This window comes from Ranitomeya imitator, chromosome 1 (genome assembly GCF_032444005.1).
Source record: "Ranitomeya imitator isolate aRanImi1 chromosome 1, aRanImi1.pri, whole genome shotgun sequence".
Classification (NCBI taxonomy): Eukaryota; Metazoa; Chordata; class Amphibia; order Anura; family Dendrobatidae; genus Ranitomeya; species Ranitomeya imitator.
In genome coordinates, this window is record NC_091282.1 from 703,961,671 (window position 1) to 704,099,855 (window position 138,185).

The 138,185-nt window shown below is 46.2% G+C and overlaps 1 long non-coding RNA gene across 1 annotated transcript; it reads left to right on the top strand.

Moving 5' to 3' along the window:
• Positions 1–23,046: 23,046 nt before the first annotated feature.
• LOC138643055 (uncharacterized) lies at positions 23,047–81,770 on the top strand. The gene is made up of 3 exons (XR_011314124.1): positions 23,047–23,165; positions 36,798–36,916; positions 78,431–81,770. It is a non-coding gene; the product is annotated as an uncharacterized lncRNA (long non-coding RNA).
• The last annotated feature ends 56,415 nt before the right edge of the window (positions 81,771–138,185 follow it).

Consider the following 138,185-nt stretch of genomic DNA (forward strand, 5'->3'; position numbering starts at 1 on the left):
ATCATCCAAATATACAATCAGGAATTTATCCAGGTACTCTCGGAAGATGTCATGCATAAAGGACTGAAATACTGATGGAGCATTGGAAAGCCCGAATGGCATAACCAGGTACTCAAAATGGCCCTCGGGCGTATTAAATGCTGTTTTCCATTCATCGCCCTGTTTAATACGCACAAGATTATACGCACCACGAAGATCTATCTTGGTGAACCAACTAGCCCCCTTAATCCGAGCAAACAAATCAGACAGCAGCGGCAAAGGGTACTGAAATTTGACTGTAATCTTATTAAGAAGGCGGTAATCAATACAAGGTCTCAAAGAACCATCCTTCTTGGCCACAAAAAAGAACCCTGCTCCCAATGGTGACGACGACGGGCGAATATGACCCTTCTCCATGGCTTCCTTTATATAACTCCACATAGCGGCGTGTTCTGGCACAGATAAATTGAACAGTCGGCCCTTAGGAAACTTACTACCAGGAATCAAATTGATAGCACAATCGCAATCCCTATGAGGAGGTAGGGCACTGGATTTGGGCTCATCAAATACATCCCGGTAATCCGACAAAAACTCCGGGACTTCAGAAGGGGTGGATGACGAAATAGACAAAAATGGAGCATCACCATGTACCCCCTGACAACCCCAGCTGGACACAGACATAGATTTCCAATCCAATACTGGATTATGGACCTGTAGCCATGGCAACCCCAAAACGACCACATCATGCAGATTATGCAACACCAAAAAGCGAATATCCTCGTGATGTGCAGGAGCCATGCACATGGTCAATTGGGTCCAGTACTGGGGCTTATTCTTGGCCAAAGGCGTAGCATCAATTCCTCTCAATGGAATAGGATACTGCAAGGGCTCCAAGAAAAAACCACAGCGCCTAGCAAACTCCAAGTCCATCAAATTCAGGGCAGCGCCTGAATCCACAAATGCCTTAACAGAATAGGATGACAAAGAGCAAATCAGAGTAACGGACAAAAGAAATTTCGACTGTACCGTACCAATGGTGGCAGACCTAGCGAACCGCTTAGTGCGCTTAGGACAATCGGAGATAGCATGAGTGGAATCACCACAGTAAAAACACAGCCCATTCCGACGTCTGTGTTCTTGCCGTTCAGCTCTGGTCAAAGTCCTATCACATTGCATAGGCTTAGGTCTATGCTCAGATAATACCGCCAAATGGTGCACAACTTTACGCTCACGCAAGCGTCGATCGATCTGAATGGCCAAAGACATAGACTCATTCAGACCAGCAGGCATGGGAAGTCCCACCATGACATCCTTAAGGGCTTCAGAGAGACCCTTTCTGAAAATTGCTGCCAGCGCACATTCATTCCACTGAGTGAGTACAGACCACTTCCTAAACTTCTGACAATACAGTGGGGCAAAAAAGTATTTAGTCAGTCAGCAATAGTGCAAGTTCCACCACTTAAAAAGATGAGAGGCGTCTGTAATTTACATCATAGGTAGACCTCAACTATGGGAGACAAACTGAGAAAAAAAAAATCCAGAAAATCACATTGTCTGTTTTTTTAACATTTTATTTGCATATTATGGTGGAAAATAAGTATTTGGTCAGAAACAAACAATCAAGATTTCTGGCTCTCACAGACCTGTAACTTCTTCTTTAAGAGTCTCCTCTTTCCTCCACTCATTACCTGTAGTAATGGCACCTGTTTAAACTTGTTATCAGTATAAAAAGACACCTGTGCACACCCTCAAACAGTCTGACTCCAAACTCCACTATGGTGAAGACCAAAGAGCTGTCAAAGGACACCAGAAACAAAACTGTAGCCCTGCACCAGGCTGGGAAGACTGAATCTGCAATAGCCAACCAGCTTGGAGTGAAGAAATCAACAGTGGGAGCAATAATTAGAAAATGGAAGACATACAAGACCACTGATAATCTCCCTCGATCTGGGGCTCCACGCAAAATCCCACCCCGTGGGGTCAGAATGATCACAAGAACGGTGAGCAAAAATCCCAGAACCACGCGGGGGGACCTAGTGAATGAACTGCAGAGAGCTGGGACCAATGTAACAAGGCCTACCATAAGTAACACACTACGCCACCATGGACTCAGATCCTGCAGTGCCAGACGTGTCCCACTGCTTAAGCCAGTACATGTCCGGGCCCGTCTGAAGTTTGCTAGAGAGCATTTGGATGATCCAGAGGAGTTTTGGGAGAATGTCCTATGGTCTGATGAAGCCAAACTGGAACTGTTTGGTAGAAACACAACTTGTCGTGTTTGGAGGAAAAAGAATACTGAGTTGCATCCATCAAACACCATACCTACTGTAAAGCATGGTGGTGGAAACATCATGCTTTGGGGCTGTTTCTCTGCAAAGGGGCCAGGACTAGAGTTGAGCGACCTTGACCTTTTTAGAGTCGAGCCGGGTTTCGCGAAACCCGACTATCTCAAAAGTCGGGTCGAGTGAAATCGGCCGATTATGACGTAAAGTCGGGATCGACCGAAACACGAAACCCAATGCAAGTCAATGGGGCAGCATAGTCGGCAGTGAGTGGGGGCCAGGAAAACACCTAGAGTGCCCATTTTAATGTCAAAACCATCCATTCTTCTTAATGAAGCTTGTCAAGCGTAATTTACCTTATAATAATTGGAAGGCATTTGAAATTGGGGGTCATTTGGCTAAAGTTGTGTGGGGTAGGGCTGGTTCAAGTAATTAGTGGGCCCAGGAAATCTGGACCACGTCACGGCAGTGGAGCAGGGAGAGGTAAGTATTTCAACTTTGCAAGTGCTGTGATCCTGAGCAAGCAGGGGGGGCCCACTTGTTGGCATTGGCACTGGCACAGGGCCCCTCAAAGTACAGCGGTGTGTTTGCACGGCGGGGGCGCCTCCCACCGGCAGCAACACTTTTGCGTACTATGAGAGGCCCTGTGCCAGTGACGTCGCCAACTAGTATTCCTCCCCCCACCTGATGAAGGAACCTGCACTTTCATCTGCACCTTCCTCTTTGTCCCCGTGTAAGGTGGTATGGTATGCGGGAAGAGCAACCTGACTTTCAGCAGGGTCACAATGTTGTTGTGTAGCATGCACGGGGAATGTTGCGTTATGGGTCAATGTACCAGCAGACTCATCTATCACTGGCTGGGCAATGGGCACGATGAAGTGGAAACACAGATATAGGCCCAAAGAATAAAGTGGGCTAAATGCAGTTCAAAATTGGTAACACAGGAATAACCAGGGGGCATTGCAGTGGAGGACAACTGGAATGAGAGGCTGACACAGAGAGTAGGGCCAAATCAGTAAGTAGTCGAAATGCAGTTCAAAATTGGCAACCGTAGTAAACAGGCGGCACAGCTTTGTTCAGTGGAGGAGAACAGCAAGGAGTGGCAGACACCGATAGTAGGCCCCAACCCAACTAGTAGGCCAAATGCAGTCTAACATTAACAACTACTTAACGAGAGCCTGAAAATGGAATTTCAGGACAGGAAACCAGGAGAACAGCAAGGAGTGGCAGACACCGATAGTAGGCCCCAAACCAACTAGTACGCCAAATGCAGTTGTTCCATTTAACCACAATTTAATGAGAGCCTGAAGATAGAAGCTCAGGAAAGGCAACCTGGGGAACACCTTGGAGTGGAACACACCATCTCTCTCCACCCCATACCCATTTTGTAGGCCTAATGCAGTGTACTTTTCTACAACTACTAAACGAGAGTCGGAAGACCGAAGCAATGGCAAGGAAACCTGGGGAACACCTTGGAGTGTAACACACCATCTCTCTCCACCCCATACCCAATTTGTAGGCCTAATGCAGTGTAGTTTCCAAGAACTACTAAACGAGAGCCGGAAGATCGAAGCTCAGGAAAGGCAACCTGGGGAACACCTTGGAGTGTAACACACCCTCTCTCTACACCCCATACCCAATTTGAAGGCCTAATGCAGTGTAGTTTCCAAGAACTACTAAACGAGAGCCGGAAGATCGAAGCTCAGGAAAGGCAACCTGGGGAACACCTTGGAGTGGAACACACCATCTCTCTCCACCCCATACCCAATTTGTAGGCCTAATGCAGTGTAGTTTCCAAGAACTACTAAACGAGAGCCGGAAGATCGAAGCTCAGGAAAGGCAACCTGGGGAACACCTTGGAGTGTAACACACCCTCTCTCTACACCCCATACCCAATTTGAAGGCCTAATGCAGTGTAGTTTCCAAGAACTACTAAACGAGAGCCGGAAGATCGAAGCTCAGGAAAGGCAACCTAGGGAACACCTTGGAGTGTAACACACCCTCTCTCTACACCCCATACCCAATTTGAAGGCCTAATGCAGCGTAGTTTCCAACAACTACTAAACGAGAGCCGGAAGATCGAAGCTCAGGAAAGGCAACCTGGGGAACACCTTGGAGTGTAACAAACCCTCTCTCTACACCCCATACCCAATTTGTAGGCCTAATGCAGCGTAGTTTCCAACAACTACTAAACGAGAGCCGGAAGATCGAAGCTCAGGAAAGGCAACCTGGGGAACACCTTGGAGTGGAACACACCATCTCTCTACACCCCATACCCAATTTGAAGGCCTAATGCAGCGTAGTTTCCAACAACTACTAAACGAGAGCCGGAAGATCGAAGCTCAGGAAAGGCAACCTGGGGAACACCTTGGAGTGTAACACAACGTCTCTCTACACCACGGAAGGGCTGATTCTTAGGAAGGAAGGCTGTTGGAAATAAGCATTGCGCGTCCGAGGGTGATTATATTCTTATTAGGTATATACTCACCCTCGGACGCGCCCTGCTTCTTTATTTGGAATGAATGTTTATTTGCAATGTGGTGTTGACTTTCTCTATTATTTTGGTAATTAATGATTTTATTATTTTCATTGTTTTGCATCTTCTCGGCAATAATATAAAGAAGACGCGACAGGACAACACTCGGTGGATGCCATATCTGTGTTTTCAATTTAAAAAACCTTTCAGTTAACTACTTGCAGGAGAAAGTAATTGTAGCTGGTGGCCATTTTTAGTACTGTACCAGATTTTAGTTGTGTGTTTGTTTTTAATGTTAAAATGTCTGCATTTGATATCTCTCCAGTATTTTCTTTTTTATAAGCAAAATACTTATTTTTATATTTTCTGATGTTGGTTCCAGGGGTACACGGGCAGCAGTGGTGTGGTCAGTGGAGGCCTAGTGGAAGGAGTGACCGCAGACAGGCATCGAAGGCCTAAAATAATAACACATGGCTGTAGGCAATTTTAAATTGGTTCCAGGGGTACACGGGCAGCAGTGGTGTGGTCAGTGGAGGCCTAGTGGAAGGAGTGACCACAGACAGGCATCGAAGGCCTAAAATAATAACACATGGCTGTAGGCAATTTTAAATTGGTTCCAGGGGTACACGGGCAGCAGTGCCCTGGTCAGTGTAGTAGTAGTTGAAAGAATGGACCGCAGACAGGCATCGAAGGCCTAAAATAAAAAAATTGGGCTGGCTGTAGGCAATTTTAAATTGGTTCCAGGGGTACACGGGCAGCAGTGGTGTGGTCAGTGGAGGCCTAGTGGAAGGAGTGACCACAGACAGGCATCGAAGGCCTAAAATAATAACACATGGCTGTAGGCAATTTTAAATTGGTTCCAGGGGTACACGGGCAGCAGTGCCCTGGTCAGTGTAGTAGTAGTTGAAAGAATGGACCGCAGACAGGCATCGAAGGCCTAAAATAAAAAAATTGGGCTGGCTGTAGGCAATTTTAAATTGGTTCCAGGGGTACACGGGCAGCAGTGGTGTGGTCAGTAGAGGCCTAGTGGAAGGAGTGACCGCAGACAGGCATCGAAGGCCTAAAATAATAACACATGGCTGTAGGCAATTTTAAATTGGTTCCAGGGGTACACGGGCAGCAGTGGTGTGGTCAGTGGAGGCCTAGTGGAAGGAGTGACCGCAGACAGGCATCGAAGGCCTAAAATAATAACACATGGCTGTAGGCAATTTTAAATTGGTTCCAGGGGTACACGGGCAGCAGTGGTGTGGTCAGTGGAGGCCTAGTGGAAGGAGTGACCGCAGACAGGCATCGAAGGCCTAAAATAATAACACATGGCTGTAGGCAATTTTAAATTGGTTCCAGGGGTACACGGGCAGCAGTGCCCTGGTCAGTGTAGTAGTAGTTGAAAGAATGGACCGCAGACAGGCATCGAAGGCCTAAAATAAAAAAATTGGGCTGGCTGTAGGCAATTTTAAATTGGTTCCAGGGGTACACTGGCAGCAGTGGTGTGGTCAGTAGAGGCCTAGTGGAAGGAGTGACCGCAGACAGGCATCGAAGGCCTAAAATAATAACACATGGCTGTAGGCAATTTTAAATTGGTTCCAGGGGTACACGGGCAGCAGTGGTGTGGTCAGTGGAGGCCTAGTGGAAGGAGTGACCACAGACAGGCATCGAAGGCCTAACATAACAAAAATGTCAATACAATGGTATTGTCAGTGGCAGGCATTGAAGGATGTCAGCGCATAGACTAAACATTGGTGGAGCTGTGAGATAATTTTGCAAGTGGTAGAGCACTGTTTGAGCTGGGGTGGGGGGAAACTGTCTTGTGGCCGGCGGTACAGGCCCAGGGCCCCTCATATTAAACGGTGTGTCTGACGTTGGGTGCGCACCACCACCGCCAGAGACACTTTATTGTACTAGGAGGGACCCAGTGGCAGTGCCGTCGACCAAAAGCGGGCTCACCCACCTCTTCAGACAAACTGCACTCTCACGGGTGCTGTCGCCAAGTGTCGATACCACGGCCCCGTGTGGGGAGTTTGGCCATTTAGTGAGGTGTAAACATGTCGTATGCTGGACAATCAGGTGCTGAAAATTACGAGATTGGAAAAGGCATTCAGAATAGTCCACAGGCAAGACCTTTTCATAGGAAAGCTAGGTGTCAGCCGGGCAAGGTGGGGCAAAAGATTTCGAAATCCAGTTGTGGTTCATTTTAATGAAGGTTAGATCATCTACATTTTGGGTAGCCAGACGAGTCCTTTTTTCTGTTAGTATTGAACCTGCAGCACTGAATACTCTTTCTGATAGGACACTAGCTGCCGGGCAAGCAAGCTCCTGCAATGCATATTCTGCCAATTCTGGCCAGGTGTCTAATTTTGATGCCCTGTAATCAAATGGGAATGACGGTTGAGGGAGAACATCGATAAGGGATGAAAAATAGTTTGTAACCATACTGGACAAATGTTGTCTCCTGTCACTTTGAATTGATGCTGCAGTACCTGTCCTGTCTGCGGTCATAGCAAAATCACTCCACAACCTGGTCAGAAAACCCCTCTGGCCAACGCCACTTCTGATTTCTGCCCCTCTAACTCCTGGTCTGCTGGCCCCTGCAGCTCGTGTGAGAACGATCACGGGCGCTGTGTGCAGGGAATGCCAGAAGCAAACGGTCAACAAGAGTTGATTGTTTGGTTGCTAATATTAGTTCCAAGTTCTCATGTGGCATTATATTTTGCAATTTGCCTTTATAGCGAGGATCAAGGAGGCAGGCCAACCAGTAATCGTCATCATTCATCATTTTAGTTATGCGTGTGTCCCTTTTGAGGATACGTAAGGCATAATCCACCATGTGGGCCAAAGTTCCAGTTCTCAAATCTGCGGTTGTGCTTGGTTGAGGGGCAGTTTCAGGCAAATCAACGTCACTTGTGTCCCTCAAAAAACCAGAACCCGGCCTTGCCGCGCCACCAATTTCCAGTGGCCCCGGAAAAGCTTCCTCATTAAAAATATAATCATCCCCATCATCCTCCTCGTCCTCCTCCTCCTCTTCGCCCGCTACCTCGTCCTGTACACTGCCCTGGCCAGACAATGGCTGACTGTCATCAAGGCTTTCCTCTTCCTCAGCTGCAGACGCCTGATCCTTTATGTGCGTCAAACTTTGCATCAGCAGACGCATTAGGGGGATGCTCATGCTTATTATGGCGTTGTCTGCACTAACCAGCCGTGTGCATTCCTCAAAACACTGAAGGACTTGACACATGTCTTGAATCTTCGACCACTGCACACCTGACAACTCCATGTCTGCCATCCTACTGCCTGCCCGTGTATGTGTATCCTCCCACAAAAACATAACAGCCCGCCTCTGTTCACACAGTCTCTGAAGCATGTGCAGTGTTGAGTTCCACCTTGTTGCAACGTCTATGATTAGGCGATGCTGGGGAAGGTTCAAAGAACGCTGATAGGTCTGCATACGGCTGGAGTGTACGGGCGAACGGCGGATATGTGAGCAAAGTCCACGCACTTTGAGGAGCAGGTCGGATAACCCCGGATAACTTTTCAGGAAGCACTGCACCACCAGGTTTAAGGTGTGAGCCAGGCAAGGAATGTGTTTCAGTTGGGAAAGGGAGATGGCAGCCATGAAATTCCTTCCGTTATCACTCACTACCTTGCCTGCCTCAAGATCTACAGTGCCCAGCCACGACTGCGTTTCTTTCTGCAAGAACTCGGACAGAACTTCCGCGGTGTGTCTGTTGTCGCCCAAACACTTCATAGCCAATACAGCCTGCTGACGTTTGCCAGTAGCTGCCCCATAATGGGAGACCTGGTGTGCAACAGTGGCAGCTGCGGATGGAGTGGTTGTGCGACTGCGGTCTGTGGACGAGCTCTCGCTTCTGCAGGAGGACGAAGAGGAGGAGGAGGGGGTGCGAACGGCTGCAGCCAATTGTTTCCTAGACCGTGGGCTAGGCAGAACTGTCCCAAACTTGCTGTCCCCTGTGGACCCTGCATCCACCACATTTACCCAGTGTGCCATGATGGACACGTAACGTCCCTGGCCATGCCTACTGGTCCATGCATCTGTTGTCAGGTGCACCTTTGTGCTCACAGATTGCCTGAGTGCATGGACGATGCGCTCTTTAACATGCTGGTGGAGGGCTGGGATGGCTTTTCTGGAAAAAAAGTGTCGACTGGGTAGCTCGTAGCGTGGTACAGCGTAGTCCATCAGGGCTTTGAAAGCTTCGCTTTCAACTAACCGGTAGGGCATCATCTCTAACGAGATTAGTCTAGCTATGTGTGCGTTCAAACCCTGTGTACGCGGATGCGAGGCTAAGTACTTCCTTTTTCTAACCATAGTCTCATGTAGGGTGAGCTGGACTGGAGAGCTGGAGATCGTGGAACTAGCGGGGGTGCCGGTGGACATGGCAGACTCAGAGACGGTGGGAGATGGTATTGTTGCCACCGGTGCCCTAGATGCAGTGTTTCCTACTACGAAACTGGTGATTCCCTGACCCTGACGGCTTTGGCCTGGCAAAGAAACCTGCACAGATACTGCAGGTGGTGCGGAAAATGGTGGCCCTACACTGCCGGAAGGGATGTTGCGTTGCTGACTAGCTTCATTGGCCGAGGATGCTACAACCTTAAGGGACGTTTGGTAGTTAGTCCAGGCTTGCAAATGCATGGTGGTTAAATGTCTATGCATGCAACTTGTATTGAGACTTTTCAGATTCTGTCCTCTGCTTAAGGTAGTTGAACATTTTTGACAGATGACTTTGCGCTGATCAATTGGATGTTGTTTAAAAAAATGCCAGACTGCACTCTTTCTAGCATCGGATACCTTTTCAGGCATTGCAGACTGAGCTTTAACCGGATGGCCACGCTGTCCTCCAACAGGTTTTAGCTTTGCCACGCGTTTTGGGCAAGATATGGGCCCGGCAGATGAAACCTGTTGCGATGTTGATGCCTGCTGCGGCCCCTCCTCCTCCGCTTCAGAACTGCTGCCGCCTGCACCCTGTTCCCCCAATGGCTGCCAATCGGGGTCAAGAACTGGGTCATCTATTACCTCTTCTTGTAGCTCGTGTGCAACTTCGTCTGTGTCACCGTGTCGGTCGGTGGTATAGCGTTCGTGATGGGGCAACATAGTCTCATCAGGGTCTGATTCTTGATCAGCACCCTGCGAGGGCAATGTTGTGGTCTGAGTCAAAGGACCAGGATAGTAGTCTGGCTGTGGCTGTGCATCAGTGCACTCCATGTCAGATTCAACTTGTAATGGGCATGGACTGTTAACTGCTTCACTTTCTAAGCCAGGGACGGTATGTGTAAAGAGCTCCATGGAGTAACCCGTTGTGTCGCCTGCTGCATTCTTCTCTGTTGTTGTTTTTGCTGAAGAGGACAAGGAAGCGACTTGTCCCTGACCGTGAACATCCACTAACGACGCGCTGCTTTGACATTTACCAGTTTCACGAGAGGAGGCAAAAGAGCTAGAGGCTGAGTCAGCAAGATAAGCCAAAACTTGCTCTTGCTGCTCCGGCTTTAAAAGCGGTTTTCCTACTCCCAGAAAAGGGAGCGTTCGAGGCCTTGTGTAGCCAGACGACGAACCTGGCTCCACAGCTCCAGACTTAGGTGCAATATTTTTTTTCCCACGACCAGCTGATGCTCCACCACTACCACTACCCTCATTACCAGCTGACAATGAACGCCCCCGGCCACGACCTCTTCCACCAGACTTCCTCATTGTTTTAAAAACGTTACCAAACGAACGGTATTTGTTGCTGTCACACAACTTACACGGTGAGCTATAACTTCAGTATGATTTAGCTACCCCTTTACAGGTGGGTGAGACCACAACGAAAATCAGCCACAATGTTACACACTCTGTTGTTGTTGGCAACAAATGAGATGGCACACACGCAGGACTGTCACTGAAGCGCAAATGTAAATATTTATCTCCCACTGATTTGTGTTTGTTTTTTTTAAAAGGGAGACTTCAGAAAAAAAAAAATTAAAAAAAAATTATTTTTTACAGAAGAATTTATAAAACAAATAAAATGAAATGATTGTTTCAGGGAGAATTTAGGAAAAAAAAAAAAAAAAAAGGCTTTGTAGGGCCCACTGAGTGAGAGAGGACGCACACAGGAGTCAGGAGTGGCACACAAGCCCAGAGGCCAAAATTAATCTCCCACCAATTGATTTAGTGATTTTTTTTGGTAGATTTTGGAACCCAAATCAAGCAAAAAAATTAATAGGCTTTCTATGGCCCACAATTGGGGAGAGAGAGAGAGATGGCACACCCAGGAGTCAAGACTGGCACACAAGCAGAAGGGGCAATATGAATCTCCCACAGATTTTTTTTTTTTTTTTTTTTTCAGGGAGACTTGAGAGAAAAAAAAATACAAAAAAAATGATTTTTTTCAGGAATAATTTAGAAACCAAAGAAAATAAAATGATTGTTTCAGGGAGAATTTAGAAAACAAATAAAACAAAAAATAGGCTTTCTAGGGCCCACTGAGTGACAGATGACGCACACAGGAGTCAGGAGTGGCACACAAGCCCAGAGGCCAATATTAATCTCCCACTGATTGATTTAGTGATTTTTTTTGGTAGATTTTGGAACCCAAATCAAGCAAAAAAATTAATAGGCTTTCTATGGCCCACAATTGGGGAGAGAGAGAGAGATGGCACACCCAGGAGTCAAGACTGGCACACAAGCAGAAGGGGCAATATGAATCTCCCACAGATTTTTTTTTTTTTTTTTTTTTCAGGGAGACTTGAGAGAAAAAAAAATACAAAAAAAATGATTTTTTTCAGGAATAATTTAGAAACCAAAGAAAATAAAATGATTGTTTCAGGGAGAATTTAGAAAACAAATAAAACAAAAAATAGGCTTTCTAGGGCCCACTGAGTGACAGATGACGCACACAGGAGTCAGGAGTGGCACACAAGCCCAGAGGCCAATATTAATCTCCCACTGATTGATTTAGTGATTTTTTTTGGTAGATTTTGGAACCCAAATCAAGCAAAAAAATTAATAGGCTTTCTATGGCCCACAATTGGGGAGAGAGAGAGAGATGGCACACCCAGGAGTCAAGACTGGCACACAAGCAGAAGGGGCAATATGAATCTCCCACAGATTTTTTTTTTTTTTTTTTTTTCAGGGAGACTTGAGAGAAAAAAAAATACAAAAAAAATTATTTTTTTCAGGAATAATTTAGAAACCAAAGAAAATAAAATGATTGTTTCAGGGAGAATTTAGAAAACAAATAAAACAAAAAATAGGCTTTCTAGGGCCCACTGAGTGACAGATGACGCACACAGGAGTCAGGAGTGGCACACAAGCCCAGAGGCCAATATTAATCTCCCACTGATTGATTTAGTGATTTTTTTTGGTAGATTTTGGAACCCAAATCAAGCAAAAAAATTAATAGGCTTTCTATGGCCCACAATTGGGGAGAGAGAGAGAGATGGCACACCCAGGAGTCAAGACTGGCACACAAGCAGAAGGGGCAAAATGAATCTCCCACAGATTTTTTTTTTTTTTTTTTTTTTCAGGGAGACTTGAGAGAAAAAAAAATACAAAAAAAATTATTTTTTTCAGGAATAATTTAGAAACCAAAGAAAATAAAATGATTGTTTCAGGGAGAATTTAGAAAACAAATAAAACAAAAAATAGGCTTTCTAGGGCCCACTGAGTGACAGATGACGCACACAGGAGTCAGGAGTGGCACACAAGCCCAGAGGCCAATATTAATCTCCCACTGATTGATTTAGTGATTTTTTTTGGTAGATTTTGGAACCCAAATCAAGCAAAAAAATTAATAGGCTTTCTATGGCCCACAATTGGGGAGAGAGAGAGAGATGGCACACCCAGGAGTCAAGACTGGCACACAAGCAGAAGGGGCAATATGAATCTCCCACAGATTTTTTTTTTTTTTTTTTTTTCAGGGAGACTTGAGAGAAAAAAAAATACAAAAAAAATGATTTTTTTCAGGAATAATTTAGAAACCAAAGAAAATAAAATGATTGTTTCAGGGAGAATTTAGAAAACAAATAAAACAAAAAATAGGCTTTCTAGGGCCCACTGAGTGACAGATGACGCACACAGGAGTCAGGAGTGGCACACAAGCCCAGAGGCCAATATTAATCTCCCACTGATTGATTTAATGATTTTTTCAGGTAGAATTTAGAACCCAAATCAAGCAAAAAAATTAATAGGCTTTCTATGGCCCACTGAGTGAGAGATGGCACACACAGGAGTAAGGAGTGGCACACAAGCCCTGAGGCCAATATTTTTCTCCCACTGATTGATTGATTGATTTTTTCAGGTAGAATTAGGAACCCAAATCAACCAAAAAAATAAATAGGCTTTCTATGGCCCACTATTTGTGAGAGAGATGGCACGCTCAGGACTGGCACACAAGCCCAGAGGCCAATATTAATCTCCCATTTTTTTTTTTTCCAGGGAAAATTTATAAACCCAATAAAAAAAAATAATAATAAATAGGCTTTCTATGGCCCACTATCTGAGAGAGAGAGATGGCATGCTTAGGACTGGCACACAAGCCCAAAGGCCAATATTAATCTCCCACTGATTGATTGATTGATTTTTTCAGGTAGAATTATGAACCCAAATCAACCAAAAAAATAAATAGGCTTTCTATGGCCCACTATTTGTGAGAGAGATGGCACGCTCAGGACTGGCACACAAGCCCAGAGGCCAATATTAATCTCCCACTTTTTTTTTTTTTCCAGGGAAAATTTATAAACCCAATAAAATAATAAAAAAATAGGCTTTCTATGGCCCACTATCTGAGAGAGAGAGAGATGGCACGCTTAGGACTGGCACACAAGCCCAAAGGCCAATATTAATCTCCCACTGATTGATTTATTGATTTTTTCAGGTAGAATTTAGAACCCAAATCAAGCAAAAAAATTAATAGGCTTTCTATGGGCCACTGAGTGAGAGATGGCACACACAGGAGTAAGGAGTGGCACACAAGCCCTGAGGCCAATATTTTTCTCCCACTGATTGATGTTGTGATTTTTTCTGGTAGATTTTGGAACCCAAATCAAGCAAAAAAATAAATAGGCTTTCTATGGCCCACTGAGTGAGAGATGACACAGACAGAGATGGCACTCTAGCAGAAATGTCAATCTTAATCTCCCACAAAAAAAAAAAGGAACTGTCCTTCAATTACTATCTCCCTGCAGTAATCTCAGCCAGGTATGGCAGGCAGCAATAAGGAGTGGACTGATGCACAAATTAAATAAAAAGTGTGGACAAACAAACAAGATAGCTGTGCAGAAAGGAAGGAACAAGAGGATTTGTGCTTTGAAAAAAGCAGTTGGTTTGCACAGCGGCGTACACACAGCAATGCAGCTATCAGGGAGCCTTCTAGGGCAGCCCAATGAGCTACAGCGCTGAGGAAAAAAAAAAAAAAGGAGCTTCCACTGTCCCTGCACACCGAAGGTGGTGTTGGGCAGTGGAAATCGCTACAGCACAAGCGGTTTTGTGGTTAATGGACCCTCCCTAACGCTATGCCTGCTTCTGACGAAGCGGCAGCAACCTCTCCCTAAGCTCAGATCAGCAGCAGTAACATGGCGGTCGGCGGAAACTCCCCTTTATAGCCCCTGTGACGCCGCAGACAGCAAGCCAATCACTGCAATGCCCTTCTCTAAGATGGTGGGGACCAGGACCTATGTCATCACGCTGCCCACACTCTGCGTTTACCTTCATTGGCTGAGAAATGGCGCTTTTCGCGTCATTGAAACGCGACTTTGGCGCGAAAGTCGCGTACCGCATGGCCGACCACGCACAGGGGTCGGATCGGGTTTCATGAAACTCGACTTCGCCAAAAGTCGGCGACTTTTGAAAATGTTCGACCCGTTTTGCTCAACCCTAGCCAGGACGACTGATCCGGGTACATGAAAGAATGAATGGGGCCATGTATCGTGAGATTTTGAGTGCAAACCTCCTTCCATCAGCAAGGGCATTGAAGATGAAACGTGGCTGGGTCTTTCAACATGACAATGATCCAAAGCACACCGCCAGGGCAACGAAGGAGTGGCTTCGTAAGAAGCATTTCAAGGTCCTGGAGTGGCCTAGCCAGTCTCCAGATCTCAACCCTATAGAAAACCTTTGGAGGGAGTTGAAAGTCCGTGTTGCCAAGCAAAAAGCCAAAAACATCACTGCTCTAGAGGAGATCTGCATGGAGGAATGGGCCAACATACCAACAACAGTGTGTGGCAACCTTGTGAAGACTTACAGAAAACGTTTGACCTCTGTCATTGCCAACAAAGGATATATTGCAAAGTATTGAGATGAAGTTTTGTTTCTGACCAAATACTTATTTTCCACCATAATATGCAAATAAAATGTTAAAAAAAACAGACAATGTGATTTTCTGGATTTTTTTTCTCAGTTTGTCTCCCATAGTTGAGGTCTACCTATGATGTAAATTACAGACGCCTCTCATCTTTTTAAGTGGTGGAACTTGCACTATTGCTGACTGACTAAATACTTTTTTGCCCCACTGTATATCTCTACCTCATCCTGACCCTGACACAGAGCCAGCAAGATTTTCTCTGCCTGATCCACTGAATTTAGTTCATCATAAAGCAATCCCAGCGCCAGAAAAAACGCATCAACATTACGCAATGCCGGATCTCCTGGCACAAGGGAAAATGCCCAGTCTTGAGGGTCGCCACGTAACAAAGAAATAATGATTTTCACTTGTTGAACAGGGTCACCTGAGGAGCGAGGTTTCAAAGCAAGAAACAATTTACAATTATTTTTGAAATTCAGAAACTTAGATCTATCCCCAAAAAACAAATCAGGAATTGGAATCCGAGGCTCTAACATCGGATTCTGAACCACAAAATCTTGAATGTTTTGTACCCTTGCAGTGAGATTATCAATACAAGAGGACAGACCTTGAATGTCCATATCTACACCTGTATCCTGAACCACCCAGAGGTAAAGGGGAAAAGAGAGACAAAACACACTGCAAAGAAAAAAGAATGGTCTCAGAACTTCTCTTATCCCTCTATTGAGATGCATTAATACTTTTGGCCACCTGTACTGTTATGACCTGGTGGTGAGGACAATAATGGACCTGGTGGCTAAGAGCACACGGAACGACCCGATAGTCACTAATAATACAGGACAAGCTCTGAGACGTGGGAACTCTGCTGACCGCAATCCCTAATCCTGTCACACACACTAGAAATAGCCGTGGAGCGCTCCTGACGCTCCCTAGGCGCCTCGTCACAGCCTAAGGAACTAGCTAGCCCTAAAGATAGAAAAATAAAGCCTACCTTGCCTCAGAGAAATTCCCCAAAGGAACAGGCAGCCCCCCACATATAATGACTGTGAGTTAAGATGAAAATTACAAACACAGAGATGAAATAGATTTAGCAAAGTGAGGCCCGACTTACTAAACAGACAGAGGATAGGAAAGGTAACTTTGCGGTCAGCACAAAAACTACAAAAAGACCACGCAGAGGGCGCAAAAAGACCCTCCGCACCGACTCACGGTGCAGAGGTGCTCCCTCTGCGTCCCAGAGCTTCCAGCAAGCAAGACAAAAATCAAAATAGCAAGCTGGACAGAAAAAATAGCAAACAGAGAAAAACAAGCAGGAACTTAGCTTCTGCTGGGAAGACAGGTCACAAGAACGATCCAGGAGCGAACTAGACCAATACTGGAACATTGACAGGTGGCATGGAGCAATGATCTAGGTGGAGTTAAATAGAGCAGCCAGCTAACGAATTAACCTCGTCACCTGTGGAAGGAACCTCAGAAGCCACAGCCCCACTCACAACCACCAGAGGAAGCCCATGGACAGAACCAGCCGAAGTACCATTCATGACCACAGGAGGGAGCTTAACAACAGAATTCACAACACCTGCCCCGTTCCAGTGCTGCGTGCCGCTCCGTGTTCCGGTCCTCTGGCTGTGACTGTTCAGTCAGAGGGCAGCGCGCATTAAGCGCGTCATCGCGCCCTCTGAACTGTGAACATCACAGGCAGAGGACCCGGAAGAGAGCGGCACGCAGCGCTGGAACGGGACAGACAGTTGAATATAGCTTATACTCACCCTCCTGCCACGTCCCTCTCTCTCCGTTGGAGATCGCGGTGTGCGTTCAGTGCTTATGCATACCGTGATCTCCTGGGAGCGTCACTCTGTGGGGTCCAGACTGCGCCGGCGCTTGCGCTTGCGTAGTCTATAAAGGCTGCGGACAGAGTAACGCTCCCAGCCTTATATTATAGATGTATATATACAGTTGTGCTCAAAAGTCTACATACTCAGGCAGAATTTTTGAACCACCGTGTACGCTGTGGGTGCCAGGCCTTTCAGCTCCCTTGGCTGTTTGGCTCCGCTTGCCTGTGTTGCCTCACACAGTTGGAGCTCTGCAGAGCCTTCTGATCTGCACTATTGCGAACATCAGACTGACACTGACAATGACCCTGACACTTCCAAACCCTTTATTGTAGGGTTTTTAACTGGAATTTGTGGCCTTCAGCCACATAGAATACCCTGCCACAAAGGAAATGGACTGCCCCACTATCATCCTGTAGTCCATTTAAAAAATAAAAGCAAATGCAGGTTTTCTTTAATCTGTCCTCTACAAATAGCTTATCCAAAACCTATGCTCACTTTTATTCTGCATTGCAATCACAGCTATGCCAAGGCCTCAATACACCTCTGTGCGCATCCTGGGGAAAACACACAGTGGCCCTCGCATGTAGCACCAGTCACTGCCTCACAGTAGACATTCCAAAGTTATTACTGCATAAAAGGGATACTTGTCAGTTTTGAAAAATTGGGGTCTATTAAGAAATTCAAAAATGCGGTGATTTAGGCATTCATTTGCCACAAATCATCGCATTTTCAAAAATAAAAAGTATTTAAGTATTAAAAATAGTAATTTACAAGTTTCTTAACCTGTCCAGTGTTTTGCAGGAGTTAAAGCAATGTGTCCATTTACTTTTCTTTTTTTCTGCAAATATTCAATGTTAATATGTTTTTTAAGTAGCATACAGTAGCTGGTCAAGACCTCATAACTCAATACTTGTTATTATGTTATTCAGTTTCTGCAATTTGGAAGCATATATGATACTAGATGGTGGCCCAATTCTAACACATCGGGTATTCTAGAATATGCATGTCCACGTAGTATATTGCCCAGCCAAGTAGTATATTGCCCAGTCACGTAGTATATTGCCCAGTCATGTAGTATATTGCCTAGTCACGTAGTATATTGCCCAGCCACGTAGTATATTGCACAGCGACGCAGTATATTGCCCAGTCACGTAGTATATTGCACAGCGACATAGTATATTGCACAGCGACGCAGTATATTGCCCATGTAGTAGAAAAAAGATCGGGCTGACAGCACTCACACAAACGGGCGCTCGTTCCTTGTCCAGGGAACCAACCTGGATATGTACAATAGTCCAAAGGAAGATGAACAGCGCTCCAGCCGGGTGTCGTGGTATCAAAAAAGGAAACTTTATTGGTCCATGTAAAATTGCTTTTACATGGACCAATAAAGTTTCCTTTTTTGATACCACGACACCCGGCTGGAGCGCTGTTCATCTTCCTTTGGACTGCAGTATATTGCCCAGTCACGTAGTATATTGCCCAGCTCCGTAGTATATTGCCCAGCCACGTAGTATATTGCCCAGCCACATAGTATATAGCAGAGCCACGTAGTATATTGCCCAACCACATAGTATATTGTCCAGCCACATAGTATATTGCCCAGCCACGTAGTATATTGCCCAGCACAGAGCCACGTAGTATAGAGACTTAAAAAATAAATAAAGATATACTCACCTTCCGAAGGCCCGTTGGAAGTCCTGCTATACTTACCATCCGCCGCCTTTGCCGCTCCTCGCCACGCTCCCCGAACCGCTCCATTGCAAGCGGCAGCTTCCGGTGGTCGCAGGGCTGGTGTGAGCTGGACCTATGATGACGTCGCGGTCACATGACCGTGACGTCACGGCAGGTCCTTGTCGAACACCAGCCCTGGGACGGGACCGGAAGCTGCCGCTTGCAATGGAGCGGTCCTGGGAGCGTGGCGAGGAGCGGCAAAGGCGGCGGAGGGTGAGTATAGCAGGTTTTTTTGTTTTGTTTTTTAACATGACCTATTTTTAATATTGATGCTGCATAGGCAGCATCAATAGTAAATAGTTGGGGACACACACGGTTAATAGCAGCGGTAAGGGAGTGCGTTACACCGCGGGCCGTTACCGCTGCCATTAACCCTGTGTGAGCGGTGAGTGGAGGGGATTACGGAGCAGAGCGGGCGCCGGGCAGTGAGTGCAGGGGAGTAGGGGAGGGACTAATCGGACTGTGCCCATCGCTGATTGGTCGCGGCAGCCATGACAGGCAGCTGCCGAGACCAATCAGCGAACGAATAACCGTGACAGAAGGACAGACAGACGGAAGTGACCCTTAGACAATTATATATATAGATGCAACATAGACTTTAGAAATGGATGCATACCTTATAGATCTTGGGGCCTACAAGAGGTCTTCTGGCGCCAAAACAAAAGAAATATGTCCCCCCTCAAAAAAAAAACATTTTAGAAACTGCACCAAACCTGGATTTTATCTAGGGGTGTAACGAGTATTCTGACCCTACAGGAGTTTCATAGGTTTTTATAGCTCTGGGAAGTAATAATAAGAAATTATATTGTTTAACAAATTTTTTTTTTTTTTAAGTCCCCGGCAATTTATTATGCAATTTCTCCCAAGTATGTAATAATTTATATGTTGTTGGGGCACACCGCAGGGTACTGAAGGGATGGAGTACAATTTGGCTTTTGAAAAGCTGAGCCGATTAGGTGCTAGTACAGCAGAAATGCTACTGTATTTAATTAGGGGTGTAGTGAACATTTTTATCTCATGTGTTTCACAATTTTGTTTACACCATTGGATAATTTTTTGGTCACTGCAACTTTTGAAAAATGTAAAAACAAGCGGTTATAAAAATGCCATAAATACTTAAACATTGTATCAATACAAACTACAGCTCACCTAGCAAAAAGGAACACATGGAAAAATAAATACTTTTACAATGTTCAGATTTTAATAACAGCAATATAAAAAAATATACAAGTTTGATATTGCCATAAACATACTGATCTGCAATATCATGTTGCCAGGTCAATTTTACTCCACAATGAATAAAGTAAACACAAAAAAACAAAAAAGGTGGAATTGCATTTTTCCATCATTCTACCTTTTTCTCCATTTTCAGTACATTACTTGGTAAAATCTATGGTGTCATTCAAAACAATAACTTGCAATAAACAAGCCTTAATTCCGATATACTGATGTAAAACAAAGGATAAACGTTAAGGCTGGGGTCACATTGCGTTTTGGTCAGAGCGCTAACGGACAGCGTTGCACGGCGAAATTAACGCCATGCAACGCGACCGTTAGCGCTCCCATTGCCCGCAATGTACCAGCGCATTGCTAGCGCGTGTCATTTTTGGCACGCGCTAGCGACGCGCCGGTCTTTTGTAGCGCGCCTCGGACGCTGCTTGCAGCGTCCGCGGCGCGCCCGAGGTCCGTTCCCCGCTCTCGCAGATCGGGGATCTGCAAGAGCGGGGACGTTAACGCGACCCCGGAACGCGACCCTTTAAAAACATTGCGTTAGCGCAATCCGCTAGCGCTAGCGCTAAACGGATTGCAATAACGCAATGTGACCCTAGCCTAAGGCTTTTGGAAGATAAGGAAGAAAAAAACAAAAGCACAAAAACAAAAACTGTCTCAGACAAGAAGGAGATAAGAATGAAACAAAGATTGTGCTAGAGCAAATATGTATGGTGGTAAAATCATCAAGCCACAAGTGGTTAAGCAAGACAATGATGCAAACCACAGGATGGAAAGTCCAAAGATTAAGTTCTGCTTACGTCAGTTCCAGGAAAGCATTCAAAATCTATAGCACTAAGGCTGCGTGTCCACGATAAGGATGGCCGGTGGTATCGTCGGAGCGGCTTTGCCGCTCTGTGCTAAGCCCCGCCCCCTTCTGGGACGCGATGATGCTGGATGTGTTCATAGCACACATCCGGCATCATCGCACCCATCGCATAGGGCCCTGTGCTATATCTTGCGGCGACGCAGCGTCGCCACAAGATATATGGACATGCTGCGATCTGAAAAGACGCGCAGCATGTCCGGAGTCGCAGGGCCGCCGTGTGCGTGTTACCACGCATAGTGGAGACGGGATTTCATTAAATCCCCTCCACTATGCTGTAACATCTGGACGCTGCGTGTCTGATGCTGCGGCTCTATGCAGCGTCAGACACGCAGCGTTTCCTGCATGTGGAAACATACCCTAAGGCTACGTTTACATTTGCGTCGTGTCGGACGCAGGTTCGGCGACGCATAGCGACGCATGCGTCATGCGCCCCTATATTTAACATGGTGGCGCATAGACATGCATTGTCTTGCGTTTTGTGACGCATGCGTCATTTTTGGCGCAAGCGTCAGGGCGCAGAGGACGCTGCATGTTGCATTTTTGCATGCATTTTGCATGCGTTATGCGTTGCGTGGCCGACGCAACGCCCAACAACGCAAATGTGAACGTAGCCTAAGGAAACAGATAAAGAATTATTGGTGATCAATGATCCTGAATACTGGGCTTCTGAGCTGGGACATCCAACTCTGGGTCTAACCTTTGCTTATATAGCGCCATCACATTCCACAGTGCTTTACAGACATCATCATATATATCAGACTCTCGCCTACCATCGAAACCTTCAAAAAGAGCCTGAAAACCCATCTCTTCCGACAAGCCTACAACCTGCAGTAACCTCCGATTGACCAAACCTCTGCACGACCAGCCCTACCCTCGCCTACTGTATTCTCACCCATCCCTTGTAGATTGTGAGTCTTCGCGGGCAGGGTACTCTCTCCTACTGTACCAGTTCTGACTTGTATTGTTTAAGATTATTGTACTTGTTTTTATTATGTATACCCTGTTAGGACTGGCGGAACGCACCAAGACAGATGGTATAGATGCGTTCGCAGTCCGGGGTCCACCGTGCAGGTGAAAACCTGCTGCTAGCAATTAGCAGACTATATGGCGGTACACTAAAGTATACACGCGTGGGTTAACCTCACCCAGCGTGAAAGAAGCAATCCTGTTAAGGCACAGGACCACGGTACCGCACCTAAAGCGCGAGCAAGTAGTCAGCGAACTCAACCCCAACTAGGATTAAAGTCCGATTAGACCCTTGCTGGCACAACACCGCAACTGGGTGTGTAAGGAAACTGAGGAGCAATATTAAGGCACAAGAGTGCATGCAGTGCCGCACTGACGGACGCCACTAACCACCCAGGCTTGGGTAAGGAAAGCACAGAGGAAGTGCACGGCGCCGTACTGGCGGTCACAGCAACTGGACGCTATAATGTGTGACTAGTGCTGTTGGATAAGTCGGGCGCTAGGTAGCAGCCATACACCTTCCGCGAACAGTCATTCAATAGGGTAGGGGTATCCAAGGACAACTTGCACTCACAACATACACACATTAGCGATTGAAAGACAATACTAGCGCATGGCCGTGCGGTCATGCGCAGTTTATATAGCAGCAGCACAGGAAGTGGCCACAGCACCTTTGCCCTTCCAAGACCTGCCAAGAGGACCAATGGAATGTGCTGCAGAGCCTGAGCACATGACCCTCGATCTCCAACGGGAGATCTTACTCTGGGCATGCTCAGTATGTGCAGACAAGGACTTAGTCCCAGAGAAGTCCGCTCGCTGCTGACCAGCACTGACTTTAATGGCAGAGACTGGAGAAGCAGCAGTAACTCTCAGAACAGAGTGAGAATGAGCAAGACGCTGGGACCGACGTCTTTGCTGAGCAGACTCCACTGCGGCTGGAGGAGAATGGGAGGAGGTGGCTCGAGATTCCCCCTGTGCAGAAGCGGGAACTCGACCCCTAACATACCCCTCCTTACATGTAAAGCGCCATGGAATAAATGGGGCTTAAATAATAATAATCATCATCATCACTGTCCCCATCAGGGCTCACAATCTAAATTCCCTATCAGTATGTCTTTGGAGTGTGAGAGAGAACCTGGAGGAAACCCACACAAACACAGGGAGAACACAAAAAAACTCATTGCAGATGTCCTTAAACCCAGGGCGCCAGCGATATAAGGCAACAGTGCTAACCACTGAGCCAATGTGCTGCCATTTAAATATTACGAATGTTCTTGACTTTCTGAGCATGCTGGCTGCAATACATAGTCGCTTGCACAATAAAACAATATTTATATCTCTGACCAGTACAAAGTATTCAACCCTTTGAAATTTGCCTTATCTTGCAGACCACACCTTCATCAGTTACAGCTCCAAAGGACAAAGAGGAAAGACATACACAAGATTAAATAGGAACTAGTGGGATCTGTGCAAGCAGAATACTGTCTTAAGAAGTACTTTATTAAAGTAAGTATAGCAAATTTTGCAGAAAATGCCACAAAATGATATGTGTATTTTGCTTCAGATATATGATTGCCTGGCAAGGGGCTCCGATTTCAGGAGAGCTCTCATATTTGAGAGTGGGTTTGATTAATTAATTGCAGTTTTTTGTATATTACTATTTGCGTGTACCTGTAAATACAAAAAAAAACATATTATACATATAGAAAAAAAACATTCTTTCAATTTACAATGATTACACCTTGCACTTGCAGCTTGTTGTGGGATTGGATTGGGTGATAATTGTGCTTTCTGTTTGTTTATTAGATTACAAGGTATTGTATATGCAAAATGTATAAATCTAAGCACCCAAAGAAAGCGTAAAAAGCGAAGAATAAGGAACTCAACATAAAAATGAATAAGTGGAAAAGTTTGACTATAAACATAGCATATTAAATATCTGTGTATTCTCTTAGCAGAGATAATGATATATGACAATCTTCAAATATTACGATATAAGAATCTCAATCTGTTTTTCTTTTAAGTACATCTGTCATTTTTGGAAAGTTTTTATATATTGCAGGAGCTGCATGGTGTTGCTAATCAATGGGGTACGGGTCCTTAGACCCCTTCCCACAGTTGGCCAATACACCACCCTGAAGTGTGCATCTCCTGCAGGAGCGGTGTGCCCAGAACAGTGTACAGGCTCAATAGTTAAGTGTATACTCTCGTAGAGCAGTATACAGGTCCACAGACTTACTTTTTAACCCATACACAACTCTGTGAGGGCAGCTCACGTAGGAGCTCAGCACTTCAGAGTAATATTTTGACCAACTAGTGGCGGATACTAGACTCTGACATCCCTGATTATCCACACTATTCAGAGCTTATAAAAAATAATAACTTTTACAAAATAATAGTTACACTTTAAATAGATTCTCTGAAAAAAAATTGTTAAAGTCAAGGGTGAGATAAAAATTAACAACAGATTGCCTGTTTAGTGAGGAACGGCAGACACGTGGTCCTACTACACATAAGCTACACAGATATATACACATACACTATATATACACTACACTCTTCCCCAGCGACATCTGCCTCTACTGCCAGGCATTGTTTCACTGACTGGGCAGTGATGGCAATGGAGGAAGTAGCGATGCCCTAGCAAGTTGTGCCAGCTAAGTATATTGGTGTTGCCGCATGTTGTGGGGTATCTAGTTTACGACCAATAAGACAACACTAGTTCTATTTAAAAGGATTATCCAAGAATGCGATAAAATGATCACTGTCATGCAATTCAAATGACATCACTTCCTATTCACATGTCCTTTAATCTTAATTATGCCAGACATATATTTTCAGCTGGCAAGGAAACATAGGCATATTGTTCTTATGAAGCATCAAATAAAGTGAAGGGGAAGCTATATGCCATAAAAGTATTTACATTTTATTAATATTCAATTAAAAGATTCTAAGAATCTTTTGTATATTGTACTGATATGCCATAGTATGATATTACTGTACTCCTCAAAGTGGTTGCTTTTGTTGCACTTTCGTCCCCTTCTACACGTTGTTTTAAACTTTTTTCATTGTTTTAATTGAATATTAATAAAATTTAAATACTTTTATGGCATATAGCTTCCCCTTCACTTTATTTGATGCTTGATTTTTTTGGAAGCACCACTTAGGCAACTCAATATTTTTGATGATTAACCCCTTCATGACCTTGGGATTTTTCGTTTTTCCGTGTTCGTTTTTCACTCCCCTCCTTCCCAGAGCCATAACTTTTTTATTTTTCCGTCAATTTGGCCATGTGAGGGCTTATTTTTTGCGGGATGAGTTGTACTTTTGAATGACATCATTGGTTTTAGCATGTCGTGTACTAGAAAACGGGAAAAAAATTCCAAGTGCGGGGAAATTGCAAAAAAAGTGCAATCCCACACTTGTTTTTTGTTTGGCTTTTTTGCTAGGTTCACTAAATGCTAAAACTGACCTGCCATTATGATTCTCCAGGTCAGTACGAGTTCATAGACACCTAACATGACTAGGTTATTTTTTTATCTAAGTGGTGAAAAAAAATTCCAAACATTGCTAAAAAAAAAATTAAAAAAATTGCGCCATTTTCCGATACTCGTAGCGTCTCCAATTTTCGCGATCTGGGGTCGGTTAAGGGCTTATTTTTTGCGTGCCGAGCTGTCGTTTTTAATGATAGCATTTTGGTGCAGATACGTTCTTTTGATCGCCCGTTATTGCATTTTAATGCAATGTCGCGGCGACCTAAAAAACGTAATTCTGGCGTTTCAAATTTTTTTCTCGCTACGCCGTTTAGCCATCAGGTTAATGCTTTTTTTTAATTGATAGATCGGGCAATTCTGAGCGCAGCGATACCAAATATGTGTAGATTTTTTTTTCTTTTTTATTGATTTATTTTGATTGGGGCGAAAGGGGGGTGATTTAAACTTTTATATTTTTTTTATTTTTTTCACATTTTTTTTAACTTTTTTTTTTTTACTTTTGCCATGCTTCAATAGCCTCCATGGGAGGCTAGAAGCAGGCACAACTCGATCGCCTCTGCTACATAGCAGCGATCTGCTGATGTAGCAGAAATGGAGATGTGCTGTGAGCGCCGACCACAGGGTGGCGCTCACAGCCACCGGTGATCAGTAACCATAGAGGTCTTTAGGACCTCTATGGTTACCATCCTGACGCATCGCCGACCCCCGATCATGTGACGGGGGTCGGCGATGACGTCATTTCCGGCCGCCCGGCCGGAAGCGGTAGTTAAATGCCGCTGTCTGCGTTTGACAGCGGCATTTAACTAGTTAATAGGTGTGGGCAGATCGCGATTCTGCCCGCGCCTATTACGGGCACATGTCAGCTGTTCAAAACAGCTGACATGTCCCGGCTTTGATGCGGGCTCACCGCGGAGCCCTGCATCAAAGCAGGGGATCTGACCTCAGACGTACTATCCCGTCCGAGGTCAGATAGGGGTTAATTGTTCTTATGAGTCTGAACTTTGACTCTTGAATTGATGTGATTTTCTTTGGTGGGTTAAGAGACATAAACTATTGTTCATATGAGTCTAAACATTGACTCTTGAAGTGATGTTTGTGAATTGCTAAATGGCTGCTGTTTACCTATAATATGAGCTCCTAGAGTTTGTGTTGCTATCTTTGGAGGACAGGGATGCAGGATCATTGAACAATCGATGTTTGCTAATATGTTGATTGCCCATTATATAAGTCCACATACCTTGCTTACTTGCAAAACAGTGAAGGACAAACTATGCAGATTGATTAAAAACTCAAACAATGGGAATTAACCTAATCGCACCTCCCCCCTGACCTGTGATGATGGTCTGGAGGACAGCTGTGGGTATAAAAAGGGATCTCTATCCTTCGGCAGGGAGAAGCTCAATAGAATAACAGCCAAGACACTATGGCTTCATCAAGAGGAATAAAGATTTGATATTCTGCAGGATGCCAGCATAAGGGACAAAGGCCCTAGCTGAATGAATACAGATCTGCTCCATTGTTAATCACTGAACCCATGGGAATGGTTAGAAAAGCAAGCTTGGGACAATTAGGTTATTTGGCCGCATAGAGACATAGGGAGAAGCCAGGTTGGGACCATACAGTCACTTGGCTCCATAGAGACGTTCAGAGAAGCCATGTTGGGACTCTCCGTTCTCCTGGCCCCATGGAGACATTCGGTAAAGCCATCAGCTTCCTACGTTTGTTGTTACCTCCTCTCTGTGGGTGCCCTGCATGCAAAAGTAGGGTGCCACTGGTGGGGGTAGTCGAGCCCAAAAGACACAGATGCTCTAATCCCGGCAAGCCAGCATAAGGGTGAGACTTTGTAATTTGCACCATCTTGGGTATTTGCTGGGACTGCTCTATATGTTATTGTCTGTTGGTGGTTCAATAAATTATTGCCACACTGTTTTACCCTCAGTCTGTGTTGTATGCCAATGGAGAAGGAGCGCAGGCGACCAGTGGAATGAGCCCTGGTCCTTGCGGTCTTTCTTAAAACAGCTTGGCCAGCAGATGAGAGCACCCACTAACCCTTGTGTCTCAACAATCAGTATAAAGGAAAACAAGGTGTGTTGGAAGTGATAATACAGCCCTCACAGAGCCCGGTTCTCAGCATCATTGAGTCTGTCTGGAATTACAGACACGGTGTGCAAGTGTACATAAAAAATTGATGCTTTAGCTACACCAAATATTGATTTGATACCAAAAAGATAAGACACATTGGCGCTAAATAGAAGAAGCACTGAAGCTGCTGATACCAAGACAGATACTGTGCCAACTCTGTCAGAAACTGGAAGATGGTGTAACAGCCAACATAGTACTGGCATTCTGCTTTTAGCGCGATACCTACTTTCATCAAATATTGATTTGATTTAGATTTGCATTTTCTTAATTAATAAAAATAAACTAATAACACTTGTATTTTTTTAACCCCTAAGCGACCGCCGATACGCCTTTTAACGGCGGCCGCTAAGGGTACTTAAACCACAGCGCCGTTAATTAACGGCGCTGTGGAAAAAGTGAATAGCGCCCCCCAGAGTCGGATTTTCTCCGGGGTCTCGGCTGCCGGGGGTAGCCGAGACCCCAGAGAACATGATTCGGGGGGGTTTTAACCCACCCCGCATTTGCAATCGCCGGTAATTAACCGTTTACCGGCGATCGCAAAAAAAAAAAACGCGATCTCTTTTTAATTTCTCTGTCCTCCGATGTGATCGCACATCGGAGGACAGAGAAAAGGGGTCCCAGGTAGCCCCCCAATACTCACCTATCTCCCCCGATGCTCCTCGTGGCTCCCGGTGGGCGCCGCCATCTTCAAAATGGCGGGCGCATGCGCAGTGCGCCCGCCGGCCGGCCCCGCAAGAATCTTTGGGGTCTCGGCTGCCGGGGGTAGCCGAGACCCCAAAGAGCATGATCGGGGTCGGTTTTACCGACCCCTGTTTTGCGATCGCCGGTAATTAACTGTTTACCGGCGATTGCAAAAAAAAAAAGTCAAAGTGTAATTCTCTGTCCTCTGATGTGATCGCACATCAGAGGACAGAGAAATAGGGGGATTCGGGGACCCTGCCATACTCACCTGTGTCCCTGGGTCCTCCTGCTGCTCCTCCTGGCCGCCGGCAAAAGAAAATGGCGGGCGCATGCGCAGTGCGCCCGCCATCTGTCTCCATCTGCCGGTCGGCAGGAGAAGAGCAGTTGGGGCTAAAATTAGGTGTAGGTTTAGGGTTAGGGTTAGGGGTAGGGTTAGGGGTAGGGTTAGGGGTAGGGTTAGGGTTAGGGGCAGAGTTAGGGGTAGGGGTAGGGTTAGGGGTAGGGTTAGGGGTAGGGTTAGGGTTAGGGGTAGGGTCAGGGGTGGGGTTAGGGTAGGGTTAGGGCTAGGGTTAGGGTTAGGGTTAGGGGTAGGGTCAGGGGTAGGGTTAGGGGTAGGGTTAGGGCTAGGGTTAGGGGTAGGGTTAGGGCTAGGGTTAGGGCTAGGGTTAGGGGTAGGGTTAGGGTTAGGGGTAGGGTTAGGGGTAGGGTCAGGGGTAGGTTTAGGGGTAGAGTTAGGGCTAGGGTTAGGGGTAGGGTTAGGGTTAGGGGTAGGGTCAGGGGTAGGGTTAGGGGTAGGGTTAGGGCTAGGGTTAGGGGTAGGGTTAGGGCTAGGGGTAGGGTTAGGGCTAGGGTTAGGGCTAGGGGTAGGGGTAGGGTTAGGGGTAGGGTTAGGGCTAGGGTTAGGGCTAGGGGTAGGGTTAGGGGTAGGGTTAGGGCTAGGGTTAGGGCTAAATTTAGGGTTAGGGTTGGGGCTAAATTTAGGGTTAGGGTTGGGGCTAAATTTAGAGTTAGGGCTGGGGCTAAATTTAGGGTTAGGCTTCTTTCACACTTACGTCGGTACGGGGCCGTCGCAATGCATCGGCCCGACATACCGACACACGTTGTGAAAATTGTGCACAACGTGGGCAGCGGATGTAGTTTTTCAACTCATCCGCTGCCCAATCTATGTCCTGGGGAGGAGGGGGCGGAGTTACGGCCACGCATGCGCGGTCAGAAATGGCGGATGCGACGTACAAAAAAAAGTTACATTGAACCTTTTTTTGTGCTGACGGTCCGCCAAAACACTGATCCAGTGCACGACAGACGCGACGTGTGGCCATCCGTCACGATCCGTCGGCAATACAAGTCTATGGGCAAAAAACGCATCCTGCGGGCACATTTGCAGGATCCGTTTCTTGTCCAAAACTACAGATTGCGACGGATGCCAAACGACGCAAGTGTGAAAGTAGCCTTAGGGCTAGGGTTAGGGTTGGGGCTAAAGTTAGGGCTAGGGTTGGGGCTAAAGTTAGGGTTAGAGTTGGGATTAGGGTTAGGGTTTGGATTAGGGTTGGTATTAGGGTTAGGGTTGGCATTAGGGTTACGCTTGGGATTAGGGTTAGGTTTGGGATTAGGGTTAAGGTTAGGGTTGTGATTAGGGGTGTATTGGGATTAGGGTTAGGTTTGAGGTTAGGGCTGAGATTAGGATTAGGGGTGTGTTGGATTTAGGGTTTTGATTAGGGTTATGGTTAGGGTTGACATTAGGGTTGTTTTGGGGTAAGGGTTGTGATTATGGTTAGGGTTAGTGATTAGGATTATGGATCAGGTTGGGATTAGGGTTAGGGGTGTGTTGGGGTTAGGGTTGGAGCTAGAATTGGGGGGTTTCCACTGTTTAGGTACATCAGGGGGTCTCCAAGCACGACAGACAATTTTGCGCTCAAAAAGTCAAATGGTGCTCCCTCCCTTCTGAGCTCTGCCATGCGCCCAAACAGTGGGTTACCCCCACATATGGGGCATGAGCATACTCGGGATAAATTGGACAACAACTTCTGGGGTCCAATTTCTCTTGTTACCCTTGTGAAAATAAAAACTTGGGGGCTACAAAATCCTTTTTGTGGAAAAATATATATATATTTTTTTTTATGACTCTGCATTATAAACTTCTGTGAAGCACTTGGGCATTCAAAGTTCTCACCACACATCTATATAAGTTCCTTGGGGGGGTCTAGTTTCCAAAATGGGGTCACTTGTGGGGGGTTACTACTGTTTAGGTACATCAGGGGCTCTGCAAACGCAACATAACGCCCACAGACCATTCTATCAAAGTCTGCATTCCAAAACAGCGCTCCTTCCCTTCCGAGCTCTGCCGTGCGCCCAAACAGTGGTTTACCCCCACATATGGGGCATCAGCATACTCAGGATAAATTGGACAACAACTTTAGTGGTCCAATTTCTCCTGTTACCCTTGTGAAAATAAAAACTTGGGGGCTACAATATCTTTTTTGTGAAAAAAAAATATTTTTTATTTTCACGACTCTGCATTCTAAACTTCTGTGAAGCACTTGGGCATTCAAAGTTCTCACCACACATCTAGATAAGTTCCATGGGGGTCTAGTTTCCAAAATGGGGTCACTTGTGGGGGATTTCTACTGTTTAGGCACATCAGGGGCTCTCCAAACGCGACATGGCGTCCAATCTCAATTCCAGCCAATTCTACATTGAAAAAGTAAAACGGCACTCTTTCTCTTCCAAGCTCTGCGGTGCGTCCAAACAGTGGTTTACCCCCACATATTGGGTATCGACGTACTCAGGAGAAATTGCACAACAACTTTTGTGGTCTAATTTCTCCTGTTACCCTTGTGAAAATAAAAATTTGTGGGCAAAAAGATCATTTTTGTAGAAAAAATGCGATTTCTTTTTTCACGGCTCTACATTATAAACTTCTGTGAAGCACATGGGGGTTCAAAGTGCTCACCACACATCTAGATAAGTTCCTTAAGGGGTCTAGTTTCCAAAATGGGGTCACTTGTGGGGGGTTTCTACTGTTTAGGCACATCAGGGGCTCTCCAAACGCGACATGGCGTCCAATCTCAATTCCAGCCAATTCTACATTGAAAAAGTAAAACGGCGCTCCTTCTCTTCCAAGCTCTGCGGTGCGCCCAAACAGTGGTTTACCCTCAAATATGGGGTATCGACGTATTCAGGAGAAATCGCACAACAACTTTTGTTGTCTAATTTCTCCTGTTACCCTTGTGAAAATAAGAATTTGTGGGCGAAAAGATCATTTTTGTGTAAACAAAAGCGATTTTTTTATTTTCACGGCTCTACGTAATAAACTTCTGTGAAGCACTTGGGGGTTCAAAGTGCTCACCACACATCTAGATAAGTTCCTTAAGGGGTCTAGTTTCCAAAATGGGGTCACTTGTGGGGAGTTTCCACTGTTTAGGCACATCAGGGGCTCTCTAAACGTGACATGGCGTCCGATCTCAATTCCAGCCAATTCTGCATTGAAAAAGTCAAACGGTGCTCCTTCACTTCTAAGTTCTGCGGTGCGCCCAAACAGTGGTTTACCCCCACATATGGGGTATTGGCGTATTCAGGAGAAATTGCATAACAAAATTTATGGTTACATTTCTGTTTTTACACTTGTGAAAATAAAAAAAATGGTTCTGAATTAAGATGTTTGCAAAAAAAAGTTAAATGTACATTTTTTTCTTCCACATTGTTTCAGTTCCTGTGAAGCACGTAAAGGGTTAATAAACTTCTTGAATGTGGTTTTCAGCACCTTGAGGGGTGCAGTTTTTAGAATGGTGTCACACTTCATTATTTTCTATCATATAGACCCCTCAAAATGACTTCAAATGTGATGTGGTCCCTAAAAAAAATGGTGTTGTAAAAATGAGAAATTGCTGGTCAACTTTTAACCCTTATAACTACCTAACAAAAAAAATTTTGTTTCCAAAATTGTGCTGATGTAAAGTAGACATGTGGGAAATGTTACTTATTAAGTATTTTTCATGACATATCTCTCTGATTTAAGGGCATAAAAATACAAAGTTTGAAAATTGCAAAATTTTAAAAATTTTCGCCATCTTTCCGTTTTTTTCATAAATAATCGCAAGTAATATCGAAGAAATGTTACCACTAACATGAAGTACAATATGTCACGAAAAAACAATCTCAGAATCAGCGGGATCCGTTGAAGCGTTCCAGAGTTATAACCTCATAAAGTGACAGTGGTCAGAATTGCAAAAATTGGCTCGGTCATTAAGTACCAAATTGGCTCTGTCACTAAGGGGTTAAAGCATTCTTAATTGGAAACATTATTTTCCACGCCTTCCTAAAACCTTTAAAGAAGTTGTCCATTCCTTGGACAACCCCTCCTCATACCCAACGCTTTGCTCTGATAAAACAAAAAAGCATATACTCACCCAATGCTGTAAGCTCCTGGCAGAGCCCTCACCAGCCGGTCTACCACCACCCTCTCTACCATCTGGAAAGGGGTTAAGGTCTCAGGCTGGAGCCATTTTTTTATCAGCTGCAGGAAGTCATATGCCTGAGACCTGCTGGTATGAGACTCCGCAAAAGACCACTGGTACACCCGCTGAGCCCGCACATATGTGTTAACCCCCAGTCGGGCAGGGATCTTACCTCTCAAATTCTCAAAGTCCAGTGCATTATCTGGACTGAGGTCCAGGTAGGTCTTCTGGGTATCTCCCTTCAGGAAGGTGGCCACCATTTCAGCCCATTGGGTCGTTGGCGTGCTCTTCCGCTCTGCTGTGAGCTCAAACACGGTGATGAAAGCCTCCAAATTGTCCTCAGGACTCATCTTCCTCAGTGCTGACCACACTTTGTACAATGATTCTGAACAGAAAATGGTCACTGGTGTGGAGGTCTCTCTCAGGGAAGCAATCTGCGTAATTAGTTTTCTGCTGCTGCTGATACAGCAGCTGCTGATGATGATCGTGCCGCTGCATTTGATGCTGCTCCTGCTGTCATTGCTCTTGCTGTTGCCGCTGAAACTGCAGCTGCTGCGTGATCGCCAACTGCTTGAGTATTTCCTCCATCTTGTCAGCAGGCTTGAGCTCTAGCGTAGCAGGCTTAATTACTGACATGCAGCTGGCTTTGGGTATCCCTCAATTCACACTGCCCGCATTCTCCAACCATATGTAGTGAAGCAGAGTTTGTGCAGTATGATAGACAGGCATTGACCACATGAAAGTTCCCAACAAAGAGTCTTTAATGTCCAAAGTACTCACAAATGGAAAACAAATGGTATCCTCCGGATCGCAGCTGGGAATCAAGACTATCCATATCTGAGACTTGTTGGCGTGGGCGACTGCACCACAATGTCACACTGAGGCCAGGCCTTTGGCTTCGCTTGGCTTCGTGTTACTCAACACAGGCTGAGCCTTGCAGAGCCCCGCTCTGTAGTTTGCAAACCAAGACTGACACACCCAACCCTTTGCTACAGTGTTTTTAAATGGAATCTGTGGCCATGGGCCACTTGTAAGACCCGGCCTGGAGGGAGTGAACTGCCCCAATACCATCTTGTAGTTCGCTCCAAAACAAAAAGACCATGCTGGGTTTTCATAAAGTAAACCTACGAAAAAAAAGGCTTAAACAAAGGCGCTTCTTAAAGCAACACAAAATCCAAACAGAACATAGAAGCCAATGCCAAAAATAAAATTAAATTAATTTTATTATCAACAAGTCTAAAATAGAGTAAAGAATCAAGATATACAATTGCAGAATTCAACCGCCTAACTGGGTAGTACACCCTTGTATATCAAGTCAAGTTCTCTATACATAGCCAATCCCTCAGCTCTAAATGACAGGTAGAAAAATACCACCAGTGTATGAAACAACCCTAATACATGGAGGTAAATAATGTGAACTTTCTACTCAAAGCAGCCGTATTTCAGCCAACAAGATCCCCATAAGTTATATAGGGGTATATGTTTACATATAACCAAAAGGTTACTGAAATATATTTGCTAGTGTCCCAAATGTCAATAAGGACTACAGCAATATTAAATCATCTTAATACACATGAACGGCTATATAAATCCTGCTAAGAATTTCTATTTACCACGGGTTGTGGCAATGTGGAATATCACAGGAACCCCCCCAAGGATCTTGTTGGCTGAAATACGGCTGCTTTGAGTAGAAAGTTCACATTATTTACCTCCATGTATTAGGGTTATTTCATACACTTGTGGCATTTTTCTACCTGGCATTTAGAGCTGAGGGATTGGCTATGTATAGAGATATTGACTTGATGTACAAGGGTGTACTACCCAGTTAGGCGGTTGAATTCTGCAATTGTATCTTAATTTTTTACTCTATTTTAGACTTGTTGATAATAAAATTTATTGAATTTTATTATTGCCATTGGCTTCTTTGTTCTGTCTGGATTTTGGGTTTTCATAAATCTGCCTTGGGAAAATGGCTTGTCCAAGAACAAATTTACTTTTATTTTGCACTGCAATCACGGCTATGCCTGTGACTGCAATTCACTCCAGCAGCCTCAATTCGCTTCTGTGTGCATCCTGGGGGATATATATCGCCGCTCACATATAATACCTGTCACTGCCTCACATAGGACATATTAAAAATTACAGTACATTTATAGTTTCATGGTCAAGGAGGAAAAAACATGATGGATGAATGTCCATTAACAGTGACACCCAGAGGAAAAGCATAGATTACATTAAACTCAGGTGCAATAATGACAAATGTAGAGATGTTCTCTACATTTAGATAATCCAAAGGAATTGTTTAACCAAGTGATGATAATGCATCCAAGAACACCCATTTACATGAATGTACAAGAGAAAATGTAAAAATTAATGCCAAATACACCGCTTACCTATGATCTACAGAAATCGCACACTCTCAACTCTGTCCCGACGCACGTTTCGTGATTGCTTTCTCAAAGAGAAGTGCTTTTATTGCTTTAGCTACACCAAATAATGATTTTATTTTGATTAGGAATAAGCAGACCCATGGAAGTATGGGTTCTGTTACACGTCCTGAACTTTATTCCAAAGTTCGGTTCAGGTACCAGAACTGTACCCAAGCTTGAACCAGAACCTGAATCCAATGGGGACCTGAACTTTGGAGCTGCAAAATCTCTCCCTCTGTCTTTCTCGGCAGAAGTGTGTGTTCACTTTTAGGCCGGCATCACACTGGCATATTGCATCCTGTGCGAGATCATCGGATGCGATATGCTAATGACACTCGGCTCCTGCTCGCAGCAGAGCAGGAGCCGAGTGTCATGCGTCTGTGCTCTGATTCTCTCTCACAGGGAGGATCGGAGCACAGCTGCGGAGGAGGCGGAGAAATGAATTTCTCCATCTCCTCCATTGCTGGGGTCCGCTTATAACGCACATCACTCAGATGTTATCCGAGTGGTGTGCGCTGTCTCACTCGCACCCATAGGCTTATATGGGTGCGAGTGAGCTGAGAGTTTTCCTCGGTCCGAGAAAATCGCAGCATGCTGCGATTGTCTCGGACCGAGGAAAACGGCTGACAAAAAGTCGGCTGCTGGGAGCTGCCCCATAACTTATCATTGGTCCGAGTGCAATGCGATTTTTTATCGCATTGCACTCAGCCGTTTAAAGCGCCAGTGTGACGCCGGCCTTAAGTTCAAGTTCGCTCACCTCTAAGTTTGATTATGCACTTTGAATTTTGTTGGTTAATAAAAATGAACTATTAACACTTGTATTTTTGTAAGCATTCTTACTTAGCAGCATTTTTTCCACACCTACCTAAAACCTTTGCACATTGCTGTAAATGCACATAGATGTTTTCTATTTTAGAGGTAGATACTAGTTTTAGTAGAGATTCAGCATTGTTATGAGGAGTGGAAGGAACAGTTTTCAAGATCTGCTAGATCAGCGGTTCTCAACCTGTGGGTCGTGACCCCGGCGGGGGTCGAATGACCAAAACACAGGTGTCGCCTAAAGCCATCGGATAATACATATTTCCGATGGCTTTAGCCGCTGAGAAGCCGCGCTACCGCCTGCAGCAGCACTATTCAGCTGGAACGCACGCCATTATGGATGTACGTTCCAAACTGAATGCCTTCGTGCATGCGCAGACGTGATTGCATCATCCGTCCGGGGCCTAAGGGGCGGGGGAAGTGGGGGGAACTCTCCACAGTCCATAGCAGCTCGCCTGCTCATCCATAGCAGCGCATTACGTGTGTCCAGTGCTTGCTGATGTCATCAGTGGGCAGACGCAGCAAGCGCCGAAGGACAGAAGCCTAGGAGGTGGAGAGCCAAAAGAGCCTGCGAGACAGCCTGCTGGTGTAAAAAAGGTTAATAATGTAAAAACAGTACATACACCATACACACAATACTGTGTAAGTGTAAGGTGCTTTTTTCAGTGCTCAATTTTCAGTGCTCAATCTTTTGGACTCCCATTGATGAAAATAGGAGGCAAACCAATTTCAGCGCTAAATTTACTGCATAGGAAAATGTAGTGTGAATGGGCCCTAAGGCTCCATTCACACTGAGGAATCTGCCAGCCAAATAGGCAGGGAGAATCCTCAGTCCTCACAGAGCAGAGTGCCCGGTTTAAACCCATGCTATGCCATGGTGAAGTTTTACCTTTATTTGGAATTGTTGTTATATTTAAACCCATGCTATGCCATGGTGAAATGTTATTTATTGGAATTAGTAATAAATATTTTTCAACATATAATTAAATATTGTTTATGTGATTAATCACTATGTTTAAATTATGTTTGATTTGTAGCAATGAGAATACATAATGCATATCAGGTAAGACGAGTCTTGATGCTTTTTGTAACATAATGTTGGTTTGTGTTGTTTTTCAGGTGTCCTGCAATGATGAGGTGGCCATCATTTAAGCTATTACTTATTATTCCCTTACTGGCGTGTTGCACTTTATTGGTGTATTTCAATATTCAAAAACTGAAAGATCCTAAAGATACAAGTAAGTATATGTAAGTTCTATAAAAGAAAGGATGTTTGCTTGAAGGACTATGTTAATATACTATGTATGGTGTTAATGCCAGAAAATTCAACTGTTCTACTCATCTCAGAGCACACAGACTTCATTGCAGCAATTCATCTACTTGAAAAAACTGAGAAAAGAAGATTTGGAAGCCCTTGACCCAGATACCAGCTGAAAAAAACTGAGAAATTAAGTCTTGGAAGCCCATGACCCAGTTACCAGTTCACCCACAGGCTGTTCTTTAATTAAATACATTTCCTGATTATTAGACACTGCATATCAGGAGACCCCGCAAGACGTGACATTTATTGGATACTCTGACCCAGTTATCAGCTGGGTTCTTCTTAACGACCTGTGGCATATGCAGGACCACAGGTATAGATCAGGGCAAAAAATCAAATGAAAGGGGCATAATTTTGAAGGCGGAGCTTAGCATCAAAACACAGGTGGGGCTTTGTTGAAAACTGGATCGAACTTAGGCCCATGGTGGACCTGTGGCTCCAGAAGTGAATATGCAGGTAAGTATTGAGGATTGGTGATGTTTACAATGTGCCCACCTGTCTTACATAATATTATGTATGTGTTGATATGTAAGTGGTATGTGTTGTATGTGTCTAATATATGAGTGGTGTGTTTACTGTATATGTGGCGACACCGAATTTAAACTGAATTATCCAGACATATTATTTCAGTAAGCCCAGGGACATGAGTTAAGGTACCTTCACACTGAGCGACTTTAGAACGATAGCGATCCGTGACGTTGCAGCGTCCTGGATAGCGATATCGTTGTGTTTGACATGCAGCAGCGATCAGGATCCTGCTGTGAGATCACTGGTCGGAGCTAGAAGGCCAGAACTTTATTTCGTCGCTGGATCACCCGCTGACATCGCTGAATCGACGTGTGTGATGCCGATTCAGCGATGTCTTCACTTGTAACAAGGGTAAACATCGGGTTACTAAGCGCAGGGCCGCGCTTAGTAACCCGATATTTACCCTGGTTACCATTGTAAATGTAGAAAAAAAAAACACTACATACTTACATTCCGGTGTCTGTCGCGTCCCCCGGCGTCAGCTTCCCTGCACTGTGTCAGCACTGGCCAGCCGTAAAGCAGAGCACAGCGGTGATGTCACCGCTCTGCTTTACGGCCGGCGCTTACACAGTGCAGGGAAGCTGAAGGCGGGGGACGCGACAGACACCGGAAAGTAAGTATGTAGTGTTTTTTTGTTTTTTTTTTACATTTACAATGGTAACCAGGGTAAACATCGGGTTACTAAGCGCGGCCCTGTGCTTAGTAACCTGATGTTTACCCTGGTTACCAGGGGACTTCGGCATCGTTGGTCGCTGGAGAGCTGTCTGCGTCACAGCTCTCCAGCGACCACACAATGACGTAACAGCGACGCTGCAGCGATCGGCATCATTGTCTATATTGCTGCAGCGTCGCTTAATGTGACGGTACCTTTAGAGTTCATGACTGTTGACCCTTATTGTCTTTGAATTAATGTTCAATGGCTGTCATTTGTTGACTGGCTGATTAGCTATTGTATCTGTCATTTCACCTAATTGTGCTCAAATCAAGTAAAACATAACCTTTAACTCCTTTCTGACCTCGAATGGGATAGTACGTCCGAGATCAGAACCCCCGCTTTGATGCGGGCTCCGGCGGTGAGCCCGCATCAAAGCTGGGTCATGTCAGCTGTTTTGTACAGCTGACATGTGCCCGCAGTAGCAGTGAATGGAATCGCGATCCACCTGCCACTATTAACTAGTTAAATGCCGCTGTCAAACGCTGACAGCGGCATTTAACTAGCGCTTCCGGCCATCGGGCCGGAAATGACCGCTTTTTTGTCCCCCGTCACATGATCGGGGTCAGCGATGCGTCGGCATGACAACCAGAGGTCCATGAACACCTCTATGTTTGTTGATGCCGGATTGCTGTGAGCGCCAACCTGTGGCCGGTGCTCATAGCAATGCAGTAATTTTGCTACATAAGGGCGATCTGATCATCGCTTCTATGTAGCAGAGCTGATCGAGCTGTGCCAGCTTCTAGCCTCCCATGGAGGCTATTGAAGCATGGCAAAGGTAAAAAAAAATTATTAAAAAAATATGAAAAAAATAAAAAAATATAAAAGTTTAAATCACCCCCCTTTCGCCCCATTCAAAATAAACAACTAAAAAAATCACACATACACATATTTGGTATCGCCACATTCTATCAATAACAAAAAGGATTAACCTGATCACTAAATCGCGTAGTGAGAAAAAAAATCGAAATGCCAGAATTACTTTTTTTGGTCGCTGCGACATTGCATTAAAATGCAATAACAGGTGATAAAAAAACATATCTGCACCAAAATGGCATAATTAAAAATGTCAGCTCGGCACGCAAAAAATAAGCCCTCACTTGACCCCAGATCACGAAAAATGGAGACGCTATGGTATGGGTATTGGAAAATTGCACATTTGTTTTTTTTAGCAAAGTTTGGAATTTTTTTTACCACTTAGATAAAACCTAGACATGTTAGGTGTCTATGAACACGTAATGATCTGGAGAATCATAATGGCAGGTCAATTTTAGCATTTAGTGAACCTAGCAAAAAAGCCAAACAACAAACAAGTGTGGAATTGCACTTATATTGCAATTTCCCCGCACTTGGAATTTTGTTCCCATTTTCTAGTACATGACATGCAAAAACCAACGATGTTTTTCAAAATACAACTTGTCTCGCAAAAAATAAGCCCTCACATGGCCATATTGACGAAAAAATGTAAAAGTTATGGCTCTGTGTAGGAGGGGAGTGAAAAACTTAAACGCAAAACTGAAAAAAGCTGGGGTCATGAAGGGGTTAGTATAGATCAAAAAAATCTCACAAAGTATTTAAATGCAATCAACACCCCATATGATATGGGTCTGCTCGTAAATGGGTGCATAAAGAAGAAAGATATTTCACCCTAATAGGTTACTATAGCTTCCCTTCCTATTAGTGGAGGTTGTTGGCACCCTAGAAAACCTGTGCAGTGGCACCCCCGCTCAACGTCAACTCTCCCTCCCTTTCCCTAGAAAGCCCAATCCAAGGTAAGGTGCATAGAAATATAGCAGTATTGTACCATATGTGATATAATCAGATAGACATGGTACCCTGCTTCTGATATACCATATGATACGTGTAATATATCAGAGAGGGAGGTATATTGAGGCCCAAAGGCAAACACCAAAATCATATATCAAAAAAGTTTGAGAATAGGCAGATATCATAATTGTGTATATTCCCAGTTCTCATCTATATATTTATGCAAAAGTAATGGTACCCTAGAGTTTGCACCATAAATCATCACTGTGCAATTTTTTTTCCGATAATGCATTCACATTGCACCTTATCCAGGTCTCACAATATATATTAATGCAAATATGAATGGTACCCTAGTATATGCACCATAAGCAATCACTGTGCAATATTTCTTTTGATGATACGTTTATATTGCACATTGCCCAAGAATCTAGGAACATATGCATCAAAACAAGTTCCCATACCACAAACAATGGGGGTTGGAAATCCCAGATAACTAAAGTGCTAATGCTGTTCTTAACAAAGATTAGATAATCAAATTACACCCTCAGTTCTCATGTGACTACCCAGAATACAATCATTCAAAGAGATTCCATTGCCCCATGCAAAACAACAGCAGAAAGGGCCAGTATGCACATTTCTCGACGTGTTTCCTCAGATTGATTCCTCAGGAGAACATACTGGTATATAAATCCCATAAAAGTAATGACTTATCTTGTCAAAAGTCATCAAAACGACAGTGTGAGACCATTCACATGTGTCAGGGAGTCGATATCCACCATTTGCATCTGCTTGTCAGCCCCTCCATTTAAAACATCCAATTCAATCTACATCCTGTGTTCTTGGAGCGCAAATGTGGTCCACCCGGCACACGCACATATAGATCATACCGGTACCTGGGGGTATCAATGTCCGCCCCGTAATACTGATGAGACGCAAGCAGCGGTTCATCTCACACATACGAGCCCAGATTGGAGGCCCCAACTCTTGGAGGCGCATGCGCACATAGAACTCACCGACACTAAAAGATAACATCCGCTCTCCATACAGAGGATAAGCTGGATGCGTTCCACCATGCACATGAGCCCTGTGCCCTGATAGATAGGTGGATATGAGTGGAATGAAAAGTACGGTCCACCACATAAAACCATTCACATAGCCGAATGTTTTCATCTCAGATGCTGACTAAATAGAGCATCCAAAACATACAAATGTATAAATACATATGTAACTCAGTTTTCTTATAAGGATTTATGACAGACTTATAGTATCCACCAATCTTTTTGGAGGGTATCCTAGCAAGGATTTAACTAATACTTATACTGTATACTGATAAGAGCCAGAACCCATTAGGGTCAATGGGCCCACACAACAGGATTTTCTCCAGGAGAGTTTACATAGAGAAAACATGGGATGTGAACCAAAGAGCACTATATAGGAGAGTGGAGTCACAAGAAGCAGCCAAATTGTAGCTGCTCATTAAGGCCGTCCAGAGACACACTATTCATATAGTGAATCCATCTTGCCTCCTTTTGTAGAAGTAAATGGCCCCAGTCCCCTCCCCTTTTTGGTGGCGTAACCACTCCAATGACAATAAACTGAAAACAATCCAATTTTCCATGGTGAACATCCCTAACATGCCTCGAGATTGGGGTGCCCCGTTCATTAAGAATGACTCCCCCACTCTCCTCCGTAATTCCTGATTGGTTTTCCCTATATAATCAATAGTAACATAGTAACATAGTAACATAGTTAGTAAGGCCGAAAAAAGACATTTGTCCATCCAGTTCAGCCTATATTCCATCATAATAAATACCCAGATCTACGTCCTTCTACAAAACCTAATAATTGTATGATACAATATTGTTCTGCTCCAGGAAGACATCCAGGCCTCTCTTGAACCCCTCGACTGAGTTCGCCATCACCACCTCCTCAGGCAAGCAATTCCAGATTCTCACTGCCCTAACAGTAAAGAATCCTCTTCTATGTTGGTGGAAAAACCTTCTCTCCTCCAGACGCAAAGAATGCCCCCTTGTGCCCGTCACCTTCCTTGGTATAAACAGATCCTCAGCGAGATATTTGTATTGTCCCCTTATATACTTATACATGGTTATTAGATCGCCCCTCAGTCGTCTTTTTTCTAGACTAAATAATCCTAATTTCGCTAATCTATCTGGGTATTGTAGTTCTCCCATCCCCTTTATTAATTTTGTTGCCCTCCTTTGTACTCTCTCTAGTTCCATTATATCCTTCCTGAGCACCGGTGCCCAAAACTGGACACAGTACTCCATGTGCGGTCTAACTAGGGATTTGTACAGAGGCAGTATAATGCTCTCATCATGTGTATCCAGACCTCTTTTAATGCACCCCATGATCCTGTTTGCCTTGGCAGCTGCTGCCTGGCACTGGCTGCTCCAGGTAAGTTTATCATTAACTAGGATCCCCAAGTCCTTCTCCCTGTCAGATTTACCCAGTGGTTTCCCGTTCAGTGTGTAATGGTGATATTGATTCCCTCTTCCCATGTGTATAACCTTACATTTATCATTGTTAAACCTCATCTGCCACCTTTCAGCCCAAGTTTCCAACTTATCCAGATCCATCTGTAGCAGAATACTATCTTCTCTTGTATTAACTGCTTTACATAGTTTTGTATCATCTGCAAATATCGATATTTTACTGTGTAAACCTTCTACCAGATCATTAATGAATATGTTGAAGAGAACAGGTCCCAATACTGACCCCTGCGGTACCCCACTGGTCACAGCGACCCAGTTAGAGACTATACCATTTATAACCACCCTCTGCTTTCTATCACTAAGCCAGTTACTAACCCATTTACACACATTTTCCCCCAGACCAAGCATTCTCATTTTGTGTACCAACCTCTTGTGCGGCACGGTATCAAACGCTTTGGAAAAATCGAGATATACCACGTCCAATGACTCACCGTGGTCCAGTCTATAGCTTACCTCTTCATAAAAACTGATTAGATTGGTTTGACAGGAGCGATTTCTCATAAACCCATGCTGATATGGAGTTAAACAGTTATTCTCATTGAGATAATCCAGAATAACATCCCTCAGAAACCCTTCAAATATTTTACCAACAATAGAGGTTAGACTTACTGGCCTATAATTTCCAGGTTCACTTTTAGAGCCCTTTTTGAATATTGGCACCACATTTGCTATGCGCCAATCCTGCGGAACAGACCCTGTCGCTATAGAGTCCCTAAAAATAAGAAATAATGGTTTATCTATTACATTACTTAGTTCTCTTAGTACTCGTGGGTGTATGCCATCCGGACCCGGAGATTTATCTATTTTAATAGGGCATAGGGCATAGGGCATGTACATTGGAACAAGTATATGACTCCTATGGTCTTACAATTTGAAAAATGTCTACATTGATATATTCTTCCTGTACTTGTACTAGAAAATGCTTTGGTTTTCTGAATATATTTGCAGAATTTACATTTTCCACATTCTCCAACCAAGTTTGTGCTCTCACTATGGGGGAATAGGCACTATGTACCAATTGATTCCGTATGAATCTTCCCCTACGATATGCAACTATACTATACAACATGTATATCTGGTAAAATTGTATGCCACTTGGATATTTCATGTGGGATCAGTTTTTCTCTCCCACCCATAGACTTCAATGTGTGAGTCTCATGCGAGACTTGGTAGAAAGTAGTGCATGCTGACATTTTCTTTCTCGTGGACAGTCACACTGAAAAAAAAAAATTATCGTAAAAGCCTTATTGCATAACATTGATCAGTGCGCTGTCTGTGTGCGTTCTCATAAAAAATCAGACAGAAAATTGCTGATTTATATACTCGTCTGCGTGAGCCCCAAGGCCACAGTCACACATCCATTGTGTGAAGAGAAACAGATCAATTTCTCCTTAGGTGTCATCCTAGTTGTACCTATCACAGTTTATCACTGCGCAACACATCCGTGAAGCAAAATGGAAGCAAATATGAAGCCTCCGCTCTGCATCTGTGTCTCACGGATCCCCATAAACCTGAATTACCGCGTATGATCCACAGACAGGATCAGATCAAGACCTGCGCTGAGTCACAGCGATCCCACTACCAGATCCATGGTTTCAATGATGAGTCAATACATCCATTCTACTTTATGGTACAAAGTGTTGTCCGAGGGAAAAATAACAATTGGTCAGCACCTGGACGTGAATTAGCCTAAGGGTGCGGTCAGACTGCTGAATAACACGGCAATCATATCACACTGCTAGGATTGGCTGGCAGCTCTCCTCATCAGAGTGTGACACAGAAATACACTAGGGACAGGAGAGCCACCGGCCAGTCCGAGCCCTGTGATGTGATAGTCATCCGTGTTATATGGCTGTCTGACTGCGCCCTCAGGCTAGGGTCATACAATGAGTATTTTGTTACATGCGCTTTTATTGAGATTTCACTGTGGAAAAGCACAAAAGTATTTTCCTCATTACATTCAAGTCTATGAGCACAATCTTCAAATAAAATATAGGCAACTGTTAGGTGGATTCATAACTGGCTTAGTGATCGGACCAAAAGAGTGGTCGTAAATGGCTGCACATCCAGTTGGAAGAATGCCTCAAGTGGGATACCACAGGGTTCTGTCTTGGGCCCTGTATTGTTCAACATCTTTATCAATTCTTAGATGAAGGATTCAGGGTACACAGATTAAATTTCCTAATGACACAAAGTTAGGAGGGATAGCTAATACTAGAGAAGAGAGAGGATTCAAAAAGATATAAACTGGAGCAGTGGGCAGCAACTAACAGAATGTTTTTTAACAGGAAAAAATGCAAAGTACTACATGTGGGCAATAAAAATGAAAAAAACATAAACCGAATGGGAGGAATAGGGCTAAGCAACAGCACATGTGAAAAAGACTTGGGTATACTAATAGATCACAGACTGAACATGAGTCAACAGTGTGATGCAGCAGCAAAAAGGCAAATGCAATTTTGGGATGTATTAACATAAGCATACAGTTTAGATCATGTGAAGTCATTATTGCTCTCTACTCTTCTTTGGTCAGACCTCATCTGGAATATTGGGTCCAGTTTTGGGCACCACATTAAAAAAAAACATCAATAAACTGGAGCAAGTTCAGAGAAGAGAGACCAGAATGGTGACTGGTGTGCAAACCATGTCCTATGAGGAACGGTTGCAGGTACTGGGAATGTTTAGCTTGCAAAAAAGAAGACAGAGAGGAACTTAATTGCTGTTTTCAAAATATATCAAGTGCTGTCACATTGTAGAAGGATCATCTTTATTCTCATTTGCACAAGGAAAGACTAGAAGCAATGAGATGAATGAAACTGAATGGGAGGAGACACAGATTAGATATTAGAAAAAATGTATTGACAGGGTGATCAATGAGTGGAACAGGCTGCCACGAGAAGTGGTGAGTTCTCCTTCCATGGAAGTCTTCAAACAGAGGCTGGACAGACATCTGTCTGGGATGATTTAGTGAATTCTGCTTTGAGCAGGGTGTTGGACCAGATGATCCAGGAGGTCCCTTCCAACTCTACCATTCTATGATTCTATATATTTATTACAAGAAAAAATGACGTGTTGCAGATTTCAAAATCTCACTACAGTGCAGTTTCGGAAAAGTTAAAAAATAAGCACAGTGGGCTGAGATTTCTATAAATCCCATCCACCGAATGCTCACCTGGGGAACTTACCTATCATGTAAGAGGCAGATGATTGTCGAGCTAGGTAAGGATAGGGCATGTCTACCATCAGATTGCTGATCCTTTCATGGTATAAGAGACAGGCCACCACCAGAGATGTCTGACAGCGACTCTTTCATGGAGAACACTCGATGTATGGGCTAGATGCCTAGTTGTTTATAAATCATCTTTTATCACTTTATACCTCTTTCAGGTTATGTAGTTTATGGAGCGGTGTGTGCTGTGTGCATCTAATATGTGAGCAGTGTGTGCTGTATGCATCCAGGGCCGCCATCAGGGCATTACAGCCGTTACTGCTGTATGGGGCCCGGTCAGCAGCAGTACACAGAGGGGCCCGCAGATCCGGGGCCCCACTGTTGTGCTTCTACTGATCGGGCCCCATCGTGCACTAAAATACTGTGCACATACTGCGAACAGGTCGGCACTGGGGCCCGGGAGCCTTCTTGGAGCTGTGCACGGCCGTCTCACCAAGTCGGCTGCGCAGCTCCTGCTAGGCTGTAGCTAGAATGTATGGGCTCCCTGCAGGTCCTGACTACAGCCCATACATTCTAGCAATTTCAGTAGTGAATGTGCTAGAATGTATGGGCTCCCTGCAGGTCCTGACTACAGCCCATACATTCTAGCCGTCTCAGTAGTGAATGTGCTAGAATGTATGGGCTCCCTGCAGGTCCTGACTACAGCCCATACATTCTAGCTGCTGCTTCACTGCTGGAAACACTAGACGTCCCGGGAACGACTGAGGTAAGTATAAAAAACATTTTTGTTTTTTTAAATAGGTGAGGTGGGGGGGAGTTAGACTGCAGATGATGAAGTGTGTTTTAGGGAGTACTGTACATGATGAAATAATAGGGGGCTGCAAATGATGAAGTGTATTTGAGGGGGTACTGTATATGAAATGATAGGGGGTTGCAAATGATGAAGTAAGGGGCACTGCAGATGAAGTGAAGGGGGGATAGGGGACTGCAAATGATGTGGGGGTGATGGGGACTGCAAATGATGTGGGGGTGATGGGGACTGCAAATGATGTGGGGGTGATGGGGACTGCAAATGATGTGGGGGTGATGGGGACTGCAAATGATGTTGTGGGGGTGATGGGGACTGCAAATGATGTGGGGGTGATGGGGACTGCAAATGAAGTGGGGGTGATGGGGACTGCAAATGATGATGTGGGGGTGATGGGGACTGCAAATGATGTGGGGGTGATGGGGACTGCAAATGAAGTGGGGGTGATGGGGACTGCAAATGATGATGTGGGGGTGATGGGGACTGCAAATGATGATGTGGGGGTGATGGGGACTGCAAATGATGTGGGGGTGATGGGGACTGCAAATGATGATGTGGGGGTGATGGGGACTGCAAATGATGTGGGGGGACTGCAAATGATGATGTGGGGTGATGGGGACTGCAAATGATGTGGGGGGACTGCAAATGATGATGTGGGGGTGATGGGGACTGCAAATGATGATGTGAGAGTGATGGGGACTGCAAATGATGTGGGGGTGATAGGGACTGCAAATGATGTGGGGGTGATGGGGACTGCAAATGATGATGTGGGGGTGATGGTGACTGCAAATGATGTGGGGGTGATGGGGACTGCAAATGATGTGGGGGTGATGGGGACAGCAAATGATGATGTGGGGGTGATGGGGACTGCAAATGATGTGGGGGTGATGGGGACTGCAAATGATGTGGGGGGACTGCAAATGATGATGTGGGGGTGATGGGGACTGCAAATGATGTGGGGGTGATGGGGACTGCAAATGATGATGTGGGGGTGATGGGGACTGCAAATGATGTGAGGGGACTGCAAATGATGATGTGGGGGTGATGGGGACTGCAAATGATGTGGGGGGACTGCAAATGATGATGTGGGGTGATGGGGACTGCAAATGATGTGGGGGGACTGCAAATGATGATGTGGGGGTGATGGGGACTGCAAATGATGATGTGAGGGTGATGGGGACTGCAAATGATGTGGGGGTGATGGGGACTGCAAATGATGTGGGGGTGATGGGGACTGCAAATGATGATGTGGGGGTGATGGTGACTGCAAATGATGTGGGGGTGATGGGGACTGCAAATGATGATGTGGGGTGATGGGGACTGCAAATGATGATGTGGGGTGATGGGGACTGCAAATGATGTGGGGGTGATGGGGACTGCAAATGATGTGGGGGGACTGCAAATGATGATGTGGGGGTGATGGGGACTGAAAATGATGTGGGGGTGATGGGGACTGCAAATGATGTGGGGATGATGGGGACTGCAACTGATGTGGGGGTGATGGGGACTGCAACTGATGTGGGGGTGATGGGGACTGCAAATGATGTGGGGGTGATGGGGACTGCAAATGATGTGGGGGTGATGGGGACTGCAAATGATGTGGGGGTGATGGGGACTGCAAATGATGTTGTGGGGGTGATGGGGACTGCAAATGATGTGGGGGTGATGGGGACTGCAAATGAAGTGGGGGTGATGGGGACTGCAAATGATGATGTGGGGGTGATGGGGACTGCAAATGATGTGGGGGTGATGGGGACTGCAAATGAAGTGGGGGTGATGGGGACTGCAAATGATGATGTGGGGGTGATGGGGACTGCAAATGATGATGTGGGGGTGATGGGGACTGCAAATGATGTGGGGGTGATGGGGACTGCAAATGATGATGTGGGGGTGATGGGGACTGCAAATGATGTGGGGGGACTGCAAATGATGATGTGGGGTGATGGGGACTGCAAATGATGTGGGGGGACTGCAAATGATGATGTGGGGGTGATGGGGACTGCAAATGATGATGTGAGGGTGATGGGGACTGCAAATGATGATGTGGGGGTGATGTGGACTGCAAATGATGACGTGGGGGTGATGGGGACTGCAAATGATGTGGGGGTGATGGGGACTGCAAATGATGTGGGGGGACTGCAAATGAGGATGTGGGGGTGATGGGGACTGCAAATGATGTGGGGGTGATGGGGACAGGAAATGATGGAGTGATAGAGACTGCAGATGATGAAGTGTGTTTGAGGGGGTTCTGCACATGATGAAATGATAGGGGGCTGCAAATGATGACATAATGGGGACTGCAGATGAAGTGACGGGGGGGATAGAGGACTAAATGATGATAGGGGACTAAATGATGAAGTGGGGGTGATGGGGACTGCGCATGAAGTGAGTGTGAGGGACGTGGACAGCAATTGAATTGAAGGTGGGGGTGGGAAGAGCAAATGATGTATTGAAGGTGGGGAGAGCAAATAATGAATTTTGAGGGTGAGGAAGAGCAATTGATAATGAATAGAGGGTGGGAGAGAGAGAAGACATGGCAATGAATTGAGGCAGAAGGGGCATGTAACTATAATGAATCGGGGTAAGGGTTAGAGCGGGAGGTACATAGTGGGGTCATTGAGGATAAAGTGACTGGTAATAAATTGGAAGAAAGAATACAGGTGCTAATTAATTTATACAGTATATTAAATGAGGAAAGTGGCTATATACAGATAGTGGGGGCACAGTGGCGGATTATAATTTATATTTGGAATGGTGGGTTGCATAATAACCAATTATATATTAATGGTGGGTGAACGTCTGTAGTCAGATGTGTAGTGTAGAAGAAAGGGAAAAAATGGGGAATGTGCTCTGGAAGCGGTGCTCTAGATAACTGTGCTATTTTATGCAGAGACGAGTCCTGGCAGAAAGAAGTGATAGCGGTCTGCGCTGGATTAAAAAGAAACGCAAAGATGAAGAACTTTAGCTAGAGACGTCACTAGTGAGTATGTTACCTGTACACTGACACCATACACTGTATATTGTATACAGAGCTCCTGTGTATAATGTCACTGGTGATCACTATATTATCTGTACACTATACACTATATACAGAGCTCCTGTGTATACACTGCATACTAAGTACAGATCTCCTGTGTATAATGGCACTTATGGTGATAGTATTTTTTTTAAATTAATGATCAGTATTGTACTATTCCGTCACAATGTGGTGGTAATATGTTGTCCGGCCATGGTGTAGCGGTATTTGTTCCTTGTATGTGCTATTATTCGGTCACTGTGTGGTGGTAATATGTGGTCTGTTCATGTTCTGTTGGTATTTGTTCCTTGTATGTGGTTGGTCACCATGTGATGGTAATATGTGGTCTGGACATGCTGCGGTGGTATTTGTCCCTTGTATGTGATATTGTTCAGTCACTGTGGTGGTAATATGTGGTCTGCACATGGTGTGGCGGTATTTGTTCCTTGTAGATAGTATTATGGGTCACTATGTGGTGATAATATGGTGTCTGGTCATGGTGTTGTGGTATTTGTCCCTTGTATGTGGTATTATTGGTCATTTGAAAAATAAATAAAAATACACCTAAATTGTATTGCATATTTTAACAAATGTTTAATAGGTTAGAGTAGAGTAGGGCCCGGCCAAAAGAGTCTACCTTGTTGTCGTCTCAGATACTCAGATTAAAAAAAACCTTTTGGCCAAAACAAAAGCTGCTGGCTATGTGTTTGATCTGGTGATGGGAACTGTTAATGTGTGATTTGTGAGAAGTGGAGTTTTGCCAAGAGACAGCGGTGGGGCTGTGGACAGTTCGAGGGGTGGAGGCGGGGCTGGGGTGGAGCCTGGGCTGAGTCTTAAGGGGGCCCTGAAAATCTTGCCAGTATGGGGCCCTGAAATTCCTAGTGGCAGCCCTGTATGGATCTAATATATAAGCAGTGTGTGCTGTATGTATCTAATATATGAGCAGTGTGTGCTGTATGTATCTAATATATGAGCAGTGTGTGCTGTATGTATCTAATATATAAGCAGTGTGTGCTGTATGCATCAAATATGTGAGCAGTGTGTGTGCTGTATGCATCAAATATGTGATCAGCGTGTGCTGTATGCATCTTATATGTGAGCAGCATGTGCTGTATGCATCTAATATATGAGCAGTGTGTGCTGTGTGCATCTAATATGTGAGCAGTGTGTGCTGTATGCATCTAATATATAAGCAGTGTGTGCTGCATGCATCAAATATGTGAGCGTGTGCTGTATGCACCTAATATATGAGCAGTGTGTGCTGTATGCATCTAATATGCGAGAAGTGTGTGCATGTAATATGTGAGCAGTGTGTGCTGTATGCATCTAATATATAAGCAGTGTGTGCTGCATGCATCAAATATGTGAGCGTGTGCTGTATGCACCTAATATATGACAATAATAGGTAAAAAAAGGTAAAAAAAGATGCGAACATCATATACAGTGCAAATGGAGCGGACACGCACCACACATCAGCAGCCAGGCAAGGTGCATAGCATGAAAAGGGTACTGTTAGGTACTACATGCTCCATATAGAAGCTCCTAAATATATAGGGGTATATGTCCAGAACCCATAATCAAATGAAAACAGATGGTGTGTGTATATATAAAGATAATAACCAAAGAGCACCTTACCAGCTGCAGACACGGGGAGAGCGCCGACTCCAACCCACCCCAACGCGCGTTTCGGAGATGTCCTTCCTCAGGGGGCGTGTCTAGTCAATAGCCAGATGGGCTTTTTATATATTAGCCCCAATCCAAACAAGCCAATGCGCAGGAGCGCCACATAATCAGGGCGCCAGACCGGCACCGGAAAGCACGGGCCCATGCGATCAAGCGCCGGGCCGCGACCCGGAAATGAAGCAAAAACCCCCTGCGCATGACCGGAAATGAAGTCGCGGCCATATTGGAACAGTGAGCATCGCCAAAGAGAGGTATAGTATAGTCCAGAGGCCGGAAGTATAATTACGGCCATGTTGCAAAAGGGAAACACTGCCCAAACATACGGATCTAATACACAGGTAAAATCCCTACGCAATATTAGCGTCAGAAGTGTGAATATACAACGCTCTCAATTTCCCCACAATAACATCAAAGATGACAGAATTGGATATATCGCTGCAAATGTACATAACCCACATACCCATACCGCCACTCAATACTCACAGTACATATCGATAAAGATAACAGAACAAAACCCTTTAATGCCAATGCGATGATACAATAAAATTAAGAATAATACAAGATGGCAAATATTTAACAACTATTACATCCATATATATAATATATAATATAAGTATCACAGCACATATAGCACAAGACGTATATACGAATGGTAATATATGAATAAATGGATAATACATGCAGCAAATGGAGAAAATAGAAAGAAGATCCTAATTAGAGCAACAAATACATTATGCAACGACGCCGCAGAAAAAAGGTCCAATGGTGTTCAATCCCACGACAGAGCTGGATCATAAATGGTCGACTAGACAGGGCAAAATGGTACTACAAAAATAAAAGAGAGCAAGTAAATAAAAAAAACAACATGGTAAAAAAACATATTAAAACCCAAACAAACTGTACAGAGGTCCACACCTAGAGCCAACCCAGAAAAACAGCCAGCTCACAGAAAGGGAGCAAACGAGAGATATTCATTCAGGCCGTGTGGATGAACAGTTTTCAACTGCCAGATCCATCTGGCCTCCAACTGACTAAGCCGTTTGGACAGATTCCCACCACGAATATTGATCTTAATACAGTCTATACCACGAACACGAAAAAGAGTACTATTACAGTCGTGGAATAGTTTAAAGTGGCGTGGGATCGTTTTGAGGGTGGCCGGCTCCACGTGAGTGGCTGCCGCCTCAATGCCCAAAACGTGTTCCCTGATACGGACTTTCAACTGTCTAGATGTAAGACCCACATATATGAGACCACATGGACACGTGGCATAATACACCACGTATCTTGTTGAACATGTAATACGGTGGTTAATTCTATATGTCCTAGTCCCCTCAGAATTTTCAAATGTATCAGTACGGTCCACGTTAGGGCAGGCGACACAGTCACCACACGGAGCACAGCCCACCCTCCTAGGGAATCTGTCCAAAAATGTCTTTTTCTCATAATTATCGTAATGGCTGGATACCAGAAGGTCACGCAGATTCTTCCCTCGTCTGTACGCAACAGACGGTTTATCAGGAATAATCTTGGCAAGAATAGCGTCCACCTTAAGTATAGGCCAAGCATCTAAAATCGCGGAATAAACCCTGTCGGACTGCGAGTTAAATGTAGTGACAAAACGTGTCACTTGTTCGGTGGGAGCAGATCGAGAACGTGAGTGGTCATACAAAAGGTCATGCCTAGACGAGTGCTTAGCTCTATGATATGCCTTTTTAAGGGCACGTCGGCTATATCCCCTAGATAGGAAGCGTTGTTTTAATTCCTCTGCCCTATATTCAAAATCAGCATCCGTAGAGCAAATCCTACGGATCCGAAGGAACTGACCAGTCGGAACTGATTTAACCATATGCCGGGGGTGACCAGATGTAGCATGGAGGAGGGTATTCGTGGCAGTTTCTTTTCTGAATACATCAGACTGTAGCATGCCACAAGAGTCCCTTCTTATGGTCACATCCAGGAAGTCAAGCGTCTTATCACTAGAGCAAAATGTCAGATGTATGTTATGGTCGTTGTCATTTAAGACGTCAATAAACTGCGCAATGTCGAAAGGAGTGCCCTGCCAGACAAAAAAGATATCGTCAATATAGCGTGTCCATAATAGGACACGCTCAATTGACCCCAATCTGTCAGACAGGAAGAGGTCCCTCTCCCACAGCCCCAGGAAGAGGCCGGCATAGGACGGCGCAAAGGCCGCCCCCATGGCGGTCCCCTGGAGCTGCAGGTAGAAGCACCCCTTAAAAATGAAAAAATTATGGGTGAGGGTGAACTCCAATAGCTCCAGCAGAAGCGTGCGGATACCTATGGACACCGAAGACATGTCCAGAAAATATTTGACAGCCGCTATACCATCACTGTGTTTGATATTTGTATACAATGACTCGACATCCGCTGAAGCCATCAGAGAATCACCCTCTAAATACAGTCCGTCGACCCTGCGCAGAAAGTCCCCCGTATCCTTCAGAAAGGAGGGGAGGCCCATGACAAGAGGTTGGAGATAATAATCTATCCATTTGTTAGTATTATCCAAGAAATTACCCACCCCAGAGATAATAGGCCTGCCAGGTGGCGTGGCAGAGTTTTTATGAATCTTTGGGAGCAGGTATAAAGTAGAAATTGTAGGCTCAGGAACTACCAAGGCCGATGCAAGATCTTTGGTTATAATGCCGTCCTCTAATGCCCTTTGGATAATTGTTTCCAACTGGGATGAATAGGCCGAGAGGGGATTATAGGTAAGTTTCCTATAACAGGTCACATTGTTTAGCTGACGAAGAGCCTCCCTCTCGTACATCTCCCTGGGCCAGAGGACGACATTACCCCCCTTATCGTCAGGCTTAATAATGGTATCAGGCAATTCCTGAAGATATTTCAACCTGCTCCTTTCATTTTTCGAAAGATTATCCATAATGGAAAGTTTCGGGATTCTATATAACTCTGCCACAACCACCTGGACAAACAATATATTGCACATGTAGATAATGGGGGGAATTTCTTGGATCGTGGGCGAATGGATGGAGGAACCTTACCTCCTTCTCCCATGTGCTCACTGGAAAGTTCCTCAAGAATTCTTAGGGCCTCTTGTTCCTCCTCTGTCGGAAAAAGGGAATTCAATGTATTATTATAAAAGTATCTCTTAAAGAGCAACGACCGTGCAAAAATGTGTAAGTCCTTAATGGTTGAAAATAGATCAAAACAGGACGTGGGTACATATGAGAGCCCCCTCCCCAACAGATTCAAATCAACCTCAGAGAGTATATGATCACTTAAATTAATCACCTTGTTGTCACGGTGTATTTTAGAAGGGGCTGTATTCCGTTTATAAGGATGGAATGAGTGGTCCCGAAGTCTTATATCAGATCCAATCGTGGACACAGAAGCACCCGAAACATCTGAACGTTCACTCAAAGATGACACCGAAGTATTTGATGCACTCCTACGTAAGGACCTACTATCTGGTTTCCTCCACAGATAGACTCTATTGGCCTGATAGTCCTTCAAGTCCCGATTAAATTTAGTCAACTGGGAGTCCTGGATCTTCTTAATCAGTGCATCAATGGATTTATCCAGTTCGGTCTCAAATTTCAAGACCTTCTCTGATGGACACCCAGCCCGTATCTCTGTTTGGATGGTATCAATTTGCATGTCCAACGCACTAATTTTTGTTGAATTAAGTTCAATTAGTAACTGTAGAAATACCTCAGAGCATTTATTACAAGCCTCCTCCCACTTAGAAATAAAATTTAGATCCTCTACAGGATAGGAAGGAATCACACGAACTCGCAGTCCTCTAGGGATCATTCCGCTGGATTTATATTTCTCGAGAAATAAACGATTCCACCATATACGTGATCTCCTGAACATAATATACAATATACCTATTATTGTCATTCCCCTTGTGTTGTCATATTTATATATTCAATAAAGATTGGTTGTATATTACTTTTTGGACTTTTTTCACCATTTTTTCTTGTGGTTGTTTGCTTTGGCAATTAGTGGTGTGTCCTGTGACATCCTTTACATAGGTGTTGGTCTCCTCATATTAATAATGGTATTATTATCATGAGTGGTGGGCCTATTAGATTCCGCCTGTGTTGTTTTCCTTGTCTGTACCTAATATATGAGCAGTGTGTGCTGTATGCATCTAATATGCAAGAAGTGTGTGCATGTAATATGTGAGCAGTGTGTGCTTTATGCATCTAATATATAAGCAGTGTGTGCTGCATGCATCAAATATGTGAGCAGTGTGTGCTGTATACATCTAATATGTGAGCAGTGTGTGCTGTATACATCTGATATGCAAGCAGTGTGTGCTGTATCATCTAGTATGTGAGCAGTGTGTGTGCTGTATGCATCAAAGATGTGAGCAGTGGGTGCTATATGTATCTAATATATATGTGCCCCCGTGTGTCTCATTCCTGGCATCAGCCATATGTTCTCCCATCCTGCCCTCATGAGTATCCATCCTGCCCCATATGATCTCCCCATCCTGCCCCATATGATCTTCCGATCCTGCTCCATCTGTCTCCATCGTATCCATCCTGCCCCATGATCCTGCACAATCTGTCTCCAATCCTGCCCCCAGTGTCTCCAATCATGCTTGTATCTCCATTCTGCCCCCAGTGTCTCCAGCATTTCTGCCCTCAGTGTTTCCAGCATTTCTGCCCCCAGTGTGTCCAGCTTCTCTGCCCCAGTGTGTCCAGCATCTCTGCTCCAGTGTGTCCAGCATCTCTGCCCCAGTGTGTCCAGCATCTCTGCCCCAGTGTGTCCAGCATCTCTGCCCCAGTGTGTCCAGCATCTCTGCCCCAGTGTGTCCAGCATCTCTGCCCCAGTGTGTCCAGCATCTCTGCCCCAGTGTGTCCAGCATCTCTGCCCCAGTGTGTCCAGCATTTCTGCCCCAGTGTGTCCAGCATCTCTGCCCCAGTGTGTCCAGCATCTTTGCCCCAGTGTGTCCAGCATCTCTGCCCCAGTGTGTCCAGCATTTCTGCCCCAGTGTCTCCAGCATTTCTGCCCCAGTGTCTCCAGCATTTCTGCCCCAGTGTGTCCAGCATCTCTGCCCCAGTGTGTCCAGCATCTCTGGCCCAGTGTGTCCAGCATCTCTGGCCCAGTGTGTCCAGCATTTCTGCCCCAGTGTGTCCAGCATTTCTGCCCCAGTGTTTCCAGCATCTCTGCCCCAGTATGTCCAGCATCTCTGCCCCAGTATGTCCAGATTCTCTGCCCCCAATGTCCAGCATTTCTGCCCCTTTGTGTCCAGCATTTCTGCCCCAGTGTGTCCAGCATTTCTGCCCCAGTGTGTCCAGCATTTCTGCCCCAGTGTGTCCAGCATCTCTGCCCCAGTATGTCCAGATTCTCTGCCCCCAATGTCCAGCATCTCTGCCTCAACATGTCCAGCATTCTGCCCTGGGGCCCCCTGGATTGTCGCTCTAAAAAACCCCCCCAAAACATGAGTTCTTTCCTGGCCGCGCTCCTGAGGCGGGTGAAGCTCACTCCCTCCACGCTGGTGGAGGGCTCACTCGCCGGCGGCTGACAATGACGTCAGACGCAGGCGAAGTGCACGCTGCGGCTGAAGTCAGCTGCCAGCCTCCGACTGGCTGGCGGCTGTTAACTATTGACGTGCGGGCGCGGTCCCACATGTCAATAGCATGCCGCAGTGCCTGTAGGGGGGTCCCAGTGAGCAGCTGAGATGGGGCCCGATGCGGGCCCCCTCTGCCCACCGGGCCCCATACACCAGCAAGGCAGTAATGCCCTGATGGTGGCCCTGACTGCATGCATCTAATATGTGAGAAGTGTGTGCTGTATGCATTAAAGATGCCCCCAGGGTCCTGTTCGTCACAGTGGTATTGCTTTCCACTCAAGGAGAGTGATGCTACTTTTGGTGGCAATGAAGGAGAACTCTTTGTCAAGTAACACAATGCATGCAACATGTTCACACTCCAGACCAGAAGAGGGAGTTCTAAGCCTGATTAAGGTGAACTCCCCTATAAGAACATCCTTATCTGGAGGAAAATATTTAAGTTCCTGTCAGAGAGACAGAGGGAAAGGAAGGAGAGGAGCCCTGTGGCCTAAAGTGCTACAGCTCCTGGGAAGAGACATCGAAGGCAGAACTGTATTGCAGAGAGCGTGATGGAAGTCGGAGCAAAAGGAGAGGATACCAGAAGGGGACCAGCCCTGCACAGGCTGCCTCCTTCTGAGACACAGAATCCCTTTAGCCGGCACACCGAGGGAGTAAGGACCTTTATGCTTTACTTCAGAGACCTGCATGACAGCTAATTGCAGGTTACCTGTCCGAACCAACACCCAGGAGGCACGGTGGCACCCCTCAGAGGCCGGGGTATGCTAGAGTCCCTACAAACAGCCTCAAGCCACCAGTCATACGGGTTTGTCCTATCCTATATGGGGGACAGAGAGAAGGACATTACATCTGTGAGGACCTTATGTGAAGCCATAGGCAGTAAGGGACTACAACACTGCAGTGCAAGGGAAGGCTACTGATTTCCACCTGGACAAAGGGAAGTCTGGACTTGCCTCCAAACCGGCCGGACTCTGCCTGCCCTGTGATCTGGTGCCCTGGACTGTGGATGCTGAAGTTTTCAGTAAAGGTAAAGAGACTGCAACCTTGTGTCCTCGTTCTTTTCTGCGCATCTCACCATCCACCATCTACATACTGGGAAGCCCTGGGGACATACTTCACCTGTGGGAAGGTATACCATCTAGCTGCCATAACATCACCCCAGTGGACCCCTTAAAGCCGCGTCGGTCACCCTGACCAAATACCATAGGTGGCGTCACGAACATTTCCCCCCCTTTAAAGACCTTTCCCTTTTACACGGACGTCCCAGAGCCACGGACCGTGTCAGCCACCTTGACATCCCCCAGTGAACCGCAGGACCCAGTACTGAATACCCCATGGCCCCATGGGGGCGCTCCATGAGCAGTGTGTTTGTGCTGTATGCATCTAATATGTGAGAAGTTTGTGCTGTATGCATCTAGTATGTGAGCAGTGTGTGCTGTATGCATCTAATATGTGAGCAGTTTGTGCTGTATGCATCTAATATGCGAGCAGTGTGTGCTGTATGCATCTAGTATGTGAGCAGTGTGTGCTGTATGCATCAAAGATGTGAGCAATGTGTGTGTGCTGTATGCATCTAATATGTAAGCAGTGTGTGCTGTATGCATCAAAGATGTGAACAGTGTGTGCTGTCTGCATCTAATATGTGAATAGTGTGTGCTGTATACATCTTATATGTGAACAGTGTGTGCTGTCTGCATCTAATATGTGAACAGTGTGTGCTGTATACATCTAATATGTAAGCAGTGTGTGTGCTGTATGCATCTAATATGTGAGCAGCGTGTGTGCTGTATGCATCTAATATGTGATCAGGGTGTGTGCTGTATGCATCTAATATGTGAGCAGTGTGTGCTGTATACATCTAAGATGTGAGCAGTGTGTGTGCTGTATGCATCTAACATGTCAGCAGTGTGTGTGTGCTGTATGCATGTAATTTAAGGTGCAGTGTGTAATACATGCACCTAATGTGTAAATGTGTACAGGGCTGACACTAGAAATTTTGGTGCCCCATACTGGCAAAATTTTCGGGGCCCCCTTGAGACTCTGCCCAGGCTCCACCCCTCGAACTGTCCACAGCCCCACCCCTCTCTCGAAAAAACTCTACTTCTCACCAATCACACATTAACAGTTCCCATCACCAGATCACACATATAGCCAGCAGCATTTGTTTTGGCCGAAAGATTTTTTAATCTGCCCCCACGACAAGGTAGACTCTTTTGACTCTATACTATTAATTATTTGGTAAAATATCAAGTACAATTTTAGTATATATTTATTTTTCAATTTTTTAAATGACCAATAATATCACATACAAGGGACAAATACCACCATACCATGACCAGACACTATATTACCACCACATAGTGACCTATACTACCACATACAAGGAACAAATACCACCACATCATGACCAGACTATATGTTACCAACACATAGTGACCAAATAACAACACATACAAGGAACAAATACCACCACACCATGGCCGGACAACATATTACCACCACATAGTGACTGAATACTACAATACTGATCATTAATTAAAAAAAATTACTAATATCACCAAAAGTAACATTATACACAGGAGATCTGTACTTAGTATGCAGTGTCTGTACAGGTAATACAGTGATTACCGGTGACATTATACACAGGAGCTCTGTATACAGTATCAGTGTACAGGTAATACAGTCATCAACAGTAACATTATACGCACAAGCACTGTATATATTGTACAGGTTATACAGTGATCAATGACATTATAAACAAGAGCTCTGTATATAGTGTCAATGTAAAGGTAATACAGTGATCACTGGTGACATTGTATTAGGTGTCAAGTTCCCGCCGCTGCACAGGGGGAATCTCGAACCACCTCCGCTGTGGTCTCCCATTCTTCTCCGGCCGCAGTGGAGCCTGCTCAGCTGAGACGTCAGTCCCAGTGTCTGGCTCAGGCAGATACTGTTCGCTTGGTTACTGCTGATCTTTCAGACTCAGCCATTGTAACCAGCACTGTTCTGCGTCGAGCAGATGCTCCTGGGACTAAGTCCTGCTTTTCCTCTACTGGGCATGCCCAAGGGACGACCTCTCATTGGAGGTCGGGGATCACATGTCAGGTCCTGAAGCAGTCCCTATTGGACCACTAGGAAGGTCCTGGAGAGCTTCCTCTATAAAATGTTTGCATGGCAGCACGGTCATGCGCTAGTATCAACTTATGTTTATCAGCTTAGCGACCTTGTGGTCTGTGTCTGCATGTGCTCAGAGTCGGCTGTATAGCCACTAGAATTCCGGCACCTCTGGAGAGGAGTTTGTGTGTGTGAATTTAGGGCTGGCGTATAGCCACTAGAACTCCGGCACCTCTGGAGAGGAGTTGTTTGTGTGCTGACACTGACTGTATGACCACAGTATGCTACCTGCTCTGTTAGTGAGCTGTGATCCTCTGTGAGGTTAACAGGGCACAGCATTATCCTAATTGCGGCGACTCTGAAAAGCAACAGAGTTCTCTCCTATACAGACTGGGTGACGCAACCCGTGTCTATTCAGGTGTTGTACCGCCATATAGTGCCGCCATTTACTAGCAGCAGGTTCCACTCCTGCTCGTGGACCCCGGGCTGTGAACGCACCTATATTATCTCAATATTTACTCGGTGCGTTCCGCCAGCCCTAACAGTATACTAGCGCCAGGGTCTGGATAGTAATGCCTGACGAACAGCGACTGCAGCATTTCATCCAGTAGCTGGAGGGCAGGTTGGTGGCTCTCTTGAATGCAACCTCAGCTGTGGATGTTACCGCAGTAGCTGTTCAAGCTGCTAGCATGGCTGCAGCAAGTTTGTCCACTGCCACCCCTGTTCTGACCTTATCCCGCCTTCCGCTGCCTGATAAATACTCTGGTGATTGCAAGTCATTTAGGGGATTCGTGAGCCAGTGCGCAATACACCTCGAGCTCCTGGCAGCACGTTTTCCCACAGAGCGGGCAAAGGTGGGATTCATTATATTCCTTCTGTCGGACAGGGCGTTGGAACGGGCTATGCCATTGTGGGAGCACGACGATTATGTGGTGTAGAGTGCTCTGTTGTTTCTGAACACTCTGAAACAGGTCTTTTTAGGACCTCGAGTCACCCATGATACGGCGCTCCAACTGCTGGCATTGACCCAGGGCTCATCCATGGTCAGCCATTTTGCCGTCCACTTCCGGACTTTGGCATCTGAACTGGAGTGCCGGATAATGCCCTCATCCCTATATTTTGGAGGGGGCTGACTGACCATGTGAAAGACGCTTTGGCCTCTAGGGGGATTCCCGCCACACTGGAGGAGCTAATAACTGTATCAACTCACATTGACCTCCGTTTTAACGAGCGAAGGTTAGAGCAAGCCCAACGTACGCAGAGATTTCGGCTGGCTCCCACCTTCGCCAAACCTTTGGAATCTTCGGTCCGGGTGTCTGAGTCACACGAGGCCATGGAGGTGTCACGAGCGGGATCTAAGTCCCGAGCAATTCGTGCACTCAAGGTCTGTTATGTTTGTCGGCAGTCAGGACATCTTGCCTCCAGATGTTCCCAGTGGTCGGGAAAACGTCAGTGTCTAGTGATTGGAAGAGGAGTTACACTAGACACGGCGACGTTTTCCTCCAAACAGTCCTTCAAGGGGACAATTACCATAGGCCCATCCACTCTTAGATGTCTGAGGGAGTGTGTTCAGATTGCTACTACTGAAGTACTCGAAGATCTTTCCTCTTTCCCCAAGCACTATTTGCCCTATGCGGACGCATTCTCCAAGAGGGCTGCGGAGACCCTTCCACCTCACCACCTCTATGACTGTCCTATTGACCTCTTGCTTGGAGCAGAGCCTCCCTGGGGTCGAGTCTATCCCCTGTCCCTCCCGGAGATGGAGGCAATGTCCCAATACATCCAGAAGAATCTGGCAAGAGGATTCATTAGTAAGTCAGTGTCACCTGCAGGGGCTGGGTTCTTCTTTGTGCAGAAGAAGAATGGAGAACTACCTCCATGCATTGATTACAGGGGTCTTAACGCCATCACCGTTAAGAACAAATACCCTCTGCCTCTGATATCAGAGCTATTCGATAGGTTGCGGGGAGCAAGGGTATTTATTTAACTTGATCTGCCGGGTGCTTAGAACCTGATTCGCATCCGTGAGGGGGACGAATGGAAGACGGCATTTAACATCGGGGATGGGCATTATGAATACCTGGTGATGCCCTTCAGGCTCTGTTATGCTCCTGCTGCTTTCCAAGACTTTGTGAATGATATCTTCCAGGATATGCTCTCCACCTCGGTTGTAGTCTATCTGGATGATATTCTCATCTATTCTCCAGATTTTGACTCCCACCGGAGGGGTTTGCAAAATCTTCGACCTCCTACGGGCAAACTCCCTCTACATAAGAAAATAGAAAAGAAAAGCCAGCTCACCAGGCAACCACCGCAGGTGCACGGAACTCCACGCTGATCAACGAGGTAGAATCCAGAGAAAAAAAACTTGTCCCGTGTGCTTTTGGAGAGTTGTATCACCACTGCTTTTAAACAGGATTCAATAAAGTTACAAAGCCTGAATTTTACAATAGAGCAGGAACAAGTTTTTTTTCTCTAAACTCCTTCTACACCAAGTTGGAGAAGTGTGTGTTTGAGCAGGAGTCCTTGCCTTTCCTTGGCTATATCATCTCCGCCCAGGGATTGGCTATGGATCCTGCCAAGCTACAGGCTGTGATGGACTGGCAGGAACCCCATTCTTTCAAAGCGGTGGAACGCTTTATGGGGTTCATTAATTACTATCGCCAGTTCATTCCCCACTTCTCAATTTTGGTAGCTCCCTTGGTTGCCCTTACCAAAAAGGGAGCAAATCCCAAATTGTGGTTGGAGGAGTTCTCCAAGGCCTTAATCTCTATTAACTCCCACTTTCCTAGCGCTCCCATTCTACATCTCCCCGATGTAGATAAACCTTTCCTAATGGAGGTGGATGCCTCATCTGTCGGTGCTGGAGCAGTCCTATTCCAAAACTATGCTCAAGGTCGGAAGCATCCTTGCTTCTTTTTCTCTAAGACCTTCACACCGGCGGAAAGGAATTATTCCATCGGGGACAGGGAGTTGCTAGCTATGAAGTTGGCCTTCTCGTAGTGGAGACACCTCCTGGAGGTGGCTCGTTTTCCCTTCCAAGTCTATACCGATCACAAAATTTTGGTTTACTTGCAGACTGCCCAGCGGCTAAATTCTCGCCAGGCTAGATGGTCCTTGTTCTTCTCCCGTTTCCACTTCACTCTCCATTATCTGTCCGGGGGAGAAGAACATCTGTGCCGATGCTCTCTCCTGCTCCGTAGTATCATCAGTGGAGGAGGAGGAGCCTCGGTTAATTGTCCCTTTAGAGAGCCTGAGGACAGTGGCTCCGGTTTCCCTAGAGTCTGTGCCCCCGGGCAAGACTTTTCTGCCATCAAATTTGTGACCGGAGGTTCTATCTTGAGCTCACTTGTCCAGGGTGGGTGGACACTTTGGGACCAAAAGGACATCTGAGCTTCTGGAGAGGACGTACTGGTGGCCGCATATGGCCCGTGACGTTGGAGACTATATTCGGGCGTTTGTCTCTTGCACCAAGAATAAGTCTCCTTGACAACCACTAGCTGGGTTACTTTACCCCCTGCCGGTGGCAGACAGGCCCTGGGAGATGGTCGGGATGGACTTTGTGGTGGGCTTACCCAAGTCCCGTGGCTGCACCATTATTTGGGTAATCACCGACCATTTTTCCAAAATGGTGCACTTGGTACCTCTTCCACGGCTACCTTCTGCACGGGTCTTGGCAGCGTTATTTATCAAACACATTTTCCGCCTACACTGTATGCAGGACAAAATTGTCAGTGACCGGGGTCCCCAGTTTGCGTCTCGGTTCTGGATAGAGCTTTGTTGTCTACTCGGCATCAAGCTGAATCTCTCTTCAGCATGCCATCCCGAGATGAATGGGTTGGTAAAGAGGGCCAACCAGACTCTGGTTACATACCTGCAACATTTTGTTTCAGCCAGGCAAGATGACTGGGCATCCTTGCTACCGTGGGCGGAGTTTGCGCTGAACAACGCCGACTCCACTGGGCAGACCCCATTCTTCCTTAACTACGGCCAGCATCCACGGGTTCCTGTGCCTATGCCCGTATCTTCTGCCGACTCCAGGGTGGCAAACTGAGTTGTGGAGGCACGTGACATTTGGGACCGCACACAGGATGCTATCCGGGCCTCCAAGGAGAGAATGAGGGTCTCCGCCGATGCACATCGGTGCCCCGCTCCGACCTTTGCTCCTGGCGACTTAGTGTGGCTCTCCGCCCGTAATATCAGGCTGCGAGTTGAGTCCACTAAGTTTGCACCTCGCTACTTGGGTCCCTTCAAGGTCCTGGAACAGGTTAACCCTGTGGTCTACCGTATGGCCCTTCCTCCACGCCTAGGTATCACCGACACCTTTCATGTGTCACTTCTAAAGCCCGTTCACATGTCCTGGTTTTCTGAGTCATCTGCCGGGACACCGGGTTCATCTACGGAAAATTATGAGGTGAACGCTATATTGGGGTGTAAGGTGGTATGTGGCAAAAAAATTTATTTGATGGATTGGAAAGGTTATGGCTCAGAGGACAGGTCCTGGGAGCCTGCTGAGCACATTCGGGCTCCGCAGCTCATTGCTGCCTTCGAACGTAGCAAGGTCCAAGGAGGGGGGCCCTAGGAGGGGGAGTAATGTTAGGTGTCGAGTTCCCACCGCTGCACAAGGGGAATCTCGAACCACCTCCGCTGTGGTCTCCCATTCTTCTCCAGCCACAGTGGAGCCTGTTCAGCGGAGACGTCAATCCCAGCATCTGGCTCAGGTAGATACTGTTCGCTTGGTTACTGCTGATCTTCCAGACTCAGCCATTGTAACCAGCACTGTTCTGCGGCGAGCAGATGCTCCTGGGGACCAAATCCTGCTTTTCCTCTACTGGGCATGCCCAAGGGATGACCTCTCATTGCAGGTCGGGGATCACATGCTCAGGTCCTGAAGCAGTCCCTATTGGACCACTAGGAAGGCCCTGGAGAGCTTCCTCTATAAAAGGTTTGCATGGCCACACAGCCATGCACTAGTATCAACTTATGTTTATGAGCTTAGCTACCTTGTCGTCTGTGTCTGCATGTGCGCAGGGTCGGCTGTACAGCCACTAGAATTCCGGCACCTCCGGAAAGGAGTTTGTGTGTGTGAATTTAGGGCTAGCATATATGCGGCGCCCCAGTGTCCTGGTCGTTGCAGTGATGTCATTATCCTTCCAGGGGAGAAATGATGTCATGTCTGAAGGCAATGAAAGACAACCACGTTCAGGTATCACACACATGTAACATGTTCACACTCCAGACCAGAAGGGGGAGCTCTAAGCCTGTTTAGGGTGAGCTCCCCGACTTACATCCTGATCTGGAGGGAAAAGGAGTCCAGTTCCTGTCAGGCAGTGAGGAGAGGAGCTCTGCTGGCATGATGTGCTGCAACTCCTGGGAAAAGACACTAAAAGGTGACCACACTGCAGAGAGTGTGCATGCAGAGAGTGTGCAGGAAAGCAGAGCACAGGAGAGAAATACCAGAGGGAGGTCAGCCAGGAACAAGCTGCTCCTTTCTGAGGCGCAGAAGCCGGTAGACAGTAACACCGAGGGAGCAACTGTCTCTAAGCCTTGCTCCAGAGACCGGCAGGACAGTCAATTCCAGGTTGGCTGCCCGACCTTAATACCTTAGAAGACACGGTGGCAACTTGTGGGGGTCGGGGCGTCTCTAGGGTCCCTATAAACAAGCAGCAGCCCATCATTCATACGGGTTTGTCCTATCCACACCATCTGGGGGACAGAGAGGAAGAAATGACATAGAGAACAAGAGTTGTGAGGCACTTACCGAGAAGCTTAGCTCAGGGAGGTACTACAACACACAGGCGCTAGAAGGAAGGCGACTGATTTCCACCTGGATAAGGGGACTCTGGAATTGCTTTCAGACCGACCGGACTCTGCCTGCCCTGTCATCTGGCGCTCTGGGCTGAGGATACTATCTGAAGTCTGCAGTAAACAAAGTAAAAGACTGCAAACCTGTCTCCTCGTTCTTTACTGCACCTTGCCCATATATAAACTCTTTTACTGGACACCCCTGAGGGCCACGGACCGGGTCAGCCACCGTGACATCCCCCCGAACCGCAGGACCCGGTGCCGAGTACCCCATTGCCCTACTCTGGGGGCGATCCAAATTGGCGTCACGAACAGGATCTACTTAAGCCTGAAAATTGGGTCATGTGTGCCTAAGAACTGTATTTGTGATTTGCTTAAAGACTGTGTGTTGCGATTTGCCGCCAAAATCCGCCATTGCCACGCCGTGTGGAGCGTGAGGAGAGGGGTCATACCTTCGTGGGTGGAGCCAGCTGAAAAGAGCACGACGCAAGAAGACGGGTGCCGTGCTGCTGCCTGAAAAGCCGGAAGTGGAGACGCCGCGCAGCACAGCCGCCAGGAGAGACGCTGCAAAGTACCGATTCCGGAGAGGAGCCCCGACTTCCACCAGGTTAGCAGAGGGGAGGAGCGGCCATGTCCGATCCGGGAAGGGAAGTAGCGGCGGTCGCAGCCGCAGACCTAGAGGCGCCTCCAGGCCCCGCAATAGGCGCAGCCGCGGGCCTGGTACCGCCGCTGGGTCCCGCAGAGCTTGCCGCTTTCATCAGCCAGCCGGACACTGCCACGGCTACAGCAGTCATAATGCCCTTCTCTATGCCGTACATACCTGGAGCGGCCTGGCTCCCGCGATACTCTGGAAAATCGCATACATTAACTGACTTTAAAGAAGGGATCTGCAGCCTGCTCGAGTTCTATCCCCTGACCGAGCCCCAGAAGGTTCACATGGTAACGGGCCAATTGTTTGGAGCGGCTCTGAGAGAAGTGAAGTCCTGGCCCGCTGCGGAAAAAGGGACCGTGCAACAGGTCTTTGCAAAGCTTAAAACCACCTTTGGCACCCGCACCGCTACAGAAACTAAATTAACGTTCTATGGGTGTAAGCAGAGGCCGCAGGATAGCTTACGTGACTATGCCCTTAATCTCCAGGAGGCACTGCAGGCAATCAAGCAGGATGATCCAAACGGCCTGCAGGATGAGGATAAACTCTTAAAGGAGCAGTTCATTGAGGGGCTCCTGTGCAATCACCAAAGGGCCCAACTGCACCTCCTGGCCATGCAGAAACCTGACCTGACCTTTGCGTAATTTAAAGACAAGGCCATCCAAGTGCCACAGGAGAGACAGCCCAGCCGTGCAGTACTTCCTAGGCGTCAAGCCCTCACATACCACCAGGAAGTGGCGCCAGATCCTCAAGTTTCTGCGGAGGCCGATGCCCAGATCCTGGAAGACGATTCCCCTGTAGGACTACGCCTCCAGATGCAGGAGCTGACGAAGAGTGTTGCTGCCTTAGCTCGGACCGTGCAGTCCCTACAGGAGGCCCCTAAGGAGAAGATCCGTCTGGCTTCCGGACCGGATGATGTTCCCTGGCGACGACAGAAGCGGATCCCGCCAACCAGAGGGAGAGACGACCGTCACTACCATCAGGATGGATGACCCATTTGCCACCACTGCAATAAAGCAGGTCACATTGCAAGGTACTGTCATTTAAACAAGCAACCCCTGGGGCAGAGGGCCAACCCCCAGGAGTAGTACGTCCAGGCCCGCAAAACTGGAGAGCCAAATACGTTGGAGGACGACCTGTTCTCCCCATTGTGATCAACGGTATCCCCATGAACGCTTTGTTGTACACTGGTTCTCAGGTGACCACTATGCGATTCTCTTTGTACGCTTAGGGCAATCAGAAATAATAGGAGCAGAATCGCCGCAGTAAAAACACAACCTATTCTGACGTCTGAATCCTTGTCGTTCAGCTTTTGACAAAATCCTGTCACACTGCATAGGCTCAGGGCTCCGCTCAGAGGACAACGCCACAGTGTTCACAACTCTGCTCTCGCGCAAGCGCCGATCAATCTGAATGGCCAGAGACATAGAATCACTCAGACCAGCAGGCGTGGGGAACCCCACTGTTATGACCTCGTGGTTAAGAGGCCACACTGAAATGACCTGGTGGCTAAAACGCAACATGGAACGAGCTCTGAGAAGGTGGTATCTCTACTGACTGCAGTCCCTAATCCTAACAACACAACTAGAAATAGCCGTGGGATGTTCCTGACACTCCCTAGACACCTCGTCACAGCCTAAGATATAACTACCCCTAAAGAAGGAAATAGAAAGCTATCTTGCCTCAGAGAAACCCCCAAAAGGAAAGACAGCCCCCCACAAATATTGACTGTGAAAGGAGAGGGAAATGACGAACACAGAAATGAAATTAGAATTCAGCAAAGGGGAGGCCAATACTAAACTAGATAGACAGAGAGCAAAGGATACTGTGCGGTCAGTATTAAAAACTACAAAAATCCACGCAGAGTTTACAAAAATGAACTCCACACCGACTCACGGTGTGGAGGGGCAAATCTGCTTTCCCAGAGCTTCCAGCTAGCCTAAATAAGACATAGTGACAAGCTGGACAAAAGAGACAAAATGCAAAACAATAGAGTCCAAACAAATGGACAAACAAACTAGCAAAACTTATCTTTTGCAGACAAGGACTGGCCAAATGAGAAATCCAAGGAAAGAATCAAATCCAAACAAGAACATTGACAGCAGGCATGGACTAAAGCCCAGAGCAGGTTTAAATAACCCGATTCCCCGTTTATCTATATACCATACCTGTGGTGTATCCTATATGGGATCTAGACTGTGAGGCACTTAGTATGGGTTAGATCCCCCACTTGGCTATATACCATATCTATGGCGTATCCTATATAGGATCTAGATTACTGGGAACTTCGATTGGGGTATACCTTTTTGCCTGCACCTTCCTATGGTATATTGTTTGGTGTTATGTATATTATCTATATGCGGTAGACCCATTACTCTGGTGTCTTTTACCATTTGTGTCTGTGTTTGTATGTATGTATGTGTGGTATTATTGTTAATAAAGTTCATGTTTATACCTTTTTTAAACAAAACTCCATTTGTCCTCTTGATTCACATCTGATTTGCTATATGGAGGTATTTTGTGATTGTTTGTGACTGACACTGGTCACTATAATGAAACTGGAAATTTTGAAAGCTACCTAACGGAGCAGCAGTTCCACTCGAAACCACCAGAGGGAGCCCAAGGGCAGAACTCGCAAACATACCATTAGCAACCACAGGAGGGAGCTCCAGAATGGAACTCACAACACCCCACCATAACATCTTTAACGGATTCAGAAAGACCCTTTCTGAAAATTTCCGCCAAGGCATCCTCATTCCATTTAGTCAGTACAGACCATTTTCTAAATTTCAGGCAATACGATTCTGCCGCTTCTTGACCTTGACACAGGTCCAGCAAGATTTTCTCAGCTTGAGCCACAGAATTAGGCTCATCATACAATAACCCCAATGCTTGAAAGAAAGAATCAACATTAAGCAAAGCAGGATTTCCAGTTTCCAGGGCAAATGCCCAATCCTGTGGGTCACCACGCAGCAGAGATATGATTATTTTAACCTGCTGAATGGGATCACCAGAAGACCGGGGTCTCAATGCAAAAAACAGTTTACAGTTATTTTTGAAACTCAAAAATTTGGATCTGTCACCAAAGAATATATCAGGAGTGGGAATCCTAGGTTCTAAGGCAGGAGTCTGAACAATATATTCTGAAATACCCTGTACCCTAGCAGCAAGCTGATCCACACGAGAAACTAACTCCTGAACACTCATGTTATTACTAGGTTCCGCAGCCACCCAGAGATCAAGAGGGAGGAACAGACCAAACAGGCTAAGGAAAAAAAAATGGCACAAAATCTTCCCTCCCTTCTTCTGAGATGCAATTAACTCATTGTTGGCCAGTTGTACTGTTATGATCTGGTAGCCTTGGAGCAGCATGAGACATACTCTGGTGAAGGTGGTCCCTGTACTGACCGCAAACCCTGAACCTAGCAGCACAACTAAAAGCAGCCGTGGGGGGTACCTAACACTCCCTAGACCCCTCGACACAGCCTAAGAATTAACTACCCCTAAAGACAGAAACAGGAAACCTATTTTGCCTCAGAGAAAACCCCCAAAGGATAGAGAGCCCCCACAAATATTGACTGTGAGAGGAGAGGGAAATAACATACGCAGACATGAAATCAGGATTTAGCATAGGAAGCCATACTAGCTAAAAAGAAAGGATAGAACAGAGTACTATGCGGTCAGTATAAAAACACTAGAAAATATCCACCACAGAAAATACAAAACACCACATCTGACTAAAGACATGGAGGGTATATCTGCATATCCAGAGACACAGCTAGGCTGCAAAAAATCCTTTACAACAAAGCTGGACAAGACAAAACATGAAAAATGCACAGAACTATAAGGTCCACAGCAGGTGGACAGCAAAAACAAAGCCAGGACTTATCTTTGAAGAAAAGCACAGCGAACAGGAGAGACCAGAAGGGATGTGAATCCTCCATAAACAATGGACAACTGGCACTGACTAAAGGATCAAGCAAGGCTATATAGCCCAGCCCAAATTGCAAAAAATAGATACACCTGATAAATGCTGTGATCCAACTACCGCAGCACTACCACTCATAACCACCAGAGGGAGCCCAAGAGCAGAATTCACAACAGTATGCTTTGCGTATCCTAAAGCGGGACCCCCGCATTATCAAAATGATGACCGATGACGATTACTGGTTGGCCTGCCTCTTGGATCCACGATACAAAGGAAAATTACAAAATAGCATGCCACATGAGAACCTGGAGCAAATATTGGCTACCAAACATGCAACTCTTGTAGACCATTTGGTTAAGGCATTCCCAGCACACAGAGGCGGTGATGGTTCTCACACGAGCTGTAGGGGGCAGCATGGCAGAGGTGTTAGAGGTGCACAAAACCGAAGTGGCGTTGGACAGAGGGGTTTTATGACCAGGTTGTGGAGTGATTTCGCAATGACCACAGACACGACAGGTACTGTTGCGTCAATTCAAAGTGACAGGAAACAACATTTGTCCAGAATGGTTACCAACTATTTTTCCTCCCTTATCGATGTTCTCCCTCACAGGTCATTCCCCTTTGATTACTGGGCATCTAAAATAGACACCTGGCCTGAATTGGCAGAATATGCATTACAGGAGCTCGCTTGCCCAGCTGCTAGTGTGCTATCAGAAAGAGTCTTCAGTGCTGCTGGTTCAATACTGACCGAAAAAAGGACACGTCTGGCTCCCCGAAATGTTGATGATCCAACCTTCATTAAAATGAACCAATCATGGATTTCAAATTTTTTTGCCCCATCTTCCCTTGCTGACACGTAGCTTGCCTTCAAATTGTCTTGCTTTTGGCTTTTATACCTCCTTAAATGGGCTGACTCCCCCCACAGGGCCGTGGTCACCACTTGGCACAAGCACCCGTGCGAGTGCCGTTTGCCTGGACAGGTGGGTGTGCCCACTCTTGGGCGACGGCACTGGCACAGGGTTCCTCATAGTACAATGAAGTGTCTCTGATGGTGGTGGTGCACAACCAATGTCAGAAACACCGTCGTAATATGATTGGCCCTGTGCCAGTACCGCCGCCCACGAGAGAGTGTTCCCCCCCCCAGCTCGAACAGTGCTCGACCACTTGCAAAACTTACCTCTCCCTGCTCCACCACTGTGTAGTCTGTGCTGTTAAATCCTTCAATGGCACTGCCAATACAAATTTGTTGAAATGATAGATGATAGTAAAAATATACAGGGGCCCTGGCCTCAATTTAGACCAGTTAATACTTTGTGCCAACTTCCACTGTCTACTACTCAGCAGATTAGCCCACCCCTGTACCTAGCTATGCCACCAGTTTATTTATGAACATTTTTTTGGCTGACATTTAGCTCACTTAATTATTTTGGCCTACTACTGTCAGCCACTTATTACAGTTGTCCTCCACTGAACTAAGCAATGCCGCCTGTGTACTCCTCTTAGCTATTTTGAACTGCATTTAGCCTACTTTTTTATTTTAGGCCTACTAAGTCTGTCTGAGCCACTTATTACAGTTGTCCTCCACTGAACAAAGCAATGCCGCCTGTGTACGCCTGTCACCAATTTTGAACTGCATTTAGCCTACTTACTTACTTGGGCCTAGTAACTGTGTTAGCCTCTCATAACAGTTGTCCTCCGCTGAACAAAGCAATGCCGCCAGTTTAGTCCTGTTAGCAATTTTGAACTGCATTTAGCCTACTTTCTTATTTAGGCCTACTAACTGTGTCTGCCCCTCATTACATTTGTCCTCCGCTGAACAAAGCAATGCCGCCTGTTTAGTCCTGTTACCAATTTTGATCTGCATTTAGCCTACTTACTTACTAGGGCCTAGTAACTGTGTTGAGCCTCTCATAACAGTTGTCCTCCTCCGCTGAAAAAAGCTATGCCGCCTGTGTACTCCTCTTATGAATTTTAAACTGCATTTAGCCTACTTTTTTATTTTAGGCCTACTCAGTCTGTCTGAGCCACTTATTACAGTTGTCCTCCACTGAACAAAGCAATGCCGCCTGTGTACGCCTCTTACCAATTTTGAACTGCATTTAGCCTACTTACTTACTTGGGCCTAGTAACTGTGTTAGCCTCTCATAACAGTTGTCCTCCGCTGAACAAAGCAATGCCGCCAGTTTAGTCCTGTTAGCAATTTTGAACTGCATTTAGCCTACTTTCTTATTTAGGCCTACTAACTGTGTCTGCCCCTCATTACAGTTGTCCTCCGCTGAACAAAGCAATGCCGCCTGTTTAGTCCTGTTACCAATTTTGATCTGCATTTAGCCTACTTACTTACTAGGGCCTAGTAACTGTGTTGAGCCTCTCATAACAGTTGTCCTCCTCTGCTGAAAAAAGCTATGCCGCCTGTGTACTCCTCTTATGAATTTTAAACTGCATTTAGCCTACTTTTTTATTTTAGGCCTACTCAGTCTGTCTGAGCCACTTATTACAGTTGTCCTCCACTGAATAAAGCAATGCCGCCTGTGTACTCCTCTTACCAATTTTGAACTGCATTTAACCTACTTTTTTATTTTGGGCCTACTAACTGTGTCTGCACCACTCATTACAGTTGTCCTCCACTGAACAAAGCTATGCCGCCTGTTTAGTCCTGTTACCAATTTTGAACTGCATTTAGCCTACTTTATTATTTGGGCATATATCTGTGTTTCCTCCTCATCCTGCCCATTGCCCAGCCACTGCTAGATGAGTCTGCTGGTACATTGACCGAGACCACTGCATTCTCCTTGCACTCTACACAGCCAGAATCTGACCCTGCTGAAAGTCCGGTTCCCCTTCCCGCATACTATACCACCTTACACGGAGACAAAGAGCAAGGTGCAGATGAAAGTGCAGGTTCCTTCATCAGGTGGGGGGGCATACTCGTTGGCACTGGCACAGGACCCCTCATAGTAAGCAAAAGTGTCTCTGGCAGTGGGAGGCGCCGCCCGCCGTCAAACACACCGCCGTACTATGAGGAACCCTGTGCCAGTGCCAACTAGTGGGCCCCCCCGCTTGCTCAGGATCACAGCACTTGCAAAGTTGAAATATTTACCTCTCCCTGCTCCACCGCCATGACTTATTCCGCGTTTCCTGGGCCCACGAAAATCTTGAGCCAGCACTCCCCCCCCCCCCACAACTTTAGCCAAATGACCCCCAGTTTTCAATGCCTAACTATTATTATAAAGTAAATTAAGATTGGCAAGCTTAAGTAATAAGAATTGATGTTTTTGGCATTAAAATGGGCACTGTAGGTGTTTTCCTGTCCTCCACTCACTGCCGACTTTGATTCCCCATTGACTTGCATTGGGTTTCGTGTTTCGGTCGGCTCCCGACTTTTCAAAATAATCGGCCGATTTCACCCGACTTTTGAGAAAGTTGGGTTTCGCGAAACCCGTCTCAATCCTAAATAAGTAAAAGTCGCTCAACTCTAGTCAAGACTGGGCCAAGAAATATCTTAAGACTGCCTTTTCAAAGGTTTTATGGACTGATAAAATGAGAGTGACTCTTGATGGGCCAGATAGATGGGCCAGAGGCTGGAACAGTAAAGGGCAGAGAGCTCCACTCCGACTCAGATGCCAACATGGTGGAGGTGGGGTACTGGTATGGGCTGGTATCATCAAAGATGAACTTGTGGGACCTTTTCGGGTTGAGGATGGAGTGAAGGTCAACTCCCAGACCTACTGCTAGTTTCTGGAAGACAACTTCTTCAAGCAGTGGTACAAGAAGAAGTCGGTGTCGTTCAAGAAAAACATGATTTTCATGCAGGACAATGCTCCATCACATGCCTCCAACTGCTCCACTGCGTGGCTGGCGAGTAAAGGTCTCAAAGAAGAAAAAATAATGACATGGCCCCCGTTTTTCACCTGATCTGAACCCCATAGAGAACCTGTGGTCCCTCATAAAATGTCAGATCTACAGGGAGGGAAAACAGTACACCTCTCGGAACAGTGTCTGGGAGGCTGTGGTGGCTGCTGCACGCAATGTTGATCGTAAACAGATCAAACAACTGACAGAATCTATGGATGGAAGGCTGTTGATTGTCATCATAAAGAAAGGTGGCTATATTGGTCACTAATTTTGGGGGGTCTTGTTTTTGCATGTCAGAAATGTTTATTTCTAAATTTTGTGCAGTTTTATTGGTTTGCCTGGTGAAAATAAACAAGTGAGATGGGAATATATTTGGTTTTTATTAAGTTGCCTAATCATTCTGCACAGTAATAGTTACCTGCACAAACAGATATCCTCCTAAGATAGCTAAATCTTAAAAAAAACACTCCAACTTCCAAAAATATTAAGCTTTGATATTTGAGTCTTTTGGGTTGATTGAGAACATAGTTGTTGATCAATAATAAAAATAATCCTCTAAAACACAACTTGCCTAATAATTCTGCACACAGTGTAGTATACAGTGTATAGTGTCAGTGTATAGATAAAACACTGACGCACCGGTGATGTCTCTAGGTGAAGTACTTCATCTTTGCTTTTCATCTTTCATCCAGCACAGACCACCATCACTTCTTCCAGCCAGGGTTTGTCTCTGCAGAAAATAACACAGTTATCTAAAGCTCCGCTTGCAGAACACTTTACTTAATTGTTTCCCAACTTCTACACTACACCAAATGAAGAAAAAAAAGGCGACGTAGTGTCGCTCTGCACAGTAACAGGACCACCAACCCATTTAAAACAGTATCCTCAAAAGATAAAATAAATACATGACTGCAGTAATAATATCCTTCAGTTAGCCCTTATGGTAATAATATCCCCCATCCTGGCGTGTCTCATTCCTGGCTCCAGCCATATGTTCTCCCATCCTGGCCCCATATGTTCTTCTATCCTGCCCTCATCAGTATCCATTCTGCCCCCATGTGATGTCTCGTGATCCTTCCCCATCTACCCTGTGATCCTGCTCCATCTGTCCCATGATCCTGCCCCTTCTGTCTCCATTGTACCCATCCTGCACTATGATCCTGCACCATGTGTCTCCATACTGCCCCATGATCCTGCCCCATCTGTCTCCATCCTGCCCAATGATCCTGTTCCATCTATCTCCCTCCTGCCCCATGATCCTGCCCCATCTGTCTCCAACCTGCCCCATGATCCTGCCGCATCTGTCTCCATCCCGCCCCATGATCCTATCCCATCTGTCTCCCTCCTGCCCCATGATCCTGCCCCACCTGTCTCCATTCTGCCCCATTGATCCTACCCCATGTCTCCATCCTGCCCCCTGTGTCTCTATCCTGCCCCCTGTGTCTCCATTCTTGCCCCTTGTGTCTCCATTCTTGTCCCCTGTGTATTCTATTCTTCCCCTTGTGTCTCCATTCTTCCCCCTGTGTTTCCATTCTTGCCCGTGTCTCCATACTTGCCCCTGTGTCTCCATTCTTGCCCCCTTTGTCTCCATTCTTGCCCCGTGTTTCCATTCTAGCCCTCTGTTTCTCTGTTCTTCCCTCTGTGTCTCTATTATTCCCCTGTGTCTCCCATCATGCCTCCCTGCCGCTTTCAATAAAAATTAAAAAAAAAACCTTTCTCCTTACCTTGCCGCGGTCTCAGATGCAGGTTCAGTTTGTGCACCTGCAGAATCCTGCCACTGGAGCCCGATGACCAGAAGAGACGGGCCGCCCTGATGGCGGCCTTGGCTGTTTATACCATACTAGATGGTGGCCCGATTCTAACGCATCGGGTATTCTAGAATATGCATGTCCACGTACTATATTGCCCAGCCACGCAGTATATTGCCCAGCCACATAGTATATTGCCCAGCCACGTAGTATATTGCCCAGCCACGTAGTATATTGCCCAGCTACGTAGTATATTGCCCAGCTACGTAGTATATTACCCAGTCACGTAGTATATTGCCCAGCCACGTAGTATATTGCACAGCGACAAAGTATACAGCACAGAGGCATGTAGTATACAGACTTAAAATAAAAAATAAACATATACTCACCCTCCGTTGAAGTCCTGGCCCTGTGTGCGGTACATGCGGCAGCTTCCGGTCCTAGGGTTGGTATGGGCGCAGGACCTGTGATGACGTCGCGGTCACATGACCGTGACGTCATGGCAGGCCTTTCTCGCAGGACCTGTGATGACGTCGCGGTCACATGACCATGACGTCATGGCAGATCCTTGTCGCATACCATCCTTGCCACCGGAACCTGCCCCTTGCATGGAGCGGTCACCGGAGCGTCGCGAGGAGCGGAAAAGGCGCTGGAATGTGAGTATATGATGATTTTTTATTTTTTTTATTATTTTTAACATTAGATCTTTTTACTATTAAGGCTGCATAGGCAGCATCAATAGTAAAAAAGTTGGTCACACAGGGTTAATAGCAGCGTTAATGGAGTGCTTTACACCGCGGCATAACGCGGTCCATTAGCGCTGCCATTAACCCTGTGTGAGCGCTGACTGGAGGGGAGTACGGAGCGGGCACTGACTGCGGGGAGGAAGGAGCGGCCATGTTGCCGCCGGACTGCGCCCGTCGCTGATTGGTCGTGGCAATGGTCGTGGGCGTTTTGCCACGACCAATCAGCAACTTGGATTCCATGACAGAGGCCGTGACCAATGAATATCCGTGACAGACAGAAGGACAGAAAGACGGAAGTGACCCTTAGACAATTATATAGTAGATGCTTCTAATATGAGAGCAATGTATGTGCTCTAATATGTGAATGGTGGGTATTGTATGGGTCTGATATGTAAAACTATGTGCGCTATATGTGTCGAATATGTGAGTGGGGTGTATTATAATATTATTTCTTGTATTTTACTTATTTTTATATCACCATTAATTCCACAACGCTTTATAGATCATTGCAGTCCCCACTGGGGATTACATAGTAAATTCCATGTCAGTATGTCTTTGGAGTCCCTAATTTGTGAGCATTGTGTATAGTATGTGTCTTATATGTGGGAAGTATGTGTGCTGTATTAACTCTATTAAAGGCCTATGCTGCCACCAATTTCATAGGAGATCAAGGTTTACTACATATTGCAATAGCAAAGCATAGCAGTATATAGTACACGAGACAGTATAATCACAGGTTCAATGACTAAAAATATGTAAAAAGTATTAAAAAAAATAAAACTTTATTACATCAACCCTCTTTATATCAATCCAAAAATAAATTTAAAAAAAGCATGCGGTATTTGGAATGTTGCAAAAGTTCATTCATTTAATTAATTATGCCATTATGCCATACCGTAAGCTCCATATAGAGAAAGAGAAAATCAAAATCAGGTTTCATTTTTCCATCTCAACACTTCCTCACAAAAATTGCAGTAAAAAAAGATCAAAACGTTTTAAAGGTGTGGTCTGAATCTAACATTTATTTTAATCCTAAATGTCTGTCTATTTATTGTAATTATCAAATCTCTTTTCTATTATGTTTTAACTAAAAAAAACCTCTACCATTCTATTCTCTCTAACTGCTTTATTTTTTTAACCTACTTACAATTTGATGACATTTTGTTTGAGAATCTCCAGTGCGTGCTGGGATACTCAAATGAGACGTCTTCAGCTGGCATAGGTTGTGCTCCCTTGTCGCTATGTGATATTACTTTCAATGCACAGTGACAGTGCACTCCATAGTCGGCCCTGATGAGAAGTGACGAGGCAGCAAGAAAGTGCACTGTCAGCGCGCATTGTAAGGAAAGAACGTGGCAAACAGGAAAAAGTAGAGACAAGCCCTCCACCCTCCTTAAGGGTCCCTACTCCTTAGTGCTCCTTTTTACAGCACTGAGAAATTAAGGAATGGTGCCCCCTGAAGTGCAAGACTGAAACAGGTGTTAACGCTCTACAACAGCTGAAACTCTACTGTTATGGCAATGACCAGTGGCAGCACCAATTGTTGTTGTTTAGCCTGCTATATACTGCAGTCAACAGCGACATCAAGATGGTTAACATAGGGATGGAGCTCCCTCTCATGCCATCAGCACCCCACTGCATGATTGCATAAAAGTACAAGATTGATAAAAGACAACAACAGTACAGTTTATATTCAGATATGAGATACGAGTATGCTTTTGAACCATGACGAAAATGGTGATGGCTTTAGAACCAAAAGGTAAAATTTTGTGTTCCTAACTGTACAATAAATGTAATCGAATCTTTAATTTCCTTATTTAGATGACGTATTATTCATACAAAGGAGTCGGAAAAGCATATTGAACTCAGTTTGCATGCAGCACAATCTCAAAAACTCTTCATGGAAAATTGACCCTCTAGTTGCCAATCAACTGATGGTGGAAGAGACTCACAAGTTCCTGTACTGTGAAGTTCCCAAAGCCGGGTGTTCCAATTGGAAAAGAATAATATTCTTATTAAAAATGAATATAACCTTGAAAGCTGAGTATCTGGAACATGATGCGATCCACAGCAGGAATGTTTTAAAGAGACTCAGTGATTATCCTGAAGAGCAGCAGAAGAAAATGCTGGAGACATATATTAAAGTGTTGTTCACCCGAGATCCATTCCAAAGGCTTGTTTCTGCCTACAGAGATAAATTACTCCATGGAATGGGTTATCAAGGAATACAAGTCCCTCTTAAAATAAAAGCAATGTACAGAAAGAATAAGAATTCCACAGAAAATGTGAGCTTTAATGAGTTTGTTCAATATTTGCTAACTTTGACACCAAAGCAAATGGATGTACATTGGAGGCCAATGCATTATCTATGTGACCCTTGTAATATCAATTATGACTTTTTGGGCAAACTGGAGACAGTAAAAAAGGATTCAGACTACATTCTGAAGGCACTAGGTGCCCCATCTGCACTGAAATTCCCAGAAATCAAACAGTTTAATGAATCCAAGACAGACACAAAAACAGCCGGTGAATATTTTGCTAAACTTTCTCTTAAACTTGTAGAAAGTTTGGTTGCGTTATACAGACTTGATTTTGCTCTGTTTGATTATGTATAGGCATGTGATTACTTTTTATAGAGAGGGTCCATTTGTAAAGACCCATACCCTGCTATCGGCCCAAATTGCACATAAGGTTAGCCTTTATAGTTAAAAGTAACCTCTCATTAGATTCATGTTTCCCAAACCACAGGCAACATAAATCAGACATTAGCTGCGCGATTAGCAGCAAGATATGTTTTACTCTGATACGCTGTGACGTTTCAGGAAAAAAAAATCATCGTTTAGGGAGAGGCCTGACTCCACATCCGGCTTCTACACGCCCTGCTTCAGTTGATTGACAGGTTTCTCTATGTTTGTACATAAGGAGAGACATGTCAATCGACTGGAGGGGAGGATGGAGAGGCAGATCTGTCTACCTGTAGGCCCCGAACGGCTTTTCAAACCATGTTTTTTTCTGAAACGTGTTTCAGATTAAAATATTCCAGGCTGGAGCCACATAGCCAGGCTCTGACTCGTGCTGCCTGTTATTCAGGCAACATTTAATGACAGGTTCTTTGTAATACACCTGCACAAAAACATTTTCTTACAGATTTTGGCTTTGCAATGAGCATAATCCCTAATTTTATTTTGTTGTGGTTCATTAATGCCTTAGCACCACTTACATTTTAAGAGGCATGCCGCACAGTTCAATCATGTCCCATTGTGCCAGTTATTCAGGTTATCAAATTTTATTAATCTAAAATGGATGGGTCCAATGATTTGAAATCACGCAATTCAATTGCCTGATCCCTCAGTCGTTTTCTTTTTCTGTAACACGATGAGCACAATTGACCTTGAGCAATTATACCGCAATTTGGACAGTCCGTTCTATCATCGATCATCTGCAAGTGTCAGTGTCACAGGGCTGTAAATCTGAAAAGGGAGAACTCAAAAGATAAGGATAAATGCACAGTTCGTGTGCATTTTTAATAGTTACATGTAACTCTCACTTTGCTAAAATAAGGAATGATGAAATAGTCCCACAATCATGAATTCCTAATGTCACGGTTGGTTTTTTTTTTGGGGGGGGGAGTGGGAAGGGACTGGAGAGGACTCCCCTGGACCTTAGAGGGGATATAGCAAAAGCTCCCTTTGTCCAATATGGGAAGACCAATATTATATTTTCTACTAAAAATGCCAAAAGTTTATTTAATCCTTTAGGGTATGTGTCCACGTTCAGGATTGCATCAGAATTTGGTCAGGATTTTCCATCAGTTTTTGTAAGCCAAAACCAGGAGTGGGTGATAAATACAGAAGGGGTGCATATGTTTCTATTATACTTTTCTGCTAATTGTTCCACTCCTGGTTTTGGCTTACAAATACTGATGAAAAATCCTGACCAAATCCTGATGCAATCCTGAACGTGGACACATACCCTTAGGCTATGTGCACACGTTGCGGATTTGGCTGCGGATCCGCAGCGGATTGGCTGCTGCGGATTCGAAGCTGTTTTCCATGTGGTTTACAGTACCATGTAAACCTATGGAAAACCAAATCTGCAGTGCCCATGGTGCGGAAAATACCGCGCGGAAACGCTGTGTTGTATTTTCCGCAGCATGTCAATTCTTTGTGCGGATTCCGCAGCATTTTACACCTGCTCCTCAATAGGAATCCGCAGGTGTAAAACCGCAGGTGGAATCTGCACAAAAACGCAAGAAATCCGCGGTAAATCCGCAGGTAAAATGCAGTGCGTTTTACCTGCGGATTTTTCAAAAACGGTGCGGAAAAATCCACAACGTGAGCACATAGCCTTACTGGTGGAGTTTTTGATCAGAAAACCAGGAGAATTTTTGTTTTGACCTTCCCGCAGATATGGCCATTACTTGTTTTTCTATTTTTACATCAACTTAGCTTGTTTATTTGCAGGACAAGCTGTATTTTTATAGGCGTCATAGTGCCATCACATACATCCATGTTACATTTGTGTCAAATTTTACTACGTGTTAAATGCAGAAAATAAAATATTGTACCATTTACTGATCACCTTAGGCTGGTTTCACATTGGCGTTTTTTGGGGTGCGTTTTTGCGGTAAAAAACGCAAAAAAACGCATGGTGAAAAAACGCATGTAAACGCGTGTAAACGCTGCGTTTTTTTGACGCATGCGTTTTTGCATGTGGTAAAAAAAACGCGGCGTTTTGACGCGTTTACATGCGTTTTTACATGCGTTTGCGTTTTTTAAATGCATGCTGAGAAATGTGTGACAGCTGCCAATCATCAAAAAAAAGTAAAAAACCCACTATAAACAGAAACAGGGATCATAACCCTAACCCTAACCCTAAAGGGATCCTACCCCTAACCCTACCCCTAACCCTAAGGGATCCTAACCCTAACCCTACCCCTAACCCTAAGGGATCCTAACCCTAACCCTAACCCTACCCCTAACCCTAACCCTAAGGGATCCTAACCCTACCCCTAACCCTAACCCTACCCCTAACCCTAACCCTAAGGGATCCTAACCCTACCCCTAACCCTAACCCTACCCCTAACCCTAACCCTAAGGGATCCTAACCCTAACCCTACCCCTAACCCTACCCCTAACCCTAACCATAAAGGGATTAGGGGTAGGGTTAGGGGTAGGTTTAGGGTTAGGGGTAGGGTTAGGGGTAGGGTTAGGTTCCCTTTATCACCTTTATGTTGGGGGGTGGCATATCAGTGTGTTTTCTGGTTTTTTAATAAAAAAACGCATGCGTTTTTTACCGCAAAAAACGCATGCACCAAAAAACGCATGCGTCCCCATTGACTCCAATGTATTTTTTGACCCCAAAAAAACGCATGAAAACGCATGCGTTTTTTTTTGGTCCAAAAAACGCTTCTAAAAATACTACAAGTAGCATTTCAGAAAATGAACGCATGCAGTAAAAAAACGCATGCGTCAAAAAACGCGACCAAACGCGTACACAAAAAAACGCATGCGTTTTCAATGTTAAAGATAGGGGAAAAAAACGCTGCAGACAAAAACGCAAGTGTGAAACCACCCTTAAACAATGAGTTCACTGTAGTGCCGTACGTATTGTAAAGACTAAAGGGATACCAAATATTATCCATATTATTTACTGAATTTTGACGTTTATTTAAAAAAGCATAATACAAAACTGCGTTTATGATAATCATCCTCCGACTAACAGCTTTCAGCTTTATTTTATTTATTTTTTCTTAACCTAATAATATACTGGTACATAGACCTATATCTGTGTATCCAAGTAAATTTTTCCTAAAAAAAAAAAAAAAGATTGAAGTTTTTAGATAGAGAAAATTCTTTAATTCAAAACAATCCTACACGCAGTCACAGACTTATATGGGTGCATGTCATCCGATTAGTGGCACCAAATCGCAGCATGCTGCGAGTTTTGCTCTCATGTCAAGATAAAACATCAGATAGCACCCATCTGATTAATATGCTCGTGTGAGCAAGTCAAGAGATATAGAGGAGACATCAACTAAGAGCAGTCAGATGCCAGGGACACCTCTCCCCAGACACCAGTATTGCAGGGAAATGATCAACTGGTGAAGGTGCAACACTTCTCCTGCAGTACAAGGGAAGAGCAAGGCAGGAGTGAACATTTGTATCTGATGGTCTCAACAGCAGTGTGGAGGTCAACACTCTGCGCCACTGCACAGGTAAGGCCGGGATCACACATGCGAGAAATACGTCCGAGTCTCGCATGGTAATACCCGGCATTACCGCCGTCACTCAGGAGCGGAGCGTCAGCCGCATAGCAATGCATGCGGCCGCACGCTCCACTCCTGAGTGACGGCGGCAATGCCGGGTATTACCATGCGAGACTCGGACGTATTTCTCGCATGTGTGATCCTGGCCTTATACATCACTAAGTAGTTAGAAACACGTGTGCACAACCGTATGAGGTGCACGGGTAGGTTCCCAAACCGTAATCAGCAAATAATACAAAACCCGGCACTCAACTTTGTGGTGTGAAGAAACGAAAGATTTATTATCCCAAATCAGAAAACGTTTCGGTCCCACAGCTGGACCTTCATCAGTAACGTTTACTGGGACAATGTATAGATTCAAGTGGCTATATGGCCTGCCCGGAGGTTGCTGCCAATATATGGGTGCTGTCATCGCGGCGTCCACCGCTGATTAGCACCTGCTAATCAGCGGTGGACGCCGCGATGACAGCACCCATATAGGCTGTAACTTTTCTCTCTGGATATCCAATACTATATTGGTAGCAACCTCCGGGCAGGCCATATAGCCACTTGAATCTATACATTGTCCCAGTAAACGTTACTGATGAAGGTCCAGCTGTGGGACTGAAATGTTTTCTGATTTGGGATAATAAATCTTTCGTTTCTTCACACCACAAAGTTGAGTGCCGGGTTTTGTATTATTTGCTTATACATCACTAAGGCTGGCCCTGCCTAATGTGTTGCAAGAATTTAAAGCAACCTTCCATCCTGGGATTGTAAAGTACTATTCTCATGTATATTTAACTAAAATATAAGAGATGCTCCCTTGTGTGATTCAGTGGGGATGAGGGCTGGAATAGTAAGTAACCCTGCTCACCAGGGAGGTGCCAACCAGTGCTGCCAGTAGGAATTTCAGGGACCCATACTGGAAACATTTTCGAGCCCCCTTGAGACTCCACCAGGCTGCACCCCAGTTCTGCCTCACTCCTCAAACCTTTCACAGTCCCATCGCCCTCTATCAGAAAAATTCCACTTCTGCTCCACGTCCTCACCAATCACATTAACAGTTCCCATCGAACACCAGATCACATAGATAGCCATCAGCTTTTGTTTTGGCCAAAAGATTTCAGCTGCCACCACAAGTTAAGGTACCGTTACACATAGCGATTTACCAACGATCACGACCAGCGATACGACCTGGCCGTGATCGTTGGTAAGCCATTGTGTGGTCGCTGGAGAGCTGTCACACAGACAGCTCTCCAGCGACCAACGATGCCGAAGTCCCCGGGTAACCAGGGTAAACATCGGGTTACTAAGCGCAGGGCCACGCTTAGTAACCCGATATTTACCCTGGTTACCATTGTAAATGTAAAAAAAAAAAACAGTACATACTTACATTCCGGTGTCTGTCACGGCCCCCGCCTTCAGCTTCCCTGCACTGACTGTGAGGGCCGGCCGTAAAGCAGAGCACAGCGGTGAAAATAAAAAATTGCAGGCTAAATAATAATTTTTGAGGAAAGATAAATTATTTTTTATTTTCCCGGCTCTGCTTTATAAACTTCTGTGAAGCACTTGGGGGTTTAAAGTGGTCACCGCACGTCTAGATTAGTTCCATGGGAGGTCTAGTTTCCAAAATGGGGTCACATGTGAGGGAGCTCCAATGTTTAGGCACACAGGGGCTCTCCAAACGCGACATTGTGTCCGCTAACGATTGGAGCTAATTCTTCATTCAAAAAGTCAAATGGCGCTCCTTCCTTTCTGAGCCCTGCCGTGTGCCCAAACAGTGGTTTACCCCCACATGTGAGGTATCATTGTACTCAGGAGAAATTGCCCAATACATTTTTGGATCCATTTTATCCTGCTGCCCATGTGAAAATGAACAAATTGAACAAATTGTAGCTAAAATAATTTTTTTGTGAAAAAAAAGTATTTTTCATTTATACGGACCAATTTGTGCAGCACCTGGGGGTTCAAAGTGCTCACTATGCATCTAGATAAATTCATTGGGGGGTCTAGTTTCTAAAATGGGGTCACTTGTGGGGGAGCTCCAATGTTTAGGCACACAGGGGCTCTCCAAACGCGACATGGTGTCCGCTAAAGATTGGAGCCAATTTTTTCATTGAAAAAGTCAAATGGCGCTCCTTCCCTTCCAAGCCCTGACATGCGCCCAAACAGTGGTTCCCCCCACACATATGGGGTATCGGCGTACTCAGGATAAATTGTACAATAACTTGCTAAAAGATCATTTTTGTGACTAAAAAGTTAAATGTTCATTTTATCCTTCCATGTTGCTTCTGCTGCTGTGAAGCACCTGAAGGGTTAATAAACTTCTTGAATGTGGTTTTGAGCACCTTGAGGGGTGCAGTTTTTAGAATGTTGTCACTTTTGGGTATTTTCGGCCATATAGACCCCTCAAACTGACTTCAAATGTGAGGTGGTGCCTAAAAAAATTGTTTTGTAAATTTCGTTGTAAAAATGAGAAATTGCTGGTCAAATTTTAACCCTTATAACTTCCTAGCAAAAAAAATTTTGTTTTCAAAATTGTGCTGATGTAATGTAGACATGTGGGTAATGTTATTTATTAACTATTTTGTGTCACACAACTCTATCGTTTAACAGAATAAAAATTCAAAATTTCAAAATTTTCGTCAAATTTCCATTTTTTTCACAAATAAACACAAAAATTATCGACCTAAATTTACCATTAACATGAAGCCCAATATGTCACGAAAAAACTTTCTCAGAACCGCTAGGATCCGTTGAAGCGTTCCTGAGTTATTACCTCATAAAGGGACACTGGTCAGAATTGCAAAAAACGGCCAGGTCTTTAAGGTCAAAATAGGTTGGGTCATGAAGGGGTTAATATATAATTAGTTATTATGCAACCCACCATTCCAAATATAAATTGTAATCCACCACTGTGCACCCACTAACTATACATAGCCACTTTCCCAACCAATAAATATGGAAATTAATTAGCACCTTTACTCTTTCCCCCAATTCATTACCAGTCACACTTCGTCATCCTCAACATGCCCACTCTGTACCTCCTACTCCCCCAAATCATTACATTTACATGCACCTCCATGCCCCAATTCATGATGTCATGTCCTCTCTCTCCCTGACCCGTACCCTCTATTCATCATCATTTACTCATTATTTGTTGTCCTCAATTCATCATTTGCTTGCTCCCCACTATCAATTCATTATCATTTGCTCTTCCCCTCTACCCTCAAGTCACCATTTGCTCTCCCCAACTTCCACCTTCAATTCATAATTTGTTGTTCCCCACCCTCAATTCATCATTTCCTCCCCCTCTCCCAATTCATCATTTGCTCTCCCCCCACTCCCAATTAGTAATTTACTCGCCCACTGCTCCCAAATTGTAACATCCCTACTGGCATCACTGCATGGCTTCCCATCTCCTATGAGGCTCCCACCGACTTACTCACCCCTCCGGGTCATGCTGTGAGTTCTGCCCTCCGCCTGCTCAATGCTGCATACCATGAGTCCTCTGCTTGGTGTGTACATACTTCTCTATGCTTAGGGCAGCGGCACCAGCACTTCCTGTGTCTTAAACAGAGTCTTCCTAATATGTCCCCAGCCTATTGCCAAGAGATATCGGGTACTTAAGGCATCTCAACCAATAGGAAGATGCCTGAACAATATTCTCTTTCAGTCTGTGTTCTGCTACTGAGTTGCCAGGTCCTGTCCTGTCCCTGCTCTTGTTTATGTCACACTGGGGGGTGTATACCCATGTCTGTTCCTGTTTCCTGTCTCTCTTGTTTCTGCCACCCTGGGGGCTGTATACCCAGGCCTGAATCCTTCAAACTGAACTTGTTCCAGTGTCTGACCTTGTCTGAACTAAAGGTACCTGCAGCGCCCCAGAGACCTGGTCGTTGCAGTATGGCCCCAAGGCGAGTAGCGGTACGTCCAATGGCACTAAAGAGTTCTCCTGACCAGGTATCACCAGAACACATTACACTTCACACTCCGGCCACTAGGGGGAGCAAAAGGCTTTATTTATTGGGCCACTCCTCACACTGGTAAAACTAGGGGCTGGGGAGGAAGTTAGTCAGAAGCTGACTGGGTTGGAACCAGGCAACATCCCGTGTCAGGGGGTGTTGCGGGGAGAAGACACAGGGGGGTCCCTGTCAGGCGTGGGAACCTGGCAGGTGCCTAGCGACAGAACAGAACGTTACGGAACCGCGCCTGCACACCTTGCGGCGGTATCCTAAGGAAGAGACAAGAGGGGAAGAATATTGTGGAACAGTGTAAACGAGATCAGCACAAAGGAGAGCCAGTAAGAGTCGTGCCGAGAGAGGAAGGCAACATCTTACTGAGGCGCGTAGTCGGTGGCCGGATCACCGTAGGAGTAACTGACTTCACGCATTACTTCAAATTCCGCTGGACAGTCAATTATAGGTTGGCTGTCTACCTTCTACACCTACGAAGACATAGGGGGCAACATTGGGAGAGGGGCTTCTCTAGGGTCCTGGAAGACCTCCAAGCCTTCCCGTCAAACGGGTGGCGTCCTAGCCATAACATATCTGGGGGACGTTAGAAACTAGCAATATCTGGAACCAAAGAACGAGAGAGAGAAAGGAAGCTGTAGAGAACGAACGAAAGAGAACAGCAGTTGTGAGGACTATTCCGAATGCTCAGCAGGGTAGGACTACAACACACAGGCGCTATTGGTAGGCATCGATTTCCATCTGCGAGGGAAACTCTGGATGTGCCCATCGGACCGGCCGGTCTCTGATAGCCCGGTTGAACGTGCTCTGGACTGAGTGTACTGAAGCCTTCAGTAAAAGGTAAAGAGACTGCAAAACTGTGTCCTCGTTATTGCCTGCACCTCACACCATCACCATCCACCCTACTGGGAAGCCCTGGGGATTTACTTCACCTGTGGGAAGGTATACCATCCAGCTGCCATTCCATCACCCCAGCGGACCCCACAGCAGCGTCGGTCACCCTGAGCGAACACCACAGGTGGCGTCACGAACCCCTGACAGACTGTACTACCATTTCCATTGGACGCCCCTTAGCAGGGTCACGACACGTACAGAGTGACTTGTGGCCCTGTGTCTGGGGGCGCTCCATACCGTCACATTAAGTGACGTTGCAGCGATCTAGACAACGATCCCGATCACTGCAGCGTCGCTGTGTGGTCGCTGGAGAGCTGTCACACAGTCAGCTCTCCAGCGACCAACGATGCCGGTCCCCTGGTAACCAGGGTAAACATCGGGTTACTAAGCACAGGGCCGCGCTTAGTAACCTGATGTTTACCCCGGTTACCAGTGTAAACGTAAAAAAAACCAAACACTACATACTTACATTCCGGTGTCTGTCCTCCGGCGCTGTGCTTTCCTGCACTGTCAGCGCGGCCAGCCATAAAGCAGAGCGGTGACGTCACCGCTGTGCTTTACGGCTGGCCGGCGCTCACAGCCAGTGCAGGAAAGCAGAGCGCCGGGGGACAGACACTGGAATGTAAGTATGTAGTGTTTGTTTTTTTTACGTTTACGCTGGTAACCAGGGTAAACATTGGGTTACTAAGCGCGGCCCTGCGCTTAGTAACCCGATGTTTACCCTGGTTACCAGTGAAGACATCGCTGAATCGGCGTCACACACGCCGATTCAGCGATGTCTGTGGGAGTCCAGCAACGAAATAAAGTGCTGGACTTTCTGCTCCGACCAACGATGGCACAGCAGGATCCAGATCGCTGCAGCCTGTCAAACTGAACGATATCGCTAGCCAGGACGCTGCAACGTCACGGATCGCTAGCGATATCGTTCAGTGTGACGGTACCTTAAGTCCTTGCCTGAACCTGTTTGTATCCTTGTCTGAAACCTTGCCTACCCTACTTTGTCTATCCTTGTGTCTGGTCCCTCTTTGCCTCTGCGTCTCTGCTCTGCTCCCGTCCCGCATTCTGCGACTCTGCTTTGCTCCCGTCCCTCATCTCACGGCTCTGCTCTCCTCCTGATCTGCACCCTGCGGCTCTGCTCCCGTTCTGCATCCTGCGGATCTGCAGGAACAGGAACTGTTTATCTCTGCTTCAATTCTCCCCATCCATCTCACCTCCTCCTCAGAACTGTTCCTTAACATACAATCCTCTGTCTCAAAGCACAGGCAGCCCCCTCATGCCCTCTCCTGCTCCCACCTGCTAACACTTTCTCTGCTCCTTCTCACTGCTGGTGATATCTCAGTCATTTCTACCTCCCATCCACGCTCTATCACAACCTTCCGTAACCTCTCTAACCTTATACCCATTCGCCCAGCCCCCGCTTCCCCTGTCCCACTAGCTCTGTGGAACGCTCGCTCTGTCTGCAACAAGCTTTCCGACATCCAAGATCTTTTTGCTACTACCAAACTTTCCTTCCTCGCCATCACCGAAACCTGGCTCACCCCTTCTGACACAGCCTCCCCTGCTGCACTCTCTTACGGTGGCTTCCACCTTTCTCACACACCTGCCCCAGCAGCAAATATGGCGGATAACTGCTCCTTCACCCCAATCCCATTGCCACCCTCTGTTACCCTCCCTTCCTTTGAGGTGCACTCTGTGCGCATCTACTCCCCCTCCAACCTCCAACTGGCTGTCATTTACCGTCCCCCAGGGCCAGCCACCACCTTCTTTGACCACTTCACCACCTGGCTACTTCATTTCCTTTCTGCGGACATCCCCACTATCATCATGGGCAACTTCAACATCCCCATTGACACTTCCCTCTCAGCTGCCATTAAAGTTCTAACTCTCACTTCCTCCTTCGGCCTCACTTAATGGTCTTCTGCAGCCACTCACAAAGATGGTCACACACTGGACCACATCTTCACCCGCCTCTGCTCTCTATCTAACCTCTCTAACTCACCTCTTCCACTCTCTGACCACAACCTTCTCACATTCTCATCTCTCTCCACTCCATGTCTACAATCCCCACCCCACAAACTTTCACACCCTCGCAGAAATCTTAAACATCTTGACCTACATTCATTCTCTGAATCCCTCCTCCCTCTCACAGACATAAGTTCCATACACAATGTGGATGACGCTGCCACTCTATATAACACCACAATAGCTGTAGCTTTGGAATCTGTTGCCCCACTTACACATACCAAAGCTCGCAAAATCAACAGACTGCCCTGGCACACCAGCCTGACCAAAGAACTGAGGTGAGCTTCCAGGGCTGCTGAACGCAGATGGAAAAGATCCCACTCCAACAAGCACTTCATCGCATTCAAACAGTCCCTCACTACTTTCAAGACCACACTCGCCACAGCTAAACAAACCTACTTCTCATCTCTCATATCCTCTCTGTCTCACAACCCTAAACAGTTATTCAACACCTTCAATTCTCTCCTCCGTCCCCCAGCACCTCCTCCCTCCCCACTTATCTCCGCTGAAGACTTTGCCTCAAGCAGAAGATTGATAGCATCAGAGACAGTTTTGGTCAATAACCCCCAGAGCCCTTCCTCCCGACTACCCAGCCCTCCACCTTCAAAACCAACTTCTCCACCATTACAGAAGATCAACTCTACACTCTACTCTCAAGATCGCATCTCACCACCTGTGCACTTGACCCGCTCCCATCCCACCTCATCCCAAACCTCACCACAGTCTTCATCCCAACCCTAACCCATCTCTTCAACCTATCACTAACAACTGGTGTTTTCCCCTCAAGCTTTTAACATGCCTCCATCACACCTATCCTCAAAAAGCCCTCTCTTGACCCATCCTCTGTATCTAGCTATCGCCCTATATCACTTCTCCCTTATGCCTCCAAACTACTGGAACAACACGTTTACCTTGAACTGTCCTCCCATCTCTCTTCTTGTTCTCTCTTTGACCGCTTACAATCTGGCTTCCTCTTCACACCATTCCACTGAAACTGCCCTAATTAAGGTCACCAATGACCTCTTAACTGCCAAGAGCAAGCGACACTACTCTGTCCTCCTCCTCCTGGACCTGTCGGCTGCCTTTGACACAGTGGACCATTCCCTATTATTACAGACCCTCTCATCCCTTGGCATCACAGACTTGGCCCTATCCTGGATCTCATCATACCTAACAGACCGGACATTCAGCGTCTCCCACTCACACACCACCTCCTCACCTCGCCCCCTGTCTGTCGGAGTCCCACAAGGTTCAGTCCTTGAGCGCCTGCTCTTCTCCATTTACACCTTTGGCCTGGGACAGCTCATAGAATCTCCTGGCTTTCAGTATCATCTCTATGCTGATGACACACAGATCTACATCTCTGGAGCAGATATGACCTCCCTACTAACCAGAATCCCTCAATGTCTGTCCACTATTTCATCCTTCTTCTCCGCTAGACTTCTGAAACTTAACATGGACAAAACAGAATTCATCATCTTTCCCCCATCTCATGTGACCCCCCCAACAAACCTATCCATTACAGTAAATGGCTGCCCACTCTCCCCAGTCCCAAAAGCTCGCTGCCTCGGGATAATCCTTGACGCTGCTCTCTCCTTCAAACCACATATCCAAGCCCTTTCTACTTCCTGCCGACTTCAACTCAAAAATATTTCACGAATCCATTCATTCCTCAACCAAGAATCTGCAAAAACTCTAGTCCATGCCCTCATCATCTCTCGCCTTGACTACTGCAACCTCCTGCTCTGTGGCCTCCCCTCTAACACTCTCGCACCCCTCCAATCTATTCTAAACTCTGCTGCCCAACTAATCCACCTGTCGCCCCGCTATTCCCCGGACTCTCCCCTCTGTTAATCCCTTCACTGGCTCCCCATTGCCCAGAGACTCCACTACAAAACCCTAACCATGACGTACAAAGCCATCCACAACCTGTCTCCCGGTACTTACCTACACGCAACCTCCGATCCTCACAAGATCTCCTTCTCTACTCCTCTCTTATCTCCTCTTCCCACAATCGTATACAAGATTTCTCTCGCGTATCACCCCTACTCTGGAACCCTCTACCACAACACAACAGACTCTCGCCTACCATCGAAACCTTCAAAAAGAACCTGAAGACCCACCTTTTCCGACAAGCCTACAACCTGCAGTAACCACTGATCGACCAAACCGCTGCATGACCAGCTCTATCCTCACCTACTGTATTCTCACCCATCCCTTGTAGATTGTGAGCCTTCGCGGGCAGCGTCCTCACTCCTCCTGTACCAGTTATGACTTGTATTGTTTAAGATTATTGTACTTGTTTTTATTATGTATTTTTTATTATGTATACCCCTCCTCACATGTAAAGCACCATGGAATAAATGGCGCTATAACAATAAATAATAATAATAATAAAAATAATCTGCTCTGCTACTGTTCTGCACTCTGCGGCTCTGCTCTGCTCCCGTTCTGCATCCTGTGGCTCTACTCTGCTACCGTTCCACACTCTGCGGCTCTGCTCTGCTTCCGTTCCGTACTCTGCGGCTCTGCTCTGCTCTCGTTCTGCACTCTGTGAGTCTTTGTCCCTCTAGTCTGAACTGGTTCCTACCTGTTCCTTTATCCCTCTAGTCTGAACTGGTTCCTACTTATTCAGGTTCCACCAGTCTGAACTGAGTCCTACCTGTTCCCTTATCCCACTCTTACCTGACAGTGTTCCTGTCTTACTCAAAACAGTTCCGGTCCCTCCAGTCTGATCTGCGCCTGCCTGCCAGAGTGCCAGCTGTACCCGCCTGCCTGCCAGAGTGCCAGCTGTGCCCGTCTGCCTGCCAGAGTGCCAGCCATGCCCGCCTGCCTGTCAAAGTGCCAGCCATGCCCGCTTATACATCATTTGTACCTGCCAGTACTTGCCAGTCTGAACTTCAGCTATCCTCAGTACTCGCCAGCACCTGTCATTAGTGTCCTGATCCCCTGTGGGATCAGCTGCTACTGCCAGACGTAGCCCTGGAGTGATACCTGGCTGCTACCTGCCGCACAAGCCTGACCTCACCACTAGAGGCTCCAGTGAACACTAAGGAAGCTGCTTAATCACGCCCCTCCATGGTTAGTCAGGTTTGTGGCACAGTGGGGCCAAAATCCTCGCTTGCGCCATCCAGTCTGGGCACAAGCGTTACATAAATCGTCATTTGCTCTCCCCATCCCCCACTCCCAGTTCACTATTTGGTCTCCCCCAATCCTAATTCATCATTTGCTCTCCCCCCATTCCCAATTGATCATTTGCCCTAACCCCACTCCTAATTCGTCCTTTACATGACTCCCTACCAATTCATAATTTGTTCTCCCTACCCCTACTCCCAATTCATTTGCCCTCCCTACTCCCCACTCCTATTTCGTCATTTGCTCTTCCCACTCCCAATTCGTCATTTGCTCTCCCCCACTCCCAATTCATCATTTGCTCTCCCCCGCCCCCAATTTGTCCTTTGCTCCCCCCACTGCCAATTCGTCATTTGCTCTCCCCACACTCCTAATTCATTATTTGCTCTCCCCACCCCCACTCATAATTCATCTTTTCTCTCACCACCTCCACTACCAATTCATCATTTGCTCCCCCCACTCCCAACTCAATTGCTCTCCCCACCCCCACTCCCAATTCATTACTTGCTGTTTCCCAATACTAGTTGATTAATTCTATTTAAAAAAAAAGTTTTATATACTGTTTGTTCCGGCGTATAAGACGACTTTTTGACCCTTAAAAATTGTCCCAAAATTTGGGGGTCGTCTTATACGCCGGGTACGGCGTGTGCAGGGAGCGATCCTGGATGTCGGCGTGTGGTTCCCAGGGTCTGGAGGAGAGGAGACTCTCCTTCAGGCCCTGGGATCCATATGCATGTAAAAAATAAAGAATAAAAATAAAAAACATGGATATACTCACCCTCGGACGGCCCCTGGCTCACAGCGCTGTTAGCGTCTGCCTCCGTTCCTGAGAATGCAGAGAGTGAAGGACCTTCGATGACATCGCGGTCAGGTGACCGGTCACCTGACTGCTCATGTGACCGTGACGTCATTGAAGGTCCTTCACTCTCTGCATTCTCAGGAACGGAGGCAGACGCTAGCAGCGCTGTGAGCCAGGGACCGTCCGAGGGTGAGTATATCCAGGTTTTTTATTTTTATTCTTTATTTTTTACATGAATATGGATCCCAGGGCCTGAAGGAGAGTCTCCTCTCCTCCAGACCCTGGGAACCACACGCCGTATAAGATGACTTGGTGTATAAGATGACCCCCGTCTTATACGGCGGGCATATCCCAAATTCCAGTCGTCTTATACACCAGAAAATACGGTACTTATCTCTCATACGATCCCATGCAAGCTTCAAATCGGTTGTAAAAGCGCAAGCATTCTACAAGCTAAAAACGCTTGTGTTTTGCGGGAAAATGCATGCGAATTCCGAATGTGTTTTACCCGCGGCAGGGAGTTGTGGAAATGTTGCGGACATTTCAGCAGCATTTCTGCAACGTGAGCACATAACCTTAGAGAAGCGCTACACTACAAGTAAGCCATGATAACCTACATTGTAAAATGTGTGTATCAATGTCAGAGACTGCAGGGGAAAGGTCTTGGATAGCATTTTCAAAGTATCAAGTGTTATTAGTAGTGCCTAATTAATATTGTATTTTAGGGGCCTAAACATTAACACCAAACTATTAGTATTATAACTACTACTATTACACATTGTGGTAGGTCGACTCACTCAGCTTCTAAAAGAGGTAGACACAGGGACTGTTTCTATTTAACCAATTTCTACCATTTGACGTACTATCCCATCCATGAGACCTGGGCCTTAATTCCTATGGACGGGATAGTACGTCATATGCAACCAGCCGCGCTCACGGGTGAAGTGTGACCGATCGCGGCCAGGTGTCAGCTGATTATTACAGCTGACACCCGGCACTATGTGCAAGAAGCGGTCATGGACAGCTCCCAGCAATTTAACCCATGGAACACTGCGATCAAACAAGATCGCAGCATTCCGGTGGCATAGGTAAGCATCGCGCAGGAAGGGGGCTCCCTGTGTGCTTCCTTGAGACCCTCAGAACATTGCAACGTGATCGCGTTGTTCCTCCGGTCTTTTCCCTGCAGGCCCCCAGATCCAAGATGGTCGTGGGGTCCTTCCAGGTCCTGCAGGGAGGTGGCTTCTCAGGCTGACCGCAGGCACCAGCAAGCCTCCTGCACTGCCGGTCAGATGGCTGATCTGACACAGTGCTGTGCAAAGTGTCAGATCAGCGATCTTACTTTATACAGGGATGTCCCACCCTGGGACAATGTAAAAAAGTTTTAAAAAAATATTAACCCCTTTACCCCAAGGGTGGTTTGCACGTTAATGACCGGGCCAATTTTTACAATTTTTACAATTCTGACCACTGTCCCTTTATGAGGTTATAACTCTGGAACGCTTCAACAGATCCCAGTGATTCTGACATTGTTTTCTCGTGACATATCGTACTTCATGACAGTGGTAAAATTTCTTTGATATTACCTGCGTTTATTTGTGAAAAAAACAGAAATTTGGCGAAAATTTTGAAAATTTTGCAATTTTCCAACTTTGAATTTTTATGCAATTAAATCACACAGATATGTCACACAAAATACTTAATAAGTAACATTTCCCACATGTCTACTTTACATCAGCACAATTTTGGAACCAAAATTTTCTTTGTTAGGGAGTTATAAGTGTTAAAAATTGACCAGCAATTTCTCATTTTTACAACACCATTTTTTTTAGTGACCACATCACATTTGAAGTCAATTTGAGGGGTCTATATGATAGAAAATACCCAAGTGTGACACCATTCTAAAAACTTCACCCCTCAAGGTGCTCAAAACCACATTCAAGAAGTTTATTAACCCTTCAGGTATTTCACTGGAATTTTTGGAATGTTTAAAAAAAAAAGAAAAATATTTAGAATTGAGAGTCCTCAGTGGTTGAAACCTTTTAATGGCTAACTGAAAAGATGGTGACAAATTGCAAGCTTTCCAGGCTACACAGGTCTCTTCATCAAGTTCCATAAAGATGCGGTACATTCTGGTATCCTCCATTTTGATACAGGAAAGATATATATCTTGGTACCGTGTTAGCCAGTAGATTGAAAAATATTTAGAATTGAGAGTCCTCAGTGGTTGATACCTTTTAATGGCTAACTGAAAAGATGGTAACAAATTGCAAGCTTTCGAAACTACACAGGTCTCTTCATCTAAAGATGCGGTACATTGAAGAGACCTGTGTAGTCTCGAAAGCTTGCAATTTGTTACCAAAAAAAAATGAACATTTAACTTTTTTTCACAAAAAAGTTACTTCAGCTCCAATTTGTTTTATTTTACCAAGGGTAACACGAGACATTGGACCCCAAAAGTTGTTGTCCTGGAACTTACCTAGATGTGTGGTGAGCACTTGGACCCACCGAGTGCTTCACAGAAGTTTATAATGCAGAGCCGTAAAAATAGAAAATCATATTTTTTCATAAAAATGATATTTCGCCCCCAATTTTTTATTTTCCCAAGAGTAACCGAAGAAACTGGACCCCAAAAGTTGTTGTGCAATTTGCCCTGAGTACGCTGATACCCCATATGTCGGGGTAAGCCACCATTTGAGAGCATGGCAGCGCTCGGAAGGGAAGAAGTGCCATTTGACTTTTCAATGCAAAATTGACTGGAATTGAGATGTGATGCCATGTCGCGCTTGGAGAGCCCCTGATGTGCCTAAAGGTACCGTCACACTAGACGATATCGCTAGCGATCCGTGACGTTGCAGCGTCCTTGCTAGCGATATCGTCCAGTGTGACAGGCAGCAGCGATCAGGCCCCTGCTGTGATGTCGCTGGTCGGGGAAGAAAGTCCAGAACTTTATTTGGTCGCTGGACTCCCCGCAGACATCGCTGAATCGGCGTGTGTGACACCGATTCAGCGATGTCTTCACTGGTAACCAGGGTAAACATCGGGTAACTAAGCGCAGGGCCGCGCTTAGTAACCCGATGTTTACCCTGGTTACCATCCTAAAAGTAAAAAAAACAAACACTACATACTTACCTACAGCCATCTGTCCTCCAGCGCTGTGCTCTGCACTCCTCCTGTACTGGATGTGAGCGTCGGTCAGCCGGAAAGCAGAGCGATGACGTCACCGCTCTGCTTTCCAGCCGCTGTGCTCACACAGTCAGTACAGGAGGAGAGCAGAGCACAGCGCTGGAGGACAGACAGCGGTAGGTAAGTATGTAGTGTTTGTTTTTTTTACTTTTAGGATGGTAACCAGGGTAAACATCGGGTTACTAAGCGCGGCCCTGCGCTTAGTTACCCGATGTTTACCCTGGTTACCGGCATCGTTGGTCGCTGGAGAGCGGTCTGTTTGACAGCTCTCCAGCGATCAAACAGCGACGCTGCAGCGATCCGGATCGTTGTCGGTATCGCTGCAGCGTCGCTAAGTGTGACGGTACCCTAAACATTGAAATCCCCCACAAGTGACACCATTTTTGAAACTAAACTAGACCCCCTAAGGAACTTATCTAGATGTGTGTGGTGAGCACTTTGACCCACCAAGTATTTCACTACAGTATATAACGCAGAGCCGTGAAAATAAAAAATCTTTTTTTTTTCCACAAAAATAATTTTTTAGCCCCCAGTATTATTTTTTTTGCCAAGGGCAACAGAAGAAATTGGAACACAAAGGTTGATGTCCAATTTGTCCTGAGTACACTGATACCCTAAATGTGGGAAATGTGGGGGGGAACCACCGTTTGGGCGCATGGTAGAGCTCGGAAGGGAAGGAGCGCCGTTTGGAATGCAGACTTAGATGGATTGGTCTGCAGGCGTCACGTTGCATTTGCAGAGCCCCTGATGTGCCTAAACAGTAGAAACCCCCCACAAGTGACCCCATATTGGAAACTAGACCCCCCAAGGAACTTATCTAGATGTGTTGTGAGAACTTTGAACAACCAAGTGTTTCACTACAGTTTATAACACAGAGGCGTGAAAATAAAAAATCTTTTTTTCCCATAAAAATTATTTTTTAGCCCCTGGTTTGTTGTCCAATTTGTCCTGAGTACGCTGATACCCCATATGTTGGGGTAAACCCCTGTTTGGGCACACGGGAGAGCTCGGAAGGGAAGGAGCACTGTTTTACTTTATCAACGCAGAATTGGCTGGAATTGAGATCGGACGCCATGTCGCGTTTGGAGAGCTCCTGATGTGCCTAAGCAGTGGAAACCCCTCAATTCTAACTGAAACCCTAACCCAAACACACCCCTAACCCTAATCCCAACCATAAATGCAATCCAAACCCTAACTTTAGCCCCAACCCTAACCCTAACTTTAGCCCCAAGCCTAACCCTAACTTTAGCCCCAACCCTAACTTTAGCCCAAACCCTAACCCTAACTTTAGCCCCAACCCTAACCCTAACTTTAGCCCCAACTTTAACCCTAACCCCGACCCTAACCCCAACCCTAACCCCAACCCTAACTGTAGCCCTAACCTTTACTTTAGCCCCAACATTAACCCTAACTTTAGCCCCAACCCTAACCCTAACTTTAGCCCCACCCTAACCCTAATGGGAAAATGGAAATAAATACATTTCTTAACATTTTATTATTTTTCACTAACTAAGGGGGGATGAAGGGGGGTTTGATTTACTTTTTTTTAGCGGATTTTTATGATTGGCAGCCATCACACACTAAAAGACGCAGAAAATAGTTTTTGCGTCTCCACATTTTGAGAGCTATAATTTTTCCATATTTTGGTCTACAGAGTAATGTGAGGTCTTGTTTTTTGCAGGACGATTTGCGTTTTTATTGGTACCATTTTCGGGCACGTGACATTTTTTGGTCGCTTTTCATTCCGATTTTTGTGAGGTAGAATGAACAATAACCAGGTATTCATGAATTTCTTTTGGGGGGGGCGCTTATACCGTTCCACATTTGGTAAAATTGATAAAGCAGTTTTATTCTTCGGGTCAGTACGATTACAGCGACACCTCATTTATATCATTTTTTTATGTTTTGGCGCTTTTATACGATAAAAACTATTTTATATAAAAAATAATTATTTTTGCATCGCTTTATTCTGAGGACTATAACTTTTTTCGTTGATGACGCTGTTTGGCAGCTCGTTTTTTGCGGGACAAGATGACGTTTTCAGCGGTACCATGGTTATTTATATCCGTCTTTTTGATCACGGCGGTATGATAATAAAGTGTCGTTTTTTGCCTCTTTTTTTTGCGGTGTTCACTGAAGGGGTTAACTGGTGGGACAGTTTTATAGGTCGGGGCGTTACGCAGTGATACTAAATATGTGCACTTTTATTGTTTTTTTTTCATTTAGATAAAGAAATATATTTATTGGAACCATATATATATTTACACATGTAAATATTATTTTTTTTACTTTTTTACATTGCCCCAGGGGGGAACATCACACTAAAGTGACAGATCGCTGATCTGACACTTTGCAATGCACTGTGTCAGATCAGCAATCACACAGGCACTGCAGGGAGACTTCCTGGCGCCTGGTGCCTTTACTTCTTATATTCCAGCCCCATCACCATCTACCCCCAACCTGCATAAACTCCTCATCCTGCTGATACCCCAATGCTGCTGCCGTATGTGTCCCTATTACTGCACCTAATACCCAAATACTGAGCCGCTGCTGCCGTATGTGTCAATATTATTGCACCTGATACCCCAATACTGAGCCGCTGCTGCCGTATGTGTCCCTATTACTGCACCTGATACCCCAATGCTGAGCCGCTGCTGCAGTATGTGTCCCTATTACTGCCCCTGATACCCCAATACTGAGCCGCTGCTGCCGTATGTGTCCCTATTACTGCCCCTGATACCCCAATACTGAGCCGCTGCTGCCGTATGTGTCCCTATTACTGCCCCTGTTACCCCAATACTGAGCCGCTGCTGCCGTATGTGTCCCTATTACTGCAACTGATACTCCAATACTGAGCCTCTGCTGCCGTATGTGTCGCTATTACTGCACCTGATACCCCAATACTGAGCGGCTGCTGCCGTATGTGACCCTATTACTGCCCCTGATACCCCAATACTGAGCCGCTGCTGCCCTATGTGTCCCTATTACTGCACCTGATATCCCAATACTGAGCCGCTGCTGCCGTATGTGTCCCTATTACTGCACCTGATACCCCAATACTGAGCTGCTGCTGCCGTATGTGATCCTATTACTGCACATGTAACCCAATTCTGAGCCGCTGCTGCCGTATGTGTCCCTATTACTGCACCTGATACCCCAATACTGAGCGGCTGCTGCCGTATGTGACCTATTACTGCACATGATACCCCAATACTGAGCCGCTGCTGTTGCATATGTCCCTATTACTGCACCTGATACCCCAATACTGAGCCGCTGCTGCCGTATGTGACCCTATTACTGTACATGATACCCCAATCCTGAGCCGCTGCTGCAGTATATGTCCCTATTACTGCACCTGATACCCCAATACTGAGCCGCTGCTGCCATATGTGTCACTATTACTGCACCTGATACCCCAATACTGAGTAGCTGCTGCAGTATATGTCCCTATTACTGCACCTGATACCCCAATACTGAGCCGCTGCTGCCGTATGTGTCCCTATTACTGCACCTGCTGTGTGGTTCTCTGTGCCCTCTAAATTCTAAAGTAACCCTCTATAATATAGTAATGCCGGGTGCAAGTGCCCTAGAAAACAGCGCCCACATTTTGCCCCCTAGAAAGTAATATTGCCCTGTGTGCCCTTTGATAGTCACAGTAACCTGAGTTCCCCTATAACAATAAGTGCTCACTTTACATTTAATAATGTCCCGAGTCTCCCCCCTGTACAGCTCCCCTATGCACAGTATGATGCTCTCTTATAGACAGTATAATGCCCCCTCACTGTATAGTAGTAAAGAAAAAGACGAGCACTCTCGCTAGTGGTGGTGCAGACTGAACATCGAGGGGTACTCCAAAATATAGTCCTATATAACAACAGTCGCACTCAAAGAAGAGATTTTTCAGAGTATTGGTTGAGCTGAAAAACATGGTTTTCTTTATTATAGACGCCAGAAAAAAAGCTATCACCGCAGTGTTTCAATGTAGGTAATGTTTCGACCCACAGGGTCTTTTTCAAACCTTACTTGAATCAGTAGAAATAGGGCGGAGGGCACAGATCCATGGAGGGGTGTAGTAGTCCCGTTGGGGGCTATAGATGAAGGAATGCTGGTATACTGAGCCGCTGCTGTTGCATATGTCCCTATTACTGCACCTGATACCCCAATACTGAGCCGCTGCTGCCGTATGTGACCCTATTACTGTACATGATACCCCAATCCTGAGCCGCTGCTGCAGTATATGTCCCTATTACTGTATCTGCGGCGGATACCAGCATTCCTTCATCTATAGCCCCCAACGGGACTACTACACCCCTCCAGGGATCTGTGCCCTCCACCCTATTTCTACTGATTCAAGTAATGTTTGAAAAAGGCCCTGTGGGTCGAAACGTTAATTACATTAAAACACTGCAGTGATAGCTTTTTTTCTGGTGTCTATAATAAAGAAAACCACGTTTTTCAGCTCAACCAATACTCTGAAAAATCTCTTCTTTGAGCCCTCACTGTATAGAACCACCCACACAGTATACTGACCCCTTAGTAGCCTTCAAACTGTTTGGCTCCAACACTGTATGATGGCCCCTTCACTGTAATCTCCACACTGTATGATGGCCCCCTAGATAACCTCCATATAGTATAATGTGCCAGAGAGTCCTCAATATAATACAAGGCAGCACCCCCATAGGCAGACCCTGTAGTATACGACAGTACCCCTATAGGCAGACCCTATATATAAGGCAGCACCCTCCATAGGCAGATCCTGTATATAAGGCAGCACCCCTCCAAAGGCAGATCCTATATATAAGGCAGCACCCCCCATAGGCAGATCCTGTATATAAGGCAGCACCCCCCCATAGGCAGATCCTGTATATAAGGCAGCACCACCCCCAAAGGCAGATCCTGTATATAAGGCAGCACCCACATAGGCAGATCCTGTATATAAGGCAGCACCCCCCATAGGCAGATTCTGTATATAAGGCAGCACCCCCCATAGGCAGATCCTATATATAAGGCAGCACCCTCATAGGCAGATCCTGTATATAAAGCAGCACCCCTCCATAGGCAGATCCTGTTTATAAGGCAGCACTCCCAAATAGGCAGATCCTATATATAAGGCAGCACCCCCATAGGCAGATCCTGTATATAAAGCAGCTCCCCCATAGGCAGATTCTGTATATAAGGCAGCACCCCCTCCCATAGGCAGATCCAGTATATAAGGCAGCATCCCCCATAGGCAGATCCTGTATATAAGGCAGCACCCCCCATAGGCAGATCCTGTATATAAGGCAGCACCCCCTCCCATAGGCAGATCCAGTATATAAGGCAGCACCCCCTATAGGAAGATCCTGTATATAAGGCAGCACCCCCCATAGGCAGATCCTGTATATAAAGCACAACCCCCCAAAGGCAGATCCTGTTTATAAGGCAGCACCCCCAAATAGGCAGATCCTATATATAAGGCAGCATCCCCATAGGCAGATCCTATATATAAGGCAGCACCCCTCCATAGGCAGATCCTATATGTAAGGCAGCACCCCCATAGACAGATCCTGTATATAAGGCAGCACCCCCTCCCATAGGCAGATCCAGTATATAAGGCAGCACCCCCCCATAGGCAGACCCTGTATATAAGGCAGCACCCCCATAGGCAGATCCTATATATAAGGCAGTACCCCCTCCCATAGGCAGATCCAGTATATAAGACAGCACCCCCATAAAAAAACAATAAATACTCACCTCTCTTCCTCTTTGTTCCAGCGGCGCTCCCTGCTCCCGCTCATCTCCTGACAGCGGGCGCCGGGAGGTGATGTCATCGCGCCCGCTGTCAGACGATGTGGGGGATGATGGGAGAAGGAGTGCAGCGCTCCTTGCGGTGATGGGCGGGGGGCCCACTGCTGGCACCGAGCCCCCCCGCCTGCTCAGGGGCCCCATAGCAGCAAAACAGGGATATCGATTCTCCCTGCTCTGCCGCAGCATGTGACAGTTACAGTAGCATAGCTCCGGGTGGGCCCCCTCTGCCCCCCCAGCAGCTACACTACTGGTTAGGGGTGTGTTCAGGTTAGGGGTGTGGTTATGGTTAGGGTTGGGATTAGGGATAGGGGTGTGTTGGGGTTAGGATTGGAGTTATAATTGGGGGTTTCCACTGTTTAGGCACATCAGGGCCTCTACAAACGCGACATGGCGTCCCATCACAATTCCAGCCAATTCTGTGCTGAAAAAGTAAAACAGTTCTCCTTCCCTTCTGAGCTCTGCCATGTACCGAAACAGTGGTTTACCCCCACATATGGGCATCAGCGTACTCAGGACAAATTGGTCAACAACTTTTGGGGTCCAATTGCTCTTGTTATCCTTGGGAAAATAAAAATTTGGGGGCTAAAAAATCATTTTTGTGGGAAAAAAATAATTTTTTATTTTCACGGCTCTGCGTTATAAACTTTAATCAAACACTTGGGGGTTCAAAGTTCTCACAACACATCTAGATAAGTTCCTTGGGGGGGTGTAGTTTACAAAATAATGTCACTTGTGTTTCTTTTTTTTACTGTTTAGGCACATCAGGGGCTCTGCAAATGGAACACGACGCCCGCAGTCTGCATTCCAAAACGTCACTACTTCCTTTCTGTGCCCCGATGTGTGCCGAAACAGTAGTTCCCACATGTGAGGTATCAGTGTACTCAAGATAAATTGGACCACAACTTTTGGGGTCCAATGTCACCTGTTACCCTTGGAAAAATAAAAATTTGGGGGCTAAAATATAATTTTTGTGGAAAAGAAAAGATTTTTATTTTCACTGCTTTGCGTTATAAACTTTAGTGAAACACTTGGGGGTTCAAAGTTCTCACAACACATCTAGATATGTTCCATGGGGATCTAGTTTCCAATATAGGGTCACTTGTGGGGGGTTTCTACTGTTTAGATACATTAGGGGCTCTGCAATGTGACGCATGCAGACCATTCCATCTAAGTCTGCATTCCAAATGGCGCTCCTTCCCTTCCGAGCCCTCCCATTCCTTAGGGGATCTACTTTCCAAAATGGTGTCTATTGGGGGGGGGTTTCAATGTTTAGGCACATCAGTGGCTCTCCAAACGCAACATGGCGTCCCATCTCAATTCCTGTCAATTTTGCATTGAAAAGTCAAACGGTGCTCCTTCCCTTCCGAGCTCTCCCATGCACCCAAACAGTGGTTTACCCCCACATATGGGGTATCAGCGTACTCAGGACAAATTGTACAACAACTTTTGGGGTCCAATTTCTTCTTTTACCCTTGGGAAAATAGAAAATTGGGGGCGAAAAGATAATTTTTGAGAAAAAATATGATTTTTTATTTTTACGGCTCTGTATTATAAACTTCTGTAAAGCACTTGGTGGGTTAAAGTGCTCACCACACCTCTAGATAAGTTCCTTAGGGGGTCTACTTTCCAAAATGGTGTCACTTGTGGGGGGTTTCAATGTTTAGGCACATCAGGGGCTCTCCAAACGCAACATGGTGTCCCATCTCGATTCCAGTCAATTTTGCATTGAAAAGTCAAATGGCGCTCCATCGCTTCCGAGCTCTGTCATGCGCCCAAACAGTGGTTTACCCCCACATATGGGGTATCGGTGTACTCAGGACAAATTGTACAACAACTTTTGGGGTCCATTTTCTCCTTTTACCCTTGGTAAAATAAAACAAATTGGAGCTGAAGTAAATTTTTTGTGAAAAAAAGTTAAATGTTCATTTTTATTTAAACATTCCAAAAATTCCTGTGAAGCACCAGAAGGGTTAATAAACTTCTTGAATATGGTTTTGAGCACCTTGAGGGGTGCAGTTTTTAGAATGGTGTCACACTTGGGTATTTTCTATCATATAGACCCCTGTTATGAACAGGTGATTCAGAACCACAATGGACCTAGTGGTTAAGAGCACACAAAGTGACCTGATAGTTACTAACATAAGACGAGCTCTGAGACGTGGAAACTCTGCTGACCGCAATCCCTAATCCTATCATACCACACTAGAGGTAGCCGTGGAGCGCTCCTGACCAGGCCTAGGCGCCTCGGGCACAGCCTGAGAAACTAGCTAGCCCTGAAGATAGAAAATTAAGCCTACCTTGCCTCAGAGAAATTCCCCAAAGGAAAAGGCAGCCCCCACATATAATGACTGTGAGTAAAGATGAAAATACAAACACAGAGATTAAATAGATTTTAGCAAAGTGAGGCCCGACTTACTGAATAGACTGAGGATAGGAAAGATAGCTTTGCGGTCAGCACAAAAACCTACAAACAACCACGCAGAGGGGGCAAAAAGACCCTCCGCACCGACTAACGGTACAGAGGTGCTCCCTCTGCGTCTCAGAGCTTCCAGCAAGCAAGAAAAACCAATATAGCAAGCTGGACAGAAAATATAGCAAACAAAAGTAACACAAGCAAAACTTAGCTTATGCAGGGCAGACAGGCCACAAGAACGATCCAGGAGAGAGCAAGACCAATACTGGAACATTGACTGGAGGCCAGGAACAAAGAACTAGGTGGAGTTAAATAGAGCAGCACCTAACGACTTAACCTCGTCACCTGAGGACGGAAACTTAGAAGCCGCAGCCCCACTCACATCCACCAGAGGAAGCTCATAGACAGAACCAGCCGAAGTACCACTCATGACCACAGGAGGGAGCTTGACCACAGAATTCACAACAGACCCCTCAAAATGACTTCAAATGAGATGTGGTCCCTAAAAAAAAATGGTGTTGTAAAAATGAGAAATTGCTGGTCAAATTTTAACCCTTATAACTCCCTAACAAAAAAAAATTTTGGTTCCAAAATTCTGCTGATGTAAAATAGACATGTGGGAAATGTTACTTATTAAGTATTTTGTGTGATATATCTCTGTGATTTAATTGCATAAAAATTCAAAGTTGGAAAATTGCAAAATTTTCAAAATTTACGCCAAATTTCCGTTTTTTTCACAAATAAACGCAGGCAATATCAAAGAAATTTTACCACTGTCATGAAGTACAATATGTCATGAGAAAACAATGTCAGAATCACTGGGATCTGTTGAAGCGTTCCAGAGTTATAACCTCATAAAGGGACAGTGGTCAGAATTGTAAAAATTGGCCCGGTCATTAACGTGCAAACCACCCTTGGGGGTAAAGGGGTTAAGGCCATGTGCACACGTTCAGTATTTTTCGCGTTTTTTCGCTATAAAACGAGATAAAAACGTGAAAAAAACGCTTACATATGCCTCCTATTATTTACAGTGTATTCCGCATTTCTTGTGCAAATGTTGAATTTTTTTCCGCGAAAAAATCGCATTGCGGAAAAAAAAGCAACATGTTCATTAAATTTGCGGAATTGCGGGGATTCCGCACACCTAGGAATGCATTTATCTGCTTACTTTCCACATGGGGCTGTGCACACCATGCGGGAAGTAAGCAGATTATGTGCGGTTGGTACCCAGGGTGGAGGAGAGGAGACTCTCCTCCACGGACTGGGCACCATATAATTGGTAAAAAAAAAAAGAATTAAAATAAAAAATAGTGATATACTCACCTTCGATGGCCCCGGAGTCTTCCCGCCTCTCAGCAGTGCATGCTGCCGCTTCCGTTCCTATAGATGGTGTGTGTGAGGGACCTGCGATGACGTCGCCGTCTTGTGATTGGTCGCGTGACTGCTCATGTGACCGCTCACGGGACCGCAACGTCATCGAAGGTCCTGCACACACACACCATCTATAGGAACGGACGCCGCTGAGGAGATCGGCTGTCTGCATGTGAGTATAACCATTTTTTTAATTTTTTTTATTATTTTTAAACATTTTATCTTTTACTATTGATGCTGCATAGGCAGCATCTATAGTAAAAAGTTGGTCACACTTGTCAAACACTATGTTTGACAAGTGTGACCAACCTGTCAGTCAGTTTTCCAAGCGATGCTACAGATCGTTTGGAAAACTTTAGCATTCTGCAAGCTAATTTCGCTTGCAAAATGCTAAAAAAAAAAGCGAAAAAAAAAACGGGAAAAAAAAGCAACAAAAAAAATACGGATTTCTTGCAGAAAATTTCCGGTTTTCTTCAGGAAATTTCTGCAAGAAATCCTGACGTGTGCACATACCCTAAGGGCATGAAAATTCAAAGATGGAAAATTGCAAAATTTTTAACATTTTTGCCAAATTTCCATTTTTTTTCACAAATAAACGCAAGTCATATCAAAGAAATTTTACCACTGTCATGAAGTACAATATGTCTCGAGAAAAGTTTGTCAGAATCACCAGGATCTATTGAAGCATTCCAGAGTTATTACTTCATAAAGGGACAGTGGTCAGAATTGTAAAAATTGTCCCGGTCATTAACGTGCAAACAACCCTCGAGAGTATAGAGATTAAAGTCCGGCTGGTTTATTGCAGTCCTCATTAACCAGTTATCAGAAATCATAACTATAGCCTTTGTCTGGCACAAAGTAAAACAAACAGTAATAAGTCCATACAATAGTGCTGTTTAGCACACCTGGCTAAGGCTATGTGCACACGTTGCGGTTTTTGCTGGGGATCCACAGCGGATCTGCAGCTGCGGGTCCACAGCAGCTTTCCATGTGTTTACAGTAGGGTTGAGCGAAACGGATCAGTCATTTTCATAAGTCGCCGACTTTTGGCAAAGTCGGGTTTCATGAAACCCGACCCGATCCCTGTGTGGGGTCAGCCACGCGGTACGCGACTTTCGCGCCAAAGTCACGTTTCAATGACACGATAAGCGCCATTTCTCAGCCAATGAAGGTGGACGCAGAGTGTGGGCAGCGTGATGACATAGGTCTCAGTCCCCACCATCTTAGAGAAGGGCATTACAGTGATTGGCTTGCTTTCTGCGGCGTCACAGGGGCTATAAAGGGGCGTCCCCGCCGACCGCCATCTTACTGCTGCTGATCTGAGCATAGGGAGAGGTTGCAGCCGCTTCGTCAGAAGCAGGGATAGCGTTAGGCAGGGTACATTAACCCCCAAGCTGCTTGTGCTGTAGAGATTTCCACTGTCCAACATCACCTTTTGTTTGCAGGGACAGTGGAGGCTACATTTTTTTTCCTCAGCGCTGTAGCTCATTGGGCTGCCCTAGAAGGCTCCCTGATAGCTGCATTGCTGTTTGTACGCCGCTGTGCAAACCAACTGCTTTTTTCAAAGCACAGATCCTGTTGCTCCTTCCTTTCTGCACAGCTATCTTGTTTGTTTGTCCACACTTTTGACTTTTTTTGTGCAGCAGTCCACTCCTTGTTATTGCTGCCTGTCATTCTTTGCTGAGATTACTGCAGGGAGATAGTAATTGTAGGACAGTCCCTCTTTTTTTTTTCGTTATATCTCTTCAAGCCACTTTCTGCCACAGAAAATATACTCTAATACAGTGGCCCAGATTTATTCACTAGTCTCCCTGAAGAAAAAAAAAGGGTGCAGATTAAAATTGGCAAATCTGCATCAGTGGCAGTCCTGTGTGTGGCATCTGTGTCTCATTTTCTGGCACAGAAAACATACAGTCTAACAGTGGGCCTGATTTCTTGCCAATTCTCCCATAAATTGAAAAAAAATAGTGGGAGATTAAGATTGGCAATTCTGCCTCGGTGCCAGTGCTGTGTGTGGCATCTGTCTCTAATTTTGTGCCACAGAAAACCTAGTGTGTAACACTGGGCCTGATTTCTTGACAATTCTCGCACAATAAAGTTACAAAAAAAGTGGGAGATTAAGATTGGCAATTCTGCCTCAGTGCCAGTCGTGTGTGTGGCATCTGTCTTTAATTTTGTGCCACAGAAAACCTAGTGTGTAATACTGGGCCAGTTTTTTTTTAATTCTTCCAGAAAAAAAAAATAGTGGGAGATTAAGGTTGGCATTTCTGCCTCAGTGCCAGTCCTGTGTGTGGCATCTGTCTCTCATTTTGTGCCACAGAACATATACTGTATAAGGCCACATTTCTTCAATATTCTCCCAGAAAAAATAAAAAGGGGGAGATTTTTATTGGTAATGTCTGCATCTGCGTCAGTCCTGTTAGTGGCATATCTGTCTGCCACTGAAGCTGTGTACTGTTATACATTGGGCCTGATTTTCCCTGCAGTCTCACCCACCTATAAAGGGATATATAAATCCAACAGAAGTTTGAGTTCACCTTGCAACTGGTTTTACAGTAACAAATACCGTTAGTTTGGTTACGTTTTTCAAACAATGAGGAAGTCTGGTGGAAGAGGTCGTGGCCGTGGGCGGTCATTGCCAGCTGGTAATGATGGTAGTGGTGGTGGAGCATCAGGTGGTCGTGGGAAAAGCAATATAGCACCTAAGTCTCGAGTTGTTGAGCCAGGTTCATCGTCTGGCTACACAAGGCCTCGAACGCTCCCTTTTCTGGGAGTAGGAAAACCGCTTTTAAAGCCGGAGCAGCAAGAACAAGTTTTGGCTTTCCTTGCTGACTCAGCCTCTAGCTCTTTCGCCTCCTCTTCTGAAACTGCTAAATGTAAAAGCAGCGCGTCGTTAGTGGATGTTCAAGGTCAGGGACAAGTCGCTTCCTTGTCTTCTTCACCAAGAACAACAGAGAAGGATGCATCAGGCGACACAACGGGTTACTCCATGGAGCTCTTTACACATACCGTTCCTGGGTTAGAAAGTGAAATAGTTAACAGGCCATGCCCATTACAAGTTGAATCGGACATGGAGTGCACAGATGCACAGCCACAGCCAGATTACTATGCTGTTCCTTTGACTCAGACCAGAACATTGCCCTCGCAGTGTACTGATCCAGAATCAGACCCTGATGAGACTATGGTGCCCTGTCACGAACGCTATACCACCAGCTTACACGGTGACACAGACGAAGTTGCACACGAGATAGAAGAGGAGGTCATAGATGACCCAGTTGTTGACCCCGATTGGCAGCCCTTGGGGGAACAGGGTGCAGGCGACAGTAGCTCTGAAGCGGAGGAGGAGGAGCCGCAGCAGGCATCAACATCGCAACAGGTTCCATCTGCCAGGCCCGTATCTGGCCAAAAACACGTGGCAAAACCAAAACCAGTTGTAGGACAGCGTGGCCATCTGGTTAAAGAAGCTCAGTCTGCAATGCCTGAAAAGGTATCCGATAGTAGAAAGAGTGCAGTCTGGCATTTTTTTAAACAACATTCAAATGATCAGCGCAAAGTCATCTGTCAAAAATGTTCAACTACCTTAAGCAGAGGTCAGAGTCTAAATACAAGTTGCATGCGTAGACATTTAACCACCATGCATTAGCAAGCCTGGACTAACTACCAAACGTCCCTTAAGGTTGTAGCACCCTCGGCCAATGAAGCTAGTCAGCAACGCTACATCCCTTCCCTCACTGTAAGCCCACCATTTCCCGCACCACCTGCAGTAAATGTGCAGGTTTCGTCGCCAGGCCAAAGCAGTCAGGGAATCACCAGGTTCGTTGTAGGAAACACTGCATGTAGGGCACAAGCAAGAATACCATCTCCAACCCTCTCTCAGTCTGCCATGTCCACCGGCACCCCCGCTAGTTCCATGATCTGCAGCTCTCCAGTCCAGCTCACCCTACATGAGACTCTCGTTAGGAAAAGGAAGTACTCATCCTCGCATCCGCGTACACAGGGTTTGAACGCCCACATTGCTAGACTAATCTCGTTAGAGATGATGCCCTACCGGTTAGTTGAAAACGAAGCTTTCAAAGCCCTGATGGACTACGCTGTACCACGCTACGAGCTACCCAGTCGACACTTCTTTTCGAGAAAAGCCATCCCAGCCCTCCACCAGCATGTAAAACACCGCATCGTCCATGCACTCAGGCAATCTGTGAGTACAAAGGTGCACCTGACAACAGATGCATGGACCAGTAGGCATGGCCAGGGACGTTACGTGTCCATCATGGCACACTGGGTTAATGTGGTGGATGCAGGGTCCACAGGGGACAGCAATATTGGGACAGTTCTGCCTAGCCCACGGTCTAGGAAACGGTTGGCTGTAGGCATTGGCCCCCCCTCCTCCTCCTCCTCGTCCTCCTACAGAAGCGAGAACTCGTCCACAGACCGCAGTCGCACGAGCACTCCATCCGCAGCTGCCAGTGTTGCACACAAGGTGTCCCATTATGGGACAGCTAGTGGCAAGCGTCAGCAGGCTGTATTGGCAATGAAGTGTTTGGGCGATAACAGACACACCGCGGAAGTTCTGTCCGAGTTCTTGCAGCAAGAAACTCAGTCATGGCTGGGCACTGGTAGTGAGTGATAACGGAAGGAATTTTATGGCTACCATAGCCCTTTCACAACTGAAACACATTCCTTACCTGGCTCACACCTTAAACCTGGTGGTGCAGTGCTTCCTGAAAAGTTATCTGGGGTTACCCGACCTGCTCCTCAAAGTGCGCAGACTTTGCTCGCATATCCGCCGTTCGCCCGTACACTCCAGCCGTATGCAGAACCATCAGCGGTTTTTGAACCTTCCCCAGCATCGCCTAATCATCGACGTTGCAACAAGGTGGAACTCCACACTGCACATGCTTCAGAGACTATGCGAACAGAGGCGTGCTGTTATGTATTTGTGGGAGGATACACATACATGGGCAGGCAGTTGGATGGCAGACATGGAGTTGTCAGGTGTGCAGTGGTCGAAGGTACAAGACCTGTGTCAAGTCCTTTAGTGTTTTGAGGAATGCACACGGCTGGTTAGTGCAGACAATGCCATAATAAGCATGAGCATCCCCCTAATGCGTCTGCTGATGCAAAGTTTGACGCACATAAAGGAGCAGGTGTCTGCAGCCGAGGAAGAGGGAAGCCTTGATGACAGTCAGCCATTGTCTGGTCAGGGAAGTCTACAGGACGAGGTAGCGGGCGAAGAGGAGGAGGACGAGGAGGATGATGGGGATGAGTATTTTTTGAATCAGGAAGCTTCTCCAGGGCCAATAGAAACTGGTGGCGTTGCAAGGCCGGGTTCAGGTTTTTTGAGGGAGACAAGTGACGTAGATTTGCCTGAAACTGCCCCTCAACCCAGCACAACCGCAGATTTGACAACTGGAACTTTGGCCCACATGGCGGATTATGCCTTACGTATCCTCAAAAGGGACCCACGCATTATTAAAATGATGACCGATGATGATTACTGGTTGGCCTGCCTCCTTGATCCTCGCTATAAAGGCAAATTGCAAAATATCATGCCACATGAGAACCTCGAACAAATATTAGCAACCAAACAAGCAACTCTTGTAGACCGTTTGATTCAGGCATTCCCAGCACACAGCGCCGGTGATGGTTCTCACACGAGCTGCAGGGGGCAACAGGGCAGAGGTGTTAGAGGTGCACAAATCAGAAGTGGCATTGGACAGAGGGGTTTTCTGACCAGGTTGTGGAGTGATTTCGCAATGACCGCAGACAGGACAGGTACTGCAGCATCAATTCAAAGTGACAGGAGACAACATTTGTCCAGTATGGTTACTAACTATTTTTCATCCCTTATCGATGTTCTCCCTCAACCGTCATTCCCATTTGATTACTGGTCATCCAAAATAGACACCTGGCCTGAATTGGCAGAATATGCACTGCAGGAGCTTGCTTGCCCAGCAGCTAGTGTGCTATCAGAAAGAGTATTCAGTGCTGCTGGTTCAATATTGACCGAAAAAAGGACTCGTCTGGCTACCCAAAATGTTTATGATCTAACCTTTATTAAAATGAATCACTCATGGATTTCTAATTATTTTGCCCCACCTTTCCCGGCTGACACCTAGCTTTCCTATAAAAATGTCTTGCTTGTGGACTGGTCTTACTGACTGTTCCAATCTCTTAATATGCAGCAGCTGTTTGTCCAGCATACGACATGTTTACACCTCCCTAAATGGGCTAACTCCCGCCACGGGGCCATGGTCTCGCCACTTGGCGCAAGCACCCGTGAGAGTGCCGTTTGTGTGAAGAGGTGGGTGTGCCCGCTTTTGGTCGACGGCACTGCCACTGGGTCCCTCATAGTACAATAAAGTGTCTCTGGCGGTGGTGGCGCGCACCCAACGTCAGACACACCGTTATAACATGAGGGGCCCTGGGCCTGTACCGCCGGCCGCTAGAGAGTTCCCCCCCTTCCCAGCGCAAACAGTGCTCTACCACTTGCAAAATTATCTCTCACAGCTCCACCAATGTTTAGTCTATGCGCTGACATCCTTCAATGCCTGGCACTGACAATACCAATTTGTTGACATGTATGATGCTAGTTAAAATAGTCAGGGTCAGTGTCCTATATTGACACCAGTAAATACTTAGCACCAAATTACTATGTCTGAAACTCAGCAGAGGAGCCCACCCCTGTACCTAAGTATGCCACCCTTTTTTTTTTGTTTTGTTGTTTTGCGAGACATTAACATCTAATTTTTTTTTTGGGAGTACTAACTGTGTCAGACACTCCTTCCAATCGTCCTCCGCTGACCACACCAATGCTGCCTGTGTACCCCTGCTCACAGATATCCACCCTATATTAAAATATCAACCTTTATTTAAATCTTAATAAATATCAACAACATACCAAACACCACAAGAAAAAAAAAGAACCAGGGGTGTGCCTACCCCTACACTGGCCTAGCTTAACCTACCTATTTGCGGAGGTTGGCACCCTAAAAACCTGCGCAGTGGCGCCCCCGCTCCTCGACGGCTCTCCCTGCTCACCCTATTGGGCCCTGTAGTGGCAGGGGGTGAGGAAGATGATGAATAGGCTGGTGAGAAAGAAAAGAGGTATGTATGCAGTATTTTTCTAAATAGATGTCTAGATTGGTATCGTTTGATGCAAGACTGAGGACAACTATAATTATAATTTAGCATCTTCATCAAAGTACCAGTCTAGTCATTGCATCAAACGATACCAATCTAGACATCTATTTAGAAAAATACTGCATACATACCTCTTTTCTTTCTCACCAGCCTATTCATCATCTTCCTCACCCCCTGCCACTACAGGGCCCAATAGGGTGAGCAGGGAGAGCCGTCGAGGAGCAGGGGCGCCACTGCGCAGGTTTTTAGGGTGCCAACCTCCGCAAATAGGTAGGTTAAGCTAGGCCAGTGTAGGGGTAGGCACACCCCTGGTTCTTTTTCTTTCTTGTGGTGTTTGGTGTGTTGTTGATATTTATTAAGATTTAAATAAAGGTTGATATTTTTAATATAGGGTGGATATCTGTGAGCAGTTTATGTACAATCCTTCTAACAAATTACGTACGAGTTGTTTAAATTTACTGTGTACCCCTGCCACATAATCGAAGGTGCTTTGAGCCTATTTTTTTTTTATTTTAGGCCTACTAAGTGTGTCTGCGGTCCCTCCTTCCAATTGTCCTCCACTGAGCACACCAATGCAGACCGTGTACCCATGTAACCTTTTTTAAACCTGTGTCGAGCCAACTTTGTGGTGTAAGGCCTACTAACAGTGTCTGGCAGTGCCACTCAATACAGCTGTCCTCTTTAAAAAAATTACCTGCAATTATCAGGTTTTCAGTCTATCGGAATTTTACAACTGCAGTGGGGCTACTAGTTTGGTTGGGGCCTAGTAACAGTGTCTGCCGCTCCAAGGTGTTCTCCTGGTTTCCTTTCCTGAGCTTCTATCTTGAGGCTCTTGTTAAATAGTTGTTAAATGGAACAACTGCATTTGGCCTACTAGTTGGGTTGGGGCCTACTAACGGTGTCTGCTGCTCCTTGCTGTTCTCCTGGTTTCCTGTCCTGAACTTTCATTTTCAGGCTCTCGTTAAGTAGTTGTTAATATTATACTGCATTTGGCCTACTAGTTGGGTTGGGGCCTACTAACAGTGTATGCCGCTCCGTGCTGTTCTCCTGGTTTCCTGTCCTGAACTTCTATTTTCAGGCTCTCGTTAAGTAGTTGTTGAAACAACACTGCATTAGGCCTACAAGTTGGGTCTTGGTTGTAGAGACGGTGTCTGCCGCTCCAAGGTGTTCTCCAGGTTGCCTCTCCCTAGCTTCTATCTTCAAGCTCTCGTTAAGTAGTTGTTGAAACAACACTGCATTAGGCCTACAAGTTGGGTCTGGGTTGTAGAGACGGTGTCTGCTGCTCCAAGGTGTTCTTCAGTTTGCCTCTCCCTAGCTTCTATCTTCAAGCTCTCGTTAAGTAGTTGTTGAAACAACACTGCATTAGGCCTACAAGTTGGGTCTGGGTTAGTGCCGCCTGTTTAATTCTGTTACCAATTTTGAACTGCATTTAGCCTACTTACTGATTTGGGCCTACTCACTGTGTCAGCCTCTCATTACAGTTGTACTCCACTGAACAAAGCATTGCCCCCTGGTTAGTCCTGTTACCAATTTTGAACTGCATTTAGCCCACTTTATTCTTTGGGCCTATATCTGTGTTTCCTCCTCATCCTGCCCATTACCCAGCCAGTGATAGATGAGTCTGCTAGTACATTGACCCATAACGCTACATTCCCCGTGCACACTACACAGCAAGAATGTGACCCTGCTGAAAGTCAGGTTCCCCTTCCCGCATACCATACCACCTTACACGGGGACAAAGAGGAAGGTGCAGATGAAAGTGCAGGTTCCTTCATCAGGTGGAGGGGGGAAACTCGTTGGCGACGTCACTGGCACAGGGCCCCTCATAGTATGTAAAAGTGTCGCTGCCGGTGGGAGGCGCCCCCGCCGTGCAAACACACTGCCGTACTTTGAGGGGCCCTGTGCCAGTGCCAATGCCAACGAGTGGGCCCCCCCTGCTTGCTCAGGATCACAGCACTTGCAAAGTTTAAATACTTACCTCTCCCTGCTCCACTGCCTTGACGTGGTCCACATTTCCTGGGCCCACTAAATACTTGAACCAGCCCTACCCCCCACAACTTTAGCCAAATGACACCCAACTTCCAATGCCTAACTATTATTATAAGGTAAATTAAGAGTGACAAGCTTCAGTAACAAGAATGGATGTTTTTGCCATTAAAATGGGCACTGTACGTGTTTTCCTGGCCTCCACTCACTGCCGACTATGCTTCCCCATTGACTTGCATTGGGTTTCGTGTTTCGGTCAATCCCCGACTTTTCACGATAATCGGCCGATTTCACTCGACTCGACTTTTGAGATAGTCGGGGTTCGCGAAACCCAACTCGACCCTAAAAAACTAAAAGTCGCTCAACCCTAGTTTACAGTACAATGTAAACCTATGGAAAACGCAATCCGCATTGCCCATGCTGCGGAAAAAAATGCGTGGAAACACTGCGGGTTACATTCCGCAGCATGTCAATTCATTGTGCGGATTCCGCAGCGGTTTACAACAGCAGAAAAAAGGCAGCAACATTTACCTGCCCAGATCTTGGAACAAAATGCACTGCAGGGTGCCAGCCCATAAAGCAAGATGTTAGCAACACAGGTGCAAAATACCAGATCAACAGCCACTCTCCACATACCCACTTCTGGAGTCTAAGCTGGACAAGAGAAAAACAAATGAATAGCACAGAATATAAGCACACTGCATGTGTGCCACAGAAAAAGAAACAGACACTTATCTTTGCTGAATTGGCAGCTAAGCAGGAGAAGCCAGAAAGTGATCCAACACAAGAAACATTGACAACTGGCAAGGACTAATGAATCCTGCACACCTAAATATCCCAGTCAGAACTGCAATCAGCAGATACACCTGGCCAGGACTGCGACTCAGAGACACTGCATTCCCACCTACAACCACTGGAGTGAACCCAAAAGCAGAATTCACAACAATCCCTGCCGAGGGAACTGAAGGACCTGGTACCGAGTACCCCATTGCCCTTACGTGGGGGTGATTCAAATTCTTGGCGTCACGAACAGGATCTACTTAAGCCTGAGGAATCGGGTCATGTGTGCCTTAGAACTGTGCCAGAATTGTGTTTGAACTGTTTCTGCCGAAAGAACTGTGTATTGCCATTTACCGCCAAAAATTCCCGCCAAAACCGTCGCCATTACCGCGCTACGAGGAGCGCTGGAGAAGGAAGGCGTGCCATGGGAGGAGACCATGAAAGCGGCGCCAAAAGTGATGACCGCCCCCTCCGACTATGGCTGCAGGATGACAAGCTCAGGAATGCAGGAGCTCAAACCCCAGAAAATGGAGGAGCGGCATGCGAGAGCGAACGAAGGTCCCGGAGCAGGGGTGGCTACCGGCGGGGACCTGGGAGAGAGCGACCTGATACTTTGCGGCCTCAAGTCGTCAGAGGAGGACTACTCTGACATGCCGCCGCTAGAGAAAATTGATTTCATACAGCTATGGATAGAGCAGCTGCGTCGACTGCCATGGCACAACAGCTTTATGGCACCGAGGGAAGAGGGACCTACCCTACGCCGGGGGAACACCCAGGTGGGGCTGACGGCTGGGCAGTCAACGGTTCCAGTGTCCCGGACGGTGGAGCGGCTCGGTGTCGAGGGGACCGTAGCCAGTGCAGGTATGAAGAACACCGGCACCCCGGAGACCAGGCTGATCTCAGCGATCGCTCGCCGCCCCGCATCTGACCTGTCCCCTGCTCTCCCAGTGCGATGGGGGGTAGTGGTGGTCTCTCCCCACCAGACTGGAACGGGGTATATACATGAGATAGAGCCACCAATCGGGGCCCCCGCCACCGACCAAGAAAGATCATCTCCCGTGGGGACAGACTGTACTGCTGTACTGCTTACGAGGCACAAAAGGGAGACATAGTCACGTACACCCGCTATAGGAAAGATGATGGTTGGCGTGCACGAAAAGTGAGGAGAAGTGCCCCCTTAATGTTGTCGCCCAATGCCTGGCAGGGCCGCGCTTAGTAACCCGATATTTACCCTGGTTACCTAAAAAAAAAAAAACACTACATACTTACATTCCGGTGTCTGTCGCGTCCCTCGCAGTCAGCTTCCCGCACTGACTGTGAGCGCCAGCCGTAAAGCACAGCGGTGACGTCACCGCTGTGCTCTGCTTTACGGCCGGCCGGCATTCACAGTCAGTGCGGGAAGCTCACAGTCAGTGCGCTCACAGTCAGTGCGCTCACAGTCAGTGCGGGAAGCGTCCCTCGCAGTCAGCTTCCCGCACTGACTGTGTGCGCCGGCCGTAAAGCACAGCGGTGACGTCACCGCTGTGCTCTGCTTTACGGCCGGCCGGCGCTCACAGTCAGTGCGGGAAGCTGACTGCGAGGGACGCGACAGACACCGGAATGTAAGTATGTTGTGTTTGGTTTTTTTTGGTAACCAGGGTAAATATTGGGTTACTAAGCACGGCTCTGCGCTTAATAACCCGATGTTTACCCTGGTTACCCGGGGACCTCGGCATCGTTGGTCGCTGGAGAGCTGTCTGTGTGACAGCTCTCCAGCGACGCTGCAGCGATCGGCATCGTTGTCTATATCGCTGCAGCGTCGCTTGATGTGACGGTACCTTTAGAGGTGCCATGATCTTCACCAAGCTGGATATGAGGGGAGTCTACATCATAATCCGCATACATCAAGTGTCAAGGGGATGCCGCAATAGTGTGGGGTCAGGGGATTGCAGCGTCTGGTGACACATACACCTGCACTAGTTAGAGCGGCTTCACTGTCTTATTAGCAGTTCTGGCTTTATTTGCTCTGGCACTGTAAGGGTTAAACTGCTTAGTTGTGCTCCTGGAGTTCTCTGTCTTGGGTGGTGGTATCAGCTATTCTGAGTTCATTAATCCCAGCAGATAATGAAAACCTCTGCCAAGTGCTCCTGTATTTTGTACAAGCGTTGCTGTCAGGATCCTGGAGGTGGATTATCTTGAAGAGAGCAGGAGGTTTGGCAGTCTGAAATCAAACATACCAGATCCTTAACTCCTGCAACATCTTCTCTCAAGCGAGAGTCAGGAGGCCCCCATACACATTGGACTGTAAGCCTCCCAATATTGGCGGGTTCGACCAGTGGTAGTCTGACCCATTGGGTTAGTGAATTCCAGACTAAAGGTCTGCATACATATTAGACTGTCATTCATCTTTTAAATCTTCAAAGGCAATCTGAAAACAACTGGCACCACACTGCCATATAAGTAGCCTCTGCCCTCACCTTCCCCCTTCCATTGTAAGCCCTTGTGAGCAGCGGGCTCACTCCCTACGAGCCATTATGTTGCTCATCTGTGTTTATTTGTAACTTAACTAACAGAAAAAACCGACTGGCATTTTCAAATCAGAAAACTGGTGTGTATGTAATGTGATGGAGATATTGCCCTTCACCCCCTTGAATACATCAGTGCTGTGTATAATGTGATGTGTACTGCACATGCCAAGAGGCATGGATCAGTGGCGTAGGAAGGGGGGTGCGGAGGGGAGCGGTCCGCCCCGGGCGGCACAATGCGGGGGGCGGCCGGCGCTGCAGGAGAAGAAGAAAAAAAAAAAAAGACGCCCCTTTAAATCTTCGGGCGGCGCCGTCCGCCGCCACGACCAGGGCCAGCTCCCCCCACCCCCGGACCCCGCCCCCCGCTCTAATACTCACCTCTCCTGGTTCCTGCGGCTTCAGCGTCCTCTGACTCTGCGACGTCTCAGGGCAGAGGGCGTGATGACGTCACTACTGTGCGCGCCGCTCTGCCTCTCTGTCCTGAGCGTCGCAGAGCCGGAGAGACGCTGACTGGCTGCACCGGACCTGCGCTAGGAACGGGAGAGGTGAGGATTTTACTTTTTTTTTTTTTTCTTTATGTCTGACTGTCTGGGGGCAATGCTGGACACACTGGGGCAATACTGGAGACCATGGGGCAGATTGCTGGACACACTGGGGCAGTACTGGAGACCATGGGGCAGAATGCTGGACACACTGGGGCAGTACAGGAGACTATGGGGCAGATTGTTGGACACACTGGGGCAATACAGGAGACCATGGAGCAGATTGCTGGACACACTGGGGCAATACAGGAGACTATGGGGCAGATTGCTGGACACTCTGGGGCAATACTGGAGACCATGGGGCAGAATGCTGGACACACTGGGGCAATACAGGAGACCATGTGGCAGAATGCTGGACACACTGGGGCAATACAGGAGACCATGGGGCAGATTGCTGGACACACTGGGGCAATACAGGAGACTATGGGGCAGATTGCTGGACACACTGGGGCAATACTGGAGACCATGGGGCAGAATGCTGGACACACTGGGGCAATACAGGAGACCATGTGGCAGAATGCTGGACACACTGGGGCAATACTGGAGACCATGGGGCAGATTGCTGGACACACTGGGGCAATACAGGAGACTATGGGGCAGATTGCTGGACACACTGGGGCAATACAGGAGACCATGGGGCAGATTGCTGGACACACCGGGGCAATACTGGAGACCATGGGGCAGAATGCTGGACACACTGGGGCAATACAGGAGACCATGGGGCAATACTGGAGACCCTGGGGCAGATTTCTGGACACATTGAGGCAATGCTGGAGACCCTGGGGCAGACTTCTGGACACACTGGGGCAATGCTGGACACTGGGGCAGATTGCTGGACACACTGGGGGTAATATGCTGGACACACTGGGGCAATGCTGGACACTGGGGGTAATATGCTGGACACACTGGGGCAGACTGCTGGACACACTGGGGAAAGGCTGGACACTCTGGCAGATTGCTGGACACACTGGGGGCAGTGCTGGACATACTGGGGCAGATTGCTGGACACACTGGGGGTAATATGCTGGACACACTGGGGCAGATTGCTGGACAACATGGGGGTAATATGCTGGACACACTGGGGGCAGGACTTGAGGCATGGGCAGAATGTAGATACGGGACAGGATTGGATCATGGGGCAGGACGGATACGATGGAGGCTGGTGGGGCAGGATGGGGAGATCATATGGGGTAGAATGGATACTCACGAGGGCAGGATGCGAGAACATATGGCTGGAGCCAGGAATGACATAAACGGGGACCAGGGTGGGGAATAGTGTTACCATAGGGGATAATTAAGGGATATTATTACTGCAGTGATGTATTTATTTTATTTTTTGAGTATACTGTTTTAAATGGGGGGGGGGGGGCGGTCCTGTTACTGTGCAGAGTGACACTATATCACCTTTTTTTCTTCATGTGATGTAATGTAGAAGTTGTGAAAAATTAAGTAATGTGTTCTGCAAGCGGAGCTCGAGATAACTGTGTTATTTCCTGCAGAAACGAGTCCTGGCTGGAAGGAATGATGGCGGTCTGTGCTGGATGAAAGATGAAGGACTTCACCTAGAGACGTCACTGGTGAGTCAGTGTTACCTATACACTGACACTATACACTGTATACTATATAGAGCTCCTGTGTATAATGTCACCAGTGATCTCTGTATTACCTCTACACAGACACTGCTTACTAAGTACAGATCTCCTGTGAATACTGGCACTTATGGTGATAGTATTGTGGTTTTTTTTTTATTACTGATCAGTATTGTAGTATTCAGTCACTATGTGGGGGTAATATGTGGTCTGGAAATGGTGCAGTGGTATTTGTCCCTTGTATGTAGTATTATTCGGTCACTATGTGGCCTGGTCATGGTGTGGTGGTATTAAGTCACAGGTGTGGCATGTGGGGGTGACACCATTAGGCCCAGTTTAAGTTCTACAAAACAGGAAAACCATTTTTGGTAACCTTTGTGTGTATTGAGCCGGGGGGGGGGGGGGGGGCGCCAAACTCGGGAACAGCCCCGGGCGGCAAAAGCTCTAGCTACGCCTCTGGCATGGATTGTTCATGCTCATTAAGGCATGAACTACAAACTACTGGGTGGCAAAGACTGCATGATCCAAAGGCTACAATGGTAATTGTTTTGTGAAATTGATGATGTGTACAATAAAGGTCAAAAAAAGTCACTACTAAAGATCAGAGAGGTATGAAAGTCCAGGAAGTAAGTTATGTGCGAATTGAAACACAATGCCTAAAATCCAGTTGCAGTGAAAATATTAACTTGTAGTTATTACAATATATTCAATTGCAAGCTTACGAAAAATTACCTAAATGAGGTACGAAGTGACTCAAAAAGTAGGGGGTAAAAATGTTATTCGTTTTTATTGAAACAATACATTAAAAGGTGTATCAAATAACCTTAAAAGACAGGACGATGGTATACATGGGACCTCCAAAGAGAAACAGGATGTGACACAGTAATAGGCACAAATCTATAAACAATACATCTGCACTTGCTGATATAACCCTATTTCGGAGTTAAATGGACTTAGCATGTGGGTGGACCTGGGGTGGTCTTTTTGGCGATTAAGACCCCTTTAAATGCTCCTATAACAACCAGTGAAGGGCAATAAAGGGTAGCAGAATGTATTGATGATAGCCCACATCTCAGGAAAAAAGCATATTAATAACTTATAAAGCAGCTTCAGTCATACTCATTGTTGAGTCGGTAGTGGCTTAGTAGTAGGAACAGTATATGTTCTTTTTATAGTAGGAAACTAAAATCAAATGATTTTTTGGATGGCCACCAGATGGCAGTAAGGTGCAACATCAGCAATAATGGTGCATATGTGGGAAGCCGCATGGGGTATAAAAAGCCAAATAGACAGTCTGTTGGTTATTGCCTGAGAAGAAGAGATGATGCAAGGTGTGGAGGAGGGGGTCACATCCCGCGCCCGACGAGCGCCGTTTCGCCGTGTGGCTTCTTCAAACAAGAGGGGCGTAATGGAGACTAGGATATTTAGTATTCAACACAAGGAGGGCACCATCAAGTAAATAATTTAAAAATACCCATGGGATCCTCCTGCAGTATGTCTTGTATATAGGATCAACAACCAAAGAGCAAGAAGACATACAAAAAAGCAGGGATCACCTTAAGAAATGTCAAATTTTTTTATTACACATAAACCCACAACACCAGGAATTTTTAAAAACATTTAAAAACAATCGGTAAGTATACCATTAATGTAACAGTCAGGAGCACTGGTTAATACAGTCAAGGCAGGTATGCAGCATGCAATCACAATATAATAAAGCACAAATGTTAGATTTTAAAGGAGGCAAACCTTTATAGCATAACTGAATGCATTTATCATCTCTGAATAGATTGGCACCAAATACAAGGTAAAAAACCGATAACCACATGGGTAACCCCAACCAAAGGATATGGGGACGTGAATATCAACCCTGTTAATTAGAGTTGAGCGACTTTTACTTTTTTAGGATCCAGACGGGTTTTGCGAAACACGACTTTGTCAAAAGTCGGGTCGGGTGAAATCGGCCAATTATTGCGAAAAGTCGGGGACCGACCGAAACACGAAACCCAATGCAAGTCAATGGGGAATCAAAGTCAGCAGTGAGTGGAGGACTCAGGAAAACACATACAGTGCCCATTTTAATGCCAAAAACATCAATTCTTATTTCTGAAGCTTGTCAATCTTAATTTACTTTATAATAATAGGCATTGAAAACAGGGGGGTCATTTGGCTAAAGTTGTGGGGGGTAGGGCTGGCTCAAGATTTTCGTAGGCCCAGGAAACGCGGAATACGTCACGGCGGTACTGAGAATACGTGGCCCTATGTCTGGGGGCGCTCCAATTAGATGGATGGGTTTTTGGGGCATGTTGTGGCGTAGGTTGTCGGATCCCGTTTGGATCGCCCCCCGGACATCGTGGTTGTTCATCTTGGAGGAAATGATTTAGGAGCAAAACCAGTGAGAGAATTGATTCGGGATATCCGTTTCGATTTTTTCAGACACTGGGTATCTTTTCCTGGTGTAATGACGGTTTGGTCGAACATTAAGTCACGGCGGACGTGGCGGGAGGCCAGTTCTCATAAAGGGATTAATAGGGCCACGGTGAAGCTGAATAGGGTGGTGGCTGTTGTGAATTCTGTTGTCAAGCTCCCTCCTGTGGTCGTGAATGGTACTTCGGCGAGTTCCGTCTATGGGCTCCCTCTGGTGGCTATGAGTGAAGCTGCGGCTTCTGAGGTTCCTTACACAGGTGACGTGGTTTATCCTTTGGTTGGCTGTTCTATTTAACTCCTCTCAGATCGTTACTCTAGGCCAGCTGTCAATGTTTTTGCATTCGTTCAGTTCGCTCCTGGATCTCTCTGGTGACCTGCCTTCTCCTGCAGAAGCTAAGTTCCTTATAGTCTTATTTTGTTCTCTGTTTTCTTGTCCAGCTGGTTTTCATGATTTTGTCTTGCTAGCTGGAAGCTCTGGGATGCAGGGTGGCCCCTCCGCACCGTGAGTCGGTGCGGAGGTCTTTTTTGCACACTCTGCGTGGTCTTTGTAGGTTTTTGTGCTGATCGCAAAGTTACCTTTCCTACCCTCTGTCTATTTAGTTAGTCTGGCCTCCCTTTGCTGAAAACCTGTTTTCATTTCTGCGTTTGTGACTTTCATCTTTACTCACAGTCAATATATGTGGGGGGCTTCCTTTACCTTTGGGGAATTTCTCTGAGGCAAGGTAGGCTTTATTTTCCTTCTCTAGGGCTAGATAGCCCTTAGGCTGTGACGAGGCGCCTAGGTCTGGTCAGGAGCGCTCCACGGCTATTTCTAGTGTGTGTGATAAGATTAGGGCTTGCGGTCAGCAGAGTTCCCACATCCCAGAGTTCGTCCTGTATGTGGTTTAACTATCAGGTCATTCCGGGTGCTCCTAACCACCAGGTCATAACAGTATGGTTGGCCTGTAAGTATTAATGCATCTCAATAGAGGGATAAGAGAACTTCTGAGACCACTTTTTTTTCTTTGCACTGTGTTTTGTCTTTCTTAACCCCTAGACCTTTGGGTGGTTCAGGACACAGGTGTAGTTATGGACATTCAAGGTTTGTCCTCTTGTGTGGATCATCTCACTGCAAGAGTACAAAACATTCAAGATTTTGTGGTTCAGAATCCTATGTTAGAGCCTAGAATTCCTATTCCTGACTTATTTTCTGGGGATAGATCTAGGTTCTTGAATTTCAAAAATAATTGTAAACTGTTTCTAGCTTTGAAATCCCGCTCTTCTGGTGACCCCGCTCAACAAGTAAAAATCATTATTTCTTTATTACGTGGTGACCCTCAAGACTGGGCATTTTCCCTTGCGCCAGGAGATCTGGCATTGCGTGATGTTGATGCGTTTTTTTTGGTGCTTGGATTGCTTTATGATGAACCAAATTCAGTGGATCAGGCAGAGAAAATCTTGCTGGCTTTGTGTCAGGGTCAGGATGAAGCGGAGGTGTACTGTCAGAGGTTTAGAAAGTGGTCAGTGCTTACTCAGTGGAATGAATGTGTCCTGGCGGCAATTTTCAGAAAGGGTCTTTCTGAAGCCCTTAAGGATGTCATGGTGGGATTTCCCACACCTGCTGGTCTGAATGAGTCTATGTCTTTGGCCATTCAGATCGATCGGCGCATGCGTGAGCGCAAAGCTGTGCACCATCTGGCGGTGTTCTCTGAGCATAGGCCAGAGCCTATGCAGTGTGATAGGACTTTGACCAGAGCTGAACGGCAGGAACACAGACGTCGGAATGGGCTGTGTTTTTACTGTGGTGAATTCACTCATGCTATCTCCGATTGTCCTAAGCGCACTAAGCGGTTCGCTAGGTCTGCCACCATTGGTACGGTACAGTCTAAATTTCTTTTGTCCGTTACTCTGATTTGCTCTCTGTCATCCTTTTCTGTAATGGCATTTGTGGATTCAGGCGCTGCCCTGAATTTGATGGACTTGGAGTTTGCCAGGTGCTGTGGGTTTTTCTTGGAGCCCTTGCAGTATCCTATTCCATTGAGAGGAATTGATGCTACGCCTTTGGCCAAGAATAAGCCTCAGTACTGGACTCAATTGACCATGTGCATGGCTCCTGCACATCAGGAGGATATTCGTTTTTTGGTCTTGCATAATCTGCATGATGTGGTCGTTTTGGGGTTGCCATGGCTACAGGTCCATAATCCAGTGTTGGATTGGAAATCTATGTCGGTGTCCAGCTGGGGTTGTCAGGGGGTACATGGTGATGTTCCATTGCTGTCAATTTCGCCTTCCACTCCTTCTGAAGTCCCTGAGTTTTTATCAGATTACCGGGATGTATTTGAAGAGCCCAAATCCGGTGCCCTACCTCCTCATAGGGATTGCGACTGTGCTATTAATTTGATTCCTGGTAGTAAGTTTTCTAAGGGCCGTCTGTTTAATTTATCTGTGCCAGAGCACGCCGCTATGCGGAGTTATGTAAAGGAATCCTTGGAGAAGGGTCATATTCGTCCGTCGTCGTCACCGTTGGGAGCAGGGTTCTTTTTCGTGGCCAAGAAGGATGGTTCTTTGAGACCTTGTATTGATTACCGCCTTCTTAATAAGATCACAGTCAAATTTCAATATCCTTTGCCGCTGCTGTCTGATTTATTTGCTCGGATTAAGGGGGCTAGTTGGTTCACCAAGATAGATCTGCGTGGTGCGTATAATCTTGTGCGAATTAAACAGGGTGATGAATGGAAAACGGCATTTAATACGCCCGAGGGCCATTTTGAGTACCTGGTTATGCCATTCGGGCTTTCTAATGCTCTATCTGTGTTTCAGTCCTTTATGCATGACATCTTCCGAGAGTACCTGGATAGATTCATGATTGTATATTTGGATGACATTTTGGTCTTTTCGGATGATTGGGAGTCTCATGTGAAGCAGGTCAGAATGGTGTTCCAGGTCCTTCGTGCGAATTCCTTGTTTGTGAAGGGGTCAAAGTGTCTCTTTGGAGTTCAGAAGGTTTCATTTATTTTGGGGTTAATTTTTTCCCCTTCTACTATCGAGATGGACCCTGTTAAAGTTCAGGCCATTTACGATTGGACTCAGCCGACATCTGTGAAGAGCTTGCAGAAGTTTCTGGGCTTTGCTAATTTTTATCGTCGCTTCATCGCTAATTTTTCCAGTATTGCTAAACCGTTGACTGATTTGACCAAGAAAGGTGCTGATGTGGTCAATTGGTCCTCTGCGGCTGTAGAGGCTTTTCAGGAGTTGAAGCGATGTTTTGCTTCTGCCCCTGTGTTGTGCTAGCCAGATGTTTCGCTCCCTTTTCAGGTTGAGGTTGATGCTTCTGAAATTGGAGCAGGGGCTGTGTTGTCGCAAAGAAGTTCTGATGGCTCGGTGATGAAACCCTGTGCCTTCTTTTCTAGAAAATTCTCGCCTGCTGAGCGCAACTATGATGTGGGCAATCGGGAGTTGTTGGCCATGAAGTGGGCATTCGAGGAGTGGCGACATTGGCTTGAAGGAGCTAAACATCGCGTGGTGGTCTTGACTGATCACAAGAATTTAACTTATCTCGAGTCTGCCAAACGGTTGAATCCTAGACAGGCTCGATGGTCGCTCTTTTTCTCCCGTTTTGATTTTGTGGTTTCATACCTTCCGGGATCTAAAAATGTGAAGGCTGACGCCCTGTCAAGGAGTTTTGTGCCTGACTCTCCGGGTGTTCCGGAGCCGACGGGTATTCTTAAAGAAGGGGTAATTTTGTCTGCCATTTCCCCTGATTTGCGGCGTGTGCTGCAAAAGTTTCAGGCTGATAGACCGGACCGTTTTCCTACGGAGAAACTGTTTGTCCCTGATAGATGGACTAGTAGAGTTATCTCTGAGATTCATTGTTCAGTGTTGGCTGGTCATCCTGGAATCTTTGGTACCAGAGATTTGGTGGCTAGATCCTTTTGGTGGCCTTCTTTGTCATGGGATGTGCGTTCTTTTGTGCAGTCCTGTGGGACTTGTGCTCGGGCTAAGCCCTGCTGTTCTCGTGCCAGTGGGTTGCTTTTGCCCTTGCCGATCCCGAAGAGGCCCTGGACGCATATTTCCATGGATTTTATTTCTGATCTCCCTGTTTCTCAAAGGATGTCGGTCATTTGGGTGGTTTGTGATCGCTTCTCTAAGATGGTCCATTTGGTACCCTTGCCTAAATTGCCTTCCTCCTCTGATTTGGTGCCATTGTTTTTCCAGCATGTGGTTCGTTTGCATGGCATTCCAGAGAACATCGTCTCGGACAGGGGTTCCCAGTTTGTTTCGAGGTTTTGGCGGTCCTTTTGCGCTAAGATGGGCATTGATTTGTCTTTTTCTTCGGCTTTCCATCCTCAGACTAATGGCCAAACCGAACGAACTAATCAGACTTTGGAGACATATCTGAGATGCTTTGTCTCTGCTGATCAGGATGATTGGGTGTCCTTCTTGCCTTTGGCTGAGTTCGCCCTTAATAATCGGGCCAGCTCGGCTACTTTAGTTTCTCCGTTTTTCTGTAATTCTGGTTTCCATCCTCGTTTCTCTTCAGGGCAGGTTGAGTCTTCGGACTGTCCTGGTGTGGATGCGGTGGTGGACAGGTTGCAGCAGATTTGGACTCATGTGGTGGACAATTTGACATTGTCCCAGGAGAAGGCTCAACGTTTCGCTAACTGCCGGCGTTGTGTTGGTCCCCGACTTCGTGTTGGGGATTTGGTTTGGTTGTCATCTCGTCACGTTCCTATGAAGGTTTCCTCTCCTAAGTTTAAGCCTCGGTTCATTGGGCCATATAAGATTTCTGAAGTTCTTAATCCTGTGTCATTTCGTTTGGACCTTCCAACTTCTTTTGCCATCCATAATGTGTTCCATAGGTCGTTGTTGCGGAGATACGTGGCACCTATGGTTCCCTCCGTTGATCCTCCTGCCCCGGTGTTGGTCGAGGGGGAGTTGGAGTATGTGGTGGAGAAGATTTTGGATTCTCGTGTTTCGAGACGGAAACTCCAGTACCTGGTCAAGTGGAAGTGTTATGGTCAGGAAGATAATTCCTGGGTTTTTGCCTCTGATGTTCATGCTGCCGATCTTGTTCGTGCCTTTCATTTGGTTCATCCTGGTCGGCCTGGGGGCTCTGGTGAGGGTTCGGTGACCCCTCCTCAAGGAGGGGGTACTGTTGTGAATTCTGTTGTCAAGCTCCCTCCTGTGGTCGTGAATGGTACTTCGGCAAGTTCCGTCTATGGGCTCCCTCTGGTGGCTATGAGTGAAGCTGCGGCTTCTGAGGTTCCTTACACAGGTGACGTGGTTTATCCTTTGGTTGGCTGTTCTATTTAACTCCTCTCAGATCGTTACTCTAGGCCAGCTGTCAATGTTTTTGCATTCGTTCAGTTCGCTCCTGGATCTCTCTGGTGACCTGCCTTCTCCTGCAGAAGCTAAGTTCCTTATAGTCTTATTTTGTTCTCTGTTTTCTTGTCCAGCTGGTTTTCATGATTTTGTCTTGCTAGCTGGAAGCTCTGGGATGCAGGGTGGCCCCTCCGCACCGTGAGTCGGTGCGGAGGTCTTTTTTGCACACTCTGCATGGTCTTTGTAGGTTTTTGTGCTGATCGCAAAGTTACCTTTCCTATCCTCTGTCTATTTAGTTAGTCTGGCCTCCCTTTGCTGAAAACCTGTTTTCATTTCTGCGTTTGTGACTTTCATCTTTACTCACAGTCAATATATGTGGGGGGCTTCCTTTGCCTTTGGGGAATTTCTCTGAGGCAAGGTAGGCTTTATTTTCCTTCTCTAGGGCTAGATAGCCCTTAGGCTGTGACGAGGCGCCTAGGTCTGGTCAGGAGCGCTCCACGGCTATTTCTAATGTGTGTGATAGGATTAGGGCTTGCGGTCAGCAGAGTTCCCACATCCCAGAGTTCGTCCTGTATGTGGTTTAACTATCAGGTCATTCCGGTTGCTCCTAACCACCAGGTCATAACAGGTGCCGAGCTTTGTGTCTCGGAACGGGGGTATTGCCGTGAGACATTTTGAACTGGAGTCCGGGATCGGTAATTTTTGGAGGGAGGACGGAGTGCATCTCAATGACATTGGTTTGGATTTGTGGGCGCTTGGTTTACAGGAAGGAGTCAAAAGGGCTATGTCGGTGGTGGGGCACTCACGAGCCTGAGGTGGTCAGGGCTGTTCGTGTGTGGCGGGGGGTGGGGTTCTTGGAGTTGGTGATGATGCTAATAGGGTTGACCTGGCTTTTGTTACAGGCTCTGGACAGGGAGTTTACCTCGGGAGCTTTGGGGTTTGTTTGCCTGAAACGGGTTACATGGTGCCCTCGAGCTGGTGGTTACGGCTGAGGGTAAATAAGTGTTTTTGGTTAAAATTTTGTGGTGGCTTTCTGCCTATTATGAGCCAGATTTTTTAGCTCCAAGAGCCCTCCCCTCAAGGCTTTTTACATTTACAATGGTATACATGTTGTTATTCACGTAATTGTTTGTTTAATAAAATGGCCGCTGTGGCCAAATTATCCAAAAGAAATTATTGTGTCGTGTGAATTTCTAGGGTGGGAAAACGGAGTTGTTTAAGGGGGCAGGGTAGTTGGGGCGGAAGATTACCTACGGAAAGGACCCTGTATTGGCGATACGCGGTCATGAGTGGCGCAGACACAGTTAGTAGGCCCAAATACAAAAGTAGGCTAAATGCAGTTCAAAATTGGTAACAGGACTAAACGGGCGGCATAGCTTTGTTCAGTGGAGGACAACTGCAACGAGTGGTGCAGACACAGTTAGTAGGCCCAAATAAAAAAGTTGGCCAAATGCAGTTCAAAATTGGTAACAGGACTAAACAGGCAGCATAGCTTTGTTCAGTGGAGGACAACTGTAATGAGTGGTACAGACAGTTTGTAGGCCCACAATAAAAAAGTAGGCTAAATGCAGTTCAAAATTGGTAACAGGACTAAACAGGTTGCGCCAGGTGGTGACCACGGCCCTGTGGGGGGAGTCAGCCCATTTAGGGAGGTATAAAAATGGCCTATGGTGGACATTCAGCAGCTGCAAATGGCGGAATTGGAGAAGTCAGTAAGAGGAGGCCAAAAGCAAGACATTTTTCAGGCAAGCTACGTGTCAGCAGGAAAAGGTGGGGCAAAATAATTTGAAATCCATGATTGGTTCATTTTAATGAAGGTTAGATCATCAACATTCTGGGTAGCCAGACGTGTCCTTTTTTCGGTCAGTATTGAACCAGCAGCACTGAAGACTCTTTCTGAAAGCACACTAGAAGCAGGGCAAGCGAGCTCCTGTAATGCATATGCTGCCAATTCAGGCCAGGTGTCTATTTTAGATGCCCAGTAATCAAAGGGGAATGACCTGTGAGGGAGAACATCGATAAGGGAGGAAAAGCAGTTTGTAACCATACTGGACAAATGCTGTCTCCTGTCACTTTGAATCGATGCAGCACTACCTGTCGTGTCAGCGGTCATTGTGAAATCACTCCACAACCTGGTCATAAAACCCCTCTGTACAACGCCACTTTGGATTTGTGCACCTCTAACACCTCTGCCATGTTGCCCCCTACGGTGTGAGAACCATCACCGCCGCTGTGTGCTGGGAATGCCTGAACCAAACGGTCTACAAGAGTTGCTTGTTTCGTAGCCAATATTTGCTCAAGGTTCTCATGTAGCATGATATTTTGTAATTTTCCTTTATATCGTGGATCCAGGAGGCAGGCCAACCAGTAATCGTCATCGGTCATCATTTTGATAATGCGGGGGTCCCTTTTTAGGATACGCAAGGCATACTCAGCTATGTGTGCCAATGTTCCAGGTGTCAATTCACTGCTTGTGCTGGGTTGATGAGCACTTTCTTGCAAATCAACATCACTTGTGTCCCGTAAAAACCCTGTACCTGATCTTGCAACGCCACCAGTTTCTATTGCCCCCTGTGAAGCATCCTCCTCCCATAAATATTCATCCCCATCACCCTCCTCCTCTTCGTCCGCCACCTCGTCCAGGAGAGTTCCCTGAGCAGACAATGGCTGACTGTCATCAAGGCTTCCCTCCTCCTCGGCTGCAGACACCTGCTCCTTAATGTGCGTCAAACTTTGCATCAACAGACGCATTAGTGGGATGCTCATGCTTATGATGGCGTCGTCTGCACTTACCAGCCGTGTGCATTCCTCAAAACACTGAAGGACTTGACAGAGGTCTTGGAGCTTCGACCACTGCACACCAGTCAACTCCATGTCTGCCATCCAACTGCCTGCTGAGCGAAATTATGATGTTGGCAATCGAGAGTTGCTGGCCATGAAGTGGGCATTCGAGGAGTGGCATCATTGGCTTGAAGGAGCTAAGCATCGCATGGTGGTCTTGACTGATCACAAGAACTTGACTTATCTCGAGTCTGCAAAACGGTTGAATCCTAGACAGGCTCGTTGGTCGCTGTTTTTCTCCCGTTTTGACTTTGTGGTTTCGTACCTTCCGGGCTCTAAAAATGTGAAGGCGGATGCCCTGTCTAGGAGTTTTGTGCCCGACTCTCCGGGTTTCCCTGAGCCGGCGGGTATTCTCAAAGAGGGAGTAATTGTGTCTGCCATCTCCCCTGATTTGCGACGGGTGCTGCAAAAATTTCAGGCTAATAAACCTGATCGTTGCCCAGCAGAGAAACTGTTTGTCCCTGATAGGTGGACGAATAAAGTTATCTCTGAGGTTCATTGTTCGGTGTTGGCTGGTCATCCTGGAATCTTTGGTACCAGAGATTTGGTGGCTAGATCCTTTTGGTTGCCGTCTCTGTCGCGGGATGTGCGTTCTTTTGTGCAGTCCTGTGGGATTTGTGCTCGGGCTAAGCCCTGCTGTTCTCGTGCCAGTGGGTTGCTTTTGCCCTTGCCGATTCCGAAGAGGCCTTGGACACATATCTCTATGGATTTTATTTCGGATCTCCCCGTCTCTCAAAAAATGTCGGTCATTTGGGTAGTTTGTGATCGCTTCTCTAAAATGATCCATTTGGTACCCTTGTCTAAATTACCTTCCTCCTCTGATTTGGTGCCATTGTTCTTCCAGCATGTGGTTCGTTTACATGGCATTCCAGAGAACATCGTTTCTGACAGAGGTTCCCAGTTTGTTTCGAGGTTTTGGCGAGCCTTTTGTGCTAGGATGGGCATTGATTTGTCTTTTTCCTCGGCTTTCCATCCTCAGACAAATGGCCAGACTGAACGAACCAATCAGACCTTGGAAACATATCTGAGATGTTTTGTTTCTGCTGATCAGGATGATTGGGTGTCCTTTTTGCCGTTGGCTGAGTTCGCTCTTAATAATCGGGCCAGCTCGGCTACCTTGGTTTCACCGTTTTTCTGCAATTCTGGGTTCCATCCTCGTTTCTCTTCAGGGCAGGTTGAGTCTTCGGACTGTCCTGGTGTGGATACTGTGGTGGACAGGTTGCAGCGGATTTGGACTCATGTAGTGGACAATTTGACCTTGTCCCAGGAGAAGGCTCAACGTTTCGCTAATCACAGACGCTGTGTGGGTCCCCGACTTCGTGTTGGGGATTTGGTTTGGTTGTCATCTCGTTATATTCCTATGAAGGTTTCCTCTCCTAAGTTTAAGCCTCGTTTCATTGGTCCGTATAGGATTTCTGAGGTTCTTAATCCTGTGTCTTTTCGTTTGACCCTTCCAGATTCTTTTTCCATCCATAACGTATTCCATAGGTCATTGTTGCGGAGATACGTGGCGCCTCTGGTTCCATCTGTTGATCCTCCTGCCCCGGTTTTGGTGGAGGGGGAGTTGGAGTATATAGTGGAGAAGATTTTGGATTCTCGTGTTTCGAGACGGAAACTCCAGTATCTGGTTAAGTGGAAGGGTTATGGTCAGGAAGATAATTCCTGGGTCTTTGCCTCTGATGTCCATGCTGCCGATCTTGTTCGTGCCTTTCATATGGCTCATCCTGGTCGGCCTGGGGCCTCTGGTGAGGGTTCGGTGACCCCTCCTCAAGGGGGGGGTACTGTTGTGAATTCTGTGATCAAGCTCCCTCCTGTGGTCACGAGTGGTACTGCGGCTTCTGAGTTTCCTTCCTCGGGTGATGAGGTTAAGTCGTTAGGTGCTGCTCTATTTAACTCCACCTAGTGCTTTGATCCTGGCCTCCAGTCAATGTTCTAGTATTGGTCTTGCTTCCTCCTGGATCGTTCCTGTGGCCTGTCTGCTCAGCATAAGCTAAGTTCTGCTTGTGTTACCTTTGTTGCTTATTTTCTGTCCAGCTTGCTTTTTTGGGTTTTCTTGCTTGCTGGAAGCTCTGAGACGCAGAGGGAGCACCTCCGTACCGTTAGTCAGTGCGGAGGGTCTTTTTGCCCCTCTGCGTGGTTGTTTTTGTGTTGACCGCAAAGCTATCTTTCCTATCCTCGGTCTATTCAGTAAGTCGGGCCTCACTTTGCTAAATCTATTTCATCTCTGTGTTTGTACTTTCATCTTAACTCACAGTCATTATATGTGGGGGGCTGCCTTTTCCTTTGGGGAATTTCTCTGAGGCAAGGTAGGCTTATTTTTCTATCTTCAGGACTAGCTAGTTTCTCAGGCTGTGCCGAGTTGCATAGGGAGCGTTAGGCACAATCCACGGCTACCTCTAGTGTGGTTTGATAGGTTTAGGGATTGCGGTCAGCAGAGTTTCCACGTCTCAGAGCTCGTCCTATGTTTTGTGGTTATTGTCAGGTCACTTGTGTGCTCTGAACTTCAAGGTCCATTGTGGTTCTGAATTACCTATTCATAACACAGGCCATTCATAATTGGATTCAGCCCACATCCGTGAAGAGCCTTCAGAAATTTTTGGGTTTTGCAAATTTTTATTGCCGTTTCATTGCTAATTTTTCCAGTGTGGTTAAACCCTTGACCGATTTGACGAAGAAAGGCGCTGATGTGGCGAATTGGTCCTCTGCGGCTGTCTCTGCCTTTCAGGAGCTTAAACGTCGATTTACTTCTGCTCTGGTGTTGCGCCAACCGGATGTTTCTCTTCCATTTCAGGTTGAGGTTGACACTTCTGAGATTGGGGCAGGGGCCGTTTTGTCTCAGAGGGATCCTGTTGGTTCCTTGATGAAACCATGTGCCTTCTTTTCCCGTAAGTTTTCGCCTGCTGAACGCAATTATGATGTCGGCAATCGGGAGTTGTTGGCTATGAAGTGGGCATTTGAGGAGTGGCGACATTGGCTTGAGGGAGCTAAGCACCATATTGTGGTCTTGACCGATCATAAGAATCTTATTTACCCCACTCTGCCAAACGGCTGAATCCTAGACAGGCTCGATGGTCCTTGTTTTTTCCCGTTTTGATTTCTTGGTCTCGTACCTTCCGGGTTCTAAGAATATTAAGGCTGATGCCCTCTCTAGGAGTTTTTTGCCTGATTTTCCTGAGGTCTTAGAACCGGTCGGTATTCTGAAAGAAGGGGTGGTCCTTTCTGCCATTTCCCCTCATTTACGACGGGTTCTTCAGGAATTTCAGGCTGACAAACCTGACCGCTGTCCTGTGGGGAAACTGTGTGTTCCTGACAGATGGACTAGTAGAGTGATTTCTGAGGGTCACTGTTCCGTGTTGGCTGGTCATCCTGGCATTTTTGGTACCAGAGACTTGGTTGGTAGGTCCTTTTGGTGGCCTTCTTTGTCACGTGATGTGCGTTTTTTTGTGCAGTCCTGTGGGACTTGTGCGCGGGCCAAGCCTTGTTGTTCCCGTGCTAGTGGGTTGCTTTTGCCATTGCCAGTCCCTGAGAGGCTCTGGACGCATATTTCGATGGATTTTATTTCTGATCTTCCGGTCTCCCAGAAAATGTCTGTTATCTGGGTTGTTTGTGACCGGTTCTCTAAGATCGTTCATTTGGTGCCTTTGCCTAAATTGCCTTCCTCTTCGGATTTGGTTCCGTTGTTTTTTCAGTGGTTCGTTTGCATGGGATTCCGGAGAATATTGTGTCCAACAGAGGTTCCCAGTTTGTTTCTAGGTTTTGGCGGGCCTTTTGTGCTAGGCTGGGCATTGATTTGTCTTTTTCTTCTGCATTTCTTCCTCAGACAAATGGCCAGACCGAGCGAACTAATCAGACTTTGGAAACTTATTTGAGATGCTTTGTGTCTGCTGATCAGGATGATTGGGTGGCCTTCTTGCCATTGGCCGAGTTTGCCCTTAATAATCGGGCTAGTTCGGCTACTTTGGTTTCGCCTTTCTTTTGTAATTTTGGTTTTCATCCTCGTTTTTCTTCTGGGCAGGTTGAGCCTTCTGACTGTCCTGGTGTGGATTCTGTGGTTGACAGGTTGCAGCAGATTTGGGCTCATGTGGTGGACAATTTGGTGTTGTCTCAGGAGGAGGCTCAACGTTTTGCTCTTCGGTGTGTTGGTTCCCGTCTTCGGGTTGGGGATCTGGTCTGGTTGTCTTCCCGTCATGTTCCTATGAAGGTTTCTTCCCCTAAGTTTAAGCCTCAGTTTATTGGTCCTTATAAGATTTCTGAGATTATTAATCCGGTGTCTTTTCGTTTGGCGCTTCCGGCCTCTTTTGCTATCCATAATGTCTTCCATAGATCTTTATTGCGGAAATATGTGGTGCCCGTTGTTCCCTCTGTTGATCCTCCGGCCCCTGTGTTGGTTGATGGTGAGTTGGAGGATGTGGTTGAGAAGATTTTGGATTCTCGTTTTTCGAGGTGGAGGCTTCAGTACCTTGTCAAATGGAAGGGTTATGGCCAGGAGGATAATTCTTGGGTTTTTGCCTCTGATGTCCATGCTGCTGATTTGGTCCGTGCCTTTCATCTGGCTCATCCTGATCGTCCAGGAGGCCCTGGTGAGGGTTCGGTGACCCCTCCTCAAGGAAGGGGTACTGTTGTGAATTCTGCTCTTGGGTTCCCTCCAGTGGTTGTAGGTGGGAATGCAGTTGTCTCTGAGTCACAGTCCTGGCCAGGTGTATCTACTGATTGCAGTTCTGACTGGGATATTTAGGTGTGCAGGATTCATTAGTCCTTTCCAGTTGTCAATGTTTCTTCTGAAGTGTTGGATCACTTTCTGGCTTCTCCTGCTCAGCTGTCAATTCAGCAAAGATAAGTGTCTGGTTTTTGTTTCTGTGGCACACATGCAGTGTGCTTATATTCTGTGCTATTCATTTGTTTTTCTCTTGTCCAGCTTAGACTGTGTCAGTGTTTTCTCGGTCTTGTTGGATTCTCTGGAGATGCAGATATACGCTCCACATCTTTAGTTAGATGGTGGAGTTTTTGTATTTTCTGCTGTGGAAATTTTTGGAAGGATTTTTAATACTGACCGCTTAGTATCCTGTCCTATCCTTTCCTATTTAGCTAGTGTGTGCCTCATTTGCTAAATCCTGTTTTCTGTCTACGTGTGTCTTTTCCTCTACTACTCACAGTCAATATTTGTGGGGGGCTGCCTATCCTTTGGGGTTCTGCTCTGAGGCAAGGTAGAAATTCCTATTTCCATCTATAGGGGTATTTAGTCCTTCGGCTGTGTCGAGGTGTCTAGGTTTTGTTAGGCACACCCCACGGCTACTTCTAGTTGCGGTGATAGATCAGGGTTTGCGGTCAGTATAGTTACCACCTACTCCAGTGAAAGTTTTCATGCTGCTCCAAGGTCACCTGATCATAACAGTAGATGGCTGCTGCGGATCATCCTCCTCCGCTTCTGAGCTACTGGCAGCGGCACCCTCTTCCCCCAATGGCTGCCAATCTGGGTCAACAACTGGGTCATCTATCACCTCCTCTTCAATGTCATGTGCAGCTTCCTCAGTGTCACCGTGTAAGGTGCTGTAGCGTTCGGGACGGGGCACTATGGTCTCATCAGGGTCAGATTCTGTACACTGCGAGGGCAATGTAGTGATCTGAGTCAATGGAACAGCATTATAATATAGCTGTGGCTGTGCATCAGTGCACTCCATGTCCGATTCATCTTTTAACCCCTTCATGACCCAGCCTATTTTTACCTTGATGACCTGGCCGTTTTTTGCAATTTTGACCAGTGTCCCTTTATGAGGTAATAACTCGGGAACGCTTCAACAGATCCTAGCAGTTCTTAGATTGTTTTTTTCGTGACATATTGGGCTTCATGTTAGTTGTAAATTTACGTCAATAAATTCTGCATTTATTTGTGATAAAAACGGAAATTTGGAGAAAATTTTGAAAATTTCGCAATTTTCACATTTTTAATTTTTATTCTGTTAAACCAGAGAGTTATGTGACAAAAAATAGTTAATAAATAACATTTCCCACATGTCTACTTTACATCAGCACAATTTTGGAAACATTTTTTTTTTTGCTAGGAAGTTATAAGGGTTAAAATTTGACCAGCGATTTCTCATTTTTACAACGAAATTTACAAAACCATTTTTTTAGGGACCACCTCACATTTGAAGTCAGTTTGAGGGGTCTATATGGGTGAAAATACCCAAAAGTGACACCATTCTGAAAACTGCACCCCTCAAGGTGCTCAAAACCACATTCAAGAAGTTTATTAACCCTTTAGGTGCTTCACAGCAGCAGAAGCAACATGGAAGGAAAAAATGAACATTTAACTTTTTAGTCACAAAAATGATCTTTTAGCAACAATTTTTTTATTTTACCAATGGTAAAAGGAGAAACTGAACTACGAAAGATGTTGTCCAATTTGTCCTGAGTACGCTGATACCTCATATGTGGGGGTAAACCACTGTTTGGGCGCACGGCAGGGCTTGGAAGGGAAGGAGCGCCATTTGACTTTTTGAATGAAAAATTGGCTCCACTCTTTAGCGGACACCATGTCACGTTTGGAGAGCCCCCGTGTGCCTAAAAATTGGAGCTCCCCACAAGTGACCCCATTTTGGAAACTAGATGCCCCACGGAACTTATCTAGATGCATAGTGAGC